The 144,179-nt window shown below is 47.0% G+C and overlaps 1 protein-coding gene across 5 annotated transcripts; it reads right to left on the bottom strand.

Moving 5' to 3' along the window:
- Window positions 1-12,477: 12,477 nt before the first annotated feature.
- Window positions 12,478-92,697, bottom strand: SFSWAP (splicing factor SWAP). Of its 5 annotated transcripts, XM_068989730.1 has the most exons (19): window positions 92,381-92,697; window positions 89,682-89,851; window positions 88,967-89,098; window positions 84,703-84,788; window positions 76,318-76,543; window positions 75,302-75,414; window positions 74,284-74,419; window positions 55,598-55,838; window positions 54,490-54,621; window positions 53,828-53,921; window positions 52,925-53,096; window positions 45,811-46,041; window positions 44,556-44,746; window positions 32,274-32,539; window positions 27,448-27,603; window positions 26,077-26,202; window positions 14,303-14,458; window positions 13,078-13,150; window positions 12,478-12,749 (listed from the first exon to the last, which is right to left on the bottom strand). In XM_068989730.1, exons 1-19 carry the CDS (start codon window positions 92,596-92,598, stop codon window positions 12,684-12,686), a joined length of 2,985 nt encoding a protein of 994 aa, XP_068845831.1. In that variant the 5' UTR covers window positions 92,599-92,697; the 3' UTR covers window positions 12,478-12,683. The 5 variants fall into 5 exon arrangements, with proteins under 5 accessions (XP_068845831.1, XP_068845832.1, XP_068845834.1 ...); XM_068989731.1 differs by lacking the exon at window positions 27,448-27,603; XM_068989733.1 differs by lacking the exons at window positions 27,448-27,603; window positions 45,811-46,041.
- Between the last annotated feature and the right edge of the window lie 51,482 nt (window positions 92,698-144,179).

The following is a 144,179-nucleotide window of genomic DNA, read 5'->3' on the forward strand; positions in this document are numbered from 1 at the left end:
GGAAACTTGAGATGCTGACATCACAGTAGAGGAGGGTGGGTAGCAGGAAGGGCTGAATCAAGGGGCACCAAAGAGATGCTAGAGCAGTCAACCCCATGGTGTAACAGAGTTCTTCCTGCATTGGAGAACTTTGAGAGGGATGCTGACTGAAGGGCTCTAGGAGGCACTGAGAATGGTGAAGAGCGAGGGCTTGTGGCAGTGGCTTAGGGTCACAAGCATAAGCAGAGCCTGCAGGCAGACATGGTTCTCCCCACAGAGGTCCAGATGGTGGCTGGGGAATGGTGCAGGACACGTCGGGGGGGCGTGTCACTTCGTGGTGGGGCTGTGTGGCTCACCACGGCTGCTGCTTTCTCTTCAAGCCTGCCAGTGAATTCTGGCATTTGAATGTGGCCTGAATCCAAGCAATGATGAGAGGCCACTTTCACCCATCAGATGGGCAACGTTGAGAAAGTCATCTATCATTATGTGCCAAGGAGGAAAGGGGGGACTTCAGTGCTCCTGGAAGGGGTGCCAGTTGGTGCAGCCTCACCTGGAGGCCATCAGGGAGCGGCTATTAAAATTTTAAAAGTACATTTTCTATGGCCCAGCATTCTTGGTTTCTGCCCTAGAAAAACATCTTTGCACAAGAAGGCTGATGCAAGATGTAATATAAAAAAGGAAAAAAATCAGAAATCACCTAAATGTGTGTGCTGGCTGGCTATGGTCAAGGATGAAGGTGAGGGCAGGAGTGGGGCTATGTCTCACTGCAGAAAGGGGCGCCTTTTGTAAGACCCACAGGTGCTGTGTAAGGTGGTGGCTGCCCTGGGTTGACCACACTGGAACGTACCCCAGAGATGGAGCACTGCACTGAGTGAAAAAGACTGGACTAGATCCAGGTGTACCAACTTGATATGTTGTTGAGTTAAAAAAAACCAAATTATGATAATGGTTTTTCCAGTAGTCATGTATGGATGTGAGAGTGGGACCATAAAGAAAGCTGAGCTCCAAAGAATTGATGCTTTCGAACTGTGGTGTTGGAGAAGACTCGTGTGAGTCCCTTGGACTGCAAGATCAACCAATCAATCCTAAAGGAAATTAACCCTGAAATTCATTGGAAGGACTGCTGCTGAAGCTGAAGCTCCAATACTTTGGCCACCTGATTCAAAGAGCTGACTCATTGTAAAACACCCTGATGGCTGGGAAAGGTGGAGGACAGGAGGAGAAGGGGACGACAGAGGATGAGATGTTGGATGGCGTCACTGACTCAATGGACATGAGTTTGAGCAAACTCCTGGAGATAGTGAAGGACAGGAAAGCCTGGTGTGCTGCAATCCACAGGTCACAAATTGTTGTACCTGACTTAGCTACTGAATAACAACAGAAATGATCTTTTTAAAAAAACAGCAGGGAGTGGTAAACCTTCCCAAAACAACTGTATATTTACATTTACCAGTTGTACCATATGCAAACACACATTATCTCTTCTGAGCTCCTTGATCCAGCCTTCCCTGCCGACCATTCTTTTCTCTGACTTCAGCATCTCCCTTAGAAAAATCCCCCTCTGAATCTGTTAGCCCAGGGGGTTTAGTGATGTTGACCCCACCCCAGCCCAGGTTGGGTCGGTTGCTGACTTCCATTCCCCTGGCCATCTGCTTGTTTCAGGGATGGACACACAACCTACATCCTCCACTGAGAGACAGCACTGGGGCTGTGGGTTTAGCTATTAGTTTCTCTGTAGGCTGGGCTGGCTCAGCTGGAAGGACGTGCGCTACGGCTTTCCTGGCCCTGTGTGTGCACATGTGTGAAAGCAGAGGAAAAAATCTGGAGGAGGTGTGTGAAAGCAAAGGGTGATGGCCTCAGGCGAGGGGACAACCCAAGCTCCACCTGCATCCCTGAGAGCTCGGACAACGTCCAGGTGTGACGCTCCTTCCTGCCGCCTGCGCTGCGGCTCTTGGTTCTAAGGCCCTCAGGCTTCAGGATGTCCATCCCTGGTAACTCTGAGTTCATGACTAACTGTGGGGAGATGCTTCTGGCCCTTGGACATGACCTACACTGTCCACAGACACTGGTCCTCATGCCTGCTGCCCTTCCTAATCCCTCTGCCTGGCCAGGTTCTTGTGGGGATCTTCCTCCAAGTTACTGGGTCTGCTCAGGGGACAGGGCATGGACCAATGGGTACCAGGGCACAGAGGGGACCAAGGCCTTCAGCGTCTCAGCACAGTTTTACATTCTTACCAGGAACAGCCGTTCCTAGTGTGCTTGTGTAACTGAAGGTCAGTGGGAAGAGCTGGGTAAATGTGTGTGTTGGATATGAAGTGTCGACTTGCTCAAGGACATCCCTTCTCTGAGCTGGGCCCCGAGGGGAGGTGGGGGCCCTTAGACCAGGCCTGAGACCTTCACTCTAGCAGAGCGATGGGGCCTGGGCCACATGCCTGACCTCTTGCTTTGTGGAGATGACACTCAAGGGGCCCTGGGGGCACGGTGTGGATGAATCAAGGGTGCAGAGTGAAACAGTGGTTCCCAGAGACACCCAGGCCCCATCCCTGGAAACTATGGATGTTCCCTTATGTGGCAAAGGGGGCCTCGTAGATGTGATTAGGTTACAGATCTTGAGATGGGGGTGTTCACAGTGGGTCCTTATTAGAGGGAGGCTGGGGACTGGTGGTCCAGTGGCTAAGACTCCAGTCTCTCAATGCAGGAGGCCCTGGTTCCATCCCTAGTCAGGGGACTAGATCCTGTGTGCTACATCTAAGATCCGGTGCAGCCGAATAAATAAATGTTCAAAAGGAAAAAGAGGGAGGTGGGAGGCTCAGAGTCAGGGGACAAGTCCACGTGGTGATGAAAGCGGTGATTGGAATGATGCAGCCTGGAGCCAAGGGGACGCAGGTGCCTTTAGAGGCTGGACACGGTGAGGGCAGAGCCTCCCTGGGAGACCTCGAAGGAGCCAGCCCTGCTCTCACCTTGCTTTCACCCCCACAGCACTGTCTCCAGACCCTCCAGCCTCCAGACTGTGAGAGAGTAAATGCTTCTTGCTTCGCACCACTAGGTTTATGCTCACAGATACTGCAGCCACAGGAAACCTCTGTGCAGCTTATATCAGGTGGTGGGATGGGCGGAGTTGGGGAATCAGGAGGGAAGGCAACATTAAATGGGGTGTCAGCTTCTCAGAGGCCTGAGGAAAGAGCAGTCTGGTGGGGGGCCAGCCTGTGCAAAGGCCCTGGGGCAGCCGCTGTGCAACAGAGGTCCAGGCATGGGGCTGAAGTGCCGAGAGAGGAGGGGTAGTTTAAAACTTGTCCTTGCACTCTGAGCTGTGTTCCCAAGGGGATCACACCCCTCCCTCTCGAACCTGGGTAAGCCTCATGTCCTCCTCCATCAACAGGTGAGCCTGAAGGATTCATGTGGTGATTTCCAAGGCTGCCTTAGAAAAGGCCATGGGCTTCCTTGGACCCCCACACACTCACTGCAAGACACAATCTCAGTGGGGTGGAGAGAGGGAGAGGGAGGTGAGAAGGAGAGAGAGACACATGGGAAGTCCCAGATGTTACAGCTGGGTCTCTTTGTCTTCCTAGATCAGGGGCCAGCCTGTGGGTGGAGAAGCCTTTGCGTGGTCTGGGGTGGCTGTGGGAAGACTCTGAGGTGCACGCTTGGGAGACAGTCAGGATGGGTGGGAGGTGTGCAGTGTTGCCACATTTGGGATGTTTTGCTGTCATGTAGATGCTGTATTGGTTCATTAGAGATGCTGTAACAAGCATCACAGACATTTATTTTCTCATGTAGGCTGGAAGTCCAAGGTTGAAGTGCTGCAGGGCTGGTTCTCTCGGAGGCCTCGCTCCTTGGTGTGTAGCTGGCCATGTCCCCACATGGTCCTCCCTGTTTGTGTCAGAGTCCTCATCTACTCTTCCATAAGAATACCAGTGCTATGGGATGAGCCCCATTCAATGGCCTCACTTTACCTTAATTACCTCTAAGACCCTGACTCAGTACAGTCACATATTGAGGTGCTGGGGTTAGGACTGCAGTGTCTGCATGTTGGAGGAACACAATTCTGCCTGCAGCTGGCTCCAGATGGCGGGTGAGGGGACAACAGTCAAAGGTGAGAGGTCATCGGGGCAGGGACCGAGCATGCAGGGTGTTGGGCAGGCAGAGTGGCTGTGGGGGTCGGGGTGCAGGGCTGCTGGAGTCCCTGGGCCCCACCCTGATCAACCTCCCAAGGGCAACTCTTGGACCTAGAGCTGGACCCTCTGCCCAGCCTGTCCAGGCTGTGCCCCCAGGAGCACCCCAGCCCCCCCCTCGCCCGAGAGGAGCCGACGTCCCTGAACCACAGTCTCCAGAGGAGGAATTACAAGAGAGATCAGTTCTGGTTCAGAAGACTTGTGTTCACCTCTTGGTATTTGAAGAGAAGACATTCTGGCTTCTGGGATTGTCTGTCGGACGTGCTTGGAGGCACTCAGGCTGAGCCTCGTCTCCCCCTCCTCTTCCATCAGAGCAAGTTTAGCCCCTCGGCGCCGTTGGTCTGTGTGAGAGAGGAACAGTTTCAGGCTCCTCAGAGAAGCCTAGCTGAAGCCCAGGGAAAATTAGAGATCTGGTTTCAGGCATGGCTGGTTCCAGTGGCTCTGGACACAGACTCTCACAAGGCTGACCTCTCATGCTTCCTCACCCTTGCCCAGAAGAGGAGGCCTTTCCTAAGGTTTCAGGGAAGGTCCTGGATTGTCTCACCTGGGTCTTGTCATCTCCTCTGGGAGCCGGGCCAAGCAGACATGAGTGCTGATTGGCTGGCCTGGGTCTTGGGCGGAGGGTCAACCTGTCAGCCCCACCGCCACCACGTGGGCCCAGTGGAGAAGCAAGTGTTGGCAGGAAACAGGCCAGACGATGCAAGTTCCTGCACCCCTGCCAGGCTTGCCATCCAGTCACTGTGCTCCTGGTGCTAATTTAAGGGCGTATAGATCCAACTCAGTGAATTCTTCCGGCCTCCCTACCCAGGGGTGCCATAGCTACTCCCAATGTAAAAAGAACCTAAGCTGAAAACCAGTGTCCACACAAAAACGTGCACAAGAGTGTCCATTCCAGCATTATTCATAATGGCCCAGAAGTGGAAGCTGCCTAAATATCCATCAAATGATGATGGACGGATAAACAAATGTGGCAGTTCGGCACAATGGAATATTATTCACCACCCCCACCCCCCAAAAGCTATGAAGTTGCGATGCGTGGTGCAGCATGGAGGAGCCTGGAAAACACTATGTAAGCAGGAAAAACAGAAAGAAAAGGCCGCGGAGTGTATGATTATAGGAAATGTCCAGACCATGAAATCTAGAGAGGCAGGAACCAGAGACAGCCAGGGCTGGGGGAAGGGAAGGGTGCAGTTGGTAATGAGTAGGTGGTTTATTTTGGGTTGATGGGGCTTTTCTGGAATTGGATGGTGGTTGATGGTTGCATAGCGCTACGGATGTACTTAAAAGTCACTCAGCTTTAAAGGAGTAAATGGTGTGGTGTTAGTCACCACTTAAAAGAAGAGAAGGAAATGCGGGGATGAAGGGTCAGGGGCTCTGCTCCAGGCCCCCCAAGTGAAGGGCTGGCAGGTTTGACCCGCCCTCCCCATCTGTGCTGTGTGGCCGCCACTCTTCTTGCCCCCAGCCCCACACAGTGAATAGCTGATCAAAGCAGCCGGCACTTTGTAAAGCTGACAAAAAGCCAAGTTACTGTGCATCACTGAATCTGAGTTGTGCCATGATTTCAGAGAGCGCTCAGAAGGGAAACTGCCGCCAAGCACACGACGACGGACTGCTTTGTCACGTGCAGTAGATTTCCGACTTATTGGATGAGCTTTCTAGACTTAGCAAAACACAGCTCTTCACCATGCATCTGTATTAAACGTGCATTAAAGGTATAAGGTAGGAACCTCCCTGGTGGTCCTGTGGTTAAGCCTCTGCCCTTCCACTGCAGGGGGTGCGGGTTTGATCCCTGGATGGGAAACTAAGATCCTGCGTGGCACAGCCAGAAAAAAATTAAAAAAAAAAAACCGGAACAACATAAGTAAAGCAGGCTGTGCTCTGTCTGGTGGGCTTTGTCCTTTTCGGGGGAGGGGAAGGGGGAGGAAGGATGCGCCTTCTGAAATAGTCCACGGAGGAGCCTAGCCCTCTTGGAATGCAGCTGAGAGGGGGAGGGTCTGATGCTTCCACTGCTCTTGACTCAGCCCTGTGTTCCTCAGAGCTAAAGCCTGCTCTTCCACAGCATTTGGGGTTTCCTTCCAAGGCTGTGCGTCGGGGTGAGTGGTGTCCCCCCAGATCCATATCCACCCAGAACCTGAGAATGTGAGCTTATTTGAAAAGTGGTTGTTACAGATGGAATCAAAGTTAAGGCTCTGGAGATGACCATCCTGGATTATCCAGCGTGCTGCCTGTGTGCGCACTCAGTCATGTCTGACTCTTTGTGACCCTGTGGACTGTAGCCCGTCAGGCCCCTCTGTCCATGGGATTCTCCAGGCAAGAGTACTGGAGTGGATTGCCATTCCCTTCTCCAGAGGATTTTCCTGACCCATAGATCAAATTCATGTCTCCTGTGTCTCCTGCGTTGCCAGGCAGATTCTTTACCACTGAGCTACCTGGTGCCCAAATCCAGTGATGGGAATCCTCAGAGGAGGTGAGAAGGGGGCAAACGCATGAAGGGGAGGAGGCAGAGAAGGGAGTGATGATGCAGCCACAAGCCAAGGCCTTGAGGATGCTGGCAGCACCAGGAGCGTGAGGAGCCCCTGGAGGAACCAGCCCCGAAACACCCGGCACTCAGACTTCTGGCCTCCAGAGCTGAGAAGCAGCCCCTTGTTAGTGGTGGCTCAGGGGTAAAGAATCCGCCTGCCAAGGAGGAGGTGTGGGTTCAGTCCCTGGGTTGGGAAGATCCCCTGAAGAAGGGAATGGCAACCCACTGCAGTAATCTTGCCTGAAGAATCCCATGGACAGAGGAGTCTGGTGGGCTACAGTCCACGGGGTCTCAGCGAGTCGGACACGCCTGAGCCACTAAACACCACCAACAGCAAAACGGTGGTTTGGGCAGCCGCCCAGGACCCTGACACGGCTGCTGACTGTCCTCTGTGCCTACCCTGCCTGCCTGCTGTTCCCTAAACTGGAGCCAGGGCCACCTTCCCACTCGGGAAGGGCTGGTGCTCTGTCTCACCATCAGGGGCTTCCATGTCCCACCCTGGCCTGCCGGTCCTGTCCCCTCCGCCCTGCCCAGTCCCCTCTCCCCTCACACTCTCCTAATTCAGCCGACCCATCGCCTGTCCCTCCAGGTGCATTTCTGCCACAGGACCTTCGCACCCGCTCTTCGCAGCACCCCAGCCCCTGTGTCCCTCCCGAACCTCATTACTTCCCGTAGGTCTCTGTTCTGTGTCACCTCCTTAGAGGTGCCTCCGTGCTGCAGCCTCTACGAAGCAGCCCTTGCCCTTGCCCCTGCTCCCTGTTTGGTTTTTCCTCCATGCCATTTTTACCACCTGCCCTCTGGCCCGTTCTCATCCGTTTACTCTGGGCTCCCCCCAAGGCCAGGCACTGCCGTCCTGCCCTCACGGTCTCCCAGCAGCACCATGATGGTCTCAGAAAGGGTCCTCCGCTTGGAGGGGGGCTGCCCCAGCCCACCATCAGGAGGCTGAGGGGACCAACCACTGTCGGGGTTCCAGATATCCAGCGTCTCCTGGTCTCCTGGTCCCTCAGTGTGGGGTCCCCAGTGACTGATCCTGGGTCCCTCTCTCCTGTTCAGCTGACCCTGGAGACTTCCGTGACCAGCCACGCCCTGTGTGCACGAGGGTGTGGCCTGTTTGACTCCTGTGGCTCCTGTTTGACAGCCTCCTTGGACATTCCTGTGGATGAGCCATGGCAGGCTCCCCCATGTGTCCCCAAACTCGGCGCCTCACCTTCCCCCACCCTGCACCCCCGACTCTGTGGAGGGTGCAGCCATGCACCTGGGCATGGTTCTATTTCTGTAGACTGGCTTACGGCCTCTTTATGTATGTACTCACTCTGGCTGCGCTGGGTCTTTGTTGCTGCTCAGGCTTTCTCTAGTTGCAGTGAGCAGGGGTTCTCCGTCAAGGAGCATGGGCTCTAGGCGTTCGGGCTTCAAGACTTGCAGCTCACTGGCTCAGTGGCTGCAGCACGAAGGCTCAATACCTGTGGCTTGTGGGCTTCGTCGCTCTGTGGCCTGTGGAATCTTCCCAGACCAGGGATCAAACCCATGTCCTCTGTATTGGCAGGTGGATTCTTCCCACTGCACCACCAGGGAAGTCCTCACTTTGTCTTTAACCAGAAGTGCCCATTCTGAGGGCTTCCCCAGTGGCTCAGCAGTAAAGAATCTGCCTGCAGTGCAGGAGCTGCAGGAGACATGGGTTTGATCCCTGGGTCAGGAAGATCCCCTGGAGGAGGGCATGGCAACCCACTCCAGTATTCTTGCCTGGAGAATCCCATGGACAGAGGAGCCTGGTGGGCTACAGTCCATAGGGTTGCAGAGTCAGACACGACTGAATTGACTTAGCACACGCACGCATGCTTATTCTGAACAAGTCTGTGACAGATAATGAGAACAGGCGATGCGTCTCTAAGCCTTGACTTTATTGAAGTCAACAAATATTCCTTTGTTAGCGTTCAGTCTCCTGGTTCCAGTGCTCGGTGGTGGAGGGAATAATCTATCAGTTTCCATGACGTGGAAGATTAGCTCTGGAGCCCAGTCGTGGGGCACCTGTGTTTGGTGGCAGCCTCGGCAGTGGGAGACAGTGCCGCCCGTGACTGAGGCCACTCCTCCTGAGTGATGCCCTGTCTTCTCCCTGCTGGACTTCAGGGCCCAGGGTTCCCAATGAGCCCCGTGAGTAGGTTTCACAACTCATGTGCACTCATCCTTCAAGCTGACACGCTTTCCAAACGCAGGCATTCCTACTCCCAGCTTTAGAAGGCAGAGTTTTTGTGTTTGAGTTTCTCTTTTCTTCTTGTCTTTTAAATAAACCTTGGGGATTCCCTGGTGGTTCAGTGGTTAGGATTCTGTGCTTCATTGCAGGGGGCCTGGGTTCGATCCCTGGTTGGGGAACTAAGATGTTTCATGCTCAGAACAAACAAACAAACAAAACACCCGAACAATACTTTAAAATTTGGAACAGTTTACATGTATAGAAAAACTGTGAAGATCACACAGAAATGCCGATGACCCTTGTACCTACTTCCCTCTGTTAACACCGCATGTGCTGTGGTGTCTTGTCACCATCTGCTGCTGCTAAGTTGCTTCAGTCGTGTCCGACTCTGTGCGACCCCATAGACGGCAGCCCACCAGGCTCCCCCATCCCTGGGATTCTCCAGGCAAGAACACTGGAGCTGGTTGCCATTTCCTTCTCCAATGCATGAAAGTGAAAAGTGAAAATGAAGTCGCTCAGTCGTGTCCGACTCTTTTCGACCCCATGGACTGCAGCCTACCAGGCTCCTCCGTCCATGGGATTCTCCAGGCAAGAGTACTGGAGTGGGGTGCCATTGCCTTCTCCAGGGGATTTTCCTGACCCAGGGATCCAATCCGGATCTCCCGCATTGCAGGCGGATTCCTTATAGCTGAGCCACCAGGGAAGCCCATTTAACCATATGAATGATCACTTAATTCAACACAAATGAAACCGCAAACTCTGCTGAAAACCACCTGCTGGACTGAGATGTTTGGCCGTTGGGTTGAGTTTCCACCTCTTCCCGGCAGCAGCCTGGCCTCCCTGCCCCACCCCCCGCCCTCGCTTCCCCCTTGGCCTCCTCCCCCCTCCCCCCCACCGCCTCCATGCTCTCTGCCATTGCAGTCTTGTCCTGGATGAAGCGCCTTCCCCAGCAGCCTTGTCTCTTTCTGGGAATGTGGCGGAGCGGCTGGGCCCTGAGCTCTCGCTGGGTCAGGGGAGTGGAATGGTCTGGCTGGGTGTGGGGGGTGGAAGGCAGGGATTTTGGACCTGAGCCACACCCACCTCTGGGCTGTAGGGATGTTGAGACAAAGCATTACTGACAACAGGTGGGAGTGTGTTTTGAGCAATGTTACTGCGTGTTAAGAGCCTTGGAGATGACCCGGATCCACACTGCACATGCATGATGAGGAAAGGGTTTTTTGGCTTGATATCCTGGCATTTTCAGTTGTAGGATGCGAGAGCATGCTGTTCACCGAGGGGATGAGGTGGGGGGCTACCGTGGCTGCCTGGTCTTCCGCCCGGGGGGCAGCTGAGCCGGGGAGGGAGACCAAAGCCGGGGTTCCCGCCCAGACCTGCGCTGGACCAGGGGCCTCTCCTCCCGTTCCCGCTGTGGTGATGGTGGTTGCCAGTCTCGTGGACCCCAGACACAGAGTCCACGACAGGTGTTGTCTGGGGGACGTCTGTGTAAAGACCATATTTCCTCACCATACCATGATGCTCCCCTGACAGCTCGATGTCACCTGCCATGTTCCTGGAGCCTCTAGACAAGGCTGCGTGCCATCACCCAGGAGCACTTGGTTGCAAACAGAAATGTCTTGTTACATGGGGCCTGACAGATGCCTGGACGAAGCCCCCAGCCCCAGCCCTGACATCCTCTGCCAGTGCTTTCCTGCAGCCGCCTTCACGGATGACTCTGGACATCAGAGGACGCGGGCCCACGACGGACACCCCACCCCACAGTGCTCGGTCAGTGGGTGTCCTGCTGGCGTTGGTCCAAGTCGTCCTTTTCCTGCCAAGAACCTTTGCCTGGCTCATGCTCCCAGTTACTTCACAGTGGAACAGCTCAACAGTGGCCCTGAACCAAGCAACAGAGACGTAAAAATAGCAGAGAATGGAAGTCACGGTCGGTGCCCACAGGTCTAAGGACACAGAACCCAGACCTCGTGAGGAAAATGAAGGACCATGTTAAAAAAAAAAAACAATTTTTGCAGGCTCAAAAAAACCTATAAAGTTAAAAGAGAGGTGACAAATTGGGAGAAAATTACTTACAAAGTAAATAATACAGAACGGGATGCTTACTGTGCAATAAGCAACTCAATAGTAATAAAGAGCCGAAGCACAGGGCTGGTTTGCAGAGGAGAAATACAAAGGGATTTATAAATACAAGAGAAGTTGCTCAATCTTGCTCATAATTAAAGAAACGAAATGAAAATGTGAGAACTTTTCATCTCTCTGATTCAGCCAAGGTGACGTGTGAGTCACAGCGCTTTGATGAGGATGCTGAAAAGACACTCATGTTTGACTGCCAAAGAGCCCTTTCTGGAGGACAATTATTTGCATCAAAATCAAAAGGATACGTACCCTGGGACTTCCACTGCAGACTCCGTGGTACCTGTGTGCTTAGGTGACGTCTGTTCCAGGATGTCTGGTGTGACTGTCATGCGGGGACAGCACGAAAAAAAGAGGATGCCCCTGACATGCAAGCTCTGGGTCTGTGCGCCAGGCTTGTGTCTGTTGGATGGTGGTGGCCAGGGTGGGGCCTTAACTGCTGACAGGGCACCGTCTCAAGGCAAGCCCTCAGGATATAGTACAGAACTCCACAAAGCATAGCAGCCACCGCCGTGTGAAGGGACAGGTGTGTGAGACACTGGCGTGCATACGCACCCACCGGGCAGCAGGACCCCAGCCGCAGCGGGAAGTGGCTCCGTGCTCTCAGCTCTGCGCACGCCCCGGCCCCGTCCTCCTCCAGCCCAGCCTCGGACGGTCGGTTCCCAGGGGTGTGTCGTTTTCTTCCTGACTGTCCTCAGCAAGAGCCCTGGGAAGGCGTCTGCTTTCTGAAAAGGAACATCTCAAGGATCCATTTTCTGGTTCTGGAAAATTGGCAGAACCAGGATGAATTCCGACTTTGGCACGGGGGGTGTGTGAGTGAGCAGTGCAGAACCTTCTTACTGGGAGGATGAACTTCAAACCATGGACAAGAGACAGCAGGCCCTCACTGCTGGTGCTTTAAATAAGGCACAGGCGTCTGCGCACTGCTGGGGGCCTCGGGTACTCTGCAAAGGCCCCGAGACACAAGCAAGCTGCCCTCTCATGGCTGTGGCCGAAGCCTACAGTAGGGTGAAAATGGGTGGAAATACGAGGTATGGGGGCCAAGCGAGCAGGGTTCAGGGAAAGGACAGCTGTGTTCAGCACCAACCATCTGAGTGAACGGGGAGGGCACAGGTGCTAAAGGTAGGAACCCACCCATGCAGTGATGCCCTGCCCGGTGGAGGGGGCTCCAGGCTGCTTGCCTCTCCTGCTCTGCGGGGAGCGGAGACGGCAGTGGCCCTGCACCCTGGTGCCGGGAGTGCTGAGCTCTGACCACAGCTGGGGGCACAGGAGCCAGGGGTGGGGGGTAGTGGTGGTTGTATGCCTGGGTCGGGGTGGTGGTGTCAGACTGGCAAAACCAACAGCCATCCCCACGTCCCCTGATGCCCACATAACAAGTGTTAGAGGCCATGACAGACGACCAACAGTAAAAAACTCACAAGCCAGACAAGGAAGAAACTGCCCACAGTTACTAGCTAAAAAAGGTGTTTTCCTCCCATTTTATTCGATAATACATTTTCACAGAAACATGATATTATTTACAAATATACAGGTAAGAGACTGCTGGTCAAAAATCTTAAACTGAAAATGTCATCAAAAAGTAATTTACAAAACCCGCCAACTGTCCAGGAGCCCCGGGGGGGATGGTCTGTGCAGGTCGGGGCTCTGCTCTGCTGGCTTCGGGAGCCCGGTCGCCCGGTCGCCCGAGGCCCGTGTCTCAGGAGGCGCTGGTCTGCATATTTTTGGAAGCTGCTAGCATCGCTCTTACTTTGGCCATGAGGTCCTGTGTGAGGAGAGACGAGGTGAGGTGCGGACAGAGGAGACTGGGGGCAACGCGCTGGGGGCCATGGGTGTGCTCAGGGCAGGGTTCCGTCCCAGCCCTGCTGCTGGGACGCGAGGTGGGGCTCACGGGCTCACAGCCCAGGAGTCGACCACACAGGTCACCGGGGAAGGACACGGCTGCCCGGAGAGGGAAGCTCAGGGCTCAGCCACCCTGGGACCTCCAGGCAAGCAGCCCAGGACCCCCGTCAGCACCCATGAGAGGAGAAGGAAGTGAAGGCTAGCCCTGTCACAAAAAGACGAGAGGGAAGACAGACCTGCTCCCACCTTACCTGAGTGATTTTGCTCTGCACGGAAGAAACGATGGCTGAGGAGATCTGACCGTCCTTTTCCTGAGAAACTCCCCTAATGCAAAGAGAAAGAGAAATTGGGGGCTTAAAAATACTTCAAGCCATTTTGTTTCTAGTATCTTTAAAAAATAAAGCAACCTTATAAATGCACATATTTTGTCTATTTTATGTAACAGAAATTTGAAATATTTCATAAAATGTAATCTAACTCAAAAGATATTTTCATATAAACATCATCTAAGGCACATTTACAAAACGATGAAGAAAAGGAGGGCAGCACAGAGAGCTGGCATGCATTCAGAACCCGACCATGACCTGAGTGGGCGCCTCCGGCCACGTTTTGGACTTTTGGGGGCATGGATGTGATACGCAAGTGATGATGGAGCCTGTACTCAGGTTCACCTTTGAAGAAGCCACAGCCTAGCTTTTGATTCACCCTAAGTGAGCTATGGTCTCTATGGTCTCCGCCACTCACCCGCCAGGTTTGGGGGAGATGGGCCAAAACTCACACTCATGAAAACAGTGGGTGTACGAGCAGGAGGGGGACATGATCCCAGCGCCCCTCTGGGTGGATGGGTGGGGGCGGCTTTATGAAATGGTACTGTCTGGCAGATACCTCCCAACAACCAGGGCAGCCAGTCCTTGGGGAGCCACCTCGTGGGCATGGGGAGACTGTGATGGTCGGCGTGGACTCCCACGGCTCTGCAGCCTGTGTGCTCGGGAAGCTTCACCCCTGTCTGCTCCGGCTTAGAGTAAGCAGTGGGTTGGCAGGGTTCTGGGGCTCAGTCACCGTGCACTCCTGTGCCTGCTCCCTTCCCGTGGTCACACGGGGCTCCTCAGAGGGGGCGACTCCCACCCCACACAGCCCGTGTGAAGACAGAGGTACCATCATGAGGGAATGGCTGCCGCCACATTACACCTGAGGCAGGTGCCTCCCCAGGACTCGCGCCCAGGTCTGGGAAGGGAGGCCCCCCACCTGCTCCCAGGTTCCCTCTGCCTCACAGCAGGGGGTGGGGGCAGCCCAGGGCGTGGGGGCAGGAGGCAGCCTAGGTTCTCTGACCTCTGTGTCCGCCTTCAGCTCACTCTGAGCCTGAGTGACACACAGAGGAGGGTGCAGGAGCAGGGGTCTGGGGGTTTGCCAGCGCGCCCGCCCCCTCTCAGCTCCCCTGCGTGGCCCAGAGGTGGGGGTGGGTCAGGGAGGAGCTACCTGGAGCGCTCCTGGCTGGAGCCCCGGCTCTCCACAGGAGAGATGCTGGCCGAGTGGCGGCGCGTGGGCTGCTTGCTCGGGGAGGCTGGCTGAGATCCGGCCTTGGACTTGGTCCGTGACCGTGAGCGTCTCTTCTTCTTCTTCTCGTGGGGGCTCCTGGAAGGAAAGCAGTGTTAGACAAAGGCACCGCGCTGGCTCTGAAGGAGTGCTGGGTGTGTTCCAGGAGAATCCGGCAACTTCCCCCTTCTATATACATGAACTCTTTTTAAGAACTACGTACGTTTAACTTGAAACGGGGATGGGTCTAACAATATAAAAGCCATGCAAGAAGTGAAATGTAGACCACTTTTGAGACAGAAGTTCTGAAGTCAGATGCCTGTGGGTTTACAACATGCTCAGCACTTTATCTGCATTTAAACACCCAAGATAAGCAACTGAGTGCTGTTTATGCTTCCTGCTCATTTATGCTGACTTAACAGGAATTTCCAGCCAGAAATGGAAAATTATTAAAACCAAACACTGCGAACACAAAAGCTCAGTGTGTCCTTCTGGCCTTAGGCGGACATTCCCCAGGGCTGCCTGCCCTCCCGCTGGTCCCCACAGCCATGTCTCGCTGACTGTAGCCCACGTGCTCCGAGTCACCAAGGCCTGCAATTCCATGTCAGAAATGTGCCCCCAGCTCCGTCTCCCCTTTCCAGACCCGTCCCCTGCCCAGAGAAGATGATCCCTGAGGTCTCATGCTACGTCCTGCCCTGTGACCCTCCTTCCCATGCCCCTAAAACACCTTAAGAAAGAGGGAACGTGTGTACGTGGTGAAAGCGTGGAAGTGCAGATGGGCACTGGGCCCCTCCTCCGGGCTTCTTCTGAAAGACTACCTGTTGCCAGTCCTTGAGAAGCCCACCCCAGCACACAGCACAGGGGCCTCTGTAGCCTGCCCTTTTGCTGTGACAGACCATTTCTGGGAGATTCTTTGAAGGCATAGGTCACTGTGAATTTCATGAGCCTGACGCCCAAACTGTGCAGGGTGCCAGCTGGTGGGTGGATGACAGGCTCCCAGTGCTATCGTGACCCCTGCAAGTATTTATTGCTCTAAATACGGACACCCCAGGTCACCGCCTGCACAGCTCAGACTCCTCTCGGCTCCTCAGGACTCAGGCATCTTGCAGGCCCTCCCTAATCTGCAGATACCCCAGGGTCTGTCCTCACGTCCTCTCACCATTTCACCTGCCACCTGACCTGTCACTCACCAGGGCATTTCCCTGGTGCCTCGATCCACCTTGGTAGCAGAGTGTGGGGTCCAGGCAGGGCCACTCCGGGCACCTGAGGGGGCTCATGCTTGAGTCCCATAGTTCAGCTCCCATGGGCCCCTGGCGTAACAGACTGCTGAGCCAGAGAAGCAAGGTGATCCTCCTGTCTGGTAGGGCATAGCTTTCTGGTCCTGCCTCAACCACAGCACCAGAGCGTGGCCGCAGGTGGTGACAGCCTGACGACTTCAGCTGCGGGAAGTGTCCCCCAGTGAGCTGGGCTGTGGGCAGGTGGCCTCTGTGCAGGCCTGGATGAAGAGAAGTGGTCGAGAAAGAAGAGGCTGTTCCTGGGGCTGGACACACAGAGGTGGAGTGCATAACACCACAGGCCTACTTCCTATACTGCAGAGGTTTTGTGAATTTTTGTCTATAAACACATGCCTAGGATTTCAAAGGAAGCAGGGTTAAAAAAAAAAGTGACTTAACCCCAAATCTAGCTAAGCTCCTGTGGCTGCCGATATGAAATAAAGGTAGGTTAGCAATCCTGACCTGTAAATCACTACAACTTGATCTCATAACAAAACTTTCTAAGTGTTTGCTTAAGGAATTAAGTAATCTAATTATTAATGGACCCACTGCTCTGATTTCTAGTACAGATTAGGTTGGTGCAAAAGTAATTCCGGTTTCGCACTGCTGAACTTTGCTGTTTGACACTGGAATACATTCTTAAAAAAATGCGGTTTTGTTATATACATTTTAACACACATTTCTTGCTATATGGTTTTTTTTGCTAATGACTTATTACTTGCTGTTTATATATTTATTTTAGGAATGATGTGAGATTAAGAGCAAATTCGAGCGATTTTCTTATTAGAGTTCAAAATGGGTCATAAAGCATCAGAGACAACTCACAACATCAACAATGCATTTAGCCCAGGAACTGCTAACCAAAGCACAGTGCAGTGGTAGTTCAAGAAGTTCTGCAAAGGAGATGAGAGCCTTGAAGATGAGGAGTGCAGTGGGCGGCCGTTGGACGCTGACAACGACCAACTGAGAGGATCACTGAAGCTGATCCTCTCTTACAACTACCCGAGAAGCTGCCAAAGAATTCAGTGTCGACCATTCTACAGTCTTCTGGCATTCGAAGTAGATTGGAAAGGTGAAAAAGCTTGTTAAATGGGTGTCTCATGAACTGACTGCAAGTCAAAAAAACTGTCCTTATGAAGTGTCATCTTCCCTTATTGTACACAACAGCAACGAACCGTTTCTCGATTGGCTTGTGACATGCCACAAGAAGTGGATTTTATACAACAAGTGGAGACAACCAGCTCAGTGGCTGGACCAAGAAGCAGCTCCAAAGCACTTCTCAAAGCCAAACTTGCACCAAAAAAAGGTCATAGTCACTGTTCGGTGGTCTGCTGCTAGTCTGATCCACTACAGCTTTTCGAATCATGGTGAAAACCGTTACATCTGAGAAGTATGCTCAGCAAATGGATGAGGTGCACTGAAAACCGCAACTCCTGCAGCCGGCATTGGTCAACAGAACGGGCCCAGTTCATCTGCACTACACCCGACCGCACACTGCGTAACCGGCGCTTCAAAAGTTGAACTGGGCTACGAGATTTTGCCTCATCCGCCATATTCACCTGACCTCTTGCCAAGTGATTATCACTTCTTCAAGCATCTCAACAACTTTTTGCAGGGAAAATGCTTCTGCAACCAGCAGGATGCAGAAAATGCTTTCCAAGAGTTGGTCGAATCCTGAAGCACAGATTTTTATGGTATAGGAAGAGACAAACTTATTTCTCATTGGCAAAAAAATGTGTTGATTGTAATGGTTCCTATTTTGATTATATACTGTATGAATCTACCTTCATACAGTTTAGGCTTTCTCCTGTTAACTGATACCTGAGTTGTTTCCAATTTTGGCAATTACGAATCAAGTGGGCATTTGTGGGCAAATGTTTATGGGGAGTGGACACCTGGGACTAGCGGAGTTGGGCCGTGGAGCAGTGTTTGTGGGACTCTGTGAGAAACCGCCTAACTGCTTCCCAAGTGCTGTACCACCCTGCCCCCGCCCTGCAGCTACGTCTCAGGATTACGGCTGCTCACACGCTTGTTGACACTCATTATGTAATACCGGGCTTGCTTATTTCCGGCTATTCCTGTCAGTGTAAAGAGCACCTCGTTGTGGTTTTAATCTGCATTTCCCTAACAGATGACTAATGAAGCTAAGCATCTTTTCACACCCTATCTTCACTGGCTATTTAAATATATTCTTTCTTTCATGCACAGTATTTATTAGTTGTTTGTTTATCAAGAGAAACTATTCCGTGGCCCAGATATTCATAGTTCATACTTCAGGAACACAGGGTAAGTGACAAACTACCACGGAACTCAACCCAAAGAAATCCTTTACATTCCAAAATCACTCTGCACTCTGAAAGACACCAGCCTTCCTCATCTCCTCCAGATCTTTTACGGAATCAAAATTTGTGTAGGAAACTGCGTATGCCTTCTTTCCTGATTCACCCACAGCAAACTTAGAGAGAAAAACTCAACTCCCAGGCACACAGTAAATGCTCCAGCAATATGAAGCAATATGAAGTCGCAGATGCTTGACCAGAAGGCTGTGCATCCAAGCGCTCATCGAGAACTGGAAGCCATGGTAATTTTTCTCCTTGACAGCTCAACAACAACGTCCTTCCAGGCTGATGCAGACGAGGACCTTAAATACATTCTGTCATGAAACGTCTTTTCAAGCAGTCTGCCCCTTTCCTATGGGGTTGTCTTTTTGGCATTGACACAGGCCTTTGTCAAAGATACACACTGTAAATATTTCTCCCCGTCTGGGGCCTGTCAGTGCAGTTTCTTAACTGTGCCTTTTGAGTGAAATTGTTAATTTCAATGAAGTCAAATTTATAATCTTTTCCTCTTATGGTGGAATTTTCTATATCCTCAAGATTCTCTGTCACTTCATTAAATGTATTCTCCTTATTTTCTTAAAAAAAAAAACAACACACACAACAGAATGGTTTCAGTTTTCACATTTAGGTCTGTGATACGTCTTAAATTAAACTTGGTATATGGGGTACAGGTCACTGTTCTTCCATTTTGATATCCAGTTACTCAAGCAAATTTTGTTGAAAAGGTTTTCCTCACTGCACTGTTCGGCTCTTTACCTCTTACAGGTGTATAGTACATACTGTCTGCTTGATGAAGCTTTCTAGTAAGTCTTGGATTAGTAGTAAAAGTCTTCCAATTTAGCTTTCAAGTGTCTTTTCTTTTAAAATTTTCGTTTTGTTTTTGGCTGCGCCGGGTCTTTGTTGCTGCATGCGGGCTTTTCTCTATTTGTGGCGAGCAGGGGCTACTCTCTAGTTGTGGAGTGAGCTTGTGGCTTCTCTTGTTGCAGAGCACGGGCTCTAGAGTGTGAGCTTCAGCAGGTGTGGCTCGTGGGGTTAGTGGCCCTGTGGCATGTGGGATCTTCCTGGACCAGGGATTGAACCCGTGACTCTGGCAATGGCAGTAGGACTCTCAGCCACTGGACTACCAGGGAAGTCCTCAAGGTTGTTCTGACTGCTAGTCAGTTTGCCAGTACCTACAAGAAGCCCAGGAGAGTTCTGATGGGGACTGTATTGGATCTACAGATCAATCTGTGGAGAAGAGCATCTGACTAATACTGAGCCTTCCAACCCATGAATACGGACTTTATCTCCATTTCTTTAAGTTTCCTAAACATTTTATCTGAAATGTTTTATGGTTTTCATTGTAGAGAGATCTTACATGTTTCCTTACATTAATCGATATGTAGTTTGCTTTTCTGATATTGTTATGGATGGTACTGCGTATTTCTGTATACTGGCATAAAACAAAAAATGAAGTTAAAAGCCTCATGAGAAGAGTTGACTCATTGGAAGACTCTGATGCTGGGAGGGATTGGGGGCAGGAGGAGAAGGGGACGACCGAGGATGAGATGGCTGGATGGCATCAGGGACTCGATGGACGTGAGTCTGAGTGAACTCCGGGAGATGGTGATGGACAGGGAGGCCTGGCGTCCTGCGATTCATGGGGTCGCAAAGAGTCGGACACGACTGAGCGACTGAACTGAACTGAAGACAGAAATAAGAGGTTCCTCACGATTTCACACAATTATGTAAAAAGACACAGTTTACACTTCCCTTTGCAACCTTTATGCCCTCTACGTCTCTCTTGCCTTACCGTCCTGGCTATGACTTCTGTTACACGGCAGACACCCTGGCCTTTTCTCTAATCTCAGAGGAAGGCGCTAGGAAGTGTGATGTTAATTGCAGGTTTTTCAAAGATGCCCTTCAGGAATTCCCTGGTGGTCCAGTGGTTAGGACACCACCTTTTCACTGCTGAGGGCCAGGGTTCAATCCCTGGTTAGGGAACTAAATTCCTGAAAGCTGCTGGGTGCAGCAAAAAATAAAATCGGATGGAAAAGATTTCCTTCTATTTCTGCTTTTGCCAAAAATATCCCCCCCCCCCATTTTTCTTTTAATGGATGGGTGCTCAACTGTATCAAATACTTTTTTCTGCATCCATTGAGATGTCATATGATTTTCTTCATTTATTTTGTCAACACTGAATTACAAGGACTGGTTTTTGAATGTTAAAGAACTCTGCACTTCTGAGACAAATCCCATTTGGTCCTGATGTGTTAGTGTGATCCTTTTAGTAAACTGCTACACTCAAATCAGCTAACACTTTGTTAAGAATTACTGCACTTATTTTCCTGAGAATATTAGTTCATGACTACGTCTACACCCCCTGACAAAACACACTCCCCACCACACGGATGTGCACACGCCTGCCTATCTACTTCAGGTGGCCTCATGAAGTGTTCTCTCTTCGGTTTCCTTTGAAGTGTGTTCTGCTTTTTCTTGAGCGTTTGTTAGGCTCTGCTGATGAACGTCATCTGGGCCTGCGTTTTGTGGGAGGTTTGGACCATAAATTAGGTCCCTTTAGCAGATGTGGAGATGTTTGGACTTTCCATTTCTTCTGTTGTCCATTTGCACTTTGTTTCTTTCAAGGAAACTTGTCCACTTCACCTAAATTGTTAAGTTTACTGGCATGGTATTTATTTCCTTATTATTCTTTTAATATCTCTTGGGTCTTTCATTCTTGATCAATCTAAAAACAGATTAATCAATTAAAAAATCATTTTCAAAGAACAATCATTTGGTTTTACTATTTTCCTCTGTGAGTCTGTTTTCTGTTTTGTTGATTTCTGATCTTACTTTTATTATTTCCTTGCTTCTACTTACTTTTGGTTTCATTTGTTCTTCTTTTTTCTAGCTTAAGACAGATTAGATCACAGTTTTTTGACTTTGCTGTTTTTTTCATATAAACATTTAAAGCTAGTAACTTCTTTCTGAGCACAACTGCACCCCATAGACTTGAGTGTTACATTTTCATTATTATTCATTTCAAACTATTTTCTACTTTCTCTTGTGATTTCTTCTTTGACCTATGGGTAATTTTCAAATATGTTTATTTTCAAATATTTGGGATCTTTCCAGATATCCTTTTACAGATTTTCATACTTAAAGTCAGCCTTTCTAGGTGGTGCTAGTAGTAAAGAACCCGCCTGCCAATGCAGGGACATAGGAGACTCAGGTTCAATCCCTGGGTTGGGAAGATCCCCTGAAGGAGGGCATGGAAACCCAATCCAGTATTCTTGGCTGGAGAATCCCATGGACAGAGGAGCCTGGCGGGCTGCAGTCCATGGGGTTGCACAGAGTCGGACACGACTGAGCAACTTAGCACGCACACACACTCAGTCATGTGGTAGGAAGACACGTTCTGTGTTATCTGAACATACTGGCACTAGTTCAGCAGTACAGAGAATGGTCTAGCTTGGTGACTGACCCGCGCACGTCATGACGCGCACGTCATGAGAGCGTACACGCTTCACTGCAGGGCGTAGTGTTGGTGCTGCTCACATTTGCTGCTTCTGTACTGTTATACTGCCTGCCTTTTCCCCTTTAATTCTTTCAGTTTCTGTTTCAAGTATTTTAAAGCTTTTATTCAACGCTTACATTTAAAACATTATGTGAATCGCCAGTCTATGTCTGATGCAGGATACAGCATGCTTGGGGCTGGTGCATGGGGATGACCCACAGAGATGTTATGGGGAGGGAGGTGGGAGGGGGGTTCATGTTTGGGAACGCATGTAAGAATTAAAGATTTTAAAATTAAAAACAAACAAACAAAAAAAAAAAACAAAAACATTATGTGCTCATGAAGAACTGATCCCGTCATCATTATGAAAAGGCCTTCTTAATTTCTAGCACCATTGCTTCAAGTCTATGTGGTCTCCTATTAAAACAGCCATATCGCCTTTCTTCTTATTAGCCCTGCATGGTGTATCTTTTTTCAGTCTTTTAGATCTCAAAGTATTTGTGTATTTCAAGTGTCTCTTTTAAGCAGCTTAGTATTAGGTTTCGCACTTTAACGTAGTCTAAATTTCTGCCTTTTAACTAGTGCTTTTGGTCTACTTACATTTAATGTAATTATTTGTATAGATGGTGTTAACAATCCCTTTTGCCTTCCAGTTGTCTATTTGTTCTTTTTCCTTTCCCTCTGCACTTTTCCGCTTTCTTTTGCATTAATAAAGCATTTTTAATGTTCTCTTTAACAGTCTCTATTAGATTTTAGCCTTTCTTAATTGGTTGCTCTAGGGAATTATGATATGCAACCTTCGACAGTCATAGTCTACAATGAATTAATAACACTTCATGTATGATGTAAGAACCGTAGAACCGCAGTATATTTCCACTCACTCAATAAACATTTACTGATGTGCTCAGTGCAGTGCTGAGCTCTAGGAATTCAATGCTAATCACCCCTTCCCCAATCAATCACTAACTATTTACTGTTATAAAGTAATGGGGACTTCCTGCTGGAGTATATGGCAATATGATTTGGCTAAACATTTTCAAGAATTTTACTTTAAAAAATATTCACTCTGCCCAGATTTAGATTTCTAAACACTCACTAAAAAGAACCATGATTCCTAGGAGAAATGACTGACCCCAGGTCCAAGGTAGGGGAAGCACCAGCTAAACCTACAGTATCTTGGGTCAAAAGTGACAAAGTGCTCAAGGAACAATGGGGTCAAATGTGAGACAATGTCACCATCAAATGGAATATAGTGGCAATGGATTATTATACAACCAATATAAAATAAATTCCCCAAACCCCAAATCCACAGTGATACTACACAAAGGGTGGGGTGTCTTTAGAGAAAAAATGAGGAGAAAGCTGATAGCAACAGACATCTACACTGTGCAGCGCCGCCCACAGGTCACCTGCCAGTTCAAAGAGAAAGAGGCGCAGAGCAAGTGCAACCTCAACCGAGTCATCAAACTCAGAGCCACTGGTAATGGGACAAAGGGGCACTTGTGCATCTGTGTGATACCATGGGCAGTTACCCAGCATCATTTATACAGTATACAGTGCTCTCGCCCCAGATACTTAACAGCAACACAGCCAAGAGGACAAAGTAAGACCACCCCAGAGTGCGGAGTCTTCAATGACCTGGACTGGCCTGGACTTGTATAAGTCATGAAATACACACATAGAAAGGTGGGAGGGAGGGAGAGGAAGAGAGAGGAAAGCAAATGTGTGAAAAACATTAACAGTGAATTGAGCTACAAGCTTCATGCAGATGGCTGTTCACTGTACTATTTCTATGTAAATTCAAAACTTTCTAGTAAGTTAAAATTTAAAAAAAAAAGTCAGCAAAAGCAGCATTCAATGATCAGCTTGCAGGAATAATCCTTCAAATCTGGGAGGAGGCACCTTCCCCTCAGTTGGGGGACCTGATGGGATTAGTCACCCTGACTTGGTGCATAATTAGCTACCTGCTGCTGTGCTGAAGCAGAGAACCCCCCTTCCCCGCCCCAGCAGCTACTCTGAGTAGAAGGACAGAGGGAACAGCCTGACTGTTGGGTTTATATAACTTGCCCGCTAAAAAGCATATTCTGGACCTAGAGACAACTCTAGGTTTGTCATAGCTTTTCTTCTAAGGAGCAAGCATCTTTTAATTTCATGGCTCCAGTCACGATCTGCAGTGATTCTGGAGCCCAAGAAAAGAAAGTCTGTCACTGTTTCCATTGTTTCCCCATCTATCTGCCATGAGGTGATGACAAACCTAGACAGCATATTAAAAAGCAGAGACATTACTTTGCTGACAAAGGTCTGTCTAGTCAAGGCTATGCTTTTTCCAGTGGCCATGTATGGATGTGAGAGTTGGACTGTGAAGAGGGCTAAGTGCCAAAGAATTGATGCTTTCTGAACTGTGCTGTTGGAGAAGACTCTTGAGAGTCCCTTGGACTGCAAGGAGATCCAACCAGTCCATCCTAAAGGAGATCAGTCCTGGGTGTTCATTGGAAGGACTGATGCTGAAGCTGAAGCTCCAATACTTTGGCCACCTGATGTGAAGAACTGACTCATTGGAAAAGACCCTGATGCTGGGAAAGTTTGAAGGCAGGAGGAGAAGCAGACAACAGAGAATGGAGATGGCTGGATAGCATCACCGACTCGATGGATGTGAGTTTTAGCAAGGTCCAGGAGTTGGTGATGGACAAGGAAGCCTGGTGTGCTACAGTTCATGGGGTTGCAAAGAGTCAGACATGACCAAGTGACTGAACTGAGAGATAACTCTGTGAGTTTATAATCACTGCCATGAAATCGACCAGTAACCATGCACATGTTCAGCTCTTCGGGCTCCCCCTGAATCCACCACCGCCCACAGCCCCTCAGAGTCAGGCCACAGGATTAATCCCATCCACCAGGGCAGGGCAGCTGGGCCCTGCAGTGGGATCAATCTTGACTTCTTTTGTCTGACTTAAAGTTCCGATGATAACACAAGCTCTGATGAATCCCAATATAATTACCACAGTCTCAAGTAATAGCTCTTTTAATGCAAAGGCTAACTTGAGGGTAAAGCAAGAACTCTTCTGTTAGAGATTTTCGGCTACAAGGAATTAATTTTAGACCATGCCCTTTACATATACCAAGGGTGATGATAAATTTCAAATGTCAATTACTTGCATAAAGAATAAAATTTAAAATGGACTTCACTTTTCATCATGTTATCCTGGAACAGTCACGTATGCTTAGTGAGGGATTTCTAAGGCACAAAATGAAATTTATAAACAGACGGAATGAGTCTGTACATGAAGCCTTTGCTGAAATATATTAGCTTCACAGCTCCTTTCTGATTTTTCTGTTTTAAATAAATAAGTTGATATTTTATCATTTAATGGAACAATCACATAACTAGCCAGACTGCAGGAACATTATCTGGCTAGTAATGCCTTTTAGAACTCTCCCTGTTAAAGGCAGTGCTGATGGAGGCGGGTCTCTGAGGCAGGTTTGGGTGATGGTTGGGTTCATTTGCCCAAGAATTCAGATCTGTCCTCTGGAAGGCTCCAGAAGGTTCTGGAACTCCGGATGTCCTGACACACACACACACACACAGACACACACAGACACAGACACACAGACACAGACACAGACACACACAGACACACACACAGACATACACACACAGACACACACACACACTGAGCAGCATAGCCTCATGCAATCTGAGACTATGATGGGCAACAATTGCATCCTGCCTGTTTCTGGACACCTCAGTCGCCGGGACAGCAATATTCCTGTCTACCTACAACAGCTGGGGCCTGCTTAACCCCAGAGCCAGGGCACAAAAAGCAACAAGCCTCACTTCTGGGGCAAATGGAAATACAGAAGCCAAATGACTTTAAAGTATTCAGGTGGCATCACCCACACTGGACGGGATGGTCTCCAGATGGCAATGCTTAGCTGAGAGGGAAATGCCCACTGGTCCACCAGCCACCAGCTCTGCTCCTGGCTTGGATTCTGTGTCTTCTTAAGTCAGTGGTGGTACTGGGGCCTCTGGTGGCAGAGGTCAGCCCTAGAGCTCTCTCCCTGGGAGCGAGAGCGGGGCCCTGGCTTGCTGAGTGTCAGAGGCCCAGACCAGGGTGGCGGTGATGTGGGAACCTGGCTCCCTCACCCTCCTCAACAGACAGGTCTCTTCCAGTGGTCAAGGGGTCAGACGACGGACCCTGTCCCTTCTCTCTGGCCCACTCCTGGGAGCCAAAGCTGGGGCCTGGCCACCTGAGCAGCAGGGACCTACTTGAGACTTGAACTTCTGATTTTCCTCGTCACTCATCCCTACTGCCCTTTACCTTCTCAACAGGTAGAGGATAAGGTGCTGTGTGTGGGGGTCCAGAGGAGCAGCGAGACATGGGGAAAATGGAGGCCCCACGACCCACTGCAAAGACAGACGGTCCCTGGCTCTAGCACGGCAAGTTCCCCTCTGCCTGTGAGAGTTCCAGAGCAGTGGAAACGCTGCCAGGACTACTCAGGATCTGTCAAAGCAGCTGCTCCCCTGGTTCCCAACAGCTCTGTGCTGCGGACGCGGAAGCCCCACCTTCCCAGTTCAGGTCCCACGTCCGCGAAAGCTCGGCTGCCTACCTGGACCGGGTCCGCTTCCTGCTGACTCCAGGGCTGTTACTCATCCGGTAGGCGGTGGGGACGCTCCTGTCCTCCCGTCGTCTCTCGGGGGAGTGCGCTCGTCTCCGAGGGGACCGGGACCGGGACCTGGGCAGAGGAAGGCAGGCGTTTCAGTCCTCTGTGTGTGGGGGCAGGGGAGCACCTCCACCACTGAGGTGGCGGCCAGCCCTGGCCTGTTCTCTGAGGCCCGCCCCCAGCCTTCCTACTCTGCCGACCCAGAACGGGATCCAGGCTCAGGGGCAGAGCACTTGTCACGCCAATGCTAAGCTTCTAACTGGGGCACAACTCATGCTGAGGCTGGAGCCACGCGCTCTGGGCCGGCAGCGGCCAGCTCCCCGACTGGGCATCTCCCTGCGGGTCTTGGTGGACGTGGGCCTGCTGCTGCTCTTCCTCCCTCTTGCCTTTGCCCCAAAAATGTTCAGCTCACTGATATTTCTATCAAAATTAGGGATGGAAAGGCACTGAGACTCTAGTGAGTTTTTCTACTTGTTCTGAATACTGGCAAGAGGAAAGAACTAAACAGAATAAAGTTAGAAGGTGACTTGGAAATTTCCCCTGTATGCACTCATCTTATGGGCTCTCAGCATGAAGAACCGGCTGCAGGCCCACTGGTAGGAAGCCTAAACCTTCAGTCCAATTCAGACCATGCCATTCCCATGAAAGTTTTGGCTAAATCATTTGTTTCTGAGATTTCTAATGTTTTACTCTTCCCTTTCCTGAGCCTGGAAAGGGACTATTCTATTCATGCAGTGTCCCACAGACACCAGCACACAGAGCTCTAACTCCAGACCCTCACCTGTGCGGGCAGGTCCTTAAGAAGAGACCTTTAATAATGGGTTTAGGACTCTTATTTAAGTTTTTTGTCCAATCAGTGAAAATACTATTTTTAGGAAATCTGAAATAAGCAGATATCTGAGCTAAAAAAGAAAAAAAAAAAAACCCAACAACCCCAAAACCAAAACAATTTATTTCTGTTCTGTTTCTATGACAACACACTCAAAACCAATGTAAAGAAGAGATGTTTTGATTTTTGTCATCTAAAAAAATTCTACACTGAACCATTCCAGTTACAACCAAACCTCCCAAACAACACACATGGTTGTTGCAAAGATCAGCCTGTAATCACATTCCACCCTCCGTGTCATGGAGAAAACCCTGAGTCATTCCTGAAAAAACACCACAACCACAGAATGAACCTGCTCCGGGATCAACTCCCCTCGACTCTGGGGCTCCTCCCACACAACTGCTTCTCAGCTTATACAGCGGTTTTGGTTTTCCAGACCTTTCCTAAGATTTAAGTAACAGATTACAAAAGTGAGGTCAGTCAGACACCTTGACATTTTACCAGGTTTCCCCTCAAAAGAGCTCCAGGAGGCAAATCTGCTCGTGGTCGAAGCTGCCTGATAACTGTCCCGCTCTGCTGCTGCTGCCACTGCCGAGCTGCTCTGACAAGGCTCCGTGCTCAGCGTCCCTGGGGAGGCTGTGGGTCTGTGATATGGAGGTACACACTTCACATTCAGAATAAAATGTGCTGAGCTGGGCAGCGCTAGAACCCTGAAAAAAGGGCTCTGCTTAATCAAAACTATAGTACCTATGGAACGCTCAGACGCAGAATTCTACAATAAACTCAGTAATCAGGAAAATGGATTAGTTCTTAATGTTTGCAAATTCGTAACTTTGAAATACAATACCATTTAGCAGTGGCTATGAGTATTAGATTTCTTTAAAGTAAAGTGGCTGTTACCAGTAGATTTCAAGTTATCTGGGAAAAAAGCCCATCTCAGAATTAAGGGCTGTGAGCTATGCCAGATAATACTTGGGTTTTATTTTGATTAAAGAAGCTCTAATGTTTTTGTTCTATTAAGTAGGCTCTTAATATTGCTACCACGACACAGTGCAGGAATCAGGAATTCCATTCTTTACGTAAATCATCTGTATAACGTGACCAGAGGCCTTCTTATAGAGATGCAATAGTCTGAATTCAAAATACTTCAAGCATAATGCAACTTGGATATTTTTTTTCTTAAATAATCATTACGGTTTGCTGTCAAATAAAAGCATAAGGAAACCTTTTGTCTGAATGATGAGATATTTATAAATAGCTGCTTCTACCAGCGTTTAACCACGTCTGCGACCCACTTCTTCACTCCTGTTCCTTTCCTGCTCACAGGTCCTCATGGAACCGAACGGGTGTTGCTGGTGCCCTGGCAGCAGGGATCTGGCACCAACTGGCGTGAATAACCAAGAGGATCCCAGGTTCTACTGAGATGTATTTCACTTCTGAGCTGTGGACCCAGCTTCTCTCACAGACCCTCTCTCCTCTCCTGAGGGGCCAGTGTCTCCCACAGCTTTCTACCCCAGCACTGTTATCAGTGGCTGTGGCCCTGTCTGGGGATACGACTCACTTCCTGGAAACCAGCATGGGAACTGTCTCCTCGTGGGAGCATCAGGGCCCCACGCTCCTTCAAAGATCAGGATTGGGAGATGAACCACTCACTCACTGACTAGATACGCAGCTTATCAGGGGGGAGAAGTGAGGAATTAAATTTCAAACTAAAATATGACCCCGATTTTGCCCACCTGAGTTCTTTTTGAACATTAAGTGTAACTGTTAAAAAGCCACGTTAACCTCCGGCCTCTCCTTGAGTGAAAGCCCTGAGGGAACTTTACTTCAGGAAGTGACACAGGGCTCATTATCCTTCACAGAGAACACCCCAGAATGTGGGGGTGCAGAGTTCTACCTAGAAACCTCCCCTTAGACACAAACTAACCAATGAAATGACACCACAGGTGATCTTATTAAAAGCTTTACAAATAAACTGAATTTCAAGCTTTAGTCTCATTGAGTTTAGTTTTAAAATACCTAAACTGTTAAAACTGGATTTTAATTTTAGGCAGTAAATTGCATGAGTACATCTTTATCCCATTAAGATATAAAACCTAATGTGATATAAAAGCAGAAAACAAAAGAGAAGGAAGTCTTATACTTTAATCAATGTTGATTTAAAAGACACTAAATCCTGCCTTGCGGTAATCACTGTGCTTTCTGAGAAGCAACAGACTGATTTCCAAAACTAAAGATTTTTCCATGACTAATTCACCTTTGGAGAGCCAGAGTCATCAATAATTTAGACATATTTTGATAAATGGGACTTCAACCACACAAGCATTAATATATTAACATAAAAATTACTTATGATAGTAAAGCTTTTAATCTTAACTTTCTACATTTTACATAGGACTTTAGTAATTTAATATACAAAAAAATATATATATTTCAAATGTAGCATCCTACCCCAAGCAGAAATATTAACAAAAGTCATTTTACTTGAAGCTGGCAGTAGTCTTTTAAAAACAATCGATTAAATTGTGTCAGGCCCAAGAAACAAGTCTGATATATCCTATGTAGACATTATGTCTGTAATGGGTTATTCTATCTGAAAAGACAGTTAAAGAAATAATTATGATAGTTATCATTAGCAACTTCAATATTTTGGTTAAAATTTAATTTCTTTTCTTTTACATTTCAAACAATTCATATTACCAAGAACACCAACCCCTCTCATTTCATAACTGCTGCATTCAAAATTCAGTTGGGTCCCTAGAAATTATTAATGTGAGCTTGGATTAAGAAAGCAGGTCTATAACCAGCTTAAAAAAAGATATAGTTTTATCAAATAAAACTCACTCTTCTCAGAAATAAGAGCTGAGGCAGGATCCTACCTGGTGAAGGCAACTTCCTGCCTTATGTCCCTGGGACCCAGAGACCAACCACAGGACAGCTAGGCTTCTCCATACATCCAACCAGACCTATAACCCACTTCAGCACCCTGAGCTCAGAGGTGGTCTGATTTCAAGCAGCATCACTGTCACATACAAGCTTTCAAGGCAAAACTTCCTGGACAAATACTTTGAAGGTTTTGTTTTATAATATTATTTTTAAAAAACAATTTATAATAAAGTTGCACTTTGCCTTGATACTTTATCTAAGCGGTAAAATCAAACACCAAAGATCTGACTTATTTAGTGAACTTAAGTCAGCTGATTTAACTAAAATTAACTAAAAGTATCACATAGATACTACTGTGTGTGTGTGTGTCTAAGTTGCTTAGTTATGTCCAACTCTTTGGGACCCCATGGACTGTAGCCTGCCAGGCTCTTTTGTCAATGGAATTCTCTAGGCAAGAATACTGGAGTGGTTCGCCATTTCCTTTTCCATAGATACTATTGAGATTTTTCTTAAAGTTTGAGAATTATGAAAATACTCAGCTCTCTTTACACATAGAATACTTTGTTGGTTAAATTAAGGTAAAATTGTCAGCCTGCCATCACAGAACTCATATTAACAATTTTTTAATCCTAATTTTTTCTTTAACTGAAAATTATACACTAAGGATTAGGATTTTGCTTCTTGTACTTGTCAGTACTGAATATATGAAAACAATATAAAATACACTTGCATAGAAAATATGTAAGTCTACTCTAAAATAAAAGCTATTTTAAAAATACTAACATAATATACATAATGACTTACTCTACTAGAGATAGTCAATAAAAACCATAGAAATCCTAGAGAGTTGAAATTCCAAGTGTTTCATAAACATTTCTAGTTCTGAAGAGACCAACCTGGGGAAAAGTCTGTGGCCATTATGTCTGACCAGATGGGTTCACATAAGAACTAGACACCTGCACCTACTATTTGTGCTAAGCATGCACCATGAAAACCAACTCATTTCTTACATAAGAAGCGATCTAAGGAGCCCTGAGCATTATCAGGCCCCCAGAAGGGGATTTAGGAGTAGATTATACTTTCTTCTCTTTGAGCCCTGAAATAAATGAAATCTAGGAAGGATTTTACTGGGTATGGTTATTATCCATCGGGCTTGTACAGGCCTGTTTATTTACTTCCACTATATCATAAGAAATTTTTTCAAGTAAGAAACCCTAGTTTTGATATACACATACAAGTTCCTGGGGACTTTCAAATATTGGAAATATGTCAGCAAAGTTGTTCATTTAATTAAACAACAAGGTATGTGTGTGTGTGTGTGTGTATGTGTGTGTGTGAGAGAGAGAGAGAAAGGGAGAGAGAGGGACAGCAAGGGATAGAACTTCTAAAGAACTAACAAAAATGCAGAGCCAAAGATCAAATTTATTTATCGTGGAGGTAAACCTAATTTCATTGTAGAGAAGGGTAAATACTTGTCAAGCCTTGAAGGTCTGGTCTAGGTAAAAATTAGGGAGCATGTTGTTTTAGGGTATATTCAAGAAAGGCTAACGTGTACACAAGTACAGTTTTTTAAAACATAAAAAATAAAAAGTATAGGCCCATCTGCATTTTTCCCATGGAAAGGAAAGAACATCAGTTGTAGAAGCAGATTAGTACAAGTGCTGTGCTAGAGAAACTAAGTCCAATTGACACTCAGTAAGAAATCAGAAGGCGTGAGGTAAGTTTTAAAACTAGAAACTTGCTTTTCTGAACCTCCTGCAAGTCAGATGCTTTAAAAATCAGAAAAGTACCTGCTTCACTAAGCACTCAATTCTGTGATCCTTACAGGTTTTCGTGTTTATCATTTCTATTGCATAAAACCTTAAGCTGCTTCCTCAAAAGCTGGCTCCTCAGAAGGTGGCTTTTGGTTGAACAGTGACTGTTAGTGGGAGGCTGGGGAAGCAGATTAATTGAGAAAACAGATCTGTGCCACTGTATTTCCTCCTTTACGGGCACTTGCAGGTGCTGTGCCAGTGAAGCTGAACACAGACACAGTGCACATGTCTCTCGTTTTGGCAGATACACATTCAAAAGGAATTAGCCTGGGAAAGTCGACTCATTCACCAAACAAAACGCCCCCAACCCTGTGAATTTTCCACACATTTTCAGCAAATACGCCAGGCTTGCTCCCAAGACCTGTTAAAAATTCAAATACCTCTCCTTTAAGAAAAACCTGACAGTAGTTGATGCATTTTGGAAAGTCAGGTTAAAAAATATTTTGAAAAGATGAGACTGCAGGGCGCATCTCTGCGTAAAGACACGCAGGTGTGTGGGTCTGTGCTTGCGGCAAGCCGGGGGAGGGGAGCCCCGCGCCCCCTGCTGGCGAGCAGGAGAAGCGGGATCCGCCCCGCACCGGACGCCCGGCCGCGGGGGCACCCTGCACACTCACCTCGAGCGCCGCGCTGTCCGATAGGCACTGGGAAGACAATGCTTTGCTTTTGAGTGAGACCTAGACCTGGACTTGGACGACGAATGATACTTGGGAGACCGCGATCTTGTTCGAGACCGTTTTTTGTGCTTTTTCTTTTTCCTCTCTCTTTCTTCTTCTCTCGGCGGGTCTTTGCTTCGGCTCGAGCGCCCTTCTGGAGGCTTCATGTCTAAAGTTGGCAGAGGTCTGCCTCCAGCCAGTAGAGGACAGGGCACGGTACCAGCCTCCTGAAAACAGAAGCACACGTCCGGATTTCAGCAAGGAAGATATGCTGTTTTAAAATGTATGTTTATAAGATTCCAACTTTGGCGCACTCTCATTTGTTAGAGCAGCCCATGCCTCCGTCTGTGGCTCTAAATATACCCCCGGCATCTCTGGGAGAATGATGGCTCCTCAGAGGCCAAGAGCACGAATGCCTACCTCTCACGGCCGAGCCTTCCTGTGCAGGGTCCCGTCCCCAGCCTGCCAGGCTCTGGAGGCTGGATCTGAGAAAAGAAACGCGGCACATGGAGGGCTGTGTTAGGAAGAGCCCCGCCAGCTCTTCCCTAAATAATTGTGACTTTCCACTAAAAAGGAGATTCTTCAAATTGCTAGCACCAGGTTTTTATGGATCTCTGCTCTGCCTGAACCAAAAGAGGTTCCTCTTTGATTAAAAAAAAAAAATTATTTGTCACTAGGAACATTCCTTTCTTTGTTGAGGTAGTGGATATTAACTTACTGTGTTGATTACTGCGTATTTTATGTAAGTCAGATCATGCCATGAGCCTTGAACACACAGCTACATGTCAACTGCTAACTGGAAAATGGTCCCTCACCATCTGGTGCTACAAGGATGAAGTCACTGGTCACTGGAGTTGCTGACCTTTGACACACCCTGAAAGAAGTTCAGTGCAGAGATCAGCAAAGAGGCCCTTAAAGTATGCCCAGAGAACAGGGCTCTGCCTTCCCGCGCTGTGGGAAAAACTGGCAGAATGTGCCTTCAGATAGTTAGACCTTTACAGGAGAAGAGTCTAAGAGCCATTCTTGTATCTCCTCATGTCTGGAAAAGCACTAACATTACTAATGGAGACATCTGCTCCTCATGATAAGCAGCCATCTTCCGCCAAAACGTGTGCTTCACTGCACATTCCGCTTTTACCAAACTCACGTATATACGGACCCGCCCCCCCACCTCGCAGGAGCAGTTCCTCAGAGGTCTGAGAGGCTGTCTCCCCAGGCTACCATCCTCATTTTTGTCTCAAATAAAACCTGATGTGCACCTTTTTTCAGGTGACACAATTATACCTCAGTAAAACTGAAAGTAAAAAAGTAAAGCCACTAATGGGAACCACAGACAAGACAATCCCATCAACACAAGCCAGCCTTACTCCACGTGTATCAATATAGCAAAGAATTTCACTTAATGGGTTATCAGTCTTCAGACTGCTTTATCCAAGTATGGCAGATACACAGAGAGTGCAGGATCTTAGGGCTGCTGCCTACTGAACTTTCATGTCAAGACACCAGCACATACACCAAGGAGCCACCACTCTCAGCAGTGTGCACCCAGAGCAGTCCCGTTTCTAGGACTTGTTCACTACGGTCCAACCAGGAAGGGAATTACTACTCAACTTTAACAATGATGTGGTAGTCCTATTTTATTGACATTAACATTGTCCATGTCACACAGTAAGATAAAAAAAATATGAATTTACAAAAAACAAAACCAAAAAAGCCACACACAAGAAAACCACAAAAAACACCCCCCAAACCACATTTTATATTTGCAATTGCAGCCACCCACCTTCAGCCCCTTCCCCTTCTGAGAAAGGTCATTTCCTTGAATCAGTTTATGTGAATTTTAACTATAGCCAGTAAACACCACACACAGATATACCGAAAAATCTGGAATTTATCATTTTGTGCCTCAGAACTTTCAAGCTGTTAAGGTTCATGAAAATAAAAAAATCCCAGGCAGGGGCTGCAGCCCTGAGTGGGTGCTGGCTGTTGGCGGGTGGTGGGCTCCAGCAGGCCTGGCTTCCCTTCTCCTCGGGTCCATTTGGATAAGGCCAACTGGATGAGACAAAACAACACTTTGTGCAAATGATTCTTCTGAAGTTATGCTTCTTCCCCTCGTTTGAGAGGAACTGTGATGGTGGTCTTGTGGGGCAGCCACCAGACCAAGATGTCGCCCCTCCGTTAGGGGTATGCCCAGAGAACAGGGCTCTGCCTTCCTGTCAGCCTCCTGTTGTTTACACTCACAATACACTGTCTTCACATCTTTCATTTACTGTGAGCTGAGAGGCAGTGGGGCTGAGAACTGCTCAAGAACAATATGCCCTGCTCGCAAAGCAGTTTATTCCCACCGAAATACTCTTAGTAACCAGGCCCCCTGTGGAAGGGCACACGGCCGCCTGGTGTTCCTGTCGGGCCTTCACTCTTCTCCATCGTGGCAATGCTGCCCAGGGCATTTTTAAGGTTTTGCTTAAACTGTCTCCAGGGAAACCATTTCATTATGAGACAGTTCTTCTTATCAAAAATGTCTTTCTTACTTCAAATTATTTTAGTGCAGTAATCTTTTTCTTCCTTTTTTTTTTTTTTTTTTTTTGGTGTCACTTGGCATGGCTTGAAGGATCTTAGTTCCTCAATTGGGGATCGAACCTGTGCCCCCTGCAGTGGAATCGAGGATTCTTAACCACTGGACCGCCAGGGAAGTCCTGCAATAATATTTTTTCAGGTTAAATTTTAAAATAATTGGTTGTTGTTAAACAATTCTAACATGTAGATACAAAACTTTACATCTAAGAACACCTAATTCCCATTCTGGAACTCTCTAAATACACATACAAAATGATACAATAAATTAAGACTAATAAAATGTAGTGAGTTTTCTAACTTTAGAGGCTGGAGGAAGGGAAATGCTGCCCCATTCACCCCCGCATCCACTGGCTTGTAGAGAACTCTGCTGTTGCCAGGGTGGAAAACCAGCTTTTAGTGCATTAAAACACCCCAATAACCATGGACTCTAAATTAGGAATATATGTAGGTCTTCTCAGGTGGCACTAGTGATAAAAGAATTCACCTGCCAATGCAGCAGATGCAAGAGATGCAGGTTGGATCCCTGGGTCGGGAAGATACCTGGAGGAGGAAATGGCAACCTACTCCAGTACTCTTGCCTGGAGACTCCCATGGGCAGAGGAGCCTGGTGGGCTACAGTCGATGGGACCACAGAGAGTCAGACACGACTGAGCACACACACACACCCTGCATGAAAAAGTGAGTTGGAATTGGGGATAAAAGTCACCACTAAGAATTTCCAGGCCAGCACACGCGAGGCCTCTAGGAACGCTGAAGGTCAGGGCCCAGGGACCACAGGGTAGTCGGGGCAGCTGTGGGGAATTCCCTTGGGAACCAGAGAGCCCGTTTTAGAACTGAGACTCCATCTTTCATCTAAGTGGATGGTTGAATGAAGAGAACACAGGATGGCTTTCTCCTTCTCCTGCACAGGGGACAGAAGACGGCACTGATGAGTGATAGTGTGCGCTGCACTAAGAGGGGGAGAAGGGGAAAGTATGTCCCCCCAAGGACATCTGCAAAGGACAGGAACCAGGGGGACGAGGTACTGCGGGCAGCCACACCAGGCCAGCAGGAGCGGGGCGTGGCAGCTCATTAGATGAATTCCCGTTTATACGTTGCTGCCAGCCTGATGATTTGTGTCTCTGAACTTCATTACTGCTTCTGTTGCCTTTGTCCTAATGCCCATCGTTAGTAACACTTATTTTACCGTTGTGGTTATAGTTTATTTCATTTTGAGGCAAGGGAATAAGTAAATCAATATATTAAAAGTATAACTTGCAATTAAGTCATAGGATCTATTCTAATAAAATGATCGATTACCCTTCACCATTAAAGTAAAAATCAGCAACTTGGGGGTGGGGGTGGGGGCAGCACTTGGCTGGGCAGAATTAAGATGATGCATTGTGATGACCTCACCATTTTTTCAGCTTAAAAATACAAAGAGGACATTAAAAACCCAGCAGTTAGACTTGAGAACAACAACAAAACAGGCTAACCAATCCTACACGCCCAGTGGTAGCCCCCACAGTGGTGGCTCCAGGGGCAGGCTGTGTGCGCCAGCATGTCTCAGCAGTCTGGAGATGTACGTTCTCCGCAACATGCCAGTGCTTTTGAAACCCAGAAACTTCATGACGTATCCTACAGCCCAGGGCAGCGGCTCTCGTGACCGCACCTCAAGAAACAGACTCAGGTCACGCCTCTCATGCAGGGTCACCAGCAGTCAAGGGAGGAGCCCAGTTGAGCCCACAGTGGTACCTATGCCCAGAATGCAAGTAAAAATGCAGAGTTTAAGAGACTTGCAGAGACGCAGGTGCTCTACCCAAACATAAGCAGGAGGACCTGGTCTCCCAGGGCCCCCACGACTGCTCGGGAGGTGGGCTTCTTGGCCTCCAGTGTCGGGGAGCATCCCAGCACATGGCACACGACAGGACAGGGGTGCGTTCTGGCCTCTCCAACTACACCAAAGGCGTTCCTGTGTGCACAGCTGGGGGTGGGGTACACACTCCAGCAACACAGAAGTAGTTCATGGATATTTAGACACAAGCCATGGAACTACTGGGTTGACCAAAAAGCTCCTTTGGTTTTTAAGTAAAAACAAAAGATACATTTTTCATTTTCCCCAAGAACTGCACTGAACAACATACTCGTCATTCTGTTCTACTACCTTCTGCTGATTTCCAGGCAGTTTTGTAATTCCAGGGATTCCCTGGTGGCTCAGAGGGTAGAGAGTCTGCCTGCAACGTGGGAGGCCTGAGTTCGATCCCTGGGTCAGGACGATCCCCTGGAGAAAAAAATGGCAACCCACTCCAGTATTCTTGCCTGGAAAATCCCATGGACGGAGGAGCCACGTGGTGGGCTACAGTCCATAGTGTTGCAGAGTCAGACATGACTAAGCGACTTCTCTCACTTTTGTAATTCCATCTTTCCAACACTTTTTATCTTTTTGAGCCAGGTGTCTTTTACAGTCTCTCAGGAAACTGAAATTTCTCCCACTAAGAGAACTTTGTAAAGACTGAAATACATGGACATCTGAAGGTGCAATGTCTGGTGAATACAGCAGATGGATCAGAACTCCCAGCCAGGCAAACAGCTGCCTCCTCAGCCAGGTGGCTTTTGTCTGATCGTTAAAGAAATGCGTGGCCTTGTGTTACCCCAATGGAAGATTATTTGTGTTCTGTCGACTATTTCCAGACGCTTTTTGTGGAGTGCTGCTTTAAGTTTGGTCTATTTTGAAGCAGTACTTGTTGGAATTAATCCGTCTGGTCTTCCGGAAGGAGCTCATAATAGAGGACTCCCTTCCAATACTACCATATACTGAAGACTGGCCTTTGGTGCATTTGGCCTGCCTCATGATCTTTTCTGTTCCACATTATTGTATCTATTTTTATCGCCTGTAACAATTTGTTTTAAAAATGGACTGTTTCATTACATTTCAGTAAAGAATTGCATGCGGAAGTATGGTCAGGAAGGTTTTCTTGCTTAACTTACATGGAGCCCAGACATCAAAGTGATTAACCCAACCAAGCTGGTGCAAATGATCCTCAGTTCCTGATTTGAATATTTTGAGTGTGTCGGCTATCTCCCAGGTGGTATAACACTGACTGATCTTAATTAATGTCTTGATTTGAAAGCTATCAACTGGTCTACCCAACTATGGAGCCTTGCCTAGTGAGAAATCTCCAGCACTAGACTTCAAAAACCACTTCTAACACATCTGATCTGCTGCAGCACCTTCTCTAGACGCTGCACACATTTTTTTTTTTTTTGGCATTTCAGTTGTATTTTTTATCTTTCTTGAAATAATAAAAGAATATGCCAAAAAAGTTTTTCTTCCATCTTCAGTATTAAAATGGCTACACAGAAATTTATCAATTTTTATTATTATTTTTTAATGCACATTGATATGACAGCTGTCACAATGCAGAGCTGGAGAGCGTGGCCAGCCAGGGGAGGCTGGGCCTGCAGATGCACCCTTGAGATTTCTTGTGACGTCCCGTGAGCCGTGCTACCCTCACAACTCAGAAAGCAAACCCGACTAGTTAGTGGTTTTGCTTAAGTCGTTTGGGGGCAGTAGGGTAGGTTTCTAGCATGTGTAATATAGAGCCCTGACTGATGCAGCAATCTGGAGTTTTAAACTGCTGGCAAAAAAGAATGAATACCCAGCTAGCTCTGTAATGTAGACCGTGCTGTGGTGGTGGAAATGTTCTGTTTCTGCTGCATTTAGCTACCAGCCATGTGCGGCTATGGAGTACCTGAAATATGGCTAGTGTGGTCAAGGACCTGAAGTCCAAATTTAATTAAGTTTAACTGAAACTGCCAGGGAGTCCCCTGGTGGTCCAGTGGTTAAGACTTTGCCTTCCAATGCAGGGGGTGCAGGCTTGATCCCTGGTCTCTCCCACATGCCACCTGGCCAAAAAAAAATCAAAACATTAAGCAGAAGCAATATTGTAAGAAATTCAATAAAGACTTTAAAAATGGTCTACATTTAAAAAAAAAAAAAAAACTTTAACAGAAACAAAACTGAAATTGCCACATGTGGTTAGCAGCTACCATACTGTATAGTGTATATCCTGAAGGAGTCAAATGACCTGTTAATTTATACTCTAAATTATATGAATAACCTGAGAGACAAAGCCACTGCTGAGTCAAGACCTTCCTTGCAGCCCCACATGTTCTGTCTGGTTTCTGAAGGTGTCTGGCTAAGGCCTGGCACACAGTGACCTGTGAGAAGCTGCCTGCGATGCCCACAGGAGACACAGCAACAGAACCACATGGCAACCAGTGCCAAACAAGCAAAGCAGCCTCTCACGGACAGAATGTTAACATTCCAGCAAGGATGGCCAAGGCACAAATCATCATGGGCGGGGGGAGAGCACAGGCTGGTCTGAATAGTGAGCGGGCAAAACCAAAAGGAACTTTATGAAGATCAGTTACTCATACGGGTATTTAAAAACTGACATCCCTTTTGTTGGTAACACTGAAAAATATTAATCTGATCACAACGAAGTATTTGCCAACAAGTTAGCACACAAACTAGCAACTACTATTTCCTGCTGTGGGAAAACAAATTGCTCAAAAGCAGACTAACAGACATTTTAAAATAAAATCTTATTTCTGAAGTAACACTACATTACCTAGGAAATGGGACAATTATGCAAAAGACTCAAGATAACGTTTGAAATCGGACTTTGAAATGCATCCTCTAGAACTGTATTTGCAAATTTCTACCCATGCTGGGCACACCCCTGCAACCCTCCCAGGCAGGGCAATGGCCCAGGTCTGATCGCTGAGGCCTCTGTCCAGATAACCCTGCGTTTTCCACTCTGTTGGCACCCTCTCCTCCCCTCATCAGCTGTGTTCGCTTGGGCGTGCTGCTGCCAGCCTTGCCAGTGCTGCTCCATACATATTCTTCCCATGGAAACACTGCTTTAGCTCGTCAGTGTCCCACTCGCACTGCAGCCAGTGGTTCAGCCTCTCCCAGACCTGCCTGTGTCACTGACTTGTTCTGCGCCTCCTCCACAGACTCTCTGATGCAGGGTTGCAGGCATTATCACTGCCTGCACGGGCTTCACCGGCCTCCCCCACAGGCGAGCCTCGGGGCCTCCTCGCTACTGTCACCTCTCCAAATGACCCAGGTTCCTCACAGTCCCGCTGCCACCTCTGCTGACCTGGGGGCCCGGGGCCCTCATCCACACACTCAGAGCTGCTCTGCCCCTTACAGGGCTGGCGTGGTAGAAATGTTCATGTGTAGATGCCAACCACTCAAAAGCGACTGGTCATGAGAAACAGTCTCTAACTCATACCCCGAAGCTCCCTGAATTATCACAGAGGCTCAGCAAACATGGGTTGTTGTTCCCCTTTTCTTTTCAAACTCTTGAAAAGTGAAAGTGAAAGTGAAGTTGCTCAGTCGTGTCTGACTCTTTTTGACCCCATGGACTGTAGGCTCCTCCGTCCATGGGATTTTCCAGGCAAAAGTACTGGAGTGGGTTGCCATTCCCTTTTCCAGGAGATCCTCCCGACCCACGGATTGAACCCGGGTCTCCAGTACTATAGGCAGATGCTTTACCGTCTGAGCCACCAGGGAAGTCTTGCTGGACCTTAAACCTGGCAGGATCATTAGCCTGAAAAAAGTCACTGCATCTAAACAAATGTACTGAACTCTGTTATGAATAGGTTTTTATATATTTTATATACTGCTTAAACATTTAACATACTAGTATCTGTCCACGTCAATAAATACACTTCAAGATATCCTTAAAAGTTATACCTAAGCATAAAATCACCTCTCCTAACAAACAGACCAAAGGAACTGAACAGACAAGAGTGTAAAAACAGAGCAAACACAAGTGGGAATTTAGTATACAATAAAGGGAGTCCTTTACACCAGTGGGAAAAGGTATGTGATTTAGTCGTTTGTGTTGTGCCTAGCTATATGCTCCTCAAAGTGAAATAAACTCCCAGTGGGGCAGATTAAGAGACAAAAAACAAACTGCTGGTAATGCTGATGACACAGAGCTAACACAAAAACAGCAGGGACAAGACAATCAGCCAGGAGAAAAGCAAAGGCCACAGAGGGTGTTCTCAGGAGGAGACCGGAAAGGCCGTGAAGCCTGTGCAAAGTTACTCAGTGTCCCCTATAATTAAAGTATGTAGTCAAACCAAAGAGATAACATATTTTCCCACCTATCAGACTGAGAATTAAGATGGATGATAACCAATGCTGACAGGGAGGCAACAAAGCTATATTCATACACAAGGGAGACACACAAAACAAAAACATCCCCACCCCACCCCAGAACTGCAATAACCGTTGTAGGGCCTAATTTAAAGGCAAACTAAATTTAAAAATCGGAAATATAAAAAACGATTCCACAGTCAGGAATTTACTCTGTGGGTACACTCACCTCAGTGAGTGCACAAGTCACAGGAGCCGCTATACAGTAAAACCCCGAGTAGGGCCCGTGCTTCTTGAGCAGGGAGGGGTGAACAGCGCACAGCACATGCCGAGTAGCTTGACATCAGGGCTGATGGGTGAAAGGACTGACGGTCATGCATCCAGGGAACAGTTACCAAGTGTTTATTACACACCAAGCATCACTCTGACACTGGTATGGCAAGATCTCTGGAGCCAGTGAAAAAAATCAAGACACCAGAAAAATGGATAGGGCAGTCCTATGGTAATACTCTATACACACAGAACTTACTTCCCTGGTGGCCCAGTGGCTAAGGCTCCATGCTCCCAATGCAGGGGACCTGGGCTCGATCCCTGGTCGGGGAACTAGATCCCACGTGCCACAACTAAGAGTTTGCATGCCACAACTAAAGATCCTATGGGTCGCAACTAAGACTGAAAATCCTCAATGCTGTAGCTAAGACCTGCTACAGTCAAACAAGTAACTAATATTAAAAAAAATCTCTATGTAGATAAGTATGATGGTGGGTGCCAGAGGCTGGGGAAGGGGAGTGGGGAGTTGGTGTTTAACGGGGACAGTTTCCGTTTGGGGAGATGAAAAAGTTTTCAAGAGGGATGGTGGTGATGGTTGCCTAACAACATAAATGTACTTGGTGCTACTGAACTGTATCCTTAAAAAGGGTTAAAATAGTAAAAGACTTTTACTCTTTACTTTACACCTCTCTTGAGCATTTGAACTTATAAACCACATGTATGTACTGCTTTTATACAAAGCAAAGTAAAAACAGAAAGTGCCTCTCAGGCAGATAAGCTGCAAGGTGCCAGGTTTTGAATGACCCTATTCAGCCCTATGTGTGTCTGCTCAGAATGAAGCTGGGGTGCCATCTATTCCCACTAGGCTGACACCACTGCACTCCAAGTCCCCTGGACACTAAAATGATACACCTGAGCAGTGGGGTCAGACACGTCAGCATGTGAGTCCAGTGCACAGGAAATGGTCAACAGAATCAGGGTCACCTGTCTCCAGAAGCTGCTTTAGACTGAAAATATTTTCAAGTGTGAATCTCGTTTATGATAGCTGCCAATTTAATTCAGGTATTTTGTTTCAAAGTCATTAAAGATATCTATCACCACCTGCAAGTACCGTTAACATTTTTGTTGAAATAGTTTAGTAGCTGTAATCTTTCCCACTAGACGTCCAGGAAGATCGACCCAATGATTTAAACATGAAGCATAAGCACCCATTTCTAAGGTATTATAGATTTAAAATACATGCTTGAGAAGAACACAGTGGGGAGATGCCACAAAAAAGACAAACAAGATAAGAACCTAAGTCTCAGGCTATTTTGTGTTTATAAAGAAGTGATTCTGGCACCTGTGACAATACCGGCAGTACAGCAGACAGAAAAACTGGATTAACGATGAATGACTCTGGCTGTGATTGAGTTAGCATTTAGACACAATTTTATTAGAAAATATAGATGCACCCATGTAGAATAGTTGGTGAAAGTTATCTATGTACGTGGATAACTTTTAATTAAGTCCTTTATTCACTGCCTAAGTGACACCCAAACAATACGGAAAACGAAAATAGCCACTCACACCCCTCCCATGGAGGCAGTTCCCTGTCTTCCTAAGAACCTGCCCTGGTGCTATATGCATAATTTTTACAGCTGCAACCATAAAAGTGGAGCTACTCCATATCCTGCCTCTTCTTCCTTTTACATCTAACGCAGTCTTAGTGGCTGCTGGTTTCACCTCTGCACTGGTCCAGAGGTCCTCCCAAAGCTGGGTGATGACCGAGGGTGCCTTCCTGGGCATGCTTATTTTTGGCCCAGCTGGTGGCAGCGAGGCCCTCCCCAACGGGGGACGGACGCATCTGAAGGCGCCATGTAAGCCGGCGCTCGCTGCGTCCCAGTCTGATCCAGCTACTGTTTTTGAGGCCTCCTGCCAGATTTGAATTTCAGACTGATTCCTGAGGTGAGAAAGCTGATTTGACCTTCAACACAATGCTGAGAAATGCTGCTTTCCAAGGAGAAACAAATAAACCTGTGGCTACATGCAGCAAAAATCAGTTGTGAATAATGGCTCTAGACTCTTAGAAATGTCAACGTAATTAAAGTAAAAGACGCACAGGGCCCGTCTACATTACAGTGGAAAGAGCTGCAAAAGACATTTCGGGGACACTTGGCGAAGTGGCGTGAGCCCTGCTCTGAGCAGTCCAAGCCCCCCTCCACAGCCTTCTGAAGAGAAGAAATGGGCCGGGGGGCTAAGTTCTGGTCCTACAGCTTAGGAAACTTGTCTTAAGAGAAGATGACAGTGACCGCATCTTATCTCACTTTTCTTTTAATTGAAGTGCTGACAGTAACCTAGATCCCAGAGTAAGACTATAACCCTAAGCGTGAGCTCAAGGGCTGCTACGATGGCAGGAACATGAGTGTTCTGGTGGGTCTGTCCAGGCCTGAGGTGAGTGCCTCAGAGGCGAAGTTCTGTTGCTCCTGGGAGGTAGCCACAAAGCACAGGCTCCCAGCCTGGGCCCAGAGGCCTGGACTGTGACACTGCACCCAGAATGTGGTGTGTGCATGTACATTCTGGGAATCTCCATCAGACTCTTGCTGACCCCAGCTATACAGTACAGGCAGACCTCATCTTCACAGATACTATGGTTTGTTTTTCCCAAATTGTTGGAATTCACAGATACTGCGTTTTTGTTTTTGTTTTTTTCTTTTTACAAATTGCAGGTTTGTGGCAGCTCTGTGTCGAGCAAGTCTGTTAAGGCCATCCTCCCAACAGCATATGCTTACTTCACATCTGTGTCACAGTCTGGTAATTCTTGCATTATTTCAAACCTTTTTCATTATTCGATCTGTGATCAGTGAAGTTACTACTGCAAAACGGTTATGACTTGCTAAAGGCTCAGATGATGGCTGGGATTTTTGGGCATCAAAGGATTTTTAAATTAAGGTATGTATTTATCTTTCAGGCATATGTGCTTGTACACTTCAGAGACTACGGTATAGTGTAACGTAACTGTTACACACATGGGGAAACCAAGAAATGTGCATGCCTCACTTTGTTGCCAGGTCTGGAACTGAACTCCATGGTGCCTCCATAGTCTGCCTGGACAGGCGCTCCATCCCATAGGGGAGAGACGCAGGGGCTGCCCATAGCCTTCACACAGCTCGAGAGCTGAGAGGCTACAGGATTCACACACAGGTACTTCTACCAATGGTGCCTGGTTCAGAGCACTGATGGCGGACCCTTTTTAAACTCACCTCTACGCTGAAAGGACTCTCTTCAACTTTCCCGACTTCTGCTTCTGGCAGAGGATTTTTTAAGGTCTGTAAAAATAAAGCGGCTTTTCTTTTACGTTCTGCTTGGAGCTGTTTCTCCTTTGATTCCTTAGACGCTTGGGCCAGCTTTTCCCTGGCAGCAGCTGCCAGTCGATCCTCCAACTTTTGCTTTGCTTAAGGAATAAACAAAGAAAAAAGATGTTTAGAGCAAGCAGTATTTTATAAATACCTTGCTGTCTTAATTTTCATGGGCAGTAGCACGGTCATGAGATACAATGCAGTTTAAAACATGAACGTGATACCGATTTCAGGAAAGGTCAACAAATCAGGCAAACAGATTTCTGAAAGAATTAGTTTATGATGCTTATTATTAGTACTTTTCATAAATTTACTTTCAAACTGAAAGTCAGAAAGCTGATGGGGTTCCATAGCAGTGAAACCTGGAATGATGAGACTCTTGGAATGGTTCTCATATACAAACAGCCATACCAGGCAATGAACACCCTGTGAAGTGTTTTATGCCAAATGAACCGACACACAGTTGAGTTCACACGTAGTAAATGCAGATTTAGCGACACAGGCATGAACACACGTGTGCTGGGGAGAGGAACTACAGCATATCACAAGTTCCAGGACCTCCTGTGGTTAAAGAGTTACCTTCTACCAATGCTGTGTGATCTGTCTGTGCATACATAGAAAAAGCAATTCACAAAACCAGTTAAGGATTGTTAATGAATTTAGTTAGAGAAGAATAGTGCTTATTTTGAAAGAAGGGTAGAACACTGCTGGTCATGTGTCAGAGGCGAGCGGCGGCCACACTGTGACCCATGAAGACAAGCCACAGTCTGAACACCAGCAGGGGCCCCGGCCCCTTCAAGGGTCCGATGGTTCTGTAGGGAGAGGCCTCACAGAAGGGCACCTGCTGGCTCAGAACATTAACCCGAGCTGGGAACGCGGGCTGAGCATTTGCCCCAGGGCTGCCATTAAAGCACTCTTGGCCACTCTCAGCTCCTCCTCGGAAAACAAATCGCCGAGGGCACTGCGTCTGAGCTTAACGAGCAGCAGCGCTCCTCATCTGACTGAGAGCTTCTCAGCTGAACAGAAACATCACACAGCTCCCCAGTGGTCTGACTCCAAAGGCTGGAGACTCTAGTCTGCAGTCCTGTATTTTTGGCTTAGTAGGTTAATCTTGTATGTACATACTTTTCTTTTAAGAAGTTTAAAACATTTGACAAACCTTGCTTTGCTTCTAGCTCCTCCTGGGTAAGTTGAGGCCGCTTCTCCTCAACAACTACACAGGGTGGGGCAACTGCCGGGTTAGTGTTTGTAGCACTACTAGAACTTTCTTGGCCTTCTTTGCTTTCTTCATCATCATCACTGTCATCATCTAGCTTAACACGATTTTTTTCCAGGGGAAGTAGATCATTTTCTTTGGCCTTGATTGCAAAGCTTATTGGAGCAAATGAAGCTATTGAGAAAAGGTGAAAATGGTAATACATTTTTAAGTAACTGGAAGCACAGAGCAAAAATCTCGGCCCCACCATTCACATGAGCATCAGTTGGTGGGAGCAACGTCTAGAGTGGAGCCACATCTTACGCAAAGGGAGGGTTTAGGGGCAGTAGGTAGTGCCCATGATGTCAGAGAGCCTTTAGAAGGATGTCACACACCCCAGGCTAGATGCAGGGCACTGCAAAGCACCGGCTCCAACTCGGGCCACGTCAGGACGCACACACCGAGTGCCAGCTGGGGTCACTGCAGGGCCAAATGGTCAATTTTTGTTGACGTTTTCCTTCTTTTTTCTGGGCTCAGCACATAGCTGAGTTTCCGTAAGTAAGCATATGATGCGACTCCACTATTAAAAGTTACTTCTAAAAAAAAAAGTCCCAACTGTATAAAATAAACTCTTTTTTTTTTTTTAAACAAAAGCAAGATAATCTATTCCTTTATTCAGCAAACATTTGACTGGGTGCCTACTTTGTGCCAGGCATTATGTTAAACTATTTTCTGAACCTGTAAGACAATTTTAAACCTAAGGTAACAAAAATTTAGGTGGTTCAATTTTTTCTCTACTAGAATATTTGGAATTTTTAATTTAAGAGAAATACAAAGGCCCAAAAGGAAACAATCTTCTTCCCCTTCCCCCCCATCCACTCAACACTCACTCACTGGGTCCCTTCTTCCTCAGACACTATGGTAAACAGCTCCTAACACCACCTAATTGGTTGTAATAAGACACTTTATTTTAAAAACCATGTGTTATTACTGATGAAAGCTATTCAAGTAAACCTCAATGAAGGGTGATTTTAAGTGCAGCACAAATGAGCTAACTCTGAGAAGGAAGCGGATCTGGGTTAACCAAGCCAGGTTCTGAAGTGGCTGGGGTTGTGAGGGTGAGCTCACTCAGCTGACCCCAGAGGCATTCCCACTTTCAGCATTTTATGGTTCCAAATCCATGTGTGACTAGAAGCTGGCAAATAACCCGATCACCGAAATATAATCATCTCTTTGTCAATAATCACCTCAAGCTACAAAGCACACCCTAAGATGTTCAATGTTGGTAAAGGGCTTCCCTGATGGCTCAGATGGCAAAGAATCTGCCTGCAATGCAGGACACCCAGGTTTGATCCCTGGGTCAGGAAGATCCCCTGGAGAAGGGAATGGCACCCCACTCCAGTATTCTTGCCTGGAGAACTCCATGGACAGAGGAGCCTGGCGGGCTACAGTCCACGGGGTCGCAAAGAGACACGAGCGACTAATGTGCACAAAGCGCTGTTTTGTAAGTCAAAGCCAAAGGGGGCAAAGTCAGTCTCTGTGCTGATCATGCAACGCTATGCACCTGGACTGTGCAGGGTGTGCACGTTCCTAATAAACCCCAGACAAAGAACACGGGAGGAAAAATACACTTTGTTGGGAGAGCCAATATTAATCATTTTACTATGGTTATGTTAAGAACAGCCCTTATCTTTTGGAGACACATGCACTCACACTGATGGATAAAATGCCAAGATGTTGGGATCTGCTTCAGAATATCCTAGGGGATGGGCAGGACTGAGTCTATAGATACAATTAGTCAGTGCAGGCCACGGGAGCTGGACACTCAGTGCTGCATGTGTGCGTGGTGACTATTTTGCCAGGCTCTGTTTTTGTACTTGTTTGAAATTTTTCTTAACAAAAAAGTATCATAACATTAACCCTGTATTGCCTCTAGGTCTCTTTAATAAATCAGAGTCAAATAAACATGTCACTATAAAAGAAAGCCTCAGTTACCTGTTAATCAAAATTACTCAAGTTAACTTGGGTTAAAGTACTGTATCATAAAACAATTTTAAAACAATTACTCCCCATCTTCAGGCCTCCAAACTAAAATAAATTCAACCAACAAATACATTAAAAGGAAAACTTCTGGAACACAGCTTAATGCACGCCAACACCATGCATATACTTTAAAGTGACTTAAAATAAAACTGACTAATACACAGTCTACACGCCTCACCTCACTTCACATTTGCGACCCCAGGAAGAGACAGAAATGATCAGGCCTCCCCATTTACAGACAAGGAAACTGAGGTTAAAAAGGTGAAGTAACTTTCCCAATGTAGCTCAGCCTGAAAGCAGGTGATTAGGAATTACTTCCTTTGTAGAATTATTCAATTATACAACTACTGCTTCTACATGGAAGCTTATTTTCAAGTCACATCACACAACATGTGAAGAGCGCTTCTTACAGCCTTCAGTTTCCTGTTGTGTTAGGATGCAGCCCAGGCTCCTGGCCACCTCTCCCACTATGTTCCGGGCCAGCCCTGTCCTCCGCCTGGAGCTGTTGCCCTCTCCCTCGCCTGGCTTTCTTCCTCAGCTCTTCTCAAATGAAGGCTCTCCCTGGACAGGGCCTGCTGGCCTCTCCTCCTTCAGCCGCTCTCCAGTTTGTCCTGCGTGTGTGGTCTGCTCACCTGGAGCCTGGGACAGGCAAGGACTGCAGCACTAACGTGGCTCAGGTCCGCACCGACTCTCAGGAAACACTTGTGAGTGAACCCACAGTGTCTGGCCCTCCGCCTTCCACATCAGATATGCTTCCTTTCTTAAGGTCATTACTAGCTTTTAACTTCTATGGTAAGATATATTCTCGGTGGGAAATTATGAAAACACAGGTGAAGAAAATGAAAGACCAACTGCAATTTGGATATGGGAAAAAAAGGATCTGAATATTATCAGAGGATGGTTCTGAGGCAGCAACATGTGCACAGATACAGGAAAATGGGACCATGCTTTACCGTTTTTAACCCGCTTATTATTTCCACTTCACAAGTGTAGACATCTTTCCATGTCAACATACATCATTTTAATAAATGGCAGTCATATTCTTAGTATGGACGTACCAGTTTATTTCAATCTCCCACAGCTGTTCCCAATTTCTTATTTTTGAAAGCTCACGAGCCTTGTGATGAACACCTGGCTGAGACAGCCTGGGGAACCAGCCGTTTCCAGGAGCAGGAGGATGTCTGTGTTTAGAGGTGGGTCTCCACCGTCAGGCTCCCTCCTCTAGAGAGGCCTTACCAACAACACTCCACGGCCAGTGTGTGAGGGCCCAGCTGCCCACACCCTCTCTTTTACTTTCTAACTTAGCAAAGTGGAGGCAAACAACAGTATCTTGTCAGTGGAGACACATTTTAGAAATCTGCTCACGTACCACCTCTTTTTCTTTTGTGAACTAGCTTTTCATGCCCTTTGTTTTTCTACTGCAGTGACTTTTCTTATTGATTCACAAGAGCTCTTCCTATAGCAAGGATTTTGACCTTTATCTTCTGTTATTATTAGCAATCACCGCTGTCCTGACATTTGTCTTTCAACTCTATACGGGCCCAGCTCCCGCCAGACCTATTAATCTTTCTTTATCATTTATGGCTTAAATTCTTAGGCACTACTTTCCAACTCTAAAGACTAGGAAAGAACTATCTAGTTTTCCTCTCCTTTCATGGTTTTAGTTTCTGCATTTAAACACTTTGTCTGGAATCATTATTTATTGTCAGGTGGGGTGTAACAGTCTAATTTTTTTCAAATGGAGAGCCTGTTTTTCCAACATCAATTACTGTCATACTAGGGAAGCTGTTTCATAAGCATCTCGGGAACTGTGGATGTTGTTCCGGCACCTGTCTGGTGATAAGATTGGCTATACTGGGAGATTTTCTGGTGGGGTGCCACACTGGGACTTCTGCAAGGAACCCCACCTGCCCACACTTGCTCTTACTGCCCTTCCGAACCTGCTTCCACCTGAGAAGCTAACACCTGGGCTTCCCAAGGCTCCTGGCCTGCACATTGCTAGGCTTTGTGAGGTTAAGGCACTGGGGCTCAAGAGCTTTTGAACTTTCGATCTTCGGGCTCTGCTGCTAGGCTGCTAAGTCACTTCAGTCGTGTCTGACTCTGTGTGACCCCACAGACGGCAGCCCACCAGGCTCCCCCATCCCTGGGATTCTCCAGGCAAGAACACTGGAGTGGGTTGCCATTTCCTTCTCCAAAGCATGAAAGTGAAAAGTGAAAGTGAAGTCGCTCAGTTGTATCCGACTTGTAGCGACCCCATGGACTGCAGCCTACCAGGCTCCTCCGTCCATGGGATTTTCCAGGCAAGAGTACTGGAGTGGGGTGCCATTGCCTTCTCCGCTTTGGGCTCTGGAGGAGCTTAAATCTCCAATTACCTTGACCTTGACTTTGTCCTGGCCTGCCTGATTTTAGAGGTATTTCATTTACCAATGTTTTCTAAATTCTTTTCGGCCTATAATCTATTTTACTGCCTCTCTGGAGACCACTTTACCAATTCATACTTTCTTAGACAATTTTATCTTTTATTTTCAAAATTTTCAAATTTAGTTATATATATTGTTTCTGTGTACTTAAAAATAAGTTTTTTTCTTTCTTTTTTTCCATTATGTTGTGCATTTGCTTTCTTTTCTACACTGTATTAAACTTGTACAATGATGAAAAGTTTTACCGGTCTTTTAGTATTTCCTCACTGATTTCTGCTTTCTTAGTGATTTTCCTTTTCTGCTTTCCTTACTTGCATTTTATAGTTTCTTCCTAGGTTCTTGAGTTGAATGCTTGGTTTGTTTGCATTTTTTCTTTACCAACACAAGCATAAGAAGTTATAGGTTTTTCTTTTAAGTTTTCACTGCATTTGATAATTTTTTGATAATAGTCTTGTTTTCACTTTCTTTGACTATTTCAGGGCATTGCCACATCTGTAAACTCTGCTCCAGTGTTTAGAATACTTTGCATTCAGAATCTAATATACCTTAATTCCCTGGCATTTAATGCTATAGATACATGTCTAATGTGCCAGCCTGCTTTTTTTTCCCTGTGGAGGACAACCTATTTTTCTTTCTAGATGGCTTTTCTTCCATCTTTATCCTTTTCCTTGGAAATCTGAGGAAAATTCTGAACTTGTTTTCTCATCCAATCTGATTTGAGCACTTTATTATATTTTAAAAATTGGCAATCTTTTTCTAAATCTTTCCCAGATGCTGGATTATCAGTTACACTGATTTTACAGTACCTTTTAATTCTATGAGAATAGAAATCAGAGAGTAAAAGAATTTTCCTATAACTTAGTACTGCTTCCAAGGGCTCAGATGCGTGTCCTTCTGAACTCCTGCCCCTCTGCAGGTGCAGCGGCCTGTCTCAGGCAGGGCGGGTTCTGTCGGACACCTGCAGCTCTCAGGCGTCTCAGGCTCAGAGAGTGCAAGGAGGCGAGCATGGTTTCATCTGCTGAATTACCCGGCACTCACAGGAGAGGGGAGGGTGCCCCATGGCGGGCAGTAACCTTGGTTGAGGGGCTGACCCACTGCACTGGATCACACTGACAGGGCCCAGCTGCCCTCAGAGGCTCCTGGCTGTTCTGGTCTTTGGCCTGCTCCCTTCTTTGGTTGACAGTGGGTTCTTCTGGGGGTCACTGCCACTGGCTTCCCGAATGTCCGGCTTGTCCTATGAACTAGAGTCCAGATGGGCTGGCTTGTCCTTCTTAAGCATGTTTCCCCAGCTTCTGAAGCAGTAACCAACCCCACCCTCCTTTTATAATTTTTAATTGAAGGACAATTGCTTTACTAGTAACGGTTTTTACTCTCTACTTACTACATTCCTTTGGTTATTTCAACGAGAGTCTGAAGACAGCTGGGAGGGGTGAGAGATGAAACACACATGCCCAGGGAACCTGCTATACTGAGAGGCTTACAGATGCTTCCCTGCTCTCCTAAATCACTGGTTCCCTAGTTCTTCGTCTGGGTCCTTTTGGTCACTCTTGAGAACCTTGTCTTTGGTTGCTGGGAAAGCCCCTCCTGTGGTCCTGGCCCATCTGGGACCTCCTGCCTCTCCTCTCGCCCCAGCACTAGCTCCAGCGCCCCTCCCCAACCTGGGGCCATCAGCTCCACTCCAAACCTCCCACGTGGTCTCTCTGCTTCACACACTCACCACACAGGGCAAAGAGACTCCTCTGATCTAAGTGGTAAGGTGTTTTGCCCCTGTTGGGAGCCCCAGGACCCACCGGGAGGGCAGAGCCCCACGAGCTGGCTGAGGCTACCTTGGTGGGTATGCCTCACTTGACACCTGAGTCGCTCGGACCGCTTCCCATCTCTGAACCAGCCACGCATTTCAGGTGGGACTGCCTCTGCCTGGGTGTGAGCCTCTATTTCTGGGAGTCCCTTTCCCTCTGCACGCCCTTTCTTGTTCCCACTTGGTGGAATTCACTGCTTTTTCGCATGCTCTACCACACAGGGTTCTGCTAATGTGCCTGTGTCAGCCTTTTTCTTTCTGTATGTCTGTCCTGGTAGATGAAAAACTCCTCCCAAGAACATAAAGGGAAACGGGAATGGAGTGAATGGAATACCGCCTGGTAGAGACCCTCAAGGGAACTACCTTAACAAATAAAGAAAACTAATTTCATTGGCACAACAGTCTGAATGTAGTTTCAGAAGTCCAAGGGGGTACAAAACATTTTTTGAAAAATTCTAAACGCTTCCATTAACCCTAACATGAGAATAGTCTGTTAAAACAAATGTATACCTAAGATGAGTTTGTATCCAAATGACCCCAAATTCAAAATCAAGCAAGTATTGGGTTGGCCAAAAAGCTTGTTCAGGTTTTTCCATAAGACAGTACAGAAAAACTTGAACAAACTTGTTGGCTAACCCATATGCTATGAAGTAAGCAAGTTTCATTACAGCAACTTAGAAGGGGCAGCCATTCCCTCCTGTCCTATGGTTGAAGGCAGCTGACCGTAAGTGGTCTAGCGCTCTTCCTTGCTAATTTAAAGTGACACCTACGAGGTACAAGATCAAAAATGGAACTCTCAGTACCAAAGGCAGCGTACCTTTCACAAGCTTCCCGTCTGGGACAGCTCTGCTGGATGACGCCTCCTTCTTCCCCGAGGAGACACCTCTTCCCCCTGCGTCGGCTGCGTCTTCAGACGCACTATCTTCCCCAACATCACTCGGCTTTTCAGGAGCAGACTCTGCAGGAGTCTCTTCTGGCGCTGACACAGCCTGCAGAGGTTAAACATGACTATGAACTGCTCACCGGAAATGATGCAGGATTTGTCAGGAAACAGTGTATGTATATCTCATGGGACAACAGCACTGCTAAGTTACTGCCTAAGTAACACTAAGGAGCATACTTTCTAACTCAGACTTACTATTTTCTGATAGAACAGACTGAAAAGAGGAGCAGAAGGAGCTATTTCCCCTCTAACACAGTTTTGGGAACAAATGCCCACAACGTCTGTGGAAATGGATCACTGAGAACACATTTAGAACACCAAATTATGCCCGGCACCTGCAGATAAGTCCATTTTCTTCAGTTTGAGCAGTCAGAGATAAAAACCTGAGGAAATCCACTGATATGTTTTCTACCAATACAGGTTTTAAAAAACATCAGGAGGAGAGGAGAGGCAGAAGAAAGGATTACAAGGACAGGAAGAAATGCTTCCAACAGGTACCTAAGAATCAAGTGTGGGGCCGTTTGCAGGGAGGGACGCTGTGAAGGGAGCTGCTAGCAGGCGGCCCTCAAGGACAAAGGTGGGCAGCACCCTTGACTGGACAAATGATCATCAATGAACTGTGAATGTGGTCAAAGGTTTTAACAGGTGTAAAACAGAGAGAGGGGAGAAAGGTAAGTCAGTAAAAGCAAGACATCCAATACACCTAAAAGCAAGTGTAAAATGTACAAGCCCTATTAGTACACATCTTGAGAATCAGACCGTTCTTCCCACACATACCTGTGCGTTCTCGCTCCCTTCTTTCTGGAGGAAGAACTGCTTCTTAAACTCATAATAGGCATTATACTGGTGCCACGGCTGCAGGAACTCAAACCTAGGAACAGAGAAGGGTTGAGCCATTCAATAAGACACGCTCACTGCAACACCTCAGCTCCGACCAACCACACCTGCTCTGACTTCACAGTGACTGACTCCCAGGATCTCAATGACCCCTAGGGGAGCCACAACACCCCCCCCCCACCCCCCACTTTACAGACCCGAGAGACTGGGGCAGAGCGCTCATCCACGGTCACAAAGATCATGTGGCAACCAGAGCCTCCTGTTTTTACGTTACAATCTGAGCATGGAACATTATTTGATTAAAAACACAAGGTGAAGTGTGGGTCTAAACTTCCACAGCAGATTCTTGAAAAGCATGAATCCCAGCCTTTTATTTTAGGCAGGTCCAATATTTTTTAAAAATGAAGCAAAACAAACTGAATGAATAAAAATTATAACAATAAAACAGACCACCACCCCAATTCAAAGTAACTGAACAAGATGTATTTATCTAAACATAGGATTAAATATATATGTATATATATATAAAGAATTATGTAGCTAGGTAAAAAAAGAAGCTAAACTAAACCTCAAATACCATCTACCTACCCCATATCACTCACCGTTGATCATTCTTGGCCCGAACGCTGGTCTCAAACTTAAGGCCGTTCCTGGCCACGTACTCTGCCAATTTGTCAATCACAGGCTGGATGTCGGGGGGCGGGGGGATGATGGTGGCCACGGGAGCAAGCGCACTGCAAGGAAGAACAGAGTCACACCCACAGCACTAGGCCCTCCCCCAGACCACTGGTCGGGGCAGCCGGCGCAGTGGCTGGAGGAGGACCTGCACTGTCTCAGTTCCCACCAATAGGTAAGTTACACAGAGACAGGGACGCTCTTATCTGAGATGACTGGGACTCCAGAAAACAAGTCAAAGTCAATCCACTTGAAACAGGGACCGAAATATCATTGCTGATTGTGAAAATAGGGGTTTTACTCAAAGTGACACTTAAGGTCATGAAAATAGGATCATCTCCTCCCGTTTCCCTCAAATTGCTAATTCTCAGAAGTAACCAAGAATAAACCAAGTGTGGATTTTTTTATCTTAAAAATGCTGGCTAGCATAATTCATCACCCATAGTTTCATCTTTGACTTTCTTAGCACGTTCAGAAAGTGGGTCATTTCTACAAAAACACCCAAGTGTTCTGCCAAGTTTCCTGAGCACATTTTCAGCACGTTCCAGTGCCTCTTACAAAGTGCCTGCTCAGCTGAGACGCTCAGAGTCCCTTCCACTCCACCCCTGACAAGGGCTGGGGGTTTAGTCCCTGCCGTGCTAGCTCTGGACTCAGTGGTTTGCTGGGCTGATGGCCAGGTCCCCGTTTCCCAACAGTTTGGGAGAGATTCACTTGCACCAACTTTAGGAAATCCGGGTTTTTGGCAAATAACTGGACTCCATACTGACTATGCCCGATACTATCCACCTGAGATGGTGACATACAGGAAAGAACAGATGCTGGGGCTCAGGGGAGGGGTGTGGGATGCTAACAGGGAGGGAATTTTCTCAGTTGGTTAAATCTCACTGCTCTAAGTGCCTATGTCATGATCACCCCTGTAATGCGGGGACTTGGATAATAAATACTCAGATAACAGAGACCCTCTGTGTGACCCATACTATAAAGAAGCCCAAACCAAGAGCACGTGTGCCCCAGACAGCCAGCAGGGGGGCATACCTTGTGGTGATGGTGGTAGAGGTCGCCCCACTGCTTGTCTCCGCCGTGGCTGGTGGGGGAGGGGGCGTGGTCCCTGGCGGGGGTGGGGCGGTGGCAGTCACTCCGGTGGAGCTCGACACGGCCACCCCGGCAGGCAGGGTGCTGTAGTAAGTGGCAACGTCAACCCCTGGAGGGGGAGGTGCCAGGCAGTAGGTGCCGTCTGGCAGCATGTAGTAGCTGTAGTACATGGCTGCCACCGTTGCTGTGAAGAGACACATTTTGAGGGCATGAGAGTGGTAAATGATGGGCCAGTTGGCTAGAATACACAATGCAGGGAGAAAGGGACACTTGCTCAAGTGCAGTGTCCCTTCTGTCCAATGTCAACCATGTATTTTCTTTATTTTTCTGATATAAGAAAGGGTGCCCAGGGGGCAACACAATTTGGAAGAACTGGACAATGTCCAGACACACACTCAGGAACAATGGAATCTGAGCATGCACAGGGACATTCAGAAAAGGCCACTGCCTACACAAACTGCAGAACGGCAGATTAGGACAGACTCCCCTACCCAGCACCCCAGCTCCCCTCCCTGTGTGTCTTGTGAGATGACCGTCTGAGGACCCCTCCACTGGCTTTCCTGTTTGACACCAACTCTCCACTCTTTACACTCATTACTTTCCTCTTTTAAAAATCTGTCTTGGCATAAATCGTTTTCTTAGGTCTCCTAAGGCAATAGACACAAAAGCAAAACCAAACAAATGCGACCCAATAAAACTTAATAAGCTTTTACACAGCAAAGGAAACTATAAATGAAATGAAAACACAACTCACAGAACAGGAGAAAGTATGATGATGTGACCAACAAGGGCTTAATTTCCACAATATACAAACAGTTCATATACCTCAATAACAAGAAAACAAACAACCCAATCAAAAAATGGGTAGAAGACCCAAACAGACATTTCTCCAAGGAAAACACACAATGGCCAATAAGCACACAAAAAAGATGGTCAACACTGCTAATTATTAGGGCAATGCATCAGAAATACAAGGTATCACCTCTCACTAGTCAGAATGGCCATCATGAAAAAGTCTACAAATAATACATGAGGAAGAGGGTATGAGAACAGGGAATCCTACACTGTTGGTGGGACTGTAAATTGGTCCTGCCACTATGGAGAATAGTATGAAGATTCCTTATTCCTTAAAAAACTAGAGCCACCCTCCCGGGCCTACATCTAGAGAAAACCCTAATTGTTCAAAGCAGCAGTATTGGCAATAGCCAAGATATGGAAGCAGCCTAAATGTCCATCAATAGATGAATGAATAAAGACGAGATACATATGTACAATGGAATACTATTGTTGTTAAGTCGTGCCTGACTCTTTTTGTGACCCCATGGACTGCAGCCTGCCAAGACTCCTCTCTCCATGAGATTTCCCAGGCAAGAATACTGGAGTGGTTGCCATTTCCTGCTCCAGGGGATCTTTCTGACTCAGGGATCAAACCTGTGTCTCCTGCATTGTGGGTGGATTCTTAAAACCCAACAGAATATTACTCATCCACAAAACAGAATGAAATAATGCCATCTGTAGCAACATGAACGGAACTGAGATTATTACTTAGTGAACTAAGTCAGAAAGAGAGACAAATATATTTGATATCATTTACATGCAGAATGTAAATGGGCTTCCCTCATAGCTCAGTTGTTAAAGAATCCACCTGCAAAGTAGTAGACCCCAGCTCGATTCCTGGGTCGGGAAGATCCATTGGAGAAGGGATAGGCTACCCACTCCAGTATTCCTGGGCTTCCCTTGTGGCTCAGCTGGTAAAGGATCCGCTTGCAATGAGGGAGACCTGGGTTCGATCCCTGGGTTGGGAAGATCCCTTGGAGAAGGGAAAGGCCACCCACTCCAGTATTCTGGCCTGGAGAATTCCATGGATACAGTCCATGGGGTCACAAAGAGTCGGACATGACTGAGCGACTTTCACATACAGAATCCAAAATATGATACAAATGAACTTATTTACAATAGAGAAACAGTCTCACAGTCATATAAAACAATACTGAAGAGGGAAGGAGAGACATAAATTAGGCGTTTGGGATTATCAGATACATACTGCTATATATAAAATAGATAAAACAACAAGGTCCTACTCTATAGCACAGAGAACTATCCAGTATCTTTTAATAAACTATAATAGAACTGAATCTGAAAAGGAACATATATATAATAGATATAATAAATGAATCTGATACAAATCTCATATACATACATGTATATACATGTATGTGCATGTTTAGTTGTTCAGTTGTGTATAACTCTTTGCAATCCCATGGACTGTAGCCCACAGGCTCCTCTGTCCAGGGGGATTCTCCAGGCAAGAATACTGGAGTGGGTTGCCATGCCCTCCTCCAGGAGATCTTCCCAACCCAGGGATCAAACCTAAGTCTCCCACATTACAGGAAGACTCTTTACTATCTGAGCCACCCATATACATCTGTGTGTGTGTGTGTGTGTGTGTGTGTGTAGATATAAATAACTGAATCACTTTGATGTACAGCAGAAACTAACACAACACTGTAAATTAACTACACTTCAAAAATAAACATACATTCGTCTTGGAAGTCGTCATCTTGTCTACAAAGCTGTGCTGCTCTGTAACCACTGCATGTCCCCACCTCAGCGCAGAGATGCACTGCGATTTACTTAAGAAGTCCTAATGGACACTGAGATCACTTTGGGGCTTCATTATCATAAACAGTGACGTACAATAACTTCTTACATATTTTGCCCACACAGGCTAGTATCTGTAAGACAAAGCCTATTTAAAAACAAAAAACAAAAACAATAACAATTCCTGTAAGTTTATTATTTTTTTTTTGGTGAGGGAAAAAAATTTCAAAACCAGCAAACCCACAGAAGACCCAATGATCTAATTAAGCATTTAAATTTCTAATCCTGTTGTAGATAAGCAACTGGTTCTGACTACAGAGATTTAATTTACTATTCATTAGAGGATGGTGAAAGATTTTCCTAAGTAAGGAATTATATTTTGATTTTCAATTAACTTACTTTAAGACAAAAACACTTACAAATAGCGAGAGCTATTCACTGCCCGTGGTCTCCAGCAAGGGAGGCCATGCAGGGAAGATGCGGGAGGTGCAGCAGCTCCCTAGGTCTCCTAACAGCTGGACCAGAGCCCTGCTGCCCTCGGCGGGAACGACTGCACAGTTCACATGCGCTGCGGGTGTGTCCGCAGATGCTAATGACTTACTCTCTGTTAATCACACACGTCTCAGTTCCTAGGTTGTGGTTCTCTGGCTTGATGCTGTGCACCAACCACCGTTCACGTTCATGACAATATTCCACATTTTCAGAGTAATATGTGTGGCCTCGACATCCTCTCTAAGTGATCTTCAGCAAGGAGACATTTAGACCGCACCTCTGAAGGCAGGCGCGGGCAGAGATGAGATCACAAAGGGCTGGGCGTTGAGGGAGGAAAGGGAGGTTAGCTCTCTAAGCCCAGCACTCAGCACACAGAGTTTGATGGGTGGACAGACTGATAGGACATTCATATACAGGCTTTTCCTAACCAAAGGAGGTATCTGAATGTGAAGAGAAGCCTCTGTGAGATAAACCATAACCTTGAAAAAATGGAATTACGTTTCCCTTTATCCCCTTCAGATAATCAAGCTACAAGGGTCCTTCTTCTCACCCCTTGGGCAGAGCCACCACCACAGAGGAGGAGGCAGCATCAGCAAGATCAGAGAGTGCCCTGCCCTCCACCCCCCCGACAGAGCGCACCCCTGTGTATACTGGGGAGAGGGGACAGCAAGTGCTGTCCAAAATGTCACACCTCAAGGAAAGGACACTCCACGTCCTGTTCCAGACAGCCTCTTGCCTGAAAACAAGTCAAAATACATTTAAAAAATGTAGCCATAAACCAATGAAACAAATATGAAATAAAAAAGTCCGTAATTGAGTTTCAACTATATATTATACAATTATAATTTAATGCATCCTTTATGTAATACAAGTGAATAAATTATTTTTAAAACTGAGTAACAGCCCTTTGAAAGTTTTGATATGAATATGCAGATTAACCATCAGTCTATACCTGAGCTACCCATCATATTAAATTAAAACAAAGACTAAAAATAGGCCTGCCAGAGAAATGGCAGATGAACCCAAGAACTCATCCATTACAAACATCTAAAAACGTGTGCTAAAATAAAGGAGAAATTTAAAATGCATAGCTGAGCTCACTAAGAAGAAAAGAATCCACCTCCTGGTGTGAAAATCAAACAAAGCTTCCAAACCCGAAGGCCTCTCTTAAGCCTTGGGCTTACTCAGGATGTGGGGATTCCCACGCTGGAAATGGGGCTCAGGCTGCAAACCCTAGGGCCACCCCAGGATCCACTCTGCGGAGTCTTGTACAGGACAGACTGGAATCAGAAACCTAGGGACAACATGTTCGGGACACCCTCTCACTTCTTACATAAGAACTCTGTGAGTCCCTTCCAATAAATTCTAATTATACCTTGCAAAGGTGAATAGGAATTTGAAAATCTCTGTACATCCAAAAATAACCTTGATGGCAATGAAACATCTGAGGCGTGGTGAGCTGAGAATGCAGACTTGCTGCAAGGTGCCTGCTGGGGCAACGCCACAGCTGAAGACTCAACACTGTGGCCAATTATGAGGCCGTTTCTCCAAGATTCTCTGTGCATGCAATGTAAAAGTTGTTTCTGTTCTTTTCACCACAGACACTGAAGTCTGGACGGATATGACGGCCAATTTCAGCAAAGACCCACGCCTGTCCTGTCTTGCCCCCCAGTTTATGGTGAACAGCACTGTGCTCTTCATTTCTGATCCTGGCACCTCTAAACCGTGTCTTCTGCCTGCTATGAAGTCCTTCCTAGGTTTTTTTTTTTACATCCAACAAATAACAAACCCTGGTGAGGATGTAAAGAAAAGGGACCCCTTACACACTGTTGGTAGGAATGTAAATTAGTGCAGCCATTGTAGCAAACAGCATGGAGGTTTCTCAAAAATCTAAAAATCAAATAACCATATTTTGGGAAAAAAGAAAATACTAACCTGAAAAGATACATGCACCCTAATTTTCACAGCATTGTTTACAATAGCCAAGATATGGAAGGAACCTAAGTGTCCATCAGCAGATGAACGATAAAGAAAATGTAGTACATATACACAGCGGACTACGACTCAGTCACAAAAATGAATGAAGTCCTGCCACCTGCAGCAACATGGCTGGAGCTGGAGGGCATTATGTTATAAGTGAAATAAGTCAGACAGAGAAAGACAAATACTATTTGACATCACTTACATGTGGAATTTTAAAAACTACAACAGATTAGTGAATGTAACAAAAAAGAAGTAGACTCACAGAGAGAACAAACTAGTGGTTACCAGTGGGGAGAGGGAAGGGGGGGCAAGACAAGGATAGGAGATTAATAAGAGGTACAAACTATAATGTACAAAACAAATAAGTGCGACTTCCCTGGTGGTCCTGTGGTTAAGAATCCACCTGCCAATGCAGGGGACACGGGTTTGATCCCTGGTCTGGGAAGATTGCACAAACCGTGGGGCAACTAAGCCCATGTGCCAGAGAGCCTGTTTTATAACAAGAGCAGCCACTACAATGAGAAGCCTGAGCACCACAACTAGAGAGGAGTCTCTGCTCGCTGCAACTTGAGAAAGTCCACATGCAGCAACAAAGACCCAGCGCAATCATAAATAAACATACAAATTAAAAAAAATTATTTTAAAAATTTACTAAAAAAATAAGCTACAAGGACATACTGCACAGCACAGGGAACACAGCTAATATTTCATAATAACTATTAATGGAATATAGCCTTTAAAAATTGTGAATCACTATGTCGAACACCTGCAACTTACCACCTCTGCCCCAGGAGGCTCTGCTCTGCCTTCCTGAACACACACTGCTGGGGCTGTTCTCTGCAACCTGGGCTGTTGGCACAGAGGGCAGTGCCAGAAAACCTGCACAGCTCCCAGGACAGAGCAAGCACCAGAGACGTGTTTAGAGTGAAGCCTGCTGACTTGCAGGGTGCATGCGCCTCCTAATAACCCTTGGGCTGAGACATTTTGCAAGAGCGAGAAGCTGGGTACCTGACACCATCCCACAACACTTGCTGAAGATGTGCACTTGCCCAGTGGGGCCTCACAGCTCTTTAAGTCCTTGAAACCGTTTAAAATGACCACCAACTAGAGCACATGTGTTTCTGTGTATAGTTCCCAAGTCAGAAATTCTTCTGAGTTTTGACAATGCCTGGACTAGATGGAGGAAAGGACAGTCAGAGGTCTGGTTTCTGGAAACTCACCGTGTCCCAGACTGAACTGGGGTGGGGGGAGAGGGAAGGTGCAGGGTTCCAAAGGGCCCCTGTGGTTCCGTTTTCCCCTGAGCTTCCGTGACAGACTGTTCCTTACTAGGTCTGCTATTGATCTCAGGATTTTCTGTGAATTTTCCAAGAGGGGATTGGGTTTCACCCCAAAGTTAAATGTCGATGTGATTTTAATAAAAATCACTGAGTACCACAAACACCTACTTCAAATAAACCCAAGAGAGATATTTCAGTGGGGGTCTACACTTTCCAAAGGCAGATATAGTTGTATGGAAAAAATCAAGTTGCTTAAAAGCACCAGGCATATCCTTAAGCACTCCTCCTCGATACTGTGTGTGCTTAGACAGCTGTGGAACCCAGGGTCACACAGACCTGCCTGATTCCTTCGAAGCCCTTCTATTCAGTTGGCTTCTTGCAAAAATCAGAGCTAATTTACTGATATCTGTATGCAATCTTAAATCTCATTCTCAGGAGAGAATGTCAGCACTGGAAGGGTTCTTGGAGCTTAGAGACCTGGTGAGCAATACTTGCTGTCAATTCTGGAAGATAAACATGTGTTTGTATTAAAAATGAAAACAGCTTTCCCGAGTTCTGTGGAGAAATGAGTATATTCTTAAAAAACCAATCTACTCTATTCACACGAGAATGTGAAGAAGCGCACTGTGTTACCACCTGAGCGGCCAGGGCAGCAGCAGCTGCACCCCGTCGAGGTCAGTGCCTGGCCCCTCCAGCCTACATCCCAGGACTTTTCTAATAAGGTCAATGACTTTAAATCCTGTTTATACTTGCTGATTCCAGAACTGCCATCTCCAGCCCTGAGCTGAACTAGTATATTAAGTGCCTACTCGACACTTGCACTGGGACATCTCATAAACCTCACAGATGGACTGTGTCCAGAACAGCGCTGTCCCCACGCATGGGCACCTCCTGCTTCCTGCAGCTGCGTCAAGCCTCCTCCCACAGGGTCAGCCTGGCTTCCGTGGTCTCTCAGACCCACATCCGACTCCCCAGAATCAGATCTCTCCTGACTGCTGCCCCGGAAGCTCCAGGGTTCCCTTCTTCGACTAGACAGAGCCCTTCCCGCCCACCCAGCCACATCACTCCTCTGCTGGGAACCTTCCCCATCAGGTCCCCAGCCACGCTCCCCTTCTGTGAGGCACCTGCCTTCAGGCCTTGGGGCCCTGAAAGCTTTGGCTCAAGGGCCTCCCTGGCTCTATCCGCCAGCGCTGTGCACTCACTCCCCCAGGGCTCTTGTTGATTCTGCGATGCTCCGTGATGGAGGAAACGATGTTATGGCTATCCTCAGCATCGTTTGCCCACAATGCCAGCTTGTTCAATGGCCGTATAAATCACTGGAACTGGAATGACACGGGGCAAAGGCTTCTAGGAGACAGAAGTCTGGAACCTTCTGAACTCTGAGGGGCAATATTCAACCCACAATTCTGGATCCATCCAAATGACCTATCATGTTTGAGTCAGTATCCAGACATTTTCAGACATTCAAGGATTAAAAAAATAAAAAAATCGGTCTTCCTGTGTACCCTTTCTTTCTTGGCAAACTACTGGAGGACGTGCTATCGTAAAATACAGGAGTAAACAAACCAACCAGGAGAAAACAGCTCTAACACAGGAAAGCAATGCCTGAAAGTCACCGGAACACCCTGGGCTGCAGGTTGGGAACAGGGTCCATCTAGACTGGTACCAAGGCATACAGCTGAGAAACACAGCTGTCAGTCACCACAATGCGGACCGTGAATGCAACCAACAATGTCACAGAGAAGCTGCCGCAGCAGCAAACATGAAGCATCCAGCATCAAGACTCGCTTAAAAAGATGGCACCATTAGCAAGAGCCCACATCACTCAATGTCTCTGCAAACTGGAGGCGAGGAAGTCAAAGCAGTGACCTGGCTGACTGTCCTGGCATCTGATAGCTGGGGCTCCTCTGACAGAGATCAGGACAGAGAGACAGGTCCAAAACTTTGAAGAGGAATCCAACTGGTGCACAGGATTCGTGAATCAACTATTTCTGTATTGTTCCCTTTTGAATTTTGATTAGGAAACTGAGGTTGAAATATATTAAAGTTACAAAGTAGCCAAAACCAAAACTAAACAAGTAATATGAGCAAAATTTAGGGTATTAGCGCAGACTTCATAGGGGCACAAGTGAGCCGAATCATCATTTGTCATAGCAAGAAAGACATCAGAGAAAATCTAGAGCTGATAAATCCAGAAACAGTGCTATAAACGCATTATTCAGAGATATGAAGGAATTCTCAAAAACTCACAACAGTTAAAGCGTTTATTATTTGACTTGAAAATATATGTATTACTTTGGGACACTTCCACGACAGACAAACCCCACCCTCTGGGAACTGCTGTATGGCAAGTCAGAGTGCGAAAGTAAGCCAAGGAACAAAGAAAGTAAGCTCCAGTTCTGGCAAGGGTTATGGAAACACAGAACAGGGTGTGTGAGAAGAGGATGAACTAGAGGAACGGACACTGTGCAAGGCCAGGGAAGACCCGACCTGAGCAGCGACAGCTCCGAGGAGGAGCATTTCTGGCCGATGAGGAGCCAGCGCAGGAGCCCTGGGGTCAGAACCCACTTGGCACAGGAAGAACAGTGTGACAGTACAGGGCAAGATGGAGGGTGGAGGCAAGTTTCTGGAATCTAAATGGCATGGGAAATCAAGAGAACGGTTGAGTAGGGAGGTGGCAGGGCAGCTTCCACTCACCGCCAGAGGAAGCGCAGGCTACGGGAAGGCTCACCAAGACTGACAGGGGCTGCAACAGATGACAAGGCCAAGTAGCGTTATGCAGTGAGAAGTGTCAGATTCGAAGGAGGCCCTGAACGTGATCCCCAAGGAGGCGCAGCAAGACATGGGAACAGGGAAGAGAAAACTGAGGTGACGCCTGATGCTCTAGCCTGAATGACAAAGTGAAGGCTGGTGCTGTGCCCTCAAACAGGGATGGGGCGGGAGGTGGGGGGGGTAAGACGAGAGTCCTGCTCTGGATGCACTCAAGTTAGGGGGTGATGGTGAGAAGGCAGGTGCGGCGGGGGCTGGAAACACACAGACACTTCCTACCACAACAATACACTGTAAATGCTGGAGTCTTAACGAAACAGGTCTTTGCTATAACGTTAAAGTTTGTAGGGCTAACATACTAATAAAAAAGGAGTAAATAAAATAAGAATACTCATATTCAGTAAGTCTCTTAAGTAATTTTGGGATAGACCAAGGGTTGGTAAATTTTTCCGATAGAAACCCAGGTAGTAATTATGTTAGGGTCATGGATCAAGCAGCAACACTGAGGATATTATACAGGCACTTAATAGTGAGTAAAAACAAATTCCCACATATTTTTAAACTGCTGAAATTGAAAATACAGTAAAAATAATTGAGTGCAGGGTTTTTTTTTGGTGTGGGGGGAGGGGCACAGGTCCATTAGTGGGAAGAATACAATTCCTTTTACACAGTAAAACTTCCATTGAATTGGGGTTCATAGTGTCTCCATCACCAAGACGACTGACTGTAAAGCCTGTTCTTAGCTCATGGTCGCACACACAGGTGGCGGGCTGGATTCTATCTGCAGGCTGTGGTATGTCACCTGGGAGAGTGTCATACACCTAGCATTTTCTATTTACTCTGAAGCTAAAACACTTTCCCCTCTACAAGTGGAATTTTTGTTTTAAAAAAGTCAACTGCAGATCTTACTTCCCTGACCAGGGATGGAACCCTCAGCCCCTGCAGTGGAAGCATGGAGTTTTAACCACTGGACCACCAGGAAATTTCCCAGCCCAGTGTTCAAGGCAAAAAAAAAACCCCGAACAAAAGGAGACCTGTTCTGCTGTCATCAAACTGGAAGAGGAAAATCTGAAGACTTCTGTAGTGACGCTGAGAATATCTCACTTGTAAAGCCGGAAACCACTCAAGCGAATCAGTTTTAGACATGTGAACATGTGACTCTGGAACTTTAAGGCCAGTGTTGAAAAGTAATCGCTCTATTTTTTGCAAATACAAGTTATTTCTCAGGATGCCTTGTCTCCAACCATTACTTAAAGTCTTCATCAGTGACCCTCAAGCAAAATGATCTGAATATTTTATACTGTGCTTCGGTTCTGGAGACAAGTTACATAAGAACGGATTCTGGAGAGTCTGGGTGGAGAAGGCAGGAGGCTCAAGTGTGTGACCAGGAGCCCAGGGTGAGGCGAGACTGCGGGGGTGTGGGGGGTGACCTGGGGAAGGATATCTGCTCCAGGGCATTGTTAGGATCCCATGAGAGCGGACAACGGAGTCTCCAGAGGAGCTGCACTTGGGAGGGCAGACAAAGCATCTCAGAGCAGTTGTGAATGGTGTACAGGAGGGGCGCCCGATGCTGGGACTAGAGGTCTGGACAGAGCTGCCAAGTAAGCAGGGTGAGGGGTGAAGGGGAAGGTGAAAAGGAAGAGGCCCAGCAAAAGGAATCCAGCAAGGAACATGCCACGTAGACAGCAAGGAACTGAGTCTGGAAGGAAACAGAACCCAAGCAACCTTTTGAGTTTTTGGGCCACAGTCGAATCTGGAGAGACAGGAATTCAATCGAGCACAAAGAAAGGAAGTAAAGCAAGCAATGAGATGGAAGGGATCATGCTGAGCAGGGTCAGGAACCAGGCCTGTGTGTCTGCTTCAGCACAGCCTAAGAGAGCTCAGGATGGCTTCGCAGTTTCAAATGGTTCAAAAATAAAACCAAAACCCACCCAATACAACAATTTCATGATGCAGATATTCTATGAAATTCAAATTCCGGTGTCCATAAATCAAGCTCTATGAGGCCCCGTTACACGCCTCTGTTCCCAGTGCAGCTTTCACACTCCACCAGCAGCAGCTGCAGAGAGCACTCAGTCACCACACTAGAAGCGCTTACATCTGGACCTTTACAGGAGAGGTCTGCAAACCTTGCTGAAGAGCTTAGAAAACAAACTGAGGACCGGAACACCACTCTTACCAAGCTGGTACATTTTAAACTGTAAGGAACAGAACAGTCATAGTTGAAAAAAATCAAAGTAAGGAGAAGATGGGACAGGAGGTGGATGTGATCATGCTGAATGCCAAAGAGAAACCGAGATTAAAACAAAAAAGAGAAAATGACAGACATGGAAGAAAAAGATGATCCAAAATCAGGAAGCTGGCATCTTTTAAAAGACATTCAGAGGTACAAAATAATTTCTCTGAAATGAGAACAGAATCTTTGACTGGAAAGGGTATGCAATAAATTCCAGGAAAACTGAGGACTTCATTGTAAGTTATTAAAATTTAAGAACAAAGAAAGAATTCTTAAGGCATCCAATCAGAAAGAGTAGGCTCTTAAGGGGGGAGATGGAGCTGGCCACTCTCTCCCTTTTCACAGCAACACTAAGCAATGCTCCCAAGTTCCAAGCAAGTGTGAGTAAGTGCACTATTCTCAGTCAAGTTGCTATTTATGTCAAAGGGCAACACAGACATTTTTGAACATGAGATCTCAGAGAACAGCACCCAGGAGCAACTAATGAAAACCAAACGACTAACCCACACAACTAGTCAGTGGCAAAGTTAGCCAACCTAGGTTTCTCTGAGAGGAAGGACCATGTGAAATTCCAGTTTACAAAGATATCAGAGAAAGAATAAGCAACCCAAGAATTTTATACCCAGACAATGTTTCCTTTCTACACCAGGGTCAAAGGCAGGCCCTTTTAAAGTACATATGAAATAGAAACCTTGCAAAAAACCTACTTGTTTATGAAATTCTAATGACCAAGAAATGAATTAGATAAAGAACCCAAACAGAGATGCTCTGACAAAAAACTTAACCCAAAGAACTCAGAATAATCAACCAGGGAATTATGGTTACAGAACTGAACATAAATACTATGTGTAACTCTCACAATCTAAGTGTATTTCTTTAAAAAAACAAAAACAAAAAACAAGTTAGGGAAGGGGTGAAGGGAAGGTATTTTAATGAGGACTTAATTTTCTCTAGTTTCTTAGTTGATTAATAATGTCTAAGATAAAAAATAAAAAGCTTAAGAAAAAAAAACCACACCCTACAATTCCAACCTCTCTAATGTTCTCCTAACCTTTAGAACTGAATTCTTGGAAGAAACTTTTACCTGAAGTTCAGGAATTACTTCACTTTGATTTTGATTATAGGTTCTTCAGCCAAATTCAAGTAAAATTATAAAGGTTATTTCCACTTTAACACAAATATTTCTATTTACACATCAATTTTTAAAAACATTTTTTCATCAAAATTATCTTTGTATCCTAAAGATATTAGCTTCTTTTTTTCCCCTTTGTCCCCACGATTACCTCAGTCTTTTCCACTGTCAATGATGTTCACCTAATGTTAAAAATGGCTATTTCTGGATGGTAGCATCTTGGGTAATATTTTTACTTTTCCCCTTCTACTTCTCTTGAATTACAATAAAGCCATTTCTAAAGGAGAGTTTGGAAAGTAAGTAAACCATTTCAAGGTCATGACTTTGCAGGGAAAAAATGCTAAAACCAACAGCAAAACCACATTTTAAAAACTTGGAAGAAGCAAGAAAATATCTACTGCAGCCACATGATGTGGTTTAATTTCACTTAAGCTATTTATAGAACATTAAAAAAACTGAGTTGGCATTTTAAAAAAACCACATCCTATAATAGTGGGTAGTATTTCAGCATTACTGCTTCCTGCATAATTAATTTTATTTATTATGCTCTTTGGTAAGGATTTATAGCTAAATAGCATAAGACAGCCAAATAAGAACAGCTAACAGCATGAATGACAGTTCACTGTCAGACTAATAGGTGAAAGAGATTATGTTTCATATATCTGTATTTAAGGAATTTGGAGAAAAAATTCTTTTAAAATAAAAACAGATGTTTTTCCTCCTAGACTGCTAAATCTAGGAAAATCTCTGATAAGCAGAAAGTAAATAACAAAGGACAATTGAGTACATTCTAATGTCATTATTAACCACCAAGTCATATAAAAAGATAGAAAAACTTAGAGACTCCAGCTACCTAGATGGGCCCCAGCAGGTGGGCACCACAGCCTTTGTTTTTTGGGATAAAAGCTGCCACAGGGACTGCTTAAGCCTCAACAGAATACACGGAGAGCTGACAAAACAGTCATGTCATTAAATCACAGAACTGCAAAGAATTAACTCAGGATACCAGTGTTTCAAAATAAGTATCACCCAAATCTGTATTTTTCCTGAGAAGGTTTAAAGGAGTGCAAATGGCCAAGGAAGGAGTCCCTCTCCTTGTCCTGTACTTTCTTCTTCCAGGTCCTTCTCCGAGGGCACCGTGAGTACCAGTTTCTAACCTGTCTTTCCACTTCTGAACTGAATGCTGATGGTCTCACACCAAAACCTATTCCTGGGCCTTCTGCCTTCACCCACACCAAGCGCCCCAGGCAGGGCCTCCAGCTCCTCTCTTAACTCCAGCAGCCAGCCACATACATGCATGCCCTGATGCTTATTCCATTAGTCTTCCCTGAAGGACACAGAGGGCAGCTCAGCCTTGTGCTACTAATAAAAATCATTTTTACAATGAACATTATTTTTTTTCTTTTTAACTATTTATTTGGTTGCTCTGGGTCTTAGCTGCAGCATGTGGGATCTAGCTCCCTGACCAGGGATCAAACCCAGGCTCCCTGCATTGGGAGCACTGAGTCCTAGCCACTGGACCACCAGGTGGTGGTGACGGTTTAGCTGCTCAGTCATGTCCGACTCTTGTGACCCCATGGACAACAGCCTGCCAGGCGCCTCTGTCCATGGGATTCTCCAGGCAAGAGTACTGGGGTGGGTTGCCATTTCCTTCTCCAAGGGATCTTCCTGACACAGGAATCAAACCCAGATCTCCGGAATTGCAGGCAGACTCTTTTCCAACTGAGCTATAAGAGAAGTCCCACAGTGAACATTCTTCTAGCTCAATCTTTACACATACATTTGTAGAAATATTGGGGAAATAAAGGAGAAATTCTGGGTCAAAGGCCAGTGCATTTTAGTTCTGGTCTACACTGTCCACTTGCCCCCCACCCTGCTGGATACAAGTCTACACTCTCACCAGCAACAAGTGAGTGCTGTCAACCTTGTCCTTTGCTTATGTGACAGCTGAAAAATGGCATGTCACTGTAGGATCATTTACATCTTTTTATTTAATCTGTGATTACTAAGAAATTTAAAAAGGTATACACAAAAGAACATTTTCCATAGCCCAGAAACTTCTATTTTATCTTAAGATATATAATTTCAAAGTATTCTCATGTTCCTGAGAATGGATATTTTTTTATCATAATGAAGTCTCAGATTCTTCATATATTTGCTGCAGCCTGATTTAAAAGAAATGTTGGATTTTATTTTCCGTGGAGATTAGGTTCTAAAGTCAGCAGATACAATGCCATTTGAGTGGGCAGCAAGGGTAAATCTTTTTTAAAAAAATTGTATGGTCATTTTTACCTTTGTGAATTATTCATACTATAGTTCATTTTTTCTACTGGACTGTAAGTTTTTTTTCCTACTTGACTATAAATACTGTTTGTGTATTATTAGTTTTTTCTGCTTTCTTGATAGTTTTATTTTTTTCTGTTAGTTAAATATCATGTCTGTTGGTTTAAATAGATGATTCTTTATCTGTTAAAGTATACTTACTTTCCTGAGACTCTCACATCTGGCACTTAAACCTGGAAGTGATTCTGCTGTTAGATAAAAGGCAAGGTTTTAATGGGATCTTTTCTGAATAGCTTTTTCCTGACACCATGCTTTTCATAAGCCAGCCCTTCCTCATCTGAACCTGTCTCTGGGGGGCTCATTCATTCTCTCCCTCTGAAGAGTCTCCTTGGATTTGTGCTGGGGAGGCCCCAGGAGGCAGTAACATACCAGGCCAGGATATTCCTCCTTAGATGGCTGAGTCTTCTGCTTTTACCAGCAGAGTTTTTAACTTTTAAACATTTTCTAGTTAAATGTACTGGAATGTAGGTATTTAATTAAAATGTATGCACACAGATGAAATCTGGGTGGGAAAAGAGAATGGCTGCTTCTGTGAAAATGAAACTGAATCCTTTAAAAGATGGGTTAAAACACCAATTGCTTAAAATACAAAAACAATAAACTGCTGTGGAACCCAAGGAGGGAGAAAGAACTGTGAAAGTGCAGAAGGAAGATACCACAAGCCTGGGGTTCTGCTCTTGATGTACACCTCACCTCACCGAACCCAGGCTGGCCGTGGTGAGTACGCCCATCAGAGGCAAGGGTGTGGCCCAGGCCAAAAGTGAGTCAACAGGGGCACACGTTCAGGTATGTATGGACGGAGCATTTTCACACCTGTTTTAATCACACGCTTTCCTTAAATCACCAAATAATTCAGACCTCCCAAGGACTTCTATTATAACACATCACTTGATTATCTTATGGGCCACATCAGATGTGGCCCTTTATTGTGCCTCTCTTTCAAATTTTTCATATTCTTGCTTGCTAATTTTTAAGAATCTAACCACAAATAAAAACAAACTTCGAGAACCCAAGTACAGCTATCTCTAAGCATTTTTCTGATCCAGAGCCAAATTCTAGCCCCGGGCTCTTCCTGGGAATACCCAGGCCACCTCTCCCACTCTAAGACTCTCGGATGCTAGATGGGTTGTTGTCATGGCAAACCAAGGGGCTGATCCTCGAGGGAGGGCTCTCAGGGAACGTTTCCTTCACTACGTGCTGTCCCCACATCCCTCTTCACAAGCAAGTTCCAGGAAGGGGCCAAGGGGTCGTGCACACCACCCATTCACTTCCTACCAGGAAGGAATCTGGTTTTTGTCCTCCTCATTTCAATAAAACTGGTCTCGCTCCTGGAACATTGCATTTAAATCTGTTTGAAATCTGAAGGATGTTTCAGAGCCTGCTCCCCAGCCTCTAGGCAGAGCTGATTACTGCTGAGCACAGTCTCCACAGAAGAGCTCTGTGAGCTCCCTCTGACCCACAGCCTGTGATTCCTCCTGCACCCACAGCAGAGGTCTGATGCAGGCACCTGTGAGCAGCATCTGGCTTGCTGCGTGTTTTGCTGGACTGCCTTATATTTTTACAAAGTACGAATTCACTGCCAACATCTGTGAGTTGAGATGTTTCACCCAAACATGCTAGATTCCTTGCTTCTCTGGAATACCTAGAAGTTGGTCCCTGCCCTTGCCATGTCTAATCAGCCACACGTTCTGTCAGCACCACCTCCTTCATCTCTGCGGACTCAGGCAGATGTGAGGCTGCCCTCGATGCAGGGTGTGTCCAGGCAAGACCCCCCAGAGGCCCTCTCCTACTCATGTCTGTCACTCTTGCACGTGTGAAGGTGATGAAGTGAAGTCAAGTCGCTTAGTCATGTCTGACTCTTTGCGACCCAATGGACTATACAGTCCATGGAATTCTCCAGGCCAGAATACTGGAATGGTAGCCTCTCCCTTCTCCAGGGGATCTTCCAAACCCAGGGGTCGAACCCAGGTCTCCTGCATTGCAGGTGGATTCTTTATCAGCTGGGCCACCAGAGAATGATGACCATCAAAACAACTATTTTGTTGAGGGGAAGAGCCAGTTACTAATGGTGCCCCCTGACTGGAGTATCTCCATCTGGGGTCATGGGTCAGGCAGGGAACCAAGACTTCTCACCTATGAACTGGTTCACAGCAGTTGCAAAGAGCAAGAGTGAGATTATACTGGGGTGGGGGAAGAGGTTGCCATGAGTCACCCTGGCCTCTGGGGCCCCTGGTTGGTGGCAGAAGGGACTGAAGTCATGGGCTCCCTGGGACCTGCCCACAACTTTCATCCTGTCATTACTTGGCCCAGACCACAGGACCTTGCAGTGAAACCCCGAGTCACTGAGCAGCTTCTCTCACTTGGCTATTCCCCTGCCCAGTCCTACAGGGTCTCTAGACAACGCTGAGCCATTACCAATATCACAGTTAACTGCATGTACACTAGTGATAAGCAGCGAGAATAACCAGGTAATCGCCACTCAATCCTGAATTTCTATTCCTTCCCAATTTAAGAAAGTTTGATAGCTCTAGGAATTTAGTGGAGGTGCAGGGACAGCACACTGAACTTGTGGAAATTCAAGGATGGGTCTGAAAAGACACAGCAAGGAAGAAGGAAACTAGAGACGTCTCGCTCAGCAGCTTGCACCTTGGACTGAGGCAGCAGTAGATTCACCTGTGCAGGCTGTCTACACAGAAAGCCCCTGGGGAGTGATTTACAAAATGCTGCAGGCATTTCCGCTTATTATGACAGGTCCACCACACCCCAAGCCCAAACCCTAACCAGCAGGTGAGATCAAATAGGGCCAGATCTGCTCTTTGATTTGAACATTTAAAGAAATTTCATTTGACTTATTTAAGCATTAAAGATGTTACCTGAGTTCTCTAAGAGGTTTTATAAGGACATATGCATTAAGTTCACTAAAGCAACTTATTTCTGAGGTCTAAAAATGTTAATTTAGCACATCAAAATTACACATTATTGCATGCCAATGCCAGACACGAAGTATATAAGGACACAGTTATCATTTTTAACAAAAGCTTCATTCCCCCAAAGCAAGCACTTTATACATTTTAAAACGGAATTAACCTCAGGCTGACCCTCTAATCGCTGAGAGTGACAAGCTTTATAGATGGATTCATTGAATCAGATACCAGATGTAGGCTGAACAGAATTCCTGTGGCTTTGCTAAAGGTTCTTCTCTCATTCAATATTTAACCTCTGAATAAAATAATTTTAAAAAGACCTGGTAGTAAGACCAAGGTTAAATACTTTCAAATAATTTCTTGAATAAAAACTTCAAGATTTGCATTCTATTAGTAATCTTAAGATTAAGAAGAGTAGCAATCAGAGAGAATAAGTGGGGACCGAAAACAGTTCCAAGGTGCATATTAGACACTGTTTTAAGCCCTGTCGTCTTTTTCAGCGAAGTGACCATGGCAGACAACACTACACGTCCACCAATGTCTGTTCTCCCTGCTCTTCTTAACAGAACTGATTTTATTTAGGGCAGCAATGTTTCCAAATGAAAGTCCATTCCCCAGCCTATGCTGTAGGATGAGAAGACCATGTGACACTGCTTTCTGCTCTTGCCCTTCCTTTTCATCCGTCCTGGAATGCAGGCCTGACGCTGGTGATAGGGCAGCCACTTGCCAATATGAAGCAACAAGCAAGAGGATGAGGCCACACGGTAAGGATGCTCAACGTAAAGGTTCCTCATGGCACCTCTACCAGACCTGCCCGCCAGCTTTCATATTTTTTTGACACCCTGCCGGGAAGCGCACAACAAAATACTCACAGTCAGTGGTGTACTCCACCTGGGAGGGCTGCACGGCTGCACCATCCGCCGTGGGTGGGGTGGGGGCAGGACTGTCAGCCTGGGCTTTACGGACCAGTGCTGCAAGGGGGTGATCAGGGTCTACCACCTTCAAAGGCTGCAGAGAGAGAAGATGCCAGGTCACACCATTTCCTGCATTCTGAGTCACGCAAAACCCTTCTGTGGCAAGGTTCATCTCAACTTTAGAACAAGTATCTACGCTTCGGAAAAACCTCAGCACATGCGTGTAAACGTGCGTGCACACAAGGAGGTCCTGACTAATTGTGGCTGAGATCTCTAGCTGGTCATGAGATCCAGAGGAAGTGAATAAATGAATCACTTCACTCTTCCTAATGACATGAGCGAAAGTAAGGATGGGAGATAGGACTAGACTGCTGCTGAGAAAAGTGTCAGCCTCCAAATTCACTCAAAATCTCAAACTGTGCCCCTCCTCAAAACAATTTCTCATTTTTAATCACCAACAGCTTTTAAGGTCCAATCAATCAGCTGCACTGTGTGACTGCTGAAAAGATAAGCTTAGGTCTGAGGGACCCGTTTTCTCACATCACAAATGGCAGCATGAGGGGTGTAGATTAACTCCTAATGATAAGGATGAAAAAAAATAAATAGGTTTTTAGGTAACATTATGTTTCCTGTGACAGATGGTTTCAAGCAGCACATACTCTATGCACCTATGAAATCCTCTTATAATAAAATCTGTATGAAAAACCCATTTTCTAAGTCTTAACCAACATTTTACTCATTCTAAATATCCCAAATAGTGAAAAAATCCAAAATATAATAAAATGAAAACAATATGCTTGTGATTATATAAAACAGGGCATATAAGAAATAAAGGGACCAAATCCTTTGCTGCCAAGTCAAACAAAACCGAAATATACCTCAATGATCGTAAAACGAAATAGAGCTATTACACAAAAACATGCTTAACAACTTCCAAGGTTAAATTAGCAGTTTTGTTCTGTAAGGAGACCAGCACCTTCATGAGCTCCTCCAGGCGGTTGCACTTCTTCGAGGCGAAGAGGGACGGATGCAGGTAACTGCCATCCTCCTCATCGTCGTCATCTTCATTGTCAGAGCTGACGCCTGACTCTGAAAGCAAAGCACATTTCAAGATTTTAAGGTACAAATATACTGTGTGGGAATGCAGGAACAGACAAAGGCAGAACTATGTGCTGCCATTCCTCGATTATCTGTCCAAATAATCCCTCTGGGAAAGACTCCCCATCTCACTGCCCCCGAAGTCACTCAACAGCAAGGCAGGTGCTGAGAAAGGCGTAGCCCAGTGGCACCTCCCCTCTGGCGTTTATCGGTCAGGGGCCACTGAATATTCACATTTTTTACAAAAGAGGCAAAAATCTTACTGATTTATGAAGGTGAAATAACAGCAACAGGTATTTTAGAAACCTACAGGAGACCAACATGGAGAAGGTAAGGTCTGCAGTAAGACTGATACAACTGATTTTGAAAATCATGTTTCAGCTGAAAAAAAATTCAATGGCAGACAGATATACTGCTGTCTCAGGATGTTATTCGAAATACTTAATTAGCCTTTGCTGTAAGAACTCCAAATTTAGACACTCAACCTTACGCCCTAACCGGGCGTGTACCCTAGAACCATCCACGAAGCATGAGCCTGCTGCTTTCTCTGTGACACGTTCAACAGCCCAAAGGAAAGAATTATTTCCAACCTACATGGATATGTTCTGATGGCATCAATATTTAATTCTACATCACCAATCTATAAAAATATTAATAAAGAATCTAACATATTTTCAGACTTATTAGGAAGAGTGTCATACTAGACTATGGAGCACCAGCAGGTTTAATCCCCGGGCCTTGGCAGCAGGACTTCATAAACGTTCTGGAAGTTCTGCAGTGTAGACTTCAAGCTTCTATCTATGAGGATGACTCTCCCTACACTTCTCCAGGGTCCCCCCTTATCCCTGCCCCACTCCACCCCAACCAACGCAGGACAGAAACAGTCTCACATACTCTTCTTCTCTTCACTTCTGTTTTCTGCCAGTACCGTATACCGTCCTTCTTTCATCGCTTTCTGGATGAATTTGTAGTAGGGGTTGAGGTAGTGATCGAAGCGTAGGAAGTCAAACTGAGAGTTTCGGGCCTGCTTGGCTTTCAGCATTATCTCGAACTGTGCACCTTGTTTGCACACGAAGTTGGCCGTGCGCTCAATGATGGCATGCATTTTGGCTGTTGGTGGCTATGAGAAAACACACACATTCATGTCACCAGTTTGTTCTCTTGTCCACTGACTATGTGACTCAAAACATAGAACTGACCCTGGTTTTTACTGCCAACTATAGGAAACTACAGACATTTCAAGGGGAAGAGCCCAGTTTGAACAGAGCGACACTGGCCCCTGTCGCAAGACAACTAGTTTCTGAATTTTGTGAGGAGAAAACTCCTGTGCTGAGGCAGGACATTCTAGCTTTGTACTGAACTGATGGGGGAAGACTTCTGTAAGAAAATCAACAGGTTTCCGTATATTGGGCACCCTTGAACATGGTTCCAAGACAGGCTTCAGAGGGTTATGAATCTTCTGGGAAGCTGTACGTAAACTCGGCACATACACATGCATATTTCTAGGAGAGGGTGCATGTTTCAACAAGCTTTTCAAGGATCTAAGAATCACTTCTCTTTGGGCTCTAGAATCACTGAAGATGGTGACTGCAGCCATGAAATTACAAGACACCTGCTCCTTGGAAGAAAAGCTATGACAAACCTAGACAGTGTATTAAAAAGCAGAGACATTACTTTGCCAACAAAGGTTCATATAGTCAAAACTACAGTTTTCCAAGCAGTCATGTACAGATGTGAGAGCCTCACCATCAAGAAGGCTGAGCACTGAAGAACTGATGCCTTCGAACTGTGGTACTAGAGAAGATTCCTGAGAGTCCCTTGGACAGCAAGGAGATGAAACTAATCAATCCTAAAGGAAATCAACCCTGAATATTCACTGAAGGACGAATATTGAAGCTGAAGCTCCAATACGTTGGTCACGCAATGGGAAGAGTCAACTTCCCAATGGAAAAGACAGAGGATGAGATGGTTGGATGGTATCACTGACTCAATGGACAAGGGTTTGAGCAAACTCAGGGAGATAGTGAAGGACATGGAAGCCTGGCTTGCTGCAGGTCATGGGGTTGCAAAGAATTGGACACAACTTAGCAACTGAACAGCAAGGTATGGTCTGGCCAGAATAGGGAGGGTTTCACCCACCTTTACTGGGTGAATCATCTTGTTGCCTTAGAGTGAGTTTACTACTAGGAATCAGACCCCACCTCTCTCCTGCACCTGCTGCTAAGTTACCTCTACCACATCCCGAGCTGAGCAATTCCTACTCACACATGGAGCCCCTCAGACCAGAAGCTGGAAGCCACACATCTGAAATACTTTTATTAATATCAATGAAAAGATTAATACTAGAAAATTACATGCAAATAAAGTGGGAAATGGCCTCTCATTAATGACGCCCAGTCAAGATGCTTATTCTCACTTGAGGCCTGAATCCTTCATGAAATACCAATGCCTTAATTCTCAAATATGATTCCTGAACTAATGACATCCTTCACTCTTCAACAGCGTAAATGTCTACAATTAAAGCTATTCACTGATCTTGAAATAAACCAGAGACCATGTTAAAGGCTCACTGAGTACTTAAGTCTGGATGCTGATGCATGTTTTCAGTGGCTTTGCCTCAACAGGAAGATTAATTTTTGAGTCAGTGCATATATGATAATCATTTATGATTACTTCAGAACAATGACCCTTATGAGAAAATATAACCCCATCTGCCCCTATATGTAGAGATATTCTCTCATGGCCTAGCCACATGTTGGGCAGTATTATGGCTACAGTGGTTACAGAGAAACAGACAGGTAATTTCACAAAGCGATGATGAGTATAGAGAAGCAAAGTACTTTATGAACGTCCTTTCAAGATCTGCTACTGAAGCAAGTGTATATAAGACAAATGCCTGGTCTGGAGAAAGACATTCTTTGCTCTATCATGTAAGTTTTAGAAAAATCCTTTTCTATTTAAGAATATAATCATTCCCACCCAAAGATGAGATTTTAAGGATATGCCCAATGTTCAACACACATATGTTACAAAGACTGATATGGGGGAAAATGATTTTCCAATTCAAGAAAGTGCTTTAAGAAAATGACTGAGCCCCAAGAAGCGGGGCTAACACCTCCCAGATCCCCCAAAATTAATGTGGCTCTAAGAACTCCAGAGCAGGAATCGAAAATGGGACAATATGTGAGTTCAGAAAACCTGCACAAGTATGAGATTTCTGAAAAGGTCTGAAAAGACTGGAGCTCAGATCCAGGAGCTGGGGGAAAATGAGGGGCCAGACTGGGTGGCACATGGGGTGAATAAGTGAGGAACCCCAGGAGCAGCTGGGCTGGCCCTTTCCTCCACTGTGATAATGAAAGTGAAAGTCGTTCAGTTGTGTCCAACTGTTTGTGACCCTGTGGACTATACAGTCCATCAAATTCTCCAGGCCGGAATACTGGAGTAAGTAGCCATTTCCTTCTCCAGGGGATCTTCCCAACCCAGGGATCGAACCCAGGTCTCCCGCACTGTAGGTGAATTCTTTACTAGCTGAGCCAAAAGGGAAGCCCAAGAATACTGGAGTGGGTAGCCTATCTTTTCTCCAGCAGATCTTCCTGACCCAGGAATCGAACTGGGGTCTCCTGCATTGCAGGCGGATTCTTTATCAACTGAACTATCAGCCCTCTGTGATCACAGCCCCAAATAAACATCAGATTGAGTCATGAACTGCATTGTAAAAACAAAACTATGGATCTAACAGCACGGAATATAGGGCTGTCACGGGTGGAAAGGTCTACTGAAACCAGATTCAAAATCCTGAAGCCAGAAGGGAACATGGTGACATATGTGTTTTTAAAAATACATTTAAGTTCTGCATGGAAAGAGGGACAAACAGTTAAGAGACAAAGTACCAGAAGAACAAACATGAACAACACGTGCTGGACCAGGGGTTAGTTAGCGCTCATCATACACGAACAGTCCTCACAATCTCCTGAGAAAACACACGAACTCCACAGGGACATGGGTAAATAAAATTTGTCCCCGCCTCCATCCCGTGGCAACACACCAGCTGAACACATGGTGAGAATTAACGCTCTAATCAGAACAACCTTCAACGAAGCGTAACCATGTGGCCCCAAGTTCTGCAATGGCTCTGGGCTGCCCTGGGGCCACTACTCTTGACACCTCTAGCCTGTGTCCCCGTCACAGAAATACTGGTGTCAGGGGGACTGAGGAGCCAAGCAGCACAGTGCCTGGCTCACAGCACCTGCTTAATGAACACTCCTTAGCCGCTGTTGCTATTAACCTACTAGATGGAAACCCAGCCCATGGTGGGAACTGTGCATTGAATCCTTCCCCCTTTCCCTTTTGTCCATAAAGTAAGTTAAACAAGCACATTTCATTGGAAGGACTCATACTGAAGCTGAAGCTCCAATACTTTGGTCACCTGATGCAAAGAGCCAACTCACTGGAAAAGACCCTGATACTGGGAAAGATTGAAGGCAAGAGGAGAAGGGGATGACAGAAGATGGGATGGTTGGATGGCATCACCGATTCAATGGACATGAGTCTGAGCAAACTCTGGGAGATTGTGAAGGACAAGGAAGCCTGGCATGCTGTAGTCCATGGGGTCGCAGAGTCAGACATGACTGAGTGACTGAACAACAAAGTGCATTTCCCATGTAAACACACTCAAATGGGTGTGCTGAGGAGCAGCACTTCTAGTCCCCATGGCTTGAGGGAAACAAAAGAAGGTACAGAACAGACAGGCCCAGAAGGTCCATGGCATCTCAGGTGGGTGAGAGACCAGGTTGAGACATGCCCTCTACCTTCCCTGCAGTGCAAGACAAAACAACCACAAACGGGCCTGGGTGTGTGCAGAACTCAGGAGGTGACAAAGCCTGGGAAAGGAACAGGTAACTGCAAACACTGTTAGGACAAGCATTGGGCTACATATTCTGGCAAAAACTAGGTCCTTATTTCCCAAGAAACATACAAGTAGCCACACAGAGTCAGTATAAAAAGCTAAAATAGAGCTGTGAGGCCACCTGAGGGGCTTGCGTCTAGTCTAGGGGCTGGACCTGAAACAAGTGGCCAGCCTCAAGCCTGCACCAGCACGCGTCCCCAGGGTGCCATGACCTCTTAACTGCTCCCGATGCTTCACACGAAACCCCAGAGCCCCTGCAGCCATTGGGTTCTAAACCAAAAACTTAATTTAGAAACCAAGAACCCCTAAAGCACCTGTTCTCTTTACCATCCTCAGCCCCACATGGCCAGGAGCTAGAGAAGCCCCTGCCCACCCAGGCAGCATGTGTCCACATAAACACATGCCAGCAGTTTCAACATTAGTAACTGAGATGGACTATATGACACAGACATCTGTCTGCTAGAGCTCTTCCACTAACGTGGAGACGACAGGGTGTGTATAATGCACACAGCGGATCACTGCTCCAATTCACAGTAATTATCAAAAATCTACTACTGACATCACCATAAAGGAAAAGCAAGCTGTCCATTGGAGACCCAGTGAGCACTCACAACTGGCTCCTACACAGAGCAATTTCCTACTCAAGAGACCATTTTATAATAACATCAGAAGAGAGCAGACTTTCAGTTCAAGATGGTGGAGCAGAAGGACATGTGTTCATCTCCTGCGAGAGCACCAAAATCACAACTAGCTGTTAAACAACCACCGACAGGAGGACACTGGAACCCCCCAAAAAAGATACCCCACATCTAAAGATAAAGAAGAAGCTGCAGCAAGACTGCAGGAGAGGCACAATCACGATAAAAGCAAATCCTATGCCCACCGAGTGGGTGGCCCACAAACTGGAGAACAATAATACCAAAGTTCTCCCACCGCTGGGAAGGTTCTGAACCCCACATCAGGCTTCCCAGACTGGGGATCCAACAAAAGGACTGGGCACCCCCAGGGAATCTGACCTTGAAGGCCAGTGGGATTTGATTATAGGACTTCCACAGAACTGGGGGAAACAGAGACTTCGGTCTTGGAGGGCACACCAAGACCCAGAGGAAAGGAGCAGTGACCCCACAGGAGACTGAACCAAAACTCCCTGCTAGAGTTGGGGGCCTCTGTGGAGGTGTGGGTTGGCAGGGGCTCACTGTGGGGCCCGGGGCACTGGCAGCATCAGGTTGGGAGGGTCCCCGTTGGTGTAAGCCCTCGTGGAAGTCACCACTACCCCTACCATAGAGCTAGCAGACGCCAGGGCTGAGTTGCCTCAGGCCAAACAACTAGCAGGGAGGGAGTGCAACCCCACCCATCAGCAGATAACTGGATTAAAGCTTTACTAAGCAAGGCCCTTTCACTTTTCACTTTCATGTATTAGAGAAGGAACTGGCAACCCACTCTGGTGTTCTTGCCTGGAGAATCCAGGGACGGCAGAGCCTGGTGGGCTGCCGTCTATGGGGTCGCACAGAGTTGGACATGACTGACGCGACTTAGCAGCAGCAGCAAGCAAGGGCCTGGCCACCAGACCAAGACCCAGTTTTTCCCATGCCAGTCCCTCCCATCAGGAAGCTTACACAAGCCTCTTAGCCTCCCCTATCAGAAGGCAGACAGAATAAGCAAGAGGCACAGTCCCAAAGCGGCTAAAACAAAAACCATATTACAGAAAGTTAATCAAAATGAAAAAGCAGAAAGTTATATCCCAGATGAAGGGACATCATAAAACCCCAGAAAAACAACTAAATGAAGTGGAAAAGGAATCCGCCAGAAAAAGAATTCCGAATAATGACAGTGAAGATGATCCAGGATCTTGGGAAAACAATGGAGAAGATACAAGAAATATTTACCAAAGACCTGCAAGAACAAACTAACAGATGAGTAATATACTGGAAGGAATCAACAGCAGAATATCTGAGGCAACTGAGGCAGAAGAACAGATAAATGACCTGGAGGACAGAATGGTGGAAATCACTGCCTCAGAAGAGAATACACGAGAAAAGAATGAAAAAAAAAAAAAAAAAAAAAGACAGCCTAAGAGATCTCTGGGACAATATTAAATACACCAACATTCACATTATAGGGGTCCCAGAAGCAGGAGAGAGAGAGAAAAGACCTGATAAAATATTTGAAGAGAAAATAGCTGAAAACTTTCCTATAACAAGGGAAAAGAAACAATCAACCAAGTCCAGGAAGCAGAGTCCCAGATAGGATATACCCGAGGAGGAACACACTGAGATACACAGTAATCAAACTGACCAAAATTAAAGAGAAAGATAAAATATTAAAAGCAGCAAGGGAAAAACAACAAATAACATACAAGGAAACTCCAATCAGGTTTATCAGCTGATTTCTCAACAGAAACTCCACAAGCCAGAAGGGAGTGGCAAGATATATTTAAAGCAATGAAAGGGAAGAACCTACAACCAAGATTTCCCTACCCAGCAAGACTCTCATACAGATCCGATGCAAAAATCAAAAGCTTTCCAGGCAACCAAAAGTTAAAAGAATTCAGCAACACCAAACCAGCTTTACAACAAATACTAAAGGAACTTCTTCAGGCAGGAAACACAAGAGAAGCAAAAGACCTACAGAAGATAAACCCCAAACAATTAAGACTATGGTAACAGGATCATAGTATCTATAATTACCTTAAATGTAAATGGATTAAATGCACCAACCAGAAGACAGAGACTGACTGGGCAGATGAAATCATGTGCATGTATGCACCTCCATTTACCACATCACTCTGCTTCACCCCCCAAACTGTATGTAATTACTGTGAGGTTAATCATGTTCCCATTATGGCTTGTGACTGTAATCATCTTTTACTTTTTGTCTGGTCACTGATTGATAAACATCTTTCTCTACTGTGATTATGTAACTATTACTCACTTAATACCACTGTATCATGACTGGTCAACAGAAAAATAATAAAACTGTAAATTACCAAAACCAAAGAGGAAGAACCATCAAATCCATGCTGCACTAAATATGGGAGGTGTCATGCACACGTGAGGAGAATGCAAAAGACTTCTGTGAGTTTTCAACGTCCACTGATTATCAGTGATACTACAGCGGGACACACAGAACGACCTGGAATACCCACATCCATGGCAGGAAGATGCCAAAGAAAAAACTTTACAGTGAGCACAAATAGCCCTTTTCTGGGTATGTACATGCAACAAAAATGTTTCAAACATCCCTAATAAACATGTAGGGATCCTACAAAGCATAGCAATTCATGACAGCCCGACAGTCAAAAGACTGTGAGTCAGAGTTCCTGCCTGCTGTGTGTGACCCAACTTCTTTCTCCATCTGTGAAAGAGAGATGGTAACAGGAAGCTACTTCATAGGATCACTAGCATTAAATGAGGTAACAGGTGGAGAACCCTTGATGAGGCCTGTTACAATGTAACCTTAACCAAATGTAGCTGAAATAGCCAGGCGAGGTGAGATTAATCCAACTCCGCCAGTAACCAGCTGCAGGGCACTAAGGTGGAGAGGAGGCCACCCAGGTGTTCCTCCTGAGTGCAGGGGCTGCCTGGAGATACCACAGGGTCTTGACATACTAGAGAGGAAAACCAGGCGGAAGTGTGCCAAGGGAATGTCAAGGTGAAGACACTTATCTTGATGCTGCTGCTGCTAAGTCGCTTCAGTCGTGTCCGACTCTGTGTGACTCCACAGATGGCAGCCCACCAGGCTCCCCCGTCCCTGGGATTCTCCAGGCAAGAACACTGGAGGGGGTTGCCATTTCCTTCTCCAATGCATGAAAGTGAAAAGTGAAAGTGAAGTCGCTTAGTCGTGTCCGACTCTTTGCGACCCCATGGACTGCAGCCCACCAGGCTCCTCCGTCCATGGGATTTTCCAGGCAAGAGTACTGGAGTGGGGTGCCATCGCCTTCTCCAGACACTTAAATCTTAAGTGCCCACAAAAACTACATTAGAGAAAGATAGGCCAGAGCAACTTTACTGAAGCCAAGCTGCTTTGAGCAAGAGGGTTTTTACACCTAAACGTGGCTAACAGTCTCCTCACCAGGAATTCTGACTAGGTTTTTCTGCGCTGGTAAAACCTGGGGATTCAACCACATGGTCTCTGAGAGTGAGCCAGTTTCCGAGCCCCCGATGCTCTGGTCTAGTGATTCTACTGTAGTGTTTCTCTTTTTCTTTAGAGAAAAGTAGGTGGTGTGTGATGAGCTTTCCTCCATTAACTCAAAAATATTGTAAAGCATCACACAAACTGTAAGGCGGCTGTGACTGTGGTGAGGCTCTCACATGAGTACTTCCCGGTAAGTGCTAACAGCGGTGAATAGCAACGTGAAGGACAAAGACACCTACCAGCTCCACATCAGGCGGCACGTTCAGTCCTAATGGGGCAATGAAAGGCTCCTCGTTTTCCTCCAAATTTTCAGCCTCATTTTTTTCTGTATAAAAAGAAAACGTAAAACTTCAGAACCACAACCTAAAAAGAGGGCACCACCATCAGTAAGCAACAATGGAGGGGAGAGCGGCAGGAGCATCACCTGGCCCCTCGTGGTCTTGTCGTACATCAGCTCCCAGAAACACTTCCACTCTCTATTCTGTGTTCACTGTACTACCTGTCAGCAAAAGCACCTCACCAGGTCCCAGGGGGGCCGGGCTGGTGCAGCATGGGGCCATGCCTCCCTCGTTCTTGTCTGCTTCCTCCTAGTACTGACAGAGTGGCAGCGCGGACTCCAGGGCCACGGTGCAGGCGCAGTGAGACAACGCACGAGAGCGCTTCCACCCCAAGGCTCTGCACGCAGCAGGCAGACACACTTTCAGCTCTCCTCCTTCCCAGCCCCTCTGATCTGCTGAGCCCACCCCCCACACTATCTGGGTGGGTTCCCCAGAGGGCCAAGCACAGCACAGGGTGCTCAACTGCAAGATGGCTGTTTTCATCACTGAACCATAAAATCCCTGCATGTAACTGCCAAGACCTCTCCACCCAAGCAAACCACCTCTCTCTTCACAAATAATCAGATGTATGTCTATTTTCATTTCTTGTTTAACGGTTCACTTAACAAACATCTGTCTACTGGAAGTCAGACAAGACACCAAACACTGCAACTTTCTGAATTCTAAGGTATCTATATACATCTCAATTTAATGAACAATTTAAGAGGATATAGTGAAATATATGAAAACATACTACTAGAAAACCAAGCTAACATTTTTAAGAATTTCACATCTACTTATTTCTTCAAAAAAGATGATGTGAAAAAAACATTAAGTCTTCATCAAAACAAATATCTCCATTGTACATAATGGATTCTCGTGAAGAGACAACCATTTCAAACTTAATTCTCTGCGAAGCCAAGAAGCAATTTTATACAGGCTTCACAGTACAAAAGACTTGCTGACTGCAGTCTGATGAGACACAGATTGGTTTGTAAGAGTATTCACCACTGTTCACAAGCTCACATACCCTTGTTCTCTCCCAAGAACTGAAGACTTACTATGGCCTGAAAGCTCCCTGTAATCAGCAACCCATCTCTTCAGCTTCAGTAACCAAATGACACAGGAGAACTTGTAAGTATTAGAAACACCGGTTTGCAACATGCCAAGCAACAGCTTAAAATCCCCAAATTTCTTTGGGAATGAGGCCAAAGGTGTGAATATATAAAAGTATAACTTTACTGTATCTCCCTAAAATGACAAAGTGGTATAAACTTTGTTCAAACAGCCTTTCCTTAGTGCTAAGCTGTTCTCAAAAATAAAGGAACTCAGAGCAAAAGAGCTATTTGGAACAGGTAGGTTACAGATTTGCTCTGTTCTTACACATACTTTTCTTCACAGAAAAATGGTTTTAGTAGTACAAAATAAAAAGCAACTTTTGTAATGCTAACTAAGATTCAAATAAATTTAAATCTTTTCTTGTTAAAAAAAGGGATAGATGATGATGAAAACCTGTGAAAATAAAGGATGGAACTGGGCTGGAAACAGTAAGCTGCTGAAAGGGAAGAGAGAAGTTACACAGAACTAAAGGCACCGTCGAAGGCTTCTGGTTAATATCACCAGGATTCACAGCAGTCGAACACCAGGACAGTGCAGTCGCCCCTCAGTGTCTGCAGGGGCACCAAAATCCGGGGACGCTCAAGTCCCAGAGCTGGTCCTCTGTATTGGATTTGACCAACAGCACAATACTGCTTTTTATTGAAGGAAGAAAAAAATCTGAGGATAAGCAGACCTCCCCAGTTCACACCTCTGTTGCTCAATGGCCAACTGTATGGCATTTTTGTAAATCAAAGAATATTGAGACATGTTGGTGACTCAGAAAAACAAACAAAAATTAAAATTTTAGACTGTAAGATAATGCAGCAGTAAAATACAATCTGGTTGTTAGTGGTACTGGGTACCAAACTATATTCTATTTAAAAAGTATGTGTATGTATGTGTGTGTGTGCATGCGTACATGTTATTTGTATATGTGGCATTTTATTTATACTAGTGTAAATTAAAAGTTGAGCTGTAAGTTTTACAGGGGCCCAACTTCCATTAAAAAAATCAGCACACAAAGCAAAGTTCTGAGAATGTGGTTACAGAAATAAGATTTTAAATATGGAGAATTTACATTAAAGAGAAAACACACTAAAACTTGGAAGAGAAACTAAGCCACACTGAAGTTCTTAAAATTCAATGTTGTTGTTATTTAGTTGTTAAGCTGTGTCCAAATCTTTTGCAACCCCATGGACTGTAACCCACCAGGCTCCTCTGCCCATGCGATTTCCCAGGCAAGAATACTGAAGTGTTTTCAATAATCTAACCATATTTGACATCAGGTAGCCCAACAATTACACTGAGACAGGTGCCCAACACCTAGAACAGGCATTTGCGACATCTTTCTGCAAAAAGCCAGACAGTAAATATTCCTGGCTTTTTGGCCAGGTGGCCTCTGTCTCAACAACTCCACTTTGTCAATGAAGTGCAGAAGCCACACAGACAAAACAGGGACAAATGAGCATGGCTGTTCCAATATAACTTCACAGAAATGCGCCAACTGGGTCTTCAGTCATAGTTTGCTGATCCCCAATCTAAAATGTTAAGAAACCATCACTGTAGATTTTCCCAAAATAGTCGATTGACCTTGCAAAAGACATCTGGGTTCTATGACTCTCAGTTCTTCCATTGTGAAATGGAGAGAGTGTGCATTCCTTCCTTCTGATCGAACACTGCATATTTAAAGCACACAGAATGTACAAGGCTCAGAGACAACAACAAAGTTGGAACTGTCCGGAATCCTAAGATGGATGACTTATTCCAGATTAAGGAATGAGTGTATGCTTCTCAAACCTGCAAGAACACGTCCACTGCACCCTAGCTTCTGAGGTCTGCTCAGATTCAAAAGTCAATGCTAGAAGGTGTTTAATACCTTAACTAGGCTTTAACTCAATAGGATTAAAATTACATCTGGGAAAACTCTTGAGAAGCTTGCAGAACAGAGCTGTGCAACAGTGATTCCTATGGCCATAAAGTAATGAGCAGAATGAAAGCAAGGGCAATGAGGCAAGTGTCTGTATAAGCTGGCCCCCACATCTTGCTGTCATGCCCCGAGGTGAAGAAGCTGGGAGAACCCTAGTGTGGCTGCAGGGCACAGGCATTTTAATGTGCAGGGCAGATGGCATTTTAATATTAACTGCCACAGTTACTTCATACTTGCCAGAAGATTTCTTACTTGAGGAGAAAACAATAAGTAAGTCCATATCACAGGTTCAGCTAGCTCCAGAATTCCATCTCTCTATGATGTGATTCCAGTTCATTACTCCAAACATTTGAATAGGTTTCTGAAGCTCTTCTTCTCTTTAAACAGAATATCCTGAATAAAGTGATCCACTCTTAATGTTTCCAGTGTGTGTTACCATTATTGACAATTCATGACTGATCAGTATGCAGGGCTGTTATACAGGTGCTCTCAGGGCTTACCAAAGTGAATATGGAGTTTATTTTCGAATTGCACAGCTCCAGTTTCTTTTAGTAGCACCATCGTTTATTTAAAAAAAACATTCAGAGTTAATCCAAAAAGGCATACATTTAGAAGCTTTATTTCTAGGTAAATATTACTTACTTTAAAATACTGTGGTAAGTCTATGTCCTAGGGCCTATCGAGCCTAACCAGGACACCCTGTGCTATCTTCTGTTTGATAATAACTGACTCCACAGGTGTCCTTCCACTGGACACTTGTCATTATTTCACTCATGGAGTGGCTATGAGGAAGCAGGTTAGCAGGAGAGTGGTTAATGCCTGTCCCTTCAAGACCTGAGAACTGTGGATTTCAACACATATACTGTCCATACATTCCATACACAGAATTCAGAGTAACTTCCTGCTCCATGAATCCAAAAGCAAGAAAGGAAAAGGCAACCAGATCCTTGGAAGATAACTGAACTCTGAATTCATTCCCCACTTCCAACAACAATTCCTTTCCTACTTCTTAGCTTTGTTTTACCCTAACATCAATCACGTTTCCTCTCTGTCCCATGGTGACACTGTGGCTGTTTAGTGCCCGTAATCGTGCTTTGAAGACTCTACGGTTACACGCAGCGCCTGCCCAACATCATCACCCGGGCAGCCCCCTCACCTCACCTCTCTGTTTGGAAGGTTCTTCTTCCTCCGTGGGTTCGGATGGGTCATAGTAATCACTGCCGTACGTGAATCCCACTGCATTATAGCTCCCGTCCTCCGCCAGTGCTTCACTCAACCGCTTGTATTCTTCCTCTTGAACAAAAATGAGAATTATGTTAACAGAAGCAGAAATTTACTGAGAAACATTTTATATATTTCTAAAGTTGTGGCTATCAGTAAAGCACACAACACACTTTTTCCAACCTCTTTTCGAGGCAATAATGTTTTTTAAAATTTCACACTTCACATCTATCAATATGTACTTTTGCCAGTACATGTTTACCACAGACAGCGGATTACACGTCTTTTGTGGAAAATTTCTTCCTGCTGAGAAACTTGGGGATTAAGAACTGTATGAAAGATTGTTACGGCAAAGACAAGAACATCAATTTTAATTTATACGATACTGTTAAAGAAGAACAGTTAAAGAGTTTGGTTTTTGTTTTTTCAAATCCCAGTCTGCCCTCAAAAGCTGGGAAAATTCTCTGTGGCTCTATATATAAACTATCCTGAGGTCCTCTCAGAACGCAAAGACTGCTGTTTTTCCAATCCACTGGGTACTGTCAAGATAATATCAGAAAGAGTGAGTATAAAAAAATGAATGGGAGTAAACTTTTAAATACTTAAAAATTTTTTAAAAAGTTTGTTGCTTAAGTAAGTTTTTCTTGAGCAGTACCTTGCCTTGCCTCCTCCTCAAGCAAGTCCGTATGCAAGGCTAAATACCTCTCTTCATCACACAGGGCCTCTATTCGTGCCTCCTCTTCGGAGAGCTGGTAATCTCTGTTCCATGTGGAATACTCAGCATCGTACTCAGAAAGGTCATGCAGGTGACCGCGCCCATCATATCTGTAATATGAACATGCTGGTCAAGGGGAAGAAATTAACGTTTGGGTTGGTTCGTGTGTGACGTTTTCTATGTATACTTACCAATTAAAATAAATAAAAATATTAAAGCAAACATAAAAATGCTTCTCATTATATTTAATTTGGCTAGTCATATCTCACCTACTTTTAAACTCAAGTTATCTTAACAAAGTCTAAATTCCTTTCTAACATGTGATAAAACTTATAATTAAAGGTAAACAATCCTTTAATAGCTTAAATGGTATCCACTTCAGTGGCAGTTCTTACCCTTTATGGTTTGGTTAACCATTCAATGCCATTTGTAAGGAAAAAAAAAAAAGAAAAGAAAAAACTTTTTTTTCTGAAAAGTCAAATATCATAGCTTACATTCACACAAACCGAATACATAAATACCTATCCGTAAGAACCAAACGGTCGAAATTTCCTCGCTTCTTTCTGCTAGTCCCGAACTCTCAGGAGAGATCTTCACCAAAGAAACTTGCGTCCATTGGAGGTAAAATCTTGGCTAGGCTCGCCCCCTAGCCACTTGGCTGAGGAAATAAGTGCTGGGTTATGTGATAGAGAGACACACATACATAGGAACAGTGACATATACGTGCAGTTTAAGGAGGTTCACTAGAAACAGAGCAAAACTATTAGAAGATGCAGTATAAAATATGTGCTTCTAAACTTTATGCCCCCAGGATATAACATACATGAACACACATCCATGTGCACTTGCGTGGACCCATAGGTATGTTGGCCAGATGAAGACTAAGGAAGCACTTTCTGCTATGCTTAAAATACAAAAAGTTCAATGAAGATGCTGTCAAAGTGCAACTCTCAGATAATGAGTGAATTAGGGAATTTCACTTAAAACACTCAGATTTAGGGTTGCAGAAACAGATGTTAGAGAGACAAAAGTCTGCTTAATTTTTTAATGCTGACTTTTGTAATGAGGACTAGAAAATATAGGGGGAAAAAGACATTTACAGGAAAAAAGGCCAAATATTTCAGGGTAGCCAAGTTATTGCATATTATTAAATTTAAAAATTATTTGTACTATGCTGTAAACCTCCTTAACTTACAAATGTAGATCATTATCTTAAAATATTACACATCTACATGTGTAGCGTTTGCTCCCCACTGGTTTTGGAAGACCTAACTCACATCATGTACAGAATGATATGGAAAACTGCATAAAAAGCTCAGAGTTCCTTGCTTATCAAATTTTAACAATACCACAAGTAACACTTTTCAAAAGGAAGCCGCCTGACAACTCAGGCAGCATCATTCAATAGAAACCATGGTTTAAAGGTACAGCATGCTTGAGCAGAGTGCCGGGGCCCTCAGGTCCAGACCTGAGCTGGCAACCCTCCCTCCACGAGTTCTTCTTGTCTAGATCTAACTCCAAGTGGAAACGTCGGGGATGGAAAAGGCGTTTGGTCACTAATGTGTCCATTCTGGCCAGCTCAGAGGTCATCCCTATAGTCAGGTTCCAGGGCTTTGTAGAATCCAGTTTTAATTGTCTCAAACGATGGGCTTCCTTCATCGGAGAGACTATTCCACAGTTTAATGGTTGGTCACGGTTACTTTTCAGTCTGGGCCCCAGAAGCAGAGTTGCCAAATTGGCAAAAACCAAACCCACAAACAAAAATTCCAAGGAGAAAGAGGGACTGAAAACATGGGAGGGGAGGGGAGCAAAAACCTACATCATGTAAGGTCATCCTTTTCAAATCAAACATCTTCAGAAACTCCAGTCCCATGACCCCTCTGTCCAAAGTGGCCAAACACCCTCCAGAGTGACTACCTAAAAGCATGTTTGATTTGAAAAGAACACACCTCTGTCTCAGCTCTACCCTTCAGTTTTAAGAGACAGTGAAACCGGCCCTAAGAACAGTACCTCTAAGAGCAAGGCCAGTGTCTGCAAAAAGTCAACTGGCCTTCAGTGATTGGCAACTTCAGCCTCAATCTGTGAAACTCATCGGATTAACACAGGAACGGGGAGGAATGGGAGGGGGGTAATCAAATGTCGTGACGGCAAAATACGGGCGCTCCACAGAGAGCCTTGGGGATAAGAGAGGTTCAAAGCCAACTCTTGGGGTCCAAGAGGTCTCTAATCGCGACATCAGCTTGCGGCGTTTCGGGTTGCCCTCCCACCACACGGAGCTGTGGGAGCGCCGAGGGCCCCAGAGCGCCGGTCAGGAGAGGCCCAGGGCCCGGGCAGCTTCCACTGCCCGGAGTGGCAACTGCAACCCAGCGACAAGAGTGAGGGGTCGTGAGGGGCTGCGGGAGCAGAGACGATCCCTCCGGCGACAGACGCGGCACGCAGCTCCAGCCAGTGCCTTTAGGGCAGGTTTCACCATCCCCTCCCCCCCCAAAACCAGGGGGATGTGAGGACAGGGGAGGGGTGTCCCCCAAATCCCCGATGACTCCAGAAAACCCCTTTCAGTCCCGGCCATCAAGTCAACATCAGACGAAATCAAGCGGGCGAGGGAAGGGGAGGACCGGCGGGTGGGGGGAGGAACCGACCTGTCGATGAGGATCTTGTGGTCCCCCATCCAGGGGATGAGGTGTTGTCCCTGTTCCTGGGCCAGGGCCCTCTCATCGTCTCGGAACAGCTTGCAGGCATAGCCGAAGACCAGCAGCTCCACTCGGTTCCCCCCACCGCCGGCACCGCCGGGCCCGGTCTCCTCCTTCGCGCCGCTTTTCCTCTCGGTTTTGGTGCGGCCTCCGCTCGCGCCGTACATGACAGCGTCCAGACTGGTTTTCTTCTGCGCCGCGGCCGATGTCCCTGAAGCCTCCGCTTGGCCTACCCGCTCAGTCAAGAGCTCCGCATCCCGGCCCCAAACTAGACACTGCCGCCATTGCGGGCAATAAAATGGAGGAGCGCAACTTCCGGGGAGGTGCAGCCCTACTTCCGGCGAGCAGATTCCACTGATTAGTTAATCCACTCGCGTCGTTTGAGCCTCTAGAAAATATTTGACTCCAGCTTTTCGCATTCGGAGGTGCCGCCACGTTAGGAACTTCGGTAATCAGAGTAAAGCGGTTTTTTGGTGTGGATTTTCTGCAGCGGCAGTCCAGGGAAGTGGCGAAAGCGCGGCTTCGGATCGTGCGTTACCTACACCCGGGCGCGTCCCGGCCCTGGGCGGAAGGAGGGCGGGTGCTTCGTGGGCTGCGTACGCGGCTTGGGGCGGGTGCTCTTGGTTCCTGGGAGAGGCTTTTCTGTCAGCCGGGCCCTGGACCATGCACTCTGGGGCCAGGGACCGTCGGGTCGGGTGCTTGGGGGCCGTGGGGCCATGAGGTCGTGGGGTTGAGTGTTCTGGGGTCGGGAGCTCTGGGACCGAGGCACCGTGGAGTCGGTTACTCGGGGGCGTGGGTTGTGGAGTCGGGTGTTTGGGGGCCGTGGGGTCGGGTGCTCTGGGCTCGGGGACCGTGGAGTCGAGTTCTTGGGGGCCGTGGGGTCGTTGCATCGAGTGCTTTGGGCCGGGGATTCTGGGGCCCGGGAGGTTGACAGGGGTGTGCCTCGGGAGCCGGTCGCATGGCTTTTCTGAAGCCCTGGTTTTTTCTAGGTCCTGGGGGTCATGACCCTGGTCTCGCCTACCTCATAAGGTTTCCTCAGCGATTGTCAGAGATCTTAGTAAGATGCGAAGCTTCTTGCCTTGACGGATTTCGTGGTCCTGGGGACCCGAGTGGGAGGAGGGTGGTGGGAACTCCGTTTGTGGAGACCTGTCAATTGACTGCGGGGTGGTTTTGTTTTGGTTTGTTTCGTCTCTTACTCTTATTTGTTTAGTTTACTGGTTCGACTACTTTTGGAGACTGTCACTCCGATGAAGTTCAACATATTTACCTGTACCCCACAGTTCCATTTGTCCGTGGATACCCTAATGGGTACCCTCATGTGATACCCGGCATGCTGTAGGAGGCCTGGACACAAGTGTTTATAGCATCCTTCTTGAATGGCCCCAGACTGGAAGCAGCCCAAGTGTCCATCAACAACAGAGTGCTCAAATCAATTGTAGTGTAGTTATATACACAGTGGAATATACAGTGAAGCTGAATGAGATGCAGTTATAAGCAAGAGACTGGATGAATTGGAAACAGTTTTGAGCAAAGGAAGCAAGACAGAAAAGTGCAAATTGTAACTTTGTGATTCCAATCCTAAAATTCAGTCAAAATTAGGCTGAAATGGAGCACCCTGGTGGTCCAGTGGTTAAGAATCCGGGTTCAGTTAAGAAAATAAAGGTGGTTCTACAGAGGGAAATTAATACCCTGAGCTGGTAATAAAGGTCCGCTGCTGTTGCTGCTAAGTCGCTTCAGTCGTGTCTGACTTTGTGCAACCCCATAGATGGCAGCCCACCAGGCTTCTCTGTCCCTGGGATTCTCCAGGCAAGAATACTGGAGTGGGTTGCCATTTTTTTCTCCAATGCGTGCATGCATGCTAAGTCGCTTCAGTCGTGTCCGACTTTGTGCGACCCCATAGACAGCAGCCCACCAGGCTCCTCGGTCCACAGGATTCCCTAGGCAAGAATACTGGAGTGGATTGCCATTTCCTTCTCCAGTAAAGGTCTAGAAAGAGATGAAAGCAGGTAGATGGGGTAACCCTGAGCCCAATGAGCCAGCACCCCCACTACCGTGGAGGCTGGAGTTGATTGCTTCCTCAGAGCTGGGGTGGGGTATCTGCCTTGGTTGTGAAGGAAGGGCTGTGTGGAGACCTAGAATCAAAAAGAAGAAACAGATGAAACAGGAGATGTCATTCAAAACAGAGAAGTAGACAAATACACCAGCCTCTGCCCTCCAGCACCCAAACTGCACTTGTCCGGAGGTGAAGCCAGTGGGCTAGGAAGCCTGTATGCTCAGCCTGTAGGCCAAGCCTCTTGTGACACTGGATAGAAGGGCATCAGTGGTCATGAGGGCAGATAGATGCCTTCCCGAGCACATGTAGGACCCATCTGGTCCTCATGAGGCCTGATGAGAAATAAGACAACAGTCCCCAAATGGGGCTGATGATACTAAGCCTCATGTCATCAAACTAAGACCTGATTTAATTATGGTTTTGGCTCTCCTAGAAATGGAATCTTAAATCAGCAAGTCAGGAATCACCTGATAAGCAGTAGTTAGCACTAGTTAGGTCACTTGCTTTTTAGACCCCTGCCACCTCCTCCAGGAGAGTAATCTTGCAATAACCAACCTGTTTTGGGGCTAGTATGACTTCTTGTTCTTGCTCCCTTCTACCTATGAAAGATTTTATGTATATTTGGCTGTGCTGGGTCTTAAGTTGTGGCATGCAGGGATCTAGTTCCCTGACAAGGGATTGAACCCGGGTCCCCTGCATTGGGAGTGTGGAGTCTTAACCAGTGGACCACCAAGGAAGTCCCCTATAAAAGTTGGTTTGTACAGCTTCTTGGTGTTTCTTTCTGTATGTTAATTTGTATGCTACCTGATTTATGAAACATTGAATAAACCAGTAAGATCTTTAAGGTTTGCTCAATTGAATTCTATTCTTTGATCGAAGTTGTCCTGTGATCTCAGTCTTACCTGGAGATGTTCAAGGTCACACATCCCTGGCTGAATGCCCCCAGGGCCTGTGTTCCTACCCATCAAGGCAACTGTCTTGCCAGGCCGAATGTGCTCAGCACTGGAAATAAGAGAGTTGATGTTCCCTGTCTTTGAAAGGGTCATGTTCAAGGTGGCGAGACAGACATGTGAAGATAAATCTGTTCTGTTGGAGTATTTTGTAAGTGGGTATTTCTTATGGGGATGCTTTCTCATGCTATACACTGAATGTCGGAATGCCCTTCCAGCCCACCTCTGCTATTAAGTTCTCAACATGAAGGCATCTTGTCTGCAGTGTTAACTGGGCTTGTCTCCTTCAACTGGATATTTTAATAATCTAGTTTGAAGATGGAAAAAAAATATAGTGTTGTGCCAGTACAGTAGTGTGTGTGTTGGTGACAGAATCTTGCTTTTATTTAAAGGCTAAAGGTACCATATATTTAACCATTCACAAGTGAATTTCTTCCCTGTCCCTTCCATTTTGTTATTTTCAGAAGCTTTGGAATCTCAGGAAGAGAAGCATTTCTTAGCAAAAAGTAATAACAAAAACTTGGACTACAAACAAACATCTCTTATTTTTTTTATCTCTCTTCACCAGTACTATTAAAAAATTTTTTTAATGTAAAGAGTTCTCTATTTTTTAGTTAGGCAAAAATTCAAAAGTTTTCTAAGATATATATGTTATACATGCTATTTATATATATGTATTCAAAAGATTTTCTGCTACAATTGATAAAAACTTGAGAAAGAACATAGAAGAGAGAGAGACACTGGAAAACTAAATGAAGTGGGAGCACTGAATATGAAGTAGAAGAAGGTAAGCTAGGTAAAAGTAAAAGATTCTCATGTAGTCCAGTTGTTTTTAAACATGGCTGCTCATTAGAAACATATCTGGAGCTTTGGAGAAAAAAAGCAATACCTGGGCATTTGTATTTTTCAAAAAATTCCAAGATAATTCTGATATGCATCTGGATTTTAAAAAGTGATTACAAACTAAACTATGATAGTTTGGTGATATAGAATTCTATTGTTTTTCTGTTGACCAATCATGATATGGTTAGGTAGTAGTTAACATAATCACAGTAGCAAAAGGTGGTTATCAAATTTCACAATCAACAGACAAAAAATAAAGATGATTACAGTTGCCAGCCATAATGGGAATATGATTAATCTAACAATATAAAGTAACTACATACAATTTGGGGGCTTAAGCAGAGTGATGCTGTAAGTGGAAGTGCATACATGCTATTGATTCGTTCTAGTGTATTTGTTTCTGTTAGTTCTTTAGTTCTTGTAGGTCTTTGGTAAACATTTCTTGCATCTTCTCCATTGTTTTCCCAAGATCCTGGATCATCACTATCATTATTCTGAATTCTTTTTCTGAAAGATTGCTTCTCTCCATTTAGGGTTTTTGTTTTTTTTTTCCCCTGGGGATTTATCTTGTCCCTTTATCTGGGACATAACTTTCTACTTTTTCCTTGTGATTAACTTTCTGTAATGTTCAGCCACTGTGGGATTATGATCCTTCTTGCTTCTGTCTGCTGTCTGATGGAGGAGGATAAGAGGCTGGTATAGGCTTTCTGATGGAAGGGACTGGTAATGGGAAAAATTGGATTTTGCTCACTAAAGCTTTAATCCAATTATCTGCTGATTGGTGGTGGTGTGCCCCCTCCCTGGTAGTTGTTTGGCCTGAGGTGACCCAGCCCTGGGTTTAAGGGCTCTCAGTTCAGTTCAGTTGTTCAGGCATGTCTGACTCTTTGCTACTGCGTGAACTGCAGCACGCCAGACCTCTCTGTCACCAACTCCCAAAGTTCCCCCAAACTCATGGTCTATCGAGTTGGTGATGCCATCCAGCCATCTCATCCTCTGTCGTCCCCTTCTCCTCCTGCCCCCAATCTCTGCCAGTATCAGAGTCTTTCCCAATAAGTCAGCTCTTCGCATGAGGTCGCCAAAGTGCTGGAGTTTTAGCTTCAAAATCAGTTCTTCCAAAGAATACCAAGGACTGATCTTCAGAATGGACTGGTTGGATCTCCTTACAGTCCAAGGGACTCTCAAGAGTCTTCTCCAACACCACAGTTCAAAAGCATCAATTCTTTGGCGCTCAGCTTTCTTCACAGTCCAACTCTCACATCCATACATGACCACTGGAAAAACCATAGCCTTGACTAGATGGACCTTTGTTGGCAGAGTAATGTCTCTGCCTTTGAATATGCTATCTAGGTTGGTCATAGCTTTCCTTTCAAGGAGTAAGTGCTTTTAATTTTATGGCTGCAGTCACCATCTGCAGTGATTTTGGAGCCCAAAAAAATAGTCTGACACTGTTTCCACTGTTTCCCCATCTGTATCCCATGAAGTGATGGGACCAGATGCTATGATCTTCGTTTTCTGAATGTTGAGCTTTAAGCCAACTTTTTCACTCCAATTTCACTTTCTTCAAGAGGCTTTTTAGTTCCTCTTCACTTTCTGCCATAAGGGTGGTGTCATCTGCATATCTGAGGTTATTGATATTTCTCCCGGCAATCTTGATTCCAGCTTGTGCTTCTTCCAGCCCAGCATTTCTCATGATGTACTCTGCATAGAAGTTAAATAAGCAGGGTGACAATATACAGCCTTGACATATTCCTTTTCCTGTTTAGAACCAGTCTGTTGTTCCATGTCCAGTTCTACCTGTTGCTTCCTGACCTGCATATGGGTTTCTCAAGAGGCAGGTCAGGTGGTCTGGGATTCCCATCTCTTTCAGAATTTTCCAGTTTACTGTGATCCACACAGTCAAAGGCTTTGGCATAGTCAATAAAGCAGAAATAGATGTTTTTCTGGAACTCTCTTGCTTTTGCGATGATCCAGTGGATGTTGGCAACTTGAACTCTGGTTCCTCTGCCTTTTCCAAAACCAGCTTGAACATCAGGGAGTTCACGGTTCACGTATTGCTGAAGCCTGGATTGGAGAATTTTGAGCGTTACTTTACTAGCGTGTGAGATGAGTGCAATTGTGTGGTAGTTTGAGCATTCTTTGGCATTGCCTTTCTTTGGGATTGGAATGAAACCTGACCTTTTCCAGTCCTGTGGCCACTGCTGAGTTTTCCAAATTTGCTGGCATATTGAGTGCAGCACTTACACAGCATCATCTTCCAGGATTTGAAACAGCTCAACTGGAATTCCATCACCTCCACTAGCTTTGTTCATAGTGATGCTTTCTAAGGCCCACTTGACTTCACATTCCAGGGTGTCTGGCTCTAGGTGAGTGATCACACCATCGTGATTATCTTGGTCATGAAGATCTTTTATGTACAGTTCTTCTGTGTATTCTTGCCACCTCTTCTTAATATCTTCTGCTTCTGTTAGGTCCATACCACTTCTGTCCTTTATTGGGCCCGTCTTTGCATGAAATGTTCCCTTGGTATCTCTGATTTTCTTGAAGAGATCTCTAGTCTTTCCCATTCTGTTCTTTTCCTCTATTTCTTTGCATTGATCACTGAAGAAGGCTTTCTTATCTCTCCTTGCTATTCTTTGGAACTCTGCATTCAGATGCTTATATCTTTCCTTTTCTCCTTTGCTTTTCGCTTCTCTTCTTTTCACAGCTATTTGTAAGGCCTCCCCAGACAGCCATATTGCTTTTTTGCATTTCTTTTCCATGGGGATGGTCTTGATCCCTGTCTCTTGTATAATGTCGCAAACCTCAGTCCATAGTTCATCAGGCACTCTCTCTATCAGATCCAGGTCCTTAAATCTATTTCTCACTTCCACTGTATAATCATAAGGAATTTGATTTAGGTCACACCTGAATTGTCTAGTGGTTTTCCCTACTTTATTCAATTTAAGTCTGAGTTTGGCAATAAGGAGTTCATGTTCTGAGCCACAGTCAGCTCCCAGTCTTGTTTTTGCTGACTGTATAGAGCTTCTCCATCTTTGGCTGCAAAGACTATAATCAATCTGATTTCGGTGTTGACCATCTGGTGCTGTCCATGTGTAGAATCTTCTCTTGTGTTGTTGGAAGAGGGTGTTTGGTATGACACAGTGTGTTCTCTTGGCAAAACTCTATTAGCCTTTGCCTTGCTTCATTCCGCATTCCAAGGCCAAATTTGCCTGTTACTCCAGGTGTTTCTTGACTTCCTACGTTTGCATTCCAGTCCCCTATAATGTAAAGGACATCTTTTTTGGGTGTTAGTTCTAAAAGGTCTTGTAGGTCTTCATAGAACCGTTTAACTTCAACTTCTTCAGCATTACTGGTTGAGGCATAGACTTGGATTACTGTGATATTGAATGCTTTGCCTTGGGAACAAACAGAGATTATTCCGTCATTTTTGAGATTGCATCCAAGTACTGCATTTCGGACTCTTTTGTTGACCATGATGGCTACTCCATTTCTCCTAAGGGATTCCTGCCCTCAGTAGTAAATATAATGGTCATCTGAGTTAAATTCACCCATTCCTGTCAATTTTAGTTTGCTGATTCAGGGCTCTATAATAGGGTTAATGGTGACCTCCAAGAGGGCTTAAGACAATGGGGACTTTCCAGGACAGCTGCTCCAGTGCTGCCAGCCCTGTGGCGAGCCCCTGCTGACCCATGCCTCCACGGGAGCCCTCCTATAGTAGCAGGTAGGTTTGGTTCAGTCTCCTGTCGAGTGGCTGCTCCTTCTCAGTCTTGATGGGCACAAGAATTTGTTTGTGCCCTCCAAGGCTGGAATCTGTTTCCCCCAGTCCTATGGATGTCCTGTAATCAAATCCCACTGGCCTTCAAGGTCAGATTCCCCGGGGGTGCCCAGTCCTTTTGTCGGATCCCCAGCCTGGGAGGCCTGACATGGGGTTCAGAACCTTCACAACAGTGGGAGAACTTCTTTGGTATCATTATTCTCCAGTTTGTGGGCCACCCACCTGGCAGATATGTGATTTGATTTTATCATGATTGTTCCCCTCCTGCTGTCTCGCTGCAGCTTCTTTTTTGTCTTTAAAGGTGTGGTATCTCTTTTTTGTGTGTGGTCCCAGTGTCTTCCTGTCGATGGTTGTTCAACAGCTAGTTGTGATTTGGTGCTCTCGCAGGAGATGAGCTCGTGTGCTTCTGCTCCACCATCTTGAACTGGAACTCCCTAGAATATTTCTTGATTTATCCTTTCTCCTAAATTTCTTTGAAATCTAATTTTAAGAGTGAAAGCCTCTACACAGTTACAGTGAAGCACTTTTGTAAACAGCTTCATATTTCTTTCCTACTTGGGCCGCTGCTTGGCTCAGATGTGTAAGGGGAGATCTCCATTCCTGCTGTCAACACTCTGGACGGATAGGTCTTTGATCCTTGCTGTGTAGCTTGGCCGTGTCACACCTGAGGCTGTGGTCACCTTCATTTATGAACGGCACAGATCCACCACTTACTGGAAATGGAATTGTTAAACCTCTTGTCTGAACAGTATACTCTGTTCTTTTTCATTGGGTTGAGGGAGGTGGGAGGGAAGGTTGCAAAAGATGTGTCCTAGAACATTTCAGTAACATTTATGTTAATGTATTTCGTTTAACTGGACAAATGGGTCCCAATTTTATAATATCTAGTTTATAGATATTAAAGAAATTTCCAGTGAATAACAAAAATAAGGTTAGTAAACTAACACATTTTGTACACTTTGTGTTAAAATTCATTGAAAGGCTGTCCTCTGAAAAGGATCTTTGGAAGTGAAATTGCAAATCACATCTAAGTGACATATGTGCCTGTACTTACCGCCCACTGTTGGCTGGATGGTGGAAAGGAGGAACTGGGAGAAATGAAAGATTCTAGAGTAGACTATTCCTTTGTAGAGGACACTTTTGAATATAGCCATTGTTACCTGTGTCTAGTTTATTCAACACTACTGTGTGTATAGTGGATAAACTTAAGTCCTTATTTCAAACATCTAGTCTTTCTAGATGTTTAGAAGTGCACAAGTTATGTTAAAAAGAGATTTCATGAAATGATATATTTTGTAGATATATCCTTTTTAAAAATTCATATGAATTACTGTCCTTTTAGAAATGGAATAATTTAACCACCTCTCTGAGCAGTACACATTATTTTATTTGTGCTCGTTCAGGGGAAAGTGAAAGAGGAGAGTGAAAAAGTTGGCTTAAAGCTCAACATTCAGAAAACGAAGATCATGGCATCTGGTCCCATCACTTCATGGGAAATAGATGGGGAAACAGTGGAAACAGTGTCAGACTTTGCTCCAAAATCACTGCAGATGGTGACTGCAGCCATGAAATTAAAAGACACTTACTCCTTGGAAGAAAAGTTATGACCAACCTAGACAGCATATTCAAAAGCAGAGACATTACTTTGCTGACTAAGGTCCATCTAGTCAAGGCTATGGTTTTTCCAGTGGTCATGTATGGATGTGAGAGTTGGACTGTGAAGAAAGCTGAGTGCCGAAGAATTGATGCTTTTGAACTGTGGTGTTGGAGAAGACTCTTGAGAGTCCCTTGGACTGCAAGGAGATCCAACCAGTCCATTCTGAAGGAGATCAGCCCTGGGAGTTCTTTGGAAGGACTGATGCTAAAGCTGAAACTCCAGTACTTTGGCCACCTCACGTGAAGAGTTGACTCATTGGAAAAGCCTCTGATGCTGGGAGGGATTGGGGGCAGGAGGAGAAGGGGACTACAGAGGATGAGATGGCTGGATGGCATCACTGACTCGATGGACGAGAGTCTGAGTGAACTCATGTCTGAGTTGGTGATGGACAGGGAGGCCTGGCATGCTGCAGTTCATGGGGTCGCAAAGAGTTGGACACGACTGAGCAACTGAACTGATGAACTGAGGGAAAAAGAAAGTACCAGGGCATTTATACTAGTGTGTTTATAGTGAAACAAGATTAACCATCGTCCCTTATGTGTCTCTACATTTTGTTTTACATACCTGTGTATATAGTATACATAAGAATTGTTGTTCAGTCACTCAGTCATGTCCAACTCTTTGCAACCCCATCGACTGCAGCACACCAGGCTTCCCTGTCCTTCACCATCTCCTGGAGCTTGCTCAAACTCATGTCCATTGAGTCGGTGCCGTCCAACTGTCTCATCCTCTGTCATCCCCTTCTCCTGCCTTCAGTCTTTCGTAACATCAGGGTCTTTTCCAGTGAGTCAGCTTTTCACATCAGGTAGCCAAAGTACTGGACCTTCAGCTTCCTCATCAGTCCTTCCAAGGGTTGATTTCCTTTAGGATTGACTAGTTTGATCTCATTGCTGTACATAAGCCATAAATGTCCAAGTTTACAACATCTAGTCTTCCTAGATGTTAAAGAGGTTGCCAGTGTGTGACAAAAATAACAAATAAATACATTGGGTACATTTCATATTAAAATTCATAGGAAAGATTCTGAAAACAACTGGTGGAAGTGGAATTGTTAAAATCCCCTCTAAGCATTCAATTCAGTTGCTCAGTAGTGTCCGACTCTTTGCACCCCCATGAATTGCAGCATGCCAGGCTTCCCTGTCCATCACTAACTGCCGGAGTTCACTCAAACTCACGTCCATTGAGTCAGTGATGCCATCCAGCCATCTCATCCTCTGTCGTCCCCTTCTCCTCCTGCCCCCAATCCCTCCCAGCATCGGAGTCTTTTCCAGTGAGTCAACTCTTCTCATGAGGTGGCCAAAGTACTGGAGTTTCAGCTTTAGCATCATTCCTTCCAAAGAAATCCCAGGGCTGATCTCCTTCAGAATGGACTGGTTGGATCTCCTTGCAGTCCAAGGGACTCTCAAGAGTCTTCTCCAACACCACAGTTCAAAAGCATCAATTCTTTGGTGCTCAGCTTTCTTCACAGTCCAACTCTCACATCCATACATGACCACTGGAAAAACCATAGCCTTGACTAGATGGACCTTTGATTAGTTTTGTCCACTGGGTTGCTAGAGATGAGCAGGGGTGTGGTTCTTGGCTAGAGTGGTTCTATTTAGATGACACTTTGGACTAGATAGCCTTTGTGTGCAGTGTACTCATTGCTGCTACGTGTATGTATACTGGACAAACTTAAATCTTTATTTGAAACATCTAGCCTTTCTAGTTGGAGAAGGCAATGGCACCCCACTCCAGTACTCTTGCCTGGAAAATCCCATGGATGGAGGAGCCTGGTAGGCTGCAGTCCATGGGGTCGCTAAGAGTCAGACATGACTGAGAGACTTTAATTTCACTTTTCACTTTCATGCATTGGAGAAGGAAATGGCAACCCCCTCCAGTGTTCTTGCCTGGAGAATCCCAGGGATGGAGGAGCCTAGTGGGCTGCCATCTGTGGGGTCACACAGAGTTGGACACGACTGAAGTGACTTAGCAGCAGCAGGAGCAGCAGCCTTTCTAGATGTGTAAAAGTACACAGCCTATTTTGAAAGTAGAGAGTTAAAGTAGCATCTTTTAAGTATGTATTCTGTTAATTCACAGGAATGGTTGTGTTTGGGGAGTGGACTTGTTAAGCGAGTCTTGAAGAGTAAGCCGGCTGTTCACTGGGGGTGAGGGTGGGAGTGGGGGCAGGGAAGGAAGTGCAGAGAGAAGCTCTCATGCCCATCAGCCTTTAGACAAGTTCAGAGTGTTTAGCCACTGTTCTGTTTGTGCATTTTAGTTGATATTGCTGTGTATTACAGAATAAGCAAGTCCTAATGCCCAAAGTTGAACATTAAGGAAATGTATTTTAATCATAACTCTTGCCAGTGTCTTTGTCTAGAGGCCTGTTGCCGATTCTTTGCAACCCCATGGACTGTAGCCTGCCGGGCTCCTCTGTCAGTGGAATTCTCCAGGCAAGAACACTGGAGTGGGTTCCATTCCCTTCTCCAGGGGATCTTCCCAACCTAGGGTTCAAAGTTTGGTCTCCTGTATTGCAGGCAGATTCTTTACCACCTGAGCCACCAGAGAAGCCCTTTCCCACTTTTCTTTTCAATGCCCAAAGTGCATTAAAAGTAGAGGTAGTAAAATAACCCCTTAAGAGATGTCCTTTTGTTGTTAGGAAGGGCTGTGTCTCCTGGGAGTGTCTTGGAGCTGGATTAGTCTGGTACATTGCTGAAATGCTGGAGAAGGGGTAAGAGGAATGCTGAGGGAAAGGGCTCTTGGCTAATATCTCCATGTCTAGAAGACAGTTTTAGGTCGTATGTGCATTTTTGTAAAGTACCTAGTTTATTGTGGACAAGGCTCATTCTTTATTTTGCAACATCTTGGCTTTTTAGAAGTCCTGAGGTGACAATGTATATAAGTTGAGCTAGTAAATTAACCAGTTTGTAAATGTCTTTGTTGTGCATGAGTGGTTGCCTCAGATGTGTCCGACCATTTGCGACCCTATGGACTATAACCCACCAGGCTCCTCTGACCATGGGATTCTCCAGGCAAGAATATTAGAGTGGGTTGTTGCCATGCCCTCCTCCAGGGGATTTTCCCGGCCCAGGGATTGAACTTGCATCTCATGTCTCTCTTATGGCAGGCAGGTTCTTTACCACTAGAGCCACCTGAAAGCCCAACTATTTCTGTTGTAATTAATTAAAAAAAAAAAAAAAAACATCTTGGACAGGGAATTCTTAAACCATCTCTGAGAAATGTATGTCAGGACTTGTTCATTAGGTTAGCGGCAGAGGGCAGAAGGAAGTATAAGGGAGGGGTGTGTGTGGATGTGTTCATGTTTATATTTTGATGATGACCAAATGGCAACCCACTCCAGTATTCTTGCCTGGAAAATCCCATGGATGGAGGAACCTGGTAGGCTACAGTCCATGGGGTAGCAAAGAGTCGGACACGACTGAGCGACTTCACTTTATGGATGTATGCACATCTCTTGGCTGTGCTATGGAGTTCGTTGTTCAGTAATTCAATGGAAACATACCTCTTTGCTAACATTTTAATAATTTAGATCAGATAATGAGTCCTTTTGGAGGCATTATTCTTTTTGTACTCTGTTGCTTTATGTCTCATTTTTCATTGAACGTTAAGGGGATGTAGGATTTTAGTCATAACTCTGCTAGTATCTTTATCTAGAGGCCTATTGCCATTTTTGTGTTTTCTGAAATTTTTGTCACCAAGAAAGGCAGGATTACTTTTTTTTCCCTTCCAGATTGAGTTGATATAGTATATTCTTGGTTATCAGAATATTTATAGCTTTGGGACTTTGAAATGGTAAATATTCATGATGTGTGGAACAGCGTGATACATAACTGTGTGATCTTAATTGCATAAAAATGGATGCTTAGTTTCGAAAATACACAAATGACACCTAGAAGGATACATCAGATGGTCAACTGCCTGTGGTATGAATGACTTTGTTTTTTGGTTTCCTGTTATGCACATATTAGCTTTTAAGAAAGAAATGTTTAAGGTTAAAAACCTTAAAGAAAATGAGGATATCCATTTTCCCCTCGACCAAATTGTTACCTGTCATCATTTCATCCACTGAAGTTGTATTCCAGTTTCTCTGTTGGTATCATTCATGGACTGTTTCATCTGATTCGAGCCATTGGGATAAATCTGGGGTCAGAGCTTGAGGTGCTCTGTGAGAGTCAGGAAGAAGGGAAGTTGTTTCCCATGTGAAATCCGTTGGCAGTTGACCCTGAGCTGTCTTGTGCCTCCCAGCCCCCACCCCCGTCATCTGGAACACGCATCTCACCTTTCCTGTTAGATGCGTCTCAGCGTCAGTACCCACACATTCACTGTGAATGTGGCCTAGTGTGGCCAGAGAGGCTTTGCAGATGGGCTTAAGTTAAGGATCTTGAGATAGGAGATTATCCCGGATCATCCGCTTGGGCTCAATGTGGTCACAAGGGTCCTCATAAGAGGGAGCTGGGAGTCAGGGGCGCCAGCCTTGAACATGGAAGCAGATTGGAAGTGATGCTGGCACCTCTAGAAGAGAAGGCAAGAAACAGAGTCTCCCCTGGAGACTTCAGGTGGAACCAGCCCTGCTGGCACCTGGGCTTCAGCCTCTTTAAGACTCCTGACCTCCAGAGGTGTAAGACAATACATGTATGTTGTTTCAAGCCACTGAATTTGTGGTCATTTGTTACAGCAGCAGTGGGAAATGAAGACACGTGTAACTCTGTGTTTAACTTTTGGGGAACTGCCAAACTGTTTTCCAAATAGCTGCATCATTTTCCATAGTCCATTGTTTTGATTTCACAGCCATTCTAGGGGTGTGTACCTCATTATGGCTTTAGTTTGGTTTTCCTTAATGATGAATAATATCAAGTGTCTTTTCATGTACTTAGCCATTCAGATATATTCTTTGGTGAAGTGCCTATTAAAATCTTTTCCTCATATAAAAATCATGGTCTTTTCCATATATTGTGATATACTGACATGTTTCCTTTTTAAAAAAATTTTTATTTATGTATATATTTTTGACTGTGCTGGATCTCCCTGGTTGCGCAGGCTTCTCTCTGGTTGCAGAGATTGGGGGCTACTCTCTAGCTATGGTGCTCAGGCTTCTCATTGCGGAAGCTTGTTTTGTTGCGGAGCATGGGCTCTAGAGCACAGGCTCAGTAGTTGTAGCCCTTGGGCTTAGTTGCTCCATGGCACTCTGAGCCCAGGACCACTGCAGGAAGCATTCAGCCTCTCACATTGGTGGTGGTGGTGGGGTTAATTTTGGGACGTGAATAATGTACAACCTGCCTTCCCCTGTGGCTCACTGGTAAAGTATTCGCCTACAGTGTGGGAGCTGCAGGAGATGGGGTTTGATCCCTGGGTCGGGAAGATCCCCTGGAGGAGGGCATAGCAATTCACTCCAGTATTCTCGCCTGGAGAATCTCATGGACAGAGGAGCCTGGTGGGCTACAGTCCATAGGGTCGCAGAGTCAGACATGAAGCAACTTAGCACAGCAGAGCATGGCATGACATAGTGTGTAAAGTGTGTGCAGGTTCACTGGTGATTTGTGAAACAGGTGTGAGAACAGTCAGTATGCTGTTGTCAAGTTGCATTCTTTGCCATCTGTCAAATGAGCCCCAAAAGAATGAAAATGGTGGTGCCAAACTGCCCTCTTGCAGGTCATTCAAGAATGACCCTGTCTTTCACTCAGGACTGTGCTTCAAATCAGTGGCAGAAGCAAAGTGGGAAAATGTTTTTTTCCCTGAGACACTGAGACCAATTCTTAGTGGATTTCCTTCCATAAGGAGCAGGTGGTCTTGGCAAATCAGCTATCCACTCACTGATCTATCCCATATTAAATCTTTTCTAAGCCTCAACATTCTTACAACCCCCCAAACAACCTGGTTCTTTAAGAGTCCCCGAAGTGTCCACTGACAGATGAAGTGATAAAGATTAGGTATATATATATATACAACAGAATATTACTCAGCCATAACAAGGGACAAAATTGGGTCATTTGTAATGATGTAGATAGACCTACAGTCTATGATTCAGAGCGAAGTAAGTCAGAAACAGAAAGACAAATAATCATATATTAACAGATATATGTGAACTCTAGAAAAAAGGTACAGATGAGCCTATTTGCAAAACAGAAATAGAGACGCAGGCAGAGAATGGACACGTGGACGAGGGAAGAATGGGAGGATGGGACGAGTTGGAGGTTAGGATTGACATATACACTGCCATGTGTGAGAGACAGCTGGGGGAAGCTGCTGTAGAGCACGGGGAGCTCGGCTCAGTGCTCTGCGGTGACCCAGGGGTGTGGGATGGCAGGGTGGGAGAGAGGTCCAAGAGGGAGGGGATAGGTGTATACATAGAGCTGATTCACACTGTTACACAGCAGAAACGTTGGAAAGCAATTATACTCCAATAAAAATTTTATTTAAAAAAGCAATCTCCAAGTAGTCTTTGCCTCTGCATCTGGAATATGAAACGTGTCAGGCATATGACGCCAATGAGGATGCCACAGTGCTGAAGAGGACCTCAGCCCAGGGCTGCTGAGGAGCTGGTGAAAAGTCTGGGGTGTTATGGGAAGCTCTTCCGCTGCTTTTTAAAGTCAGAAGAAGCTGGCCAAACAAAACATCTCTCCTTCAGGTCACCACCTTGCAATCTCTGATTTACATGCTTTTAAATGTGATTTGAGCCAGCCAAATCATGCTTTAATGAAGGGGCTCTGGCAGGGGGACCCTGAGGGGGTCAGTGCTTCTCAGACCCCTGGAACAGCCCGAGCGTCTGCCCCATAACTGTCCCCTTGGATGTGCCCTGTAAGGATGTGCTTCCTCAGGGAGTGGGACTGTTTCACCCCCACCATGGCGGCCTCCTCGGGGGCTCCAGGAAGAGAAATGTCCTCCCATGTGGGCCTCCTTGGTGGATGATGCATCTGATCTCAGAGAGAGCAGTGGGCGTGATTTGAAGTGAGATCTTAGTTCCCTGTCTAGGATTCAAACCTGCGTCTCCTGCATTGGCAGGTGGATTGGTTGCCACCGCACTACCAGGGCTGTGTAGTTTTGCCATTAGGAGGATCTGTTAGGGAGGTATTCACCCAGTAAAGGCCAGTGAGGCCAGCATGTGCACGGACAGTCTCCGTAATCTGAGCCCAATCCACAGAGAGCTGGCCTCTGCCTTCTGATTCCCAGGGCCTAGGGTCAGGGGGGTTCAGTGGGAACCATCTACCTCCTGCCTAAGAGGCTGGCAGCCGGGACACCCAGCCTGGCAGACTCTGAGGTGGTAAAGAGCAGTGGAGTGTGGGCTAAACCCAGAAGTTTGATTTAAGAAGCCCAGGGGCGTGACTTCAGTGCTGGGACCAGACACAGAAGTGGAGGCAAGCAATACCTGGTGTCCAACAGGCTGGAGAGGCTGATTAGCATATAAATGATGGCTGGTGAGTGAGTAGCATAGAAATGATGGTGACAGTGTTTCCTGTATCTGGGGCACTGTTGTGTTCCCAGAGCTAAATCTCAGGGATCACATTCACTCTGTCAAGGTGCTGAGTAAACCTGTCTGGGCTTTTCACAGCCCCGCCCATGGCCCTGGGAGCACAACCAGGGTCTTCTGAATGAGTGGGGGAGGGGATTGTCAAAGGGAGAAAACCCACCTGAGCACCCCCTGGGCAGTGTCCCCCAAAGCCCTGGCTCCACTGGGTTTCCAAGTCTGAATCCCCATGTAAATGAAAATTGGTGGGTTTAGGGGACCTGAAGCTTTGCAGAATTTAGGGTGTGTAGACGGCTCAACCCCTTGCCTGGAAAACCCCATGGATGGAGGAGCCTGGTGGGCTGCAGTCCATGGGGTCACTAAGAGTCCAACACAACTGAGTGACTTCACTTTTACTTTTCACTTTCATGCATTGGAGAAGGAAATGCAACCCACTCAGTGTTCTTGCCTGGAGAATCCCAGGGACGGGGGAGCCTGGTAGGCTGCTGTCTATGGGGTCACACAGAGTTGGACACAACTGAAGGGACTTAGCAGCAGCAGCAGCAGCAGACAGCTCAACATTCAGAAAACTAAGATCATGGCATCTGGTCCCATCACTTCATGGGAAATAGATGGGGAAACAGTGGAAACAGTGGCTGACTTTATTTTTTTGGGCTCCAAAATTACTGCAGATGGTGATTGCAGCCATGAAATTAAAAGACGCTTACTCCTTGGAAGGAAAGTTATGACCAACCTACACCAGCATATTAAAAAGCAAAGTCATTACTTTGCCAACAAACATCCGTCTAGTCAAGGCTATGGTTTTTCCAGTGGTCATGTATGGATGTGAGAGTTGGACCATAAAGAAAGCTGAGCGCAGAAGAATTGATGCTTTTAAACTGTGGTATTGAGAAGACTCTTGAGAGTCCCTTGGACTGCAAGGAGATCCAACCAGTCCATCTTAAAGGAGATCAGTCCTGGGTGTTCATTGGAAGGACTAATGTTGAAGCTGAAACTCCAATACTTTGCCCACCTGATGCGAAGAGTTGACTCATTGGAAAAGACCCTGATGCTGGGAAAGATTAAGGGCAGGAGGAGAAGGGGACAACAGAGGATAAGACAGTTGGATGGCATCACTGACTCAATGGACATGGGTTTGGGTGGACTCCAGGAGTTGGTGATGGATAAGGAGGCCTGGTGTGCTGTGGTTCATGGGCTCGCAGAGTTAGACACGACTGAGCAACTGAACTGAGCTGAACTGAAGACATATGTGGGTTTTGGACCAAAAACCTCTCCCTGCTGCCTATGGTCTGCGTTCAGTCTGGAATGGGTCAAGTTTGATCCACGGAGGTTTTGATTTTTTCTTTTTAAATCTGGGGATTTCCTGATGGTCCAGTGGTTACAACTCTGCCTTCCACTGCTGGGGGCCAGCAGATGGGGTAGGGCGTGAGTTTCACTCCGGTCGGGGAGCTAAGATTCTGCATGCCTTATAGTTTGGCCAAAAAAAAAAAAAAAAGTGTATAAAAATCGGAAGCAATATTTACATATTTGGAAACTACTCTCAAAGAACTGGAATGTTTGGCCATGTTCTGGTGATTCTGGTGTGGAAACACTGTTCCGGGGCTGGGGAGTAGCTTTCCCTGGGGACTCAGTGTATCCCTCCCCCATCCCTCCCTGACTCAGTCTTGCCAGGCATTAACCTGTTAGTCACCAGGTCCTGAGGGATCTATGGGGGAGCCTGACAGAAGTCTGGGCACTTAGGGGACTTGGGGCAGTACCTGTTCACCACATTTAGAGACTCATTCATGTTATTTCAATACTAACAATTGTCAGGGGCCGGGTGAGCTCAAAGCCACAGGACAGGGAGGGTTGGGATGTTTTGGCAGCTGACTGTGTCATGAGCACCACCCTTCCAGCTGCCCGGCTGCCCTGCTCTTTCCCTGATCGGGTCTGACACCATCACGGGTACCCATGGACATGCCTACTGGGATCAGTGCTTCCCAACCCTGGAGCAGACATAAGATGCTTCTCTTCCTCTCTCTGCCCCCATCCTCTGGCTCTGGTTCCTCTTCTCTTTGCAAAGGAAGGAAAAAGGAGAATGCCAAATTTCCCCTCTGCCCAGACCCCACCTCACAGGACTGGAGACTAGGGTCCTAGCAGGGCTGCCCTGCACCTCCCAGAAGACAGTCCTGATGCCATTTCTTCTCTCTCCCTGTCTCTGTCCCTGTCTCTGTTTCTCTCTCTCTCGTAGATTTAGTCACAGAGCTGACAAGGTCAAGGGTGATCATTAAAAGCCCATCATCTCAGAAGAGCCACTTTTGCACCAAGCAGGGGTTTGAAATCGAACAAGGTCAGTGCATTAACTGCAATCAAAGATGGCTGGAAGCTCCCGGACTCTTGCTGCTGCCTCTACGGTGAAGATGGTCCTGACTCTCCTATCACAGGGTCGCCTGAAGGGGCTGCTTCCATTCAGACCCTGCAAACCTGTCTGGAACATTGTCATAGAAGAGGTTACTCTAAGAGTATTTTCATCCACTTAGATCCACTCTATTGCTCCTAGGTGACTGCTGTTATTTGCTGTGGATGGAGGCTGCCTCTCTGCCAGGATTTTACCAGAAAGTGTAACTGTGACAACCTTGGGAGAATTTAGCTGAGACACTCACCCTCATGGCAGAGGTGCTGGGTGACCCCGAGCAGGCCCCTGGAGACAGAGGTGGCTCCCCAGCCTGGGGACTGGGTTTTCACAAGGACTGTGTCTGTCTGCATCTCCCTCACTCCCCTGATTTCCCTTCTATAGCTTGCTGTCCGGACCCTGACACCTCACCCTGTGCTGGGCATGACCAGGGGCCCCGCAGCTCAGCGGCACCCCCAGCCCCATTCATCCAAACCCCTTGTCAGGGGCAGGGCCTTCCCCACTGCCCCCAGCACCATCCCTCTGCTGTCCAGGCCTCCCCTCCCTTCTGGGGTCCACAGGACATGGACAGTCCATGTGGGGTGATTTATGGGGACTGGGCAAGCCTCAGCACCTACAGAAGCATCACTCAGCTGGGGACCAGTGGGGGACTTGGTGCCTGCTGCTGGTAACAGGCCCAGGGCTGTTGATAGAAGGGAGATTGCACTGCCCCTCACCCCAGGTGATGCGCAGGGCCACCTGAATGAGACCAGCTTCTGGCACCGACCCCACTCCCTGGGGCTCTGGCGACCAGGTGGGTGCTTCCAATCAGAGGGCTCCTCTGACCTCAGACTCTGCCTCTGACAATTCAGCTAGAGCCCTGCTAGCATCTGCAGTGGCTTTGTGCAGATGAGAAAAAGCTCTCTTCCAGGGGACACCTGGATACCTGAGGAGTGGACCAGGGGCTCCTTCCTGCTCCTCAGACCTCCTAGCAGTGTGCAGCGTGCACCACCAGACAAAGCAGGCCTGACTCAGCTCTTGTGAAATGAACTTGAAGCAGCTTTAAGGTTAAAACCTGTTTACTCAGCACCTCCTTCTAGAAATTCATCCCAGGGAAATCTTCTGGCGTGTGTATGAAGATTTATGATCATAGCAATGCTATTTATAATGGTAGAAAAATTGGAGACAATCTAAATGTTTAAAAACAGGGATCCATTATATAAATGATCATGCAATATTCTCGCAACTCTCTGAGCAGGCATTAAAAATAGTGCTGTGATGCACACAAGGACGTCCGTGCCAGGATGTTCACTGCAGGCTTGTCTGTTGTAACAAAAGACTGAGATAAATGTCTGCAGAGAAGAAACTACTTCAGTGAATCGTGGGCATCTGAACCATGGATGCCCTGCAGGCTTGGACCACAGTGATGGCAGGTAGTTCTAATGCAGAAGAATCTTTGAGATTTTTATTCATTGAGGAAAGGAAGGTTGTATAGTATACAAATATGTATGTGTTACCATTTGTGGACAAACCATATGTGTAGATATACGTGTATGTGTGTTAGTTGCTCAAATCATGTCTGAATCTTTGCGACCCCATGGAATGTAGCCCACCAGGCTTTTCTGTCCTTGGGACCCTCCTGGCAAGGATACTGGAGTGAGTTGCCATTCTCTTTTCCAGGGGATCTTCATGGCTCAGGGATTGAACCTGGGTCTCCTGCATTGCAAGTGGATTCTTTACCATCTGAGCCAGCAGGAAAGCCCTATAGATGTACATCCATATATATGTATAAACTTGTTTACATCCTGACTGTCTCCAGTGAGGCCATCAGGAGGCTTTGTGGCCAAAATAGCAAAGAAGAGAGTCCCCCTACTGAATCCCTTTTTATACTCCATGCTTTCAAGCATCACATGCTTGATTTGGGGTGGAAGTAAACAAAGCATAACCACACAAACAAGTATCAAGGGCGGAGAGCACTTTGGTTGCCTTGGGGAGACGAGCAGATCTTTTAGGACTGGGGTTCTCATGACAACATCCAACTTCACGCTGGAAATGAACTTCAAGGGTCATGGATCTGCACCCTTTTTTCCACAACCCCAGTGCCCACTGTATGTATTCATAGAATTGTAATACACTTTACGTTTTAGAACACTTTTGGATTTACAGAATTATTGCAAAGATGGTACAGATGGTTTCCATCTACTGCAAGCCAGCTTCTGCAATGACTGGCACTGTACGTTTGTCACTATCAATGAATGAACGTTGATGCATTTTTTGGTGCAACTGATATTGTTATTAATTTCTAAAATAGTTTTTTATTGGAGTATAATTGACTTCACATGGATACATTTTAAACTGAATCCCACACTTCATCAGATTACCTCACTTGCCCCGACTGTCCCTTTTCTGTTCCCAGATCCCTTCCAGGGACCACACTACATTTAAATGTCACGTCTCCTAGGTTTATTTTGGCTCAGAGTTTCTCCCTTTCCTTGTTTTGATTATCTGGACAGTTTTGATGACCTGGATAGTTTCGAGGAGCGCTGGTCAGGTGCTTTGTGGGACATCTCATGCTGGGATTTGTCTGGTGTTTTTCTCATGATTACCCTGGGGTGATGGGTGTACAGAGGTGAAGTGCCCTCCCATCCCATCAGCCAGAACACCTCCCATCAGCATGACTCATCACTTGATGTTGACCTTGATTGCCTGGCCAGGCAGTGTCTGAGGGTTTCTCCTGTACAGTTACCATTCCCCCCTTTCCACACTGTCCTCCTTGGAAGGAAGTCACTGACTCAGCCCACACTTAAAAGTCTACCTGCTTGAGGAGGGAGATCTACTTTATTGGGGATTTTTCTGCACTGGAGATTTGAATATCCTTCACCATTTATTTATTCAATATCAGTATAAATTCATGGGTGTTTATTTCAAACTTTGAGTTACAAGACAATACGAGTTTATGTTCCTTGTTCAGATTCTGCCAGTTTGGCCATGGGAGCTCTTTCCAGTGGACCATTTGTGCTGTCCTGTGATTATGTACATGGGCCTATGTGTGTGTGCATGTATCTTGCACTTCCTTCATCTCTGACACCACCCGGGGCTCCCCGCTCACCTGTGTGTTTCCTGCTCCAGCCCCAGAGTTAGCTATTTCTCCAGGAGCCCTGGCCCCTTGTCCTCATAGACCAATGGACCCACAATGTCCAGTCCCTCCTTCCCCACCAAGGGAGGGAAGTGGTGCATCAGTGACTTTAGGGTCAGAGAGGCTGAAAGCATGCCTGCTCCATCCCCTGTGAGCTGTGGGCTTCAGTTTGTGGCATGTGAGGTCACACGATGCAGGAGAAGCAGGATGCAGAGGACTGTGGACCAGTGAGTGTCCCTTGCTGCTTGAAGCTAAGAAAGAAGTTTAATCAGTTGATAGAAAATAAAATGTGCATTAGATCTCACCCCCACCCCCTGAGCTTGGAGTGGGGAGCTCACCCTCCCAGGAGTTCCCTCCATGACTCCACTTCCTTGTCCCTGCTACCAGTCACCTCCTGGGGGTCCAGGCTCACCACCTCCTCCCTCTCCTGTCCTCTTGTAATAGGGAAGAATGCTTTGTATTCTATTACAGGATAATCACTAAAGGGATGTTGCCAATAAGCTTAAATTTTACATAAAGGCCCATCTCTGGGCACCCCACTTCCCAGGCAATGAACATTAAGCTAAAATACTTATGTTTGGCTCATAAGAAATAGCCTGATCAGGTCCACCTGTGAATGACTGCAGGGAGGATGTAATTAACACAGCCCGTCTGGAGGCTGATGGGAACCATGAAGTGTTTGACCTTACTTCCTCCACTTTTAGTATAAAAGGAGCCTGAATTCTAACTCAGGCAAGATGGTTCTTTGAGGCATGAGCCCACCATCTTCTCCGTCTGTTAGCTGGCTTTCCCAATAAAGTCACTATTCCTTATGCCAATAACTGGTCTCTCAATTATTGGCCTGTTGTGTGGCAAGGAGTACGAGCTTAGACTTGCTAACCCTCTCTAGCCAGGTCAATCCACAGCAGCTGCCCTTGGGGTCCTGGGAGATCTGCACACAATCTTGGTCCTGCCTGCATCCCTACTGGAGGCATCTCAGGTCTCATTCACCTTTACATCTCTTCTGACTGTGGTACTGATAGGGACAGAATAAAGGGACAAAGTAGGTGATTAAATAGTTAACCCCCCTAGGGGATTGTAAGTAGGAAAAATGTGGGAGACCCCTGTTAATAATTACTCGAGAAAGCAGGTTTACTTAAACACAAAACCAGGCAGGCTTGATTAGCAATAAAATCATGCAGTAGAAGCATGCTGCTGCTGCTGCTAAGTTGCTTCAGTCGTGTCCGACTCTGTGCGACCCCATAGATGGCAGCCCACCAGGCTCCCCCGTCCCTGGGATTCTGCAGGCAAGAACACTGGAGTGGGTTGCCATTTCCTTCTCCAGTGCATGAAAGTGAAAAGTGGAAGTGAAGTCGCTCAGTTGTGTCCGACTCTTAGCAACCTCATGGACTGCAGCCTACCAGGCTCCTCTGTCCATGGGATTTTCCAGGCAAGAGTACTGGCGTAGGGTGCCATTGTCTTCTCCAGTAGAAGCATGAGCTATACCCGAAAACAATAAAACTGGTGGTATGAAACCCACATCCTGCCCAGGAAGCTCAATAAGTTGATGATCCCATCCCTAAGACATGCTCTCTGCACACATGAAAAACAGTGGTTTGTGGACCTAACTTGACTATGTAGGGAGAAGACGACTCCCATGCCCAGACTGGAAGAGGAGCTGATGATGGAAGCATGACATCTCAAGAGAGACAAAGAAAAATTTTCCCCCTTCTCACTTTTCCTTTGATTCTAAAACTATAACCCAGTAAGTTCTTGGGCATGACTTCTCTCACCCACCCACTTGTAAGCCTCATGATCATCCTATTCCAATAAATCACTTCTTGTCTATCATTTTGCCTCTTGCTGAATTCTTTCCTGTGCTGAGACATAAAGGACTGTGGTACCGGAGCTCTTTGGAGCCCCTAGAAATGACACCAATCAGTTTCAGTACCAACAAGAGCTGCCCCATGTCCTTTAGACACAGAGGGGATGTGCTGGCCAGCTTACTACCAGAAGTGGACAATTCCATGGGCATAAACTAGGTGTTTGGTGTCATGAGCAAGTGCAGCGGGAAGCTATGGTTCCATGACACCTGACATATCTTGGAGAGGATGTAGAGTGTTTGTGTGTGCAGACTCCATTACTGGGCACAGGCAGAGGGGAAAGCTTCTTTGAGAAGGAACAGGACGTGGAGCAGCCTCTGTGCCCATCTCCATCATCGCCCCTTGCCCTCACCCGTGGGGCACCTGAGAGGACACCTGCCCAGCCTTTGTTCAGTCCTCAGGGTCACTGCACACCTTCTTGGCATTCAGGGGAATGGGGGGCATTTCAGGAAGGACCTGTGGCCATGTCTCCCACAACCCTTTCTCCCTTTGATGGCTCAGCAGGTATTCCACACAGAGGAAGGAAGCACACCCTGAGGACACGGCTCCAGAGGCAGGGAAGGGAAAGGTGCAGGATGAAGTCTCTGCGATGGCCTCATCACACAGGGCCTGCACTCCCATCTGGATTCCTTCCAAGAACAGGGCCATTTTCTGCCGTTGAACCTTTTTTTCTGTCACATTTCCTTGATCATGTGTAAATATTTCCTCAATTGGGCACATTTCAAGCTCTACTTAAAGCGTAATATAGGTGACTATAACTTCCATGTTCACAGGGCAGAAACGAGCACAAGGATGCACCCACTGGGAGTGAACTCCATGCTTCCCTGTCCGGGGAGGGGAGGAGACACCCGTCTGAATGACCCTTAGATTATATAGCTCATGGTGTTGATTAAGCCAGAATGATAGGGACAAAAGGGGATAAAGTAGATGATTAAATAGTTAGTCTCATTAGGGGATTGTAAGTAGAAAAAATATGGGAGACCCTTGTAAGTTAATGATTACTCCAAAAGCATGTTTGCTTAAACACAAAACCAAGCAAGCAGGCTTGCTTAGCAACAAAACCATGCAACAGAAGCATGAGATGTGCCCCCCAAACAGTAAAACAATGGTGGCAGGAGACCCACATCCTGCTCAGTAGGTTAATGATCCCTAGGACATGTTGTTTGCACACAGACCTAGCATGACCATGCAGGGAAAAGAAAACTCTGCTCAACCTGGAGGAGGAGCTGATGTTGGAAGGATGATGTCTACACAAGAAAGACAACGAAGTTCTCCTCCTCCCCACTTTTCCTATGATCATAAAACTGTAGCCCAGTAAGTTCTTGGGTTAAGGCATCTCCTCACTTGCCCACTTGTAAGCCTCACAAGTGTCCTATTCTATTAAATCACTTCTTATCTATCACTTTGCCTCTGGCTGAAATCTTTTCTGTGCTTAGACATAAAGGATTGTGGTACCGGAGCTCTTCAGAGCCCCCCAGACACAACCCAAAGGTTTCAAGAGGATGTAACAATTGCTGTTCCTTCAGTTTCATGCGCTCATCCAACGACCCTCCTGCTTTCCACTCAAGAAGCCCCTGAAGGCACCACAGGGCTCATCTCCCACGTGATTAAACCCAGGTGCGCTGGTTTAGACACTTTGGTGGGAAGCACCACAAATGGGTGTGGGCTACTGCAGCCATGAAATTAAAAGATGCTTTGCTTCTTGGAAGAAAAGCTATGATTAACCTAGACAGCATATTAAAAAACCAGAGACATTACTTTGCCGACAAGGGTCCATATAGTCAAATCTATGGTTTTTCCAGTAGTCATGTACAGATGTGAGAGTTGGACCATAAAGAAAGCTGAGCACCGAAGAATTGATGCTTTTGAACTGTGGTGTTCTTGAGAGTCCCTTGGACTGCAAGGAGATCAACCCAGTCCATCCTAAAGGAAATCAGTCCTGAATATTGATTGGAAGGACTGATGCTGAAGCCAAAGCTCCAATACTTTGGCCACTTGATGCAAAGAACTGACTCGTTGGAAAAGACCCTGATGCTGGGAAAGATTGAAGTGGGGAGAAGGGGAGGACAGAGGATGAGATGGATGGCATCACTGACTCTATGGACATGAGTTTGAGCAAGCTCTGAGAGTTGGTGATGGACTGGGAAGCCTGCTGCAGTCCATGGGGTCGCAGAGAGTCAGACAGGACTGAGTGACTGAACTGAACTGAACAACCCCATCAATCAGCAGATAATAGGATTAAAGTTTTATTGAGCAAGGCCCTGCCCACCAGAGAAAAAGCCAGTGTTTCCCATTGCCAGTAGCTCCCATCAGGAAGCTTACACAAGCCTCTTAGCATCTAAGAAGGAGGCTAAATTAATCATGATGAAAGTTAATCAGGATGAAAAAGTAGAAAGTTATGTCCCAGATAAAGGGACGAGAAAACCCCAGAAAAACAAATAAATGAAGTGGAGACAGGCAAACTTCCAGAAAAAGAAATCAGAATAATGATAGTGAAGATGATCCAGGATTTCGGGAAAACAATGGAGAAGATGCAAGAAATGTTTACCAAAGACCTGCAAGAACTAAAGAACAAACAAAGATGAATAATACACTAGAAGGAATCAATAGCAGAATAACTGAGGCAGAAGAATGGATCAATGACCTGGAGGACAGAATAGTAGAAATCACAGCCTCAGAACAGGAAAAAACGGGAAAGAACGGGAAAAAAAATGAAGACAGCCTAAGAGATCTCTGGGACAATATGAAACACACCATTGGCATTATAGGCATTATAGGGGTCCCAGAAGAAGAAGAGAGAGAGAGAAAGGACCCGAGAAAATATTTGAAGAGATAATAGTTGAAAACTTTCCTAACATGGGAAAGGAAATAGTCAACCAAGTCCAGAAAGCACAGAAATAAATCCAAGGATAAACCCAAGTAGGAACACACTGAGACACATAGTAATCAAGCCAGGGTTCTCCCGCAGGGAAGTGGGGGACAAGGATGGTTGAAGCAGGAGGGCACAGCTCTCAGCAGCATCAGGCTCTACTAGTAGAACTGGTTCTGTTCATTTTCAAGAATTGTTTATTTATTTATGTGGCTGCAGTGGGTCTTTATTGCTTTGCTCAGGCTTCCTCTAGTTTCAGTGAGAGGGGACTACTCCTCGTTGTGGTGCAGGGGCTTCTCACTGCGGTGGCTTCTCGTTGCAGAGCACAGGTTCTAGGGCACACAGACCTTAGTAGTTGCAGCTCAAGGGCTCATAGCTGTGGCTCCTGGGGCCCTGGAACGCTGATTCAGTAGCTGTGGCGCATGGGCTTAGTTGCCTCTCGGCATGTGCAATCTTCCCGGACTAGTGATTGGACCCATGTCTCCTGCATTGGCAGGTGGATTTTCACCACCGGACCACTAGGCAAGTCCCATGTTCAGTTGTTCTTATCCCACCTCTAAAACACACCGTTGTGTCACTATCTTTTTTGTGCAGTCTTACAAGCAATTTTTTATATATAGCAAGGGGTCAAGATTGGGAATTTTTTTAGTGTTTAGCGACTGAAAGGATTTACTAGAGTAACTGACTTTTGGTCACTTGGCTCTCACTAGCCGCACACTCATCTGCAGTCTTGTGGGGTGGGGGAAGGTTAAGGTCCAGCCAGTGTGACATCTACTCACCACCCTGAGGTTAGTTGTCCACGGCTGTGGAGAGGACACTTTCTGTGGAAAGCACCAGAAACCCTGACTCTAGTCAATACCTAGAGGGAACATGTTGGCTCACGTAATAGAGGAATCTTCGTATTTTACCTGGACCTGGGTGTGACTGCATTGGCGTCTCTGAAGATACCATCTGGAAGGCACCTGTCTATCCTTTGAGATCTGCCCTCTGTGTGGGTTTCAACCTCAGGTCCCCCAGTGTCCCCTGATGGCCCCTAGACCCCCTCTGGCTGTGACGTCATCAATGCTGCAGGATCTCCAACCTCACCTGCTCTCCAGAGAAAGTCTTCCTCCAATAACTCCTGCAACAGCCCTTATAAGACTCTGATTGGCCCAGATTGGGTCACACGCCCAAACCCCAAATAATGCTGTGAGAAGGGATGCTGTTAATTTATTACCTGGACTCAAGTCATACGATTCACAGGTAGGAAAACGTAAAGGCCCTCCCTTGACCACAGGCACTGACACATGGTTCAGTATGGGGGGTATATGGGGGTCAACCCCTAAAGGAAAGCCATTCACAAAAGAGGAGGAGCAGTGGTGGGAGGAAGAGCTCAGAGCCAATGGTGGAGAGTAACCTTATTTTCTTCCTTCTAGATTTTAACTTAAGAGTTGCTTATAGGCTCTTGTATGGGCTTCCCCAGTGGCTCAGTGGTAAAGAATTTGCCTACAGTGCCCGAGATGCAAGAGACACAGGTTCGATCCCTCAGTTGGGAAGATCCCCTGGAGGAGGGCATGGCAACCCACTCCAGTATTCTTGCCTGGAGAATCCCATGGACAGAGGAGCCTGGTGGGCTACAGTCCATGGGGTCGCAGAGAGTCAGACACGACTGAAGTGCCTGAGCACAGCACACATAGGATCTTGTGTTTGGCGCATACATGCACAAACAGACACAGACTAACTTCAAAACTAGCAGTGGTACTGTGAGTTCCCCAAACTAAGGAAAATAATGTTTTCAAATTTGTAGGCCTTTTGAAAGTAATTTATTTGACTTTTGAAAACAATATATGGATAATGTGAAGGCAAAAAGTTTAACTCTGTGATAATGTTTGACTTTTAGAATTTCGATTCAATTAAGCAAACATTAAATGTGGTTTGTAGGGTTTTTTTTTTTTTTTAGAATAATTGCTTTACAGTGTCGTTGGTTTCTATGAGAATGACTTTCACTGAAGGTTGTCATGTGGGGTTCAAAAACTGCTGTGTCCACTCACCCTCTGCACAAGCTCTCTGGGCTTGTCAGACTTTAGTTAAGACCCGGGGAAAGTGATGTGCATTCAAACATCATCCATCATGCCCACGCCATGGAAAAAAGGCTGAAAGCCCTGCCTATTTCACACCTGAGTGAAAAATTAAGTCTTCAGCCCATGAGAACTGGATTGTGGACTGATGACTTGGGATGCTGGGCTCCTGATAAAGCTTCATCTGCTCTGTCACTCAGGACCACATCCCTGGAGCTGTAGCTGTGCCCTTACTTCCTGGTGTTGAGCTCACTGCAGTTTACTGCCCCAGGATTCCCGCCGAAGCTGATCTGCTGGTGATGTAGAGTCTGCGGAAACTGACTCAGAAAGGTCCTGACCAGGTGCCATCCAAGGCGGCTTTCCCCCGACATCGTGAACTGCTGCCCCCACATCTGCATCTGTGCTGGTGGGAGAGGGGGAGGAAAGAAAAGCCAGAACCTCAGCTGTAGTGGGTGGGGAAGAACCTGGGATTCAGGATAGGAGGCCCCATGGTCTCCACATGCCAAGGACTCCAGCAGGTGCCAGCAGAACACTCACCTCTGGGGCAGAAGGACGTGAAGAGCACAGGCGGAGAGGCTGGGCAAACCTGAGCTAGAATCTCCCTCACAGCCTTGAGACATGAGACAATGACGGCACTTCCCAGACTCTCAGTTTGCCCATCTGTGAAATGGGGACAGCCATCGTGTTGGCATGACTGAGTTGTGGGGAGTAGACAGATGACCTCGTTAAAGCAGCGCAGACACAACGCCAGTCTCCTTCAGCAGGAGTGCTCGTTCCCTCTCTCATCTCAAGTCCTGCTGCTCCCGGTGCAGCAGAGCAGGACTCTGAGGTCCTTCTCCTCCTAACACCCACCATGCCCTCTGCCTGCCTTTTGTCTGTGGAAAACTTTACCTAAAGTATAAGTTTAGCCAGAGAAGTGAGAAAATACAGAAACAAAGGAAAACAGTCAAAGGAGACCAGGTAATAGCACTCTAGCTATTAAGCAACACAGAGGACTTTCAGTTCCCTCTCAAGGGCTGTAGACAGTATTCTGAGCCATCTCCTGTGAGCTGTCTTATAGACTCTGAAACCCCCACCAGGTGGGAGAAGTTAATTACACGATGACCAGACCTTAGCCATGACGTAAGCTGCCACAGTTCTGGGAACTGGCCTCCAAGAAATGAGAACGAACTGACCCTGAAACTGAAGATTAACCACTTAAGACAATCAATGCTGGTCAGACCACTGATGACCAATTTCAAGATGACTGGCAGAGCTGACCATGCTGCTTCTGTGTGTAGCCCCCTCCCCAGCCTAGAAAAGCTCTTGGCCGCTGGTGGTCAGTGGAAGTCCTTTGGACAGGAGCCTGCCCTCATCCCTAGCATCCTAAATAAAGCAAACTTTCCTTTCCACCAACCTGGCCTCTTGATTGGCTTTCACGCAGTGAACAGCTGGACCCCACTTTTGGTTACAGTGAGAGCTCCTCTTTCTGGGTTCATCTCAGCACCAGCTTCTCCTGCCTGCTCATTCTAGAACAGAACTGAAGACCTTCCTTCTATGAGTCATCTAGTCAACCCAGAGGCAGGCCCTTGGACCCCATCCCAGCAGGGCCCCACCTCCCAGGGGAGACCCATAAGTCCTGCCACATCCTGCTGGTATGCTGACTACATACCACGTGTCCATGGTGCCCTGAGCAGTGGGATTACATCCGTGAGGAAAACAGGAAAAGACCACTTTGTGGAGAATATCCTTCAATGAGCTCGCTCATAGACAAATCACTCATCCTCAGACTCCTCCCCTCCCCCAGACCTTGTCAGGAACTTGGGCAGGGGCTCTGGCTCCTGGAGAGGAGACCGAAGCATGATGGAGGTCAGGAGATGCTGCCTCGGATCAGCTTCACTCTGGAGCAGTGTGTTTGGATCTTTAAGTTCTCAGAGGTCATTGGACCACCTGGCTGCGGCCCCCAGACTTGTGGGAATGAGTCTGTGGCCCCATGCTGAGGTCAGCAAGCCATCTCACTACTGATTCCCCGTGGGATGAGGGTTGCTGGTGTGTCTCCATGGAGCCCTCAGATTCCCCTAGTGGGGCACAGCTGGTAAACCTCTGACACCTCATGCCCGTGGATCCCAGCTCTCTGGTCTGGGGAAAGCTCACCTCCCTCTAGCCCTAGAAGACCTCTCCCAGCCTCTCCTTCCCACCCCTTCCCCTGGGCCAGAGCCTTGTACCTCTGTCTGCCCAGAGGGCCTGGCTGGACTTGCTTGGGGTCTATTTCCTTGTGTAGCCATCGCAGGTCAGAGATGAGACTGATGGGGTGTGGGGCCACACTCTCTACATCAATCCATAGTGTCTTTTGATAACATCCAGCCATGGAGTGTATGCTTGTGTGAGGGTGAGTGTGAGTGTGAATTAGTGTACCTGTGTATTCACAATGCCCAGTTCAGGCACTGTCTCTGATCCTACAGAGAGGGATAATAATGACACACCTGTGGCTCCTTCTGTCTGCCAGGCATGGCACTCAGTGTAGGTAGATTGAAAGATGAATGGATGCATAAGATAAATGAATTTAATCTTCTCAAAAAGCTACATGGAAGCATTGTTCACAGAACAAAGCAATAAATATGTGGAATGAATAGCCACTGAATGGATAATAAATTGTGGTACAAATAATTGTATACAGCTTTGAAAATGCACGTTCAACAGGCCCTTTAACACAGAGATGCTCAAAAACTCAAGTTGAACGCAATAAGCAAGTCACAGGGGATTGGGGCTGGATGATTACATCCCATAAATGTGCAGAGTGGCCACAGTCACTTCTGTGTGTGAAGGATGCATAGTATAGTGAGTGAAGTCGCTCAGTCGTGTCTGACTCTTTGTGACCCCGTGACTGTAGCCTACCAGGCTTCTCTGTCCGTGGGATTCTCCAGGCAAGAATACTGGAGTGGGTTACCATTTCCTTCTCCAGGGGATCTTCCCGACCCAGGGATCGAATCCGGGTCTCCTGCATTGGAGGCAGACGCTTTAACCTCTGAGCCACCAGGGAAGTCCATGGAGGATGCATGAACGGGGTTAAAACAGAAACAAATACAAGGTGAGGGGGGAGGCAGGACTGAGGAGATGGTACCTGGGAGGAAGGGGGAGGGAGCCTGGGAGGAACTCGGGGCTGCTATGGTCCTGCTGATATCCCAAGTGTGAACCACCCATCGTGTAAGCTGCCAGCCACAGGGACCATGTAAACGTAACCCACACCTTCAGCCCTGGCCCCTCCTTCCTCTTCCCCTGCCCACAGCTGCAGAGGCAGCGGTGATGGCAGACAGGAGTCCTGGAGCTCCGGCTCCTTCCTGATCCCACCTGTGACCTCGTCTCCTCTCTGTCCTCTCATGACGGGTCCTGGATGGCCAGGGCCCTGCATTCAAAGTGGCTTTAGACTCCGACTCCCTGGGGCAATTACGTTACTAAATGAACCTAAACTCATTAATTCCACCTGCACTGGCGTGGAGACTGCAGGGGTGGGGGTTGCTATGGCACCGTCACCATGGTACCCAGGCGCCAGAGACCTACATCAACTGTGTGTCTGTGGAGGGGAGTACCCAGCATCAGTCAGCTGTGCAGAATGCCCGAGGAATGTGACCCTCTGCCTCACCTCTGTCCCCTGATGTCCCTTCCTGGGGACACCCAGGGCCCTGACCTCCTCTCTACCTGTGCCCAGGACCATGCGGCCAGGTGTGCACTGCAGGGTCTCACTCATCTCCTCTCCATGGACCCTACCTGGGGGGCTCCCATCTCTGTCTGTCCACACAGGAAAGCTGTGTGTGCCCCCAGTACCCCAGAGAGCTTCCCTGGGGGAGCAGAGAGCAGAGGAAGCCTCATATGGCTTCCCGCCAGTCCTCCTGAGCCTCACTTGCCTGAGGCCAGCCTGGTCCACTCAGTGTCCACAGCCCCTGCCTCTGTCCCCCTGAGGCCCCATCCCTGCCTCCAAGTCCTCCCTGGACAGGAAGCTGGTGTGGCTCTTCACTAGGGGGAGGATGGGGAAGGGTGGGTGGATGCTGACCTAGAAGCCATGTGGTCACCTTCCCGCGCCCTGCTCCCCATCTGCTTAACTAGAATGGGCCATCCACTTGCCCTTCACCCTCTGCCTGACCTGTCCTGTCCTGATCTTGGTCCCACCTGGTTAGAGCCCACCTGGTCCACACTAACCACACCCTGATAAGCAGGTGGGCTGTGAGCGTCCCCTAGAAAGTGCCGGCCTGAGGTTCCCCATCAGAAAGGGAGCTCTCGGTTCCCAGTCCAGGGCTCTCTCTGTTCCTTCTGGAGCAGGTGTGTGTGTACATATGTGTGCACAGCATTTGTGAGTACAGATGAGTGTGTGTACGTGTGTGTACGTGCATCCGCTCAGCGTCTCCTCGGGAACCACAGCCGAGTTCTCAGGCCCTCACTCGAGAGGGGAGGACCCGCAGGTGTGTGTGTACATATGTGTGCACGGCATTTGTGAGTACAGATGAGCATGTGTACACGTGCACCCCGCCCAGCGTCTCCTCGGGAACCACAGCCGTGTTCTCAGTCCCTCACTTGAGGGGGCAGGACCCAGCTATATGCTCAGCAGGAGGCATGTCATTCAAGTCTGGCGACTGGGGACAGTCCATTTCTTGGGCACAGGGAACACTCCATGGTCCACAGGGAAGCTGGACCATGGTGTCCCCTTCTCTGCCCTCAGGAGAGAGACATCTGGGAAGGATAAGCCGGAAGGTGCTAGGTGCCCCCCGATGTGACCACAGGGAGACAACTGCCTGGTAATGTCAGGAGAGACATGAAGACAGACAGCAGGAGCAAACTCAAGGTCCAGCTGTGCCCAGAGCCTTCATCCCATGAATTGTCCTTATATATAAGCCAACAAATTCCTTTGCCCTTCCCCCTTTATAAAATTTTTTTTTTTTGCTACCTTGCATGGCATGTGGGATCTTAGTTCCCGGACCAGGATCAGACTCTTGCCTCCTTCAGTGGAAGGGTGGAGTCTTAACCACTGCATCGTCAGGAAAGTCCTTGATTCCTCTCTTTTAATATTTAGTGAAGTTGTTACTCAAACACCTCCAAGCAGTATCAGATTAACCTCATAAGAGACTAGTGAGTGAATCTTGTTCTCGCATAAGCGGCTCTGGCTTAGGTGATGTAAACAGGAAAAGCCTTCTTCTCCGCCCCATCCCACCTCCTATTCTGTGCCCCAGATTCCATCTCATTTTCCTGAATCTCCCAAAGCTACCGGCTCTGACCAGGAAGGACCAGAACTGGCTTCAACCAAGTCCTCCTGAGTCAGATGCCCCTTTCCTGGGGTCCCCTCTGATTTCCTGACCTTTCTGTTGTCTTTTTTAAGGACATACATGGTTTTCTCACCAAGGATGCAGGACCCGGGTCTGAGCAATAACACTAATTACCAGTCTATAGAAGCCCCTGCAGGGAACACACCCCCACCCCATCCCAAATGGCACTTTGTTTGTAGCCTCTCTCTCAGGTGGGGCCACAGTTGGTCCCCCTGGGAGCCTGTCCCTCCTCTGAACTTGCAAACCTGTGAGAACGCTGACTTGCTGCGTCCAGGGGGTGGGGAGGGCCTGACTCCAGGGCCAGCTGAGGGGTGACAGGAACAGGATCTGGAGGAAGAGGTGTCTCTTGTCCCCGCTGTCCCTGCAGGAAGAGTGACATCAGAGGGGAAGGGCCCGCAGGGGTGTGGGGACAGGGAGGGCTTTTCCTCCTTGCTTTGGCCTCAGCTCCTCCTTCCCGGCTCAGATAAAACTGTGTTATTGTTCAGTGTTAACAATGGTCAAGTGTCCAGAGGTTTCAGAGGTCACAAATCACAGGATTGCATCACACACTGTCTGAGTGCAGAGAGCGAGCGCTGTCTCCTATAACTGACAAGGTCCCGGGCAGAGCGTCCTCTGGGTGACCGAGCTCTGACAGCAGCCTGAGGCCACCCCTCCCGTCTCTGCACACAGGCCGTCTCCCCGGACCTAAGTGGGTGCGGTCACTGAGAGTGGGCAGGCATCCCGGCAGCTTCCAGCCCCAGAGAAAGCAGGCCCTCCATGTGACCAGAGTCCCAGCAGACGTCCGTGGACAGCGTCTCACCTCTCTGACTCAGGGCCTGTGTCCAGCCCTGAATCGAAGGTGGCGGCCAGGGTATGAGATGTGCCTGGGCCCCTGAGAGCGGATGAGGGTCACAGGGTGTACAAGGAGTCTCTTGGAGGTCAGCCCGGGGAGCGAGTGCAGCCAGGAGCAGCCTTGGAGCCCAGCCTTCCTATGGGCTCTCTCTGCTCCCATGATCTGGCTGGGTGTCAGGAGCTGTGGGGTGACCTGTGGCGCAGACCTCGGTCCCTGAGTCATGGTCTACAGGGCAGAGGCAGAGAGGAGGTGGGGCAGCTGGGCAGAGGGGCTGGGGAGGTCCCCACACCTGGAACCACCCTAGAAGCAGCCCCTTGGGTACCCACGTGGGGATTTTAAGTTCCAGAAATGGCACATCCTCCAGGGGGTGAGCCTCCCCATGGAGGGAGCCCAGGCATGGAGGGCCCTTCCCTGAGGGCTGCTCCGTCCACTCACGGAATGACTCCTCCAGGAACTGCTCACACGAGCTTTGCTTTTTATAATTTTAATCCAACATAGCTCCTTAATTGTGGGTGATCATTACCAGGGAAAAGCAGGGCAGGGAAATTACCGGATGGGGAGTTTCTGCAGTGATTTGCAAACCAAGAATGGACACGGTCATAAGACAAATACCTGTTCTAATTTCAAATTGAGTGTGAGAACAAGCAGCAGAGGCAGGTGCTAATGGGATTTTGCAACCTGGTAGTTTCTCCATCAGAGAGGGAGACTCTGAAGGGGAGAGGGATGCATGTATGAATGGCTCCCCCTACAGGTGTGCAGGGCGCAGTGGCTGTGCTGCCCCTGGGGAGGGATGGGCAGGGTTCCAGCTCTTTAAGGTCCTGGTGACAGCCCTCCTGGGACGGCAGACTCCATCTGGGCTCTTAGTGCAACTGGACCACCCAGGACCTGGCTGTGAGGGGACATGGCCCTGCCCAGACCCTTGTGCTAAAAAAGCTATTTAGGGACATCAAACTCCATCAACACCACCACTGGCCTCAGTACCTTAGTCTAAATGGTCAGGCCAGTTCCATGCTGTTGACCTTTTAGCATCACTGTGTGACCTCCTGGCAAAGGAAGAACAAAGCCCCCGCCAGGGTTGAGGGCTCGCCTGTCTCCAAGTGACAGTGGACAGAGGATATGTCCACTAGCTCTGCTGCCCTGGGCTGAGGGCCCAGCAAGTGAAGGGAGAGCTAGCAGTTCAGACCAGAGGAACAAGGGAGGCTAAGGAGCTCTTGCAGGTGGGCCAGGCTCCTGAAAGGCGGATGGCAAAGGACTGGGGCAGGAGGCAAGGGAAATGGAGGGAAGGCTTCTGGGTCAGAGCTCAGGAAGGGAACTTCCAAGGATGACCCTGAGAAATCCCAGGAACCGCAGAGATGGAGCTGCCCAGATCCGTGAGCAGACAGAGCAATACATGTGTAGGGGAGTGAACAGAAATACATGGGGAAGGGGAGCAAGGTGACCAGGCGGTGGGTGTGCAGGGCAGGGCCTGGGTCAGGACAGAGCTCCTGAGGGGTGGCGCTTGGCAGATGCCTGGGAGAAGATAGGAAGAGAGTCAGGTAAGAATGGGAGAAGGGCTGTCCTGGGAGTGGGCATGGCAGGTGCAAAGTCCTGAAGCGGGAGCTGCACAGAGAGAAGGGAAGGGAGTGGGGAAGTAAACTGAGGGCATCAGAGGGGCCTTGGAGATCAAGCTTGAAACTGGGTTGTTTCAGGATGTTGAGAAACCACTGGAGGGTGTGGAGCAGGGAAGCTACATGATCTGTTTGTCTTTAAATCCACCTCTCCCCCAGCCCACACCTTTTCATACCAAATCCAGCACCAATGGACTTTGGCACTTCTGCTGGCCTTTCGGCTCTGGGAGTCGGAATGGGAAGAGGACACTCACCTCTGTCTGTCTCAGGATGTTTACTTAATCACATCTGAGGTGTCCCTGGAGGCTGGGGTGGGTGGGGTGGAGTCTCCCACTCGCTCCCTCCCACTATGTAGTGGGGGTGGTTTTGGCAACTGTCCCTTTGATTAGCAGCTGATAATTCATTGAGATGGGATCCATGGGGTGCAGGCTCGTTAGGCCAGCTAATGAGAAGGGAGATGCCCCTCCAACCTGGCCCCTCATCAGCTCCATTGGTCTTCGTTGCAGCATGATTGCCTGACCAGCCTCAGATGCTGCTGGCTTCTTGTCCAAACAAGAGGGCCCTCGGAGTCCCATGAGGCCAGGGAAGGGTGGTGGATGGGAAGGAGGTGGGTCCCAGCCATCTCATTTCTAGCCTCTCTCCAGGGGTTCTGGAAGATCTTAGGGCCTGCTGGGATTTCTGCATCAATATTTACCAGGGATATTGGTTAAGTTTTCTATACTATCTCTGTCTGATTTGGATTTAACAGCATAACATGGACCTCATGGAATGGGTTTGGAAGTGTCCTCTCCTCCTGAACTCTCTGGAAGGATCTGAGAAGGACTGGTGTTAATTCTGAGATGTTGGGTGGAATTCACCAGTGAAGCCATCTGGTCCTGGGTTTTTCTCTGTGGGGATGTTGGATTCATGATTCAACTTCCTTATTCTTTGGAAGTCTGATTTTCTATTGCTTCCTGATTCAGTCTTGGTAGGCTGTATGTTTCTAGTCACTTATCCATTTCTTCCCGGTTGTCCAATTTGTGGGTGTGATTGTTTAAGGAAGTCTCATGATCATGTGTATTTCCATGGCATAAGTTATGATGTCTCTGTTTCATTTCTGATTTTTATGTCTCTTCTCTGTTTTTCTTTTAGGTAAGCATTTGCCAATTTTACTGATCCTTAAAAAACAAATTTACTTTCATTGATTTTTTTCTATTCTTATTTTATTTCTGGAGTAATCTTAAACATTTCATCTGCCAACTTTTAGTTTAATTTTCTCTCCTTTTTCTAGTTCCCTGAGGTATAATGTTAGGTTGCTCATTTGAGAGCTTTCTTCTCCTTAAGTGTAGGCATTTACTGCTATAACCTTCCCTCTTAGCACTGCTTTTGCTGGATCAAATAAGTTTTGGTATGAGGAGTTCCATTTTCATTCACCTCAAGATATTTTCTAATTTCCCTTGTGATTCCCTCTTTCCCCATGGATTGTTGAAAAGACTGTGTCTTGATTTCCTTGTGTTTGTGAGTTCCTGGGTTTTCTTTGTTGCCAATTTCTAGTTTCATTCCACTTTGGTCAGGAAAGATACTTGTATGCTCTGAATTTTCTTAAAGTGGATAAGGCTTGTTTTGTGCCCTAGCATGTGGCCTCTGCGGGGGGATGCGCCGTGTGAACTGGGGGATGCTGTGTATCTGCCACCGTTGGGTGTGATGTTCTGCGTGTGCCTGCCATGTTGCTTTAGCCCCACGTCTCTCTATTGAACTTCTGTCCAGCTGATCCATCACTTACTGAAAGTGAGCTGCATCTCCTGATGTCACTGCCTCCCCTCAGGTCTACCAATGCTGCTTCCTGTGATTAGGAACGTGTTGCGTGGATATAGATTTACAATTGTTCTGTCTTCCTGAATTGACTGTTTCATCATCATACAATGTTCTTTGTTTCTTGTGACTGTATTTACTTAAAGTCTACATTGTTGAGATCAGGTGTAAGTATAGCTCCCCCTGCTCACTTCTGGTCATTGTTTGGGGGAGGATCTGTTTCCATCTTTTTACTTTAAGCCTGTGTCTGTCCCTGAGTCTGATTTTTTAGGCTACATCACATGACACATGTGAACTCAGTTCTCTGACCAGGGATCAAACCTGTGTCCCCTGCACTGGAAGCTCAGAGTCTTATCTGCTGGACCACTAGGGAATTCCTCATTCTTGTGTATTAAGTGAGACTCTTGAAGGCAGCATATACTTGGATCTTGTTTGTTTATTCATCAGCCACTCAGTATGTTTTGACTGGGGAGTTTAACCCATTTCAATTCAGTTCCGTTCAGTCACTCATTTGTGTCCAACTCTTTGCAACCCCATGAATCACAGCACACCAGGCCTCCCTGTCCATCACCAACTCCCGGAGTTCACTCAGACTCATGTCCATTGAGTTGGTGATGCCATCCAGCCATCTCATCCTCTGTCATCCCCTTTTCCTCCTGCCCCCAATCCCTCCCAGCATCAGGGTCTTTTCCAATGAGTCAACTTTTCTCATGAGGGTGGCCAAAATATTGGAGTTTCAGCTTCAGCACCAGTCCTTCCGATGAACACCCAGGACTGATCTCCTTTAGAATGGACTGGTTGGATCTTCTTTCAGTCCAAGGGACTCGCAAGAGTTCTTCTCCAACACCACAGTTCAAAAGCATCAATTCTTCGGCGCTCAGCTTTCTTCACAGTCCAATTCTCACATCCATACATGACCACTGGAAAAATCATAGCCTTGACTAGATGGACCTTTGTTGGCTAAGTAATATCTCTGCTTTTCAATATACTTTCTAGGTTGGTCATAACTTTCCTTCCAAGGAGTAAGTGTCTTTTAATTTCATGGCTGCAGTCACCATAAAGTCTGACACTGTTTCCACTGTTTCCCCATCTATTTCCCATGAAGTGATGGGACCAGATGCCATGATCTTCGTTTTCTGGATGTTGGGCTTTAACCCATTTACATGTAATTAAGTTACATGTAAATTACTGATGGGGAAGGGCTTTCTATTGCCATTATACATTGTTTTCTGTATGTCTTTAGTGACTTTCCTCTCATACTGCTTTCCATTGAGTTTTGTTTTTCATATAGTGATATGTTTGATTTCTTTCTCATTTTTTGGGTACGTCCTCTGTAGGTATTTTCTGAGTGGTTACTAGTGGGATTACAGAAGACATCTTATAGACATAACTGTGTATTTTAAACTGATAACACCTTGCCTCCAGTCACCTACAAAACCCCTACTTCTTTACAAACCCCCTTGCTGCTTTATCTCACCCATGTCACAATGACATCTCCATATGGTTCGTGTCTATTCACCCAGTTGTAACCATCTCATAAAGGTTGTGGACCGTGTGTTGTTTTCAAGCTGACTTTTCTGTGGGGAGTCAGGTGGGATCTTCCTCTTTCTCCCTCCTGTCCTCATCTCTGGATGTGCTAACTCTCAGCAGGGTCCCCTTGTGGGAATGGCCTGTGAACTCTCTGTACCTCCATCTTGCTCCCTAAACACCCTGTTGAGAAAATGTATAGAAAAGAGTTAACCTGGCACGTGAACCATGGTTCTTAGAAAGGCTGCTGGCAAAGTTGTCTTGGGTGAGGGCCTGGGAGCAGGACCGTGGAGAGTTCCTGATATGGAGGGGAATTTTTTCTCAGTGCTAAAGAGGACTTCCCTCATGCCCATCCCCCCACCTAAACCATTGTGAAGTCAGCATGGTTGATGCTGGGCACCTGCTTCCCTCCTGGGTCTGGGATTTGAGGACATGCCAGGCAGAGTGTGGCTACTCGGCCAGCCCCCAGTGCAGCTCTGGGCACCGAGTCTCTGATGAGCTTCCATGGTGACACCATGTCACAGGTGCTGGCCTGACCTGCTGGCATGACCTCCTGGGTGGCTGCTCAGGGAGAGGACTCTGGACGCCTGTGCCTGACCCTCTGGACTTGATGGAGACCTAGCCCCTGGTCTGCCCACCCCTCCCAACAACCATTCTCCAGCCCCCTTGTGGCAATAGTTTCCTCTGTGGCCAAACTCAGGGTGTCCCTCCCCTCCACTCTCAGCTGTCTCTCACCTTTATAATCAGTGTGCTTATTGAATTTCTGTTTCCAAGTCCCTGCTGTGCCTTCCACTTCCCTCTCTGCCTGCACAGCAGTCAATCAGGAGCTGCCATTTCTCTACCGGAAAGATGTCCCCATTGGAGCCTTGCACCCCAGGAGACGGGGGGCGAGTCCATCTGGGACAGAGGGCTTCAGGTCAGCAGGTCCCTGCACTGACCCAGGAGCTGTATATCTGTTTCACTCTGTGGCCACATGTCGTTCCATCATCTCTGAAGAGCAGACTGCCCGGCTCCTCCTGAGTCCCTGTCATCATTTCCCTTCACATACACAGAACATCCACATGACATCTTACCTCCAACTCAGGGAGCAGGAGAGATGCTCAAGTGGGAGTGGCCACTGCACATACTGTCTGGGGCGGGGATCCGTGAGGACAGGGCCCCGCAGGCAGGCAGACATACAGATGGAAGCCCCTGGGACCCCAGTTTTGCTTCCTGCAAGCCGTGTGGCCCAGCAGCTCAGTCACCTGTTAGGAGCCCTGTTTGCTCACCTGGGTGCTGGGTGCTGGCGTCTCCTGGTTTGTGAGCACCGTCCACTCCCACCATCCCTGGAGGCAGTCCCCCTCCTGTCTGGTGTGTGGACCTAGGGTGGCACTGTTACCCCTGTGTCTGGTGCCAGGCTTCAGAGTGGCCCCAGGGCCCAGGTCGCAGGGAGGGGCTCAGGATGAGGAACCTGGGCATGTGATGTGGGACCCCAGGTCTGGAACAATGGGAAGGAGGGTCAGCAGAGAGCATGTGAGTCCTAAGCTGGGAGTGGACAGTGTACTCCAGGAGGGGAGAGGCTCCCTGGAAGAGGACTCACTGGAGACAGAGACAGTGTCTGATTCAGGGAGACCTGGTAGCAATGCCCCTTGAACCCCAGGACCTGCCGACTGGAATCTGGCCCCCACCTGCCCCCGCAGTTCAGTCATGTGAGCAGAGCTCCTGGGGTTAAAGTCAGTTTGGGTGTGATTGTCCCTCAATGACTGTCTGAGCGCAGACAACCGTTGGGTTAACACCCCTATCCTGTGTGTGCAAAAGCCTCAGGATAAACCTGGGAGGAGGTGACAGACCCCTGAGCTCACTGATCCTTCACTGGAGCAGAAGTGGGGAGCTTTATACATTTTATCATCTTTAAAGCAATGAAGATAAACTGCTGCTTTCTCAGGAGGTTCACAGAGTTGCCAGGTCATGGGCTGGAGGGTATGTTATCATAATAGGATCCCACGAGATGGAATCAGCCTCCCTCCATCTAATTAGGAAGTGATCTCTTCCCTCAGGCACCACCACTCCCAGCCCACCTCCACTGCTCAGGAATTTAATATTAAATGTAAACATTTAATTCTACAGAAGTCAAAACTTCTGTCAAAGCTTGACTTTTCATTAGCGGCTCCTCGGCAGCTGTGCAGTCATTCAAACCTGATAAACTAACTCGGTTCATTTTCTGTATTCACTTAACAGCATAATTGAGTCCCTGGCAGCTGTGCCCAGATGCAGCTTCTACAAACAGAGGAATTCGCCCCAAATTTGCTCTGAGCATCTCCTCTGGACCAAGCCCGAGATCCCTGAGGCTGGTCAGGGCAGCACATAACTCAGTGACCTCTGCTTACTGTCTCTGCTGGTGACACTGGAAGATGCAGAGGGGAAAGAAGGAAGGAGAACTCATTCCTGCATTCATTCATTTATTCAACACATATTTGTTGAGTCCCTACTTTATGTCAGACAGTTTTATTCTCTGGAAACACAATCTTGAATAAAACAGACCAAACTCTCAGCCCTCATGGAGAATATATTCAAAAGGTGAAACAGACATTTATTAGATAAAATATACAATGTCAGCTGGTGATTGGCGCTCTGGGGAAGCATGAAGGAGCAGGGGCACGGCAGAGGAGGAGGCGGGGCTGCCAGGCATTGTTGTTCAGGTTGCGCACTGCGTCACTCAAGCAGCACAGCTCGCGCCACGGTCATGTAGGAGTCACACACACTGGGATGGTTTCCCAGCAGATGGCAGTAACAAGTCTGAGGAAGGGTCTGTTTCTAATTTACCCATAACCATCTAGGAGGCTCAGAGCCCTGGAAAGAGGGGGGTTTTGCCAGGATGACACAAAGTGTGGGACCCTCACTTCCAGGCAGCTCAGCCCCTCACGTCCAGCTCCAACCCACAGCTCCCCACAATGATTGAGGGCAAGGCCATGAACTCACGTGTCCTTGGGACACAGAGAGGAATGTGAGGAGTGCAGGTGCCTGGAGGTGAGTCATGGGAGTGGGTGGAGACTATGGAGAACAGAAGAGCATCCGCCCCTCCTAAAGGCAGTGCTTCTTGTTCCAAAGGCAAACCTGCACCAGCCGCACTCACCTGCCCTGGGGCTACCCAGTCCTGGCCCCGAGGGCACCCCGGGAGAGGCAAGGTGGCTCAGAGGTGCAGGATTCTAGAGCCCGCACAGCTGCTCTGGAGGGAAGGGGTCTCGGCTTCAACATTCCTGCTGAGAAAAGTGAGGGTGCAGGGTGATTCCAGGCGCAGGGTATTTATTTGAGGAAATAATGGCTCTTCTGGCAGCTGGTGGGTGGAGGGTCCCTTTCGGTCAAGAGGCACAGCAGGAAGTTGGGTCTGATGCTCGAGTGGAGCTCACCTGCCCGGAAGAAAGGGCTGTCGGTGCCAGACGTGGGTTCATTCGAGGCAAGGAGACTGTGTCAAGAAAAGAGGGTCAAAGAAGGACAGGTGTGTGCTCACTCAGTCGTGTCTGACTCTTTGTGACCCTACAGACTGTAGCCCGTCAGGCTTCTCTGTCCATGGAATTTTCCAGGCAAGAATACTGGAGCAGGTTGCCATTTCCAACCTGCGTCTCTTGTGTCCTGCTGTGGCAGGTGGATTCTTTATCACTAGCGCCACCCAAAGGGGAGCCTGAAGGACAGGTGCACGTGGGCCCAGCTGGGCTGTGCGGTTCCTGTAGGGTTTTCACACCACGGCTCTGGGGTGGTGATCATGATGAGGCAGGAATGGTTCTCATGAGTCCAGGAGCGTGGGCGCACATCTGTGTCTGAGAGGTCCTGGTCCCACCTGTTGTCCCGTGTGCAGTGCTCAGATCACGAGCTCAGAACTGGGGGTGGAGTCAGAGCGACAGGAACGTGATGGGGGACAGAGCTTTCACTTGCTCTCGGGAGCTGTCTTGAGAATGCAATTTACAGAAGGATAGGTGACTGAAAAGCCTGATTTCTGGCTTTGCCTAATGGTAAAATGAGTTTGATACAGTTTAATAATTAATATCCTGCTATCTGTGATATGCTGTAAACAGTCTTTATGTGTCCACCTGTGAATCTATGACCTCAGACTCTCCTCCTCTGCTTGCCTTGGTATCTAAGTTGGACGTGGTAACTCTCCACAACCCACCATCACCTTGAACAAGGCCCACGTTCATTCGCTCAACAAACACTGGTTGTAGCACCTGCTGCGTGCCGGGTGCTGTTTTACTCCAGGACAGGTAGAGAGACACTGTGTAAAGGAATACATGGAGACATTAGACAGGGTTTCCAGGTGGCTCAGTGGGTAAAGAATTGTTGCAACGCAGGAGACACAGCAGACGTGGGTTCAATATCTGGGTCAGGAAGATTCCCTGGAGGACAGCATGCAATCCATTCCAGTATTCTTGCCTGGAAATTCCTATGGACAGAGGAGCCTGTCAGGCTATAGTTCATAGGTTCACAAAAAGCTGGATATGACTGAAGCAGCTGAGCATGCATGCAGACATCAGATAAATCCACAGTGCTGGGCTGAGAAATGAAAGATGACAATGCTCTAGGGAGCTGGGCAGGGGCAGGACAGGGTCTCTGTCCTGGCTGGTCTGAGGCTCCTCTGAGGGAGATCTGCACTGCGAGGAGGAGCCAGCTGACCATTGGCAGGAAGAGTGCTCCAGGCAGAGGGAAGAGCATGTGCAAAGGCCCTGAGGCCGAGGACCCAGGGGTTCAGGGACAGAAGGCCAGTGTGGCTGGGAAGGGGTGGGAGGAGGAAGATGTGGGAGGTGGGGAAGGCAGTGTGTCCTGACTCAGTCACGGGGAGGAGTGTGGATTTTATTCTCAGTGCATTCCAGAGCTATGGATTTAATGAAGACTTCAGTGCTGCTGTGGGGGCAGCTGAGGGGAGGGGAGCAGGAAGTAGCTCATTTCTCCACTTGTTTTACCTACTTAGCACATTATTAAAATTACTCGAAGGCAAGTGATGCAGAGTGAGCTGATGCTATTTAATGAACACTTAGCAGGTCGCTCTGAGAGCAGCATAAACACTTCTATGCTCACCCTGTCTACACCAGGAGGTGGACGAGCGGCTTGTGACCGTGACCTTGTAAATTCTCAGGCAGGGACCACAGAGGTCTCCTCAGCAGCCAGTTACCAGTCGGGGGGTGTTCTCTCTGGAGCGGGGACGGCCGCAGCTGGAAATAAGCGATGCTCTCGGCACAATGCAATTCTCAGATCATTATGATATTTGTTTATACACTCTTGGTTATTACAGAAAGTCTAAACCGTCATCTTTTCCCCTCCACAATGGGACATTGACTCTACTCCACTTTTATAATGGGCCTTAATGTTTGTTGTCATTATAAAAGAACACACAATTTACTTGTCCAAAGCTTGTTAATGAGTTTGAAAAATCCCCGAGGTGATGAGGTGGTGGCAGCAGCTCCAGCCACAACCTTCTAAGGGCCTGGGTGGTGAGATGAGAGCTCCCTGGGTTCCCCAGGTTCTAGCTCATATATGGCCTGACTCTAATAGGCTCCTATGGGTCACCCGCCTGCTCCACAAGCTTCCCTCATAGTAGGTAGATGAGCCCTCACCACTCAGGGGTTGAGTGGACACAAAGAATTGTACCCCCATGAACCAAGGGGAGGGTAGAGAGCTGCACCTGGGAAGGGGCCCCTCTGCTGGGCCCGAAGGAGCCGATGCCCACTAGGACTCCCCACCCATGAGCTCCACCCCATGTCTGCCCCTGACCTCTTCACTGGCCTGGTTCACCACAGATCTTCCTGTGGACCCCCAGCAAAACACTGCTCTGCTGTAATGCTGCTTTGCTCGCACCTTGAGGCCAGGAACAATTCTACCCTCCACCCGCTGCACACCTGCATCCTTCCTACCCTTCCTGAGTTCACATCAGGACAGCTTCCCCAGTAGAGACATCAGACACGGATGGCCTGGGCACAAGTGAGAGAGGGGCTGTGAGGTGTGGTTTTATGTATCAACCTGGCAGGGCTACGGTGCCCAGGTAGTTGGTCGATGTTCTGTGAGGGTGTTTCTAGATGAGATTGACATTTGAATCAGTGGATGCTAAGTAAAGCAGATTGCTCTCCCTAGTGTGGGTGGGCCTCATCCAATCAGGTGATGGCCTGAATACAACAAAAGACTGACTGCCCCAAGGTCAAGGGGGAATTCTGCAGCAGATGGCTTTTGGACTGGGACTTCACCATCAGCTCTCCTGGGTCTCCAGCCCATCCTGCAGATTTTGGATGCACAGACCTCCACAAGTATCTGCTCCAACTCCTTACAATAAATCGTTCTACAGACACACAGGAGACCTGGCATGTACATGGGGGTGGGAAGAACTCATGGAGGGAAGGCTGGGCAAGACCCATCTTCCTGATGCTCCAGGGTGTGACACCCTCTGTCACCTGTCGGCACCCCATTTCCCTGCTGTTTCACCTCTGGCTTCTCCACGATCAACAAGCTTGTCTATGAATTCTGGCATTCCAGTTCAGTTTAGTTCAGTTCAGTCACTCAGTAGTGTCCAACTCTTTGCAACCCCATGAATCGCAGCACGCCAGGCCTCCCTGTCCATCACCAACTCCCTGAGTTCACTCAGACTGTCGTCCATCGAGTCAGTGATGCCATCCAGCCATCTCATCCTCGGCTGTCCCCTTCTCCTCCTGCCCCCAATCCCTCCCAGCATCAGAGTCTTTCCCAATGAGTCAGCTCTTCGCATGAGGTGGCCAAAGTACTGGAGTTTCAGCTTTAGCATCATTCCTTCCAAAGAAATACCAGGGCTGATCTTCAGAATGGACTGGTTGGATCTCCTTGCAGTCCAAGGGACTCTCAAGAGTCTTCTCCAACACCACAGTTCAAAAGCATCAATTCTTTGGCGCTCAGCTTTCTTCACAGTCCAACTCTCACATCCATACATGACCACTGGAAAAAACATAGCCTTGACTAGATGGACCCTTGTTGGTAAAGTAATGTCTCTGCTTTTCAATATGCTATCTAGGTTGGTCATAACTTTTCTTCCAAGGAGTAAGCGTCTTTTAATTTCATGGCTGCAGTCACCATCTGTAGTGATTTTGGAGCCAAAAAAATAAAGTCTGACACTGTTTCCACTGTTTCCCCATCTATTTCCCATGAAGTGATGGGACCAGATGCCATGATCTTAGTTTTCTGAATGTTGAGCTTTAAGCCAACGTTTTTACTCTCCACTTTCACTTTCCTCAAGAGGCTTTTTAGTTCCTCTTCACTTTCTGCCATAAGGGTGGTGTCATCTGCATATCTGAGGTTATTGATATTTCTCCCGGCAATCTTGATTCCAGCTTGTGCTTCTTCCAGCCCAGCATTTCTCATGATGTACTCTGCATATAAGTTAAATAAGCAGGGTGACAATATACAACCTTGACGTACTCCTTTTCCTATTTGGAACCGGTCTGTTGTTCCATGTCCAGTTCTAACTATTGCTTCCTGACCTGCATATAGGTTTCTCAATCCCTGGCATTCCAGGGATCCTCTTAAATTCAATCCATCCTAGCTCTGGGACCATCCAAGCCCTCAATGCTGAGGGTCCCATGTGGTCCCACGGGTGAAGGTCCCTGGGCATCTCCAGGGACTGAGGGGAGTTCTCCTGGTTGGAGGATGCTGTGATCTTATATTATAGCTGTGAGAGCAGAGAATGTTTCTGATTCTTTGACAAAAATGCCTTTCCAAAAATTTATGAGCCTGAGCAGCACATTTGTTTTTGTGGCTCAGAATGAAGTAAGGCTTGCATTTTTCACGATTTTCTTTTCAATTCATTGGGCACCATGTGCATGACTCACAGCTTGTCGAACGTTTTAATTCATGAATTTCTTTCTAAACTGTGTGTGATTGGCAAGAGCTTAGGAGGGTGTTCCCTGCTGAGAACAACTCTGGGTGATGATTCCAATTTGTCCTTGAGCATCCATCCCGGGGACAGGACAGCACAAACCCCAGGATGGATACTCCCAGCTTCTCTGCTCACCTATGTCCATAGACCTGGGCTAAGTGCTGCCCTTGGCTCAAACAGCCCTTGGGAATGGGGGTGTCCTCAGCAGGGGGAGGGGCAGCCTGTCAGGGCTCTGCAAGGGCCTCCCCACATTTCCTGCAGGACCACCTTGTCTTCTAGGGACCTGCAATCCTGGGGCCCCACAGAGGCCTCAGCACAAGGGGTGGGGGCTGGAGGGGCCTCCAAGTTGCCCCTGGGCTTCCTGTTCCAAGACCCACCAACACCCCTCGTCCTCAGTCCCCCAGCTCCCTCTGAGGGTCACACATGCCCCAAACAGCAGAGCTTTTCCCCAGCAGCCTAGACAATCCCACAAGCCCTAGAGCCAGCAGAGCTGACCTCAGAGAAGTGGGGTCTCCAGGGACACAGTTCAGGCATGGACTGGAGCCCCCCTCCCCCTCAGAGAGCCTGGTGCAGGCCAGGGGGTGAGGGTGAGCCTGGGGACACGGCAACCCCCAGGGGTTCTTGTGGGCAAGAGGGGAGTCAGGGGCAAGATTTGTGGGCCAAGAGCAAAATGAACTGCAGAGCCCATTGTTCCAAAATCAGGAAAAATCGCTGTTACTGGGACTGAGACGAGCTCTTTCTTTCTTCCATGGTCGCTCTAGACTTGCCATGGGCTTTTTCATCTGCTATTTTATATATGTTAATAAAATTAAAATTTTAGGTTGCTAGCATAAATTTTACCACTCGTTTTTATATTTCCAACAATAGTTTAGATGCAAATATGAACATTTGAATCATACGGGAAACCACCTGAATGAGGACGGTCATATCTGAGGCTCCCCTGGAAGCTGACTTCAGGGGGCCAGCCCAGGTGAGGTGGAGAGCGGCCCCCAGGCATGGGATCAGGAGGTGCGGGGGCACAGGGACCCCTGGGGACAAGGGCAGCCTTCAGGGGACATGCACATTGGCTCCGATGGCCACCAGCCCCCCTACTCTGTGTGGACCCCTGGGGGCTCCTGGTTCTCCCCATCCCCACCCCACTTCCAAGCTCCCACAGGAGGCCCAGCTCACAGCTCTCAGTCAGGTTCCCTCATGAGCACGTAGGGGAGTAAATCCGCTCATAGCACAGGGCAAACGCTCTGCCCTCACCATTCATCACAGGCTTCAGAGAAATGCATTATTCACCCCACAGAGACGGGGTCCAGGCAGAAGGGGAAGGACAGCTGCTCCCTCAGTTCCTTAGGAGAAACCTGAACGCTGAGACACCCCCAGATCCACACGTCCAGGGTCCGCTCCTCCAGACCTGGACCCCAACAGCAGGATGTTCAGTGAGGGGCAGCCCGGAGCAGGGAGGTCATGGCCCAGAAAACAGCTGGGGTCTGCGGGCTCCCCCTAAATGCCACAGCTCTGACTCCAGAGCCTGTGTGCCTGGGGGTCTTCAAAGATTCCCCCAAGCTCCACCTCCGGCCTTTCACCTCCCCTGGAAGGGGCCCCAGGGATCCCTGAAGGGACAAGTGCCTCCCAGTCTCCAGGCAAAGATCAGCCTGGTTACAAATGCTTCCAGCTTGAATCCGTCTCCTGGGGAAATGTGTCAAAACAGAAACTGCCAGGAAAATTGTTTTATTAGACTTTCTTTCTCCTGATGGCTCTCCAGTTCTCCAAAGCCTTGCCCTGAATTCAATTTAGTTGAGAAATGTCCACTGGTTGCCAGAGAGAGCAGAGTGGAGGGGCAGGTGAGAAAACTCATTTCACAGAGCTCGTGATCAACTGTAGACCCCCGAGGAAGAACACCACCCCCCGCACAAGGGCAAAGACACAGGGCAGACGCGGAAGGACGTTTGTTGTGTTTAACAGACAAAGGTGTGGCACAGAACCATCTCAGGGGCTTCCACCAATCAATAATAAGCAGAGAAAACCTGACAAAGAAGTGGGCGGACGCTGGGAATAGACATTCACAGAGAAGGACGGGAGAGTGCAACTAAACACGAGGAGAGATGCTCAGGCAGGTTTGTGACATTTCTGCCTCCAGATCCAGGCTGATGTGCTTTGGAGTGTAGACAGCTGCCGGGGGACCCCCACCCCACCTCCTTGCAGGGGCGGCTCTGATGCCTCCCCTGGAAACTCCCCAGGAGGTGGGCACATCAACCCCATTAACACAGTGTCCCAGCACCTGCCGCTGATGCCCATTCCTGATTCCCCTCAGCCAAGCATGACGGGAACCACTGATCTTGGTGCTAGTGCAGGAAACGGGGTTTGCTGTGTGAGTGAGCCTTCCAGGACCCCAGGCTCAGTGAGGCCCTTGGCGGACCCACCTGTGTCTTCTTCTTGCCTGGGGGACATTCATGCTTTCTGTAGAGGTCTCCTGCTGAGGACAAGCTGGGAAGAGAGGTTTCTGAAAGGGAGCTCATTTCCTGCCTTACAAAGAGGGGCCCAGGAGAGGAGGGGGAAAGCTCCACCAAGAATGGGAGCAAATAATAATGAAAATAGTAGCAAAAAGTGTGCTCCAAGCTGTGCCATTCCCTCATCACAGCTCCTCATCTCCCTGGCAAAAGGCACCATCTTCATCACCATCACCATCATCACCACCATTATCACTATCACCACCCCTATGTCACAGCTTTGGAAGCCCAGCCACAGGGATCTAATTGATCACCATGTGAAGCAGGTTACATTTCTCCAAAGTTCACAAAATCTCCTTTTCCCCTGGGTCCTCTTGGGCCTGGAAAGAAGCTGACCCAAGCTGACCGGGCCTCATTCAGTCACTGATGTGTTAAATGGGGAGAGGAGGGCTGCCCTGCATCCTCTCAGGGTATCCCACAAGTTGCTCCTGCGACCTCTGCTCATAGTGCATTGGTCGGAACTCAAATCCATCGGTCAGACGGCCTCCGAGGCTGCAACGGAGGCTGGGAAGTGTGGTCTTTACTCTGGGCAGCCATGTGTCCTGAGCATGCTCAGGGTTCTTTCCCAACCATAGGGCAGATGTGGAGGGGAGAGCCTGAGAATCTGCATTTATAATGAGCTGCTGGTGATACAGATACTGCTGGTCCACAGACCCCAGTCTGAGTAGCAAAATTTTAGGGGCTCAGCAACCCTTGTGTCTTCCCCTGTAGGGGGGCCCATGCTCAGAACCCTGGGGGGTTCCCACTCAGTCATGTAACCCATCGTGTCCCGGGTCCTTTCCACAAAGCCTCCTGAGGGACTCCTGAGGACAGACCATCGTGGTTTCCTCTGCTAATTAGTGCAGCATTTCCTGCCATGGATTCTCCCCCAGAATGGGTCCCCAGGATGCCTGGTGCCTGTGTTTGTTTTCCCAGCATCGATCCAATGTGTGTATGAAAGCACAGAGCTGGCTTAGCAGAGGGGTAATTTCTTCTGTACGCATCACACAATACCCCATGCATCACCAATCTTGCTCATTAAAATTTCACCTGCATTCAGAGAGAGGAATCTAAACATACTCAACAATCTCTCTCGGTTGCAGACTTCAGAGGTTGATGTGTTTGAGGCCCAGGACCAGCAAGGGGAGAGGACCCCTGCAGCTCCTGGGTCAGGAGGCGTGTTTCAATGTGCTGGTGACAAGGGAGGAATGGGGGCTACACTGAACCAGGCTGCAGTGCCCCAGGGGCAGGATGCACTCTCATTATGGACCTGTAGCCTCCATCCTGTGTCTCTGAAGTCCAACATCAGCTAATCCTCGCGAAAACT

The sequence above is a fragment of the Capricornis sumatraensis genome, chromosome 17 (genome assembly GCF_032405125.1).
Source record: "Capricornis sumatraensis isolate serow.1 chromosome 17, serow.2, whole genome shotgun sequence".
Taxonomy (NCBI): Eukaryota; Metazoa; Chordata; class Mammalia; order Artiodactyla; family Bovidae; genus Capricornis; species Capricornis sumatraensis.

Coding starts and splice junctions, on each gene's coding strand:
- SFSWAP (XM_068989730.1), bottom strand. CDS start 92,598: ATGTACGGCGCGAGCGGAGGCCGCACCAAAACCGAGAGGAAAAGCGGC. Junction 76,544..84,702: donor TGCCGCCTGATGTGGAGCTG/GTAGGTGTCTTT, acceptor GTTTTCTCATAG/CCACCAACAGCCAAAATGCA. Junction 54,622..55,597: donor TCTACCACCATCACCACAAG/GTATGCCCCCCT, acceptor TCTTCCTTGCAG/TGCGCTTGCTCCCGTGGCCA.